General features: G+C 35.9%; 1 protein-coding gene across 1 annotated transcript; it reads left to right on the forward strand.

Annotated features, from left to right (window-relative positions):
* Nucleotides 1-54,813: 54,813 nt before the first annotated feature.
* Nucleotides 54,814-89,034, forward strand: LOC125827221 (uncharacterized). The gene is made up of 5 exons (XM_049506587.1): nt 54,814-55,230; nt 55,863-55,982; nt 86,698-87,279; nt 87,363-88,236; nt 88,325-89,034. The coding sequence occupies exons 1-5, from the start codon at nt 54,814-54,816 to the stop codon at nt 89,032-89,034; spliced, it is 2,703 nt and encodes a 900-aa protein (XP_049362544.1).
* Nucleotides 89,035-144,179: the final 55,145 nt, after the last annotated feature.

The raw sequence follows: 144,179 nt of genomic DNA on the forward strand, positions 1-144,179 counted from the left end.
GTGAGAGAAATATTGTGAGGGAGAGGATTTTGGGAATTATTTGGGTGTTGTGAATTAATGACTTGAATTAGGTGAATTTGACTTAAAATCAACTTATATAGTACCCCTAAAAATACCCAAAACGACCTCACTTTAATTGGACTTAATTAGGAAAAGACGTAAAAGACCCTCACTTAGTGAACCCCGTCCAGGCCTTACGAGCTCCTTCACGAGTCATGGTGAGGACCACGATTCGTGGTCCCCCTCATGAAGGTTGGGCAGTGTCTAGGAACATGGTGCCTTTGGCTCACAAGCCTAAGGCAATACCACTAGGGGCTTCACGAGCCGTGGTCAAGACCACAAGTCGTGGTCCTTGAGGCAGTGGCCTTGACAATTGGGGCCTTAGCTCAATGCCTAAGGCATCTTCACGAAGGGCTCCACGAGTTGTGGTCCCTTCCGTGAAGTTGAGGCAGTGGCTAGGACATTTGGAGACTTCTCTCATTTGGCCAAGGCAACTCCACGAGGCCTCCCACAAGTCGTGGTCATGACCACGAGCCGTGGTGATGGCTGTGGAAGTTGAGGCAGTAGCTAGGCTTTTGGGTGGCCATTTTACCATGGCCAAGGCAAGACCACGAACTCCCTTCACGAGCCGTGGTGAAGACTACGATCTGTGGTCCCACTCGTGAAGGGTGAGGTAGTGTGCTCAAGCTAGGGGACCTTGGCCTTTGGCTTTGGCTTGGTCCCTTTGCCTTGGCACTTGCCTCTTGGCCTTGACTCCTATAACCCTCATTCTCAATGGTCATCCTCACGTTTAGGCTCTCGTTTACCCTATCATTTTTCAAAGTGTTACATTGTCAGATACTTTGTCTGTGGTCTGTGACTTCATCTATCGATTGAGACTCACTCTATGGTCTTTGCATGTTGTTTCTTTCATGATGTTATTGATCACTCTCGCACTATAGAGCAACTCTGTTGTGAGGTCCAAGGGGGCAACGACAAGAGGGTTAGATATGCGGGTAGCTATAGCATGCCATGTTCCAAGCAAAAGGAATCCTATGATAGGCCCAAGCATCAGCTTTTACAGGTTCCGTCCAGTCGGTCAGTTCATGCCTTATTACATGCTTCAGAAAGTGATCGATATAGCTGGAGTGAGGTTGGATCTATTTAGAGTCATAGGTTCAAGTCTTATGGTTCAGGTCGTGGCGATCGTTCTTCTAGGAGTCAATCATCTCTGGGTTGCTTTGGTTGTGGGAAGATTGACCGTTGGTCTAGAGATTGTCCCATGCATAGGGGGATTACTCCTGCTCCATAGGAAACTTCATCGCTCCTCCAACCCCACCAACGACACCTCCAACTAGGGGTCGAGGTCAGGGCAAAGACCATCACGGCGGACATCAAGGTATTTAGGGTGGTCCTCGGGGAGGTAAGTAAGTGATGGGATAGATGGCTAGGGAAAATGTGGACATGGTTATTTCTATGCAGCTCCAACGAGGGTAGAAGTTGCGACATTAGATGATATGATCGCATGGATGGTTCTTTTATGCCATCATTCTGACTTGGCTTTATTTGATCTAGGGTCTACCTATTCTTATATGTGCGCTTATTATATTTCTCATATGGGTATGAGTTTTGAGCCTATGGAAGTGTTGTTGCATGTGTTGACCTTGTGGATGAGTCTTTAGTAGTGGATCAGGTGTTTCAATCTTTCTTAGTTACTATCTGGGGGTGTGACACCCGGGTTGACCTTATACTACTTCATATGCTTGACTTCGATGTGATTATGTAAATGTATTGGTTATCCCCCTACCGTGCAGTTTTAGATTGCTTTTCTAAGACAATTACCTTAGCCAAACCTTGTATTCCCTCAGTCGTGTGGCAAGGCTCCTTTAGTAGCACAACGGTTAGAGTTATCTCTTTTATTCAAGCTTAGAGGCTAGTGGCTAACAGATGCTTGTCTTATTTGGCATATGTACGTGATATGAGTAGGGAGGTTGATCAAGTAGAGTCAGTTCCAGTCGTCTGTGACTTTGTAGATGTGTTTCATACTGACCTACCTAGCTTACCCCAGAGCGTAATATTGATTTCCCTATCAAGCTTGAGTCGGGTACTCGACCAATTTCTATTTTACCATATCATATGGCTTTTGCAGAGCTTAAGAGCTCAATGTTTAGCTTCAGTATCCCTTGGGTAAGGGGTTCATCAAACCTAGTGTATCACCTGGGGCGCTCCCATTCTCTTTGTGAAGAAGAAGAAGGATGGTATGATGCACATATGGATTGATTATAGACAGTTGAATAAGGTGATGGTGAAGAACCGTTACCCCGTGCCTAGGATTAATGATTTGTCTGACCAACTTTAGGATGCCGTAGTGTTTTTAAAGATTGATTTAAGGTTCAGTTACCATCACCTTAGGACTAGGGCAGTAGATATATCAAAGACCGCATTTAGGACTCGATATAGTCCTTACAAGTTCCCGATGATGTCTTTTGAGTTGACTAATGACCTTATAACATTGATGAACTTGATGATGTGGCTATGCAAGTCTTATCTTTATTTTTCTATTATTATGTTCATAGATAACATTCTAGTACACTCGCGGAGCATGAGTGATCATGAGAAGCATTTGAGGATTGTGCTCCAGACTTTAAGAGATAACCGGCTTTATGTCAAGTTCTCAAAGTGTAAGTTTTGGTTTGAGTTTATAGAATTCTTGGGGAACGTTGTGTCCAAGGATGGAATCATGGTAGAGAACTAATATTCCTAGCTAATCAAGACATTAGCGTCGAATTTAGCTAGAAATGTCTTGTTTCCTAGTAAACTTTTTAATCTAGAAATTCAGTCAAATAATAGCTAGGAATTAGCTATGCACAATCCCTAGCTATTACATTGCTTGGGAACTTTCCAAGCAAATTCTATAGCTAAATTTTGGCGGAAAATAGAAATTGGCGCCAATTTTTTTGAAGGAAATCTAATCTGGCGCAATTTTTCTCTCTTTAAGGATTTTAGTTTAACTAGGAAAATATTTCATAGCTATGCCCTAGCTATGTTTTAGCTAGGAAAGATGCCTAGCCAAATAGAGGTTGCTAGGAAAGTTCTCTTGCAAATTCTAAATTTAAGTTTTAGTAGGAATTGAGTCATGTGTCCCATACATTTTTTTTAAAAATCTTTAGAACAATTATAATTCTATAAAAACATGTGTGTAATAAATAATAAAATTCAATAGTTATAAATAAATATTTAAAAGTGGGACAAGAAATGAAATACAAAATGAATGCTTATTTTAATTAGTGTTTAAATGTATTTCTTTTAAACAACTAACTCTAAACTTGAACTTTAGTTAATAGTAATAAAATTCTAATGAAGTCATAAATGACTAATTTGAGGCCAAATAAAAATACTAACTTCCAAAAATAAAAAATTCATATAAGATTAAATTAAAGAAGTCTAATATAGAGAAAGACAAAGAAATAAAAATTGAAAAAATGTAACGTATCCTATCTTAAGACTAAAGTCATATAATAATATAGATAGAAAAATAAATACAAAATTAACGCATAATTTTCTTAGTTCTTATCTTTATCTTCTCCCATAACAAATTAAAATTCAAGTGACTTTATTTATCGAGTCAAACAAAAACATGAATCAAATAGTACAATAATGATATATAAGCGTTTGGATAGGGGTCATATGAAACCTACATGTTGAATTTATATTGATAAAATAGAGGAATATCAAAAGATATCTTAAAAATTTTAATTAATTATTTAGAGGTTATGAACATCAGAAGAGTTATGATTATTAAGAGTAGCAATTGAATAGGTAATTAGATATATATATGAATAATGAAGATAAGTATTTAAAGCAAACAAAGGGGGAAAATAGTAAATAAAATAAGAAAAAATATTAGTACAAATAATATTTATGTGAAAAGTTTTAAATATATTAATGGTAAATAAGAAATATCTGAATCACTATAACAATAGTATTTCAAATACAACTTGTTGTTTCTTCCAAGGCATGACATACTAATTACTATCTCTGCCCACTTTTAATTGTCATAATTTCATATTTTAGAGTCAAACTATAAAAACTTTTACTAACATTTTATGATGTATTTTTCATCATATTGATATGCAAAAAATTGCAATTTATATTACTTTTCGTATAGTTTTTGAATATCTAAATTTTTTGTTTATAATATCTAATTAATGTAATCTATGAAAATTATAGTCAAATTGACTTTCGAAAAATGAAACATGAAAAATAAAAGTGGATAGAGGGAGTACTAGATTAGGATTCCAAAAGGTACACGTTTTCATGAGGTGAAATACTATTATTAAGTTATTTGAATTAATTAACCAAGAGAAGTGGAAAAGTCTTATATAGTAAAAGGATTTATTCAGGCACATGTTTTTATATATGTGTCAAATAAATGTAGTACTTTCTTATAATTATTTTCATTTTTTAACTTTTGACTTCATAATTTCTTATGACCTTTAAAATTTAGTATAATAATAATTAATATAATATAACTAATTAATAAAAGGAGATACGGTAAAAATTGAAAGGGCTACAATTAATAAATAGAATAAGATAAATTTACAAATAAGATGAAAAGACTATATAATATAATTGATGAGTAGATTGACTAAAAAAATGACATTAAGTATAAGAAGATTAAAATTAATTTTTTTCCAATTAAGTAGTAGGCATAAACACATTCAAATTATTAATATTTAATAGAAGAAATTTACTTTATGATAAATGATTACTATGTTTTAGTTAATTAAGTAGATATTTTATAATATTTTAATTTAGTGTAGGAACAAAATAATAATTTCCTCACTTTTAATAATAATAATAATAATAATAATAATAATAATAATAAAAATAAATAATAATAAATATAAGAAGTAACGTACAATTAATTAGTATAATATAAGTAGTAAAAAACGCACAGCTAATTAATATAGTATAAACGCACAGCTAATTAATATATATATATATATATATAGAAGAAATAAAAAGAAAAAAAGATAGAAGAAGAAACATATGGCTAATATAATATAATAGGGCCAATATAATATAAGAAGTAATTAAAAAGAAAAGATATAGAGAAGAAACGTACAGAAATAGAATATGCCCTTTTCTTTTGATTTCTCGAAGAGCATTCTCAGCTAATAAACCCTAACAGAGCCTTCAAATCCTGCAAAATAGGAAAAAATTAACTGAACAGTTCTTCTCAAAACCCTCAAATCCCGTAAACGAAGGATGCACTACTTCACGTCTCTTCATCATGCTCCCAAAATTCAAACTATTTATTCCAGTTTACAGAAGCTTGAAATCACAAATCGTTCCTTCCTTCTTCAGTTAAGGTAAGAATTTCTCCTAAACCTAATTCATTTATATAAAGAGGTATTGTTGAAAAACTAGTTTTTCGTTAGATATGAGATAGAAATTCACACAGAATTGGCATTTTTTTTTCTTGAAGCTTGAGATTGAAACTTGTTATTTTGTTCATCAGAAAGAAGTTGGAATTATTTTGGGATTTTCTCTGTATGCTGCCAAATCGAAGACAAGCCAGTGAGAAAGTCAGAAGTTTGCCAGGTACGCCTCTGTTTATGTAATGGAAATTTTATTGTGTTTTACATTTCCTTAAAGATCTGGAGCAAGCATCACCTTCTTCTCAAGGCGACTCTTTTAGCTTCACAAGTTGCTTTCTTGAACTTTTGCTTCAATTTTGGTGACCGCTTTAGTTTTAGATGTTGTTTCATTGCAATTGGTGATAGTTTCATGTTCGGCTTTATGTAGTTAATGTCCTGACTTTCAGGGTTGTATGCTTGTTTGACTTGAGTAATTGATAGGAATAACTATAGATGAATCCCACAAACTAGAGCTTTACATGCTAAAATTGATGAACCTAAGTTGTTTGATGCTGATGAGGTTGGAGGTGGCTGATTTTAATTTTATTTTTTCGAAATCCCTTCTGCTGTTTAGAGCATATCATATCTCAAAAAAAGTAAATAGATACTTGTGAGTTAATGAACTTAATGTGCCTTAAACTTTTTGATGAAAATATGTTAAGGAAGGAAACAACTACAGGACTCGGCTTATTCGAGTATCTATGACAGACACTTTGGCTGTTGACTCTAGTGCCTCCGCGAGTGACAATCTGCGATTTGTCCAAGCTGTTTCAGCCCACTGCTTCATTTTTCACCTTCTGCTTTTCTGTGTTGTTGCACGATAAGTGTCTGTATATACCCACCTTCTACTTCCAAGGGTGGAGCTTTGAGCACTTCAATTGCTCTTCTATAGAGTCCCTCTTGAATCAAAAGCGATTTTGTTGCTGATTTTTGTGTTGGACTTGGGTGACTAAATAGTGTTAGTATGTATAATGCACGTGCTTCTGTATAATTTATTTCATCCCTTATAGAAATCACATAAATTTTTTAGACTTGACTAACTAGAAGGAAATTTATGTTTGTATTAGAATAATACAATTTTTTCTCTTAATTAAATGGTGATATTGAACCCTTCTTAGATTAGATATTTGTGGTATGGTCATTTCTGTTTAAATTTGAATTTCATTTACTTGATTACTAGCTAATTAATAAATTACTAAGTATTAAAAAAATTGTTTTGTCATTGTTTGTTAGATAGGAAGCATGAGTTCCACTAGTGCCAAGTCGAATACAGTGTTGGATACACTAGTCCCCACATGCTGAGTGGTCTGTTTTTGGATGGATTCTAACTTCTCTCTTGCTTCAGCGACTCTATTGTTCAAGCTCCCCATTTCCTATGTCAATAACCTCTACAGAGGTTCTTTACACAGCTTCATTTTTTGCAATACATATCTCCTCCTTTTACATTTTGTTTCCAAATGGTCGTAACAATATTCGAAAAGCTCTCATGTTTAGTCAGTATGTTCAGAAATCTGAAAGGTTTGTGGGGTCCACTATCTGCACTGTAATGCTCAATAAGAATCGGTGAGTGATCAAAAAAATTATTCTTCTTGAATTGAACTGTTAGAGTTTTGTGTTATATACCATCCAAGAATCATTACAAAGTGCCTTGTCAATTCTACTCTATATGTCACAATTTGTCCAAGTCTACCTTCTTCCAATAGATTTCATATCTGTAAGATTTAATACATTAATTACTTGTTGAAAGTCTTTTGATTTAGATTCACTTACATGTTGGCCCCTCATTCATTCCAAATCTTGTAGGGGAGAATAGAAATCTCCACAAATACACCAAGGTTCAGTGATGATAGAACCTATTCTAAGTAATTCTTGCCATAAGTTTCTCCTTTCCTCTCTACAATTTTTGGCATAGATCACTGTTAGCAGACAATAAAAATTGGAACCCTTACTTGCTACCTTTATATGCGTAAAATGATCATGCACTTCATCCATCAGAATAGTCATTTTGCCAGGCATCCATAAAATCCAGATTCAGGGTAAGTGAACAGGACTTCATCTCTATCGTTTTGGTTTTGGAATTTCACTATGTAGCAGCCTGCATTGTGGTAATATGACTCAGGTACAGAAACAAAGTTGTAGTACCCATCAATATAATTGTTCATGTAGGAGAAAGTAGGTGCTTCCCAACGTATACATTACTAGAGCATTATTTCATACATTGGTCTGTTTCACTATTTCTGGTGCCTTTAATACAATTACTGGTCGTCCATCAATTATCTTCGGTGGGTTATAGGTTAAAGGCATACTAGTGGTGGAAGTACAGTTCAATATGAACCGGTTGTTCCAAACTTCTTCCCATCTGTGTATTTCTTATTGAACTCATTGTATTTTGTTTTTGCCTGACTCTCATTCCACCTTAAGGTTTGAATAAGGAACCTATATGGTTCCAATAGAGCATTTAGGAAAGATGTTCTTGTATTAGTTCAAATATATATTTCATTGTTTACTACATCAATTAGAGTATTCTAGTCCTTTAATAAGATAAGTTTATTTCTTGTTGTCCATTTATTCTATTACAGAATAAATTTGAGTACTTTCATAGCACCTTTTGCAACTTTATAGCTTTGTTATACCATGTTGTAGCTAATTACTTTATTCTTTTTCAGAATACATTTACAAATATAATTAAGGATAAGGTGGATGAGACTTCAACATTAAGGAATGAAGAAGGTCTTGAAGTAGATGACAGAGACATGGAGATAAACACAACCACAAATGGAGAAGATGAAGGAGAAAAAACTAGTGAAGATGAAGTGAATTTATTGAAAATGGTTTCGGAGGAGCAATTACTGAAAACTTGGATAGAGACAGTTGGTGGAACTAAAAAAGGAAAAATATATGGGCTTGGTTCTAGAAATTGTTTGCTGGCAGATTCTTTGAATTCTAATTGTGCATCTTCCACTGCTCAGAATCCTTCAAATATTCCTACTCAACAAATATTTGAAACACCTGAATTTCAACAACTTCTTGACCGTGTGTTGGAGCAACGGATGACAAATATGCAAGATCATGTGCAAATGGAAATTCGGGAAAATATGGAAGCTCAAGTAACTATTGCGGTTCGTGCTGCTGTGGCTCAGATGCTTGGTGTTACTCCTCAACCACCACCAGATGGATCTGGTTCTACCCCAAATCCTTAGATAACTTATGTTACTGTTTTTATGTTTTAAGACATGTTTTAGCTAGTAAACATGTACTTCACTATTCAAGGATTGATGATATTTTGAAAAATTGATTAGATTGTGCTTATTTTGAAAAATTGATTAGATTTAACTATGTTTTTCTTCTTGTGTCAAATATAGAAAATTATATTTGTATTTCGTCATACAATTTCTAGCCAAATTTATCTAGAAAGTATCCCTAGCTATTTTTAGCTAGTCATTTAGCAAAGAAAATATTCCAAGTAAAATTTGAAAAATAGCTAGAGAATTTGTAAGTTTAGATAGGGTAATTCCTTGCTAAGTCTTAGTAAAGTCAACATTGACCAAGCAAATTTTGCTAGGAATTTAGCTAGTATACATCGTAGCAAAATGTTTGCTACGGAAAGAGCCTAGCGGAGATATCTTAGCTAAATTAGCTAGGAATGACATAATCTGCTAGCTAAAAATTAGCTAAGAGCTTATTAGCTTTGAAAGTCTGCTAGGGTCATTTTCCTAGCTAAATTGACATTAGCTAGGGATTTTTCACTTTAGCTAGGATTTGCGTCTGTAGCTAAACGATTGTTTTCTAGTAGTGTAGATTAGGTGAAGATTGTAGCTATTTTTAACGTTCGGAGCTTCATACGATTAGTAGGCTACTATAGATGGTTTGTGGAGGGTTTCTTAACTATTGCAGCATCTCTGACCCATTTGACTCACCTTGATGTTCCTTTTGAGTATTCTGAGGAGTGTGAGTTGAGCTTTCGAAGCATAAGAAGTTGTTGACTACTACTCTTATATTGAATCTTCCAGTTGAGAGTGAGGGCTTCACAGTGTATTATGACACATCCACCATTGGTTTGGATTGTTTATTGATGCAGTGTGACCAAGTTAGTGCTTATGCATCGAGGCAGCTTAATTTGCATGACCACATCTACCCCACTCATGAGTTGGAGTTATCAACGTTAGTTTTTGTGCCTAAGATCCAAAGGCACTACATGTATAGAGTTCGTTGTGAAATCTGCACTGATCATATGATTCTTCATTATATTATGAGCTAGAAGAACCTCAATTCAAGGAAGAAATGTTGGATTAAGCTTCCAAAGGACTATGATCTCTTTATTCTCTATTATACGGGCGAGGTGAATGTGCTAACGGGTGCCTTGAGCCAGAAGGCAGTGAGTATGGGTAGTCTAGCCTTCATATCTACTATGGAGTGACCTTTAGCTCTGGACATTCAGTCTTTAGCTAATTTTATGTGAGTTTTATGATAGAAGGTAGAAGAATAGTTACTAGTAAGGATGAATTAGAGTGTACTTTAACCATGAAGGGAGTTTATGATGATGTGTCAATGCATTAGTAACAACTAAATATATGTGTTGAATAAATTAGTAGAGTATTTATGAGATGGTAGATCTAAGATGGGCTTATGATTTTTTAAGAGAGAGCCTTGTGTATTCAGAGGCATATAGAGCTAACTCGGTAATAATGTATATTGAAAGGGTAAATTGTACTTAAGTTGTAAAAGGGAATGTGACAATAATTTGTGAATAGATAGATTGGAGATAAAGATTGACTACTTGTCATGATGTCTTAGTGGGTGAGTGTTTCTTAATTTTATCTAGTAGTTATAAGTTAGTATAGTATGCGAGCAATTATATTGATACTCATGTTTAGTACTAGACACTAAGCTTGAATTTGAGATGAGTGTCGTGATAAAAAATGATGGCAATATGAGAGGGATGATATTTCTTATTGTGGTAGTGGTGATGAGCTTATTCCATCTAAAGTTATAAATGTGGAGGAAGAAGGAGACGAGTTTTTATGAGGAGTAACAGTTTGGAGAGAGTAATTAGTTGGTTTCCTAGTAGTAATCTGTGAAATTTCAGTTGGTAGAGATGATGAGAGAATGAGTAATTCTTGTAAGGATCGGTTAGTAGGAGTCCATGGAGTGGTTATAGTACTAGGCTAGAATCTGGTGTTGATAAAATATGAATGAATGCATGATCCATTAGGTATTTCTTGATTAGTGCTCGAGGTTTGTTGAATACAGTTATAAAGAGAAGTATTTTTGGGATGAGATTCCCTATAGAGGTATAGAACCTGAATGGTTAGATTAGTATAACCATCTCATGTTTAGCACCTTGTAATTTAGAAACAAGGCTTGAACACAATGAGAGCAAGTGATTTGACTTAAATGTTGGTAAGAGTAGTATATACTCTAGAGGGAGGTATGAGTTGCAGCTAATGAAGTGTAGTAATCAGAATGGAGAGCATAGTTGAGAAGTGCAGCTAAACTTAAAAGCTACTAGACATACCACTCATGTCATAGTAATCCTACCTTATTCTTACTTCGTGCCCACATACCCTTGTTTCATGTCATATAGTTTCAAATAAAGTGTGACTATGTTCAAACTCATTTACTATGAATCAGTTCCGCCTAAGTTAGTTGGCAAGTTCAGAAGTTAGGAAGATAGTAAGAGTAATTGTTTTCCTTTTCATGATCAATTTAATTGTCATTTGAGGACGAATGAACCTAAGGGGGTGAAATGATCACACCCTAAAAATTTGTAATCTAAAACGTAAATCATTTTTCATTTACGTATAAGATCGTATCAGGTGACTCTACATTGTGCTTAAGTGTTAAAGGTTAATTATTTAGTGTGAGAATAAATTTGGAGATATTAAGGTCACAAGAATTCCCTAGCACAAAGTTGAATTGAAAGCTTTCTTACCGATTAGGTTATGATATAAGATTCTACTTGGGTCAACATCAATCGACCATATCTATTAGAATATGAAGAGTAACGTGGCTCATAGACTATCAAATTGAAGGTATTTTAGTCTTATTTCCAACACTGCCAAGTTTGTATCAATTGGAGTTCGGAGTAAAAAGTTATGTCCATTTTACTAGACACTATCTTGGCACGCGCCGGCCGCACGATTGAGGAATTTTCCGCGCGGGCGCGCAACAAGGCAGCAACTATTGCCTTCATGCGCGATTGGCTGCGCGCTTGAGGAATTTTCTGCACGAGCGTCTGGATCTTTTAAACCTGCCGTAGGTGGGTATTCAAATAAAGGGAAGCACCTTGCTATCATGAAAACGCCAGTTGTTCCATAGTAGCTATCTTGGCACACGTCGGCCGCACGGTTGAGGAATTTTCCGCGCGAGCGCGCACCAAGGCAGCAGCTATTGCCTTCCTGTGCAGTTGGCTGCGCGCTTGAGGAATTTTCTGCGCGAGCGTCTGGATCTTTTAAACCTCTCTCCCCCCCCTCCCCTCCCCCCCCCCCAAAAAAAAAAAATAGTTTACCTTCCTAGCTCATAAATTTACCCTAGAAAGAAAAGTTTTCAAGAAACTAACTTTGATCAAGGTTCATTCATCATCCAAGGTAAGATTTGACCATAGAATTTCATGTTTTCTTTATCTATATACCAATTAATATCTCTACTCATAAAATTCATAGTTTTCAAGAAAGCTCCTGAGCGTCTGGATCTTTTAAACCTCCCCCCCCCCCCCCCCCCCCCCAAAAAAAAAATAGTTCACCTCCCTAGTTCATAAATTTACCCTAGAAAGAAAAGTTTTCAAGAAACTAACTAACTTTGATCAAGGTTCATTCATCATCCAAGGTAAGATTTGATCATAGAATTTCATATTTTCTTTATCTATATACCAATTAATATCTCCTACTCATAAAATTCATAGATTTTCAAGAACTCATCTAAGGTTGAATAAACAATTATTGTCATCTTTTCATCCAAAGATCTCACATTTCTCAAGAATTTGGAGTGTATAATGTATGTAACGTCATTCATAGTGTTGGACTAGTTAGTCCTCATGCCCTACATCTCAATTCAATCAGTAGTTGAATTTAGGGTTCTACCCTTAATTTTAAGAAATTATTGATATGAGTTATGTTCTTGTTCTGAATTCTAAATTCTTATATTATGAGATTGCAATATTATGTGCATTGATATCCTTGAGTTGTTGTTCATTCTTATATTTAACATGAACCTTAGTTGATGAGATTTTTATTGAAATCCTTTGTGCATTATTTTCATGCATTGGATTGTAAATTTTAAAGTGAGTTCAAGAGTATTTTCAAAGTATCTTTTGAGAAGAGTTTAAGGAAACAGAAATGGTTCCAGAAGAAATATTTTCACATTGAGAAAAAAATTACTATTTTTAAGAAGAGCATAAACAATTTTCAAAAGCATTTAGCTAGATAAAGAGAAGTTCAGTTATCCCTTAAAGAAGGTATTATTTTTCACATTGAAAAGATAATGTTATTTTCAGAAAAATATAAAGAGTCTTCAGAATATTAAGAAAGATTGAGTACAATTCAGTTACCTCTTAAAGAGGCCCTTTTGAGTAATTATTTCAACCCAGTGAGTATTTTACATAAGCATACACATATATAATTTGGGAGTAGTATTGAGCACTGATATGGGGGAGAGTTCGAACAACTCACAGCCCCCATAAACTATATATCCAGTGCAGATAGGTCGTACCGTAAGATGGGCGACTCTTCACGTGACTGAAGAAGGTTTTTAAGTGGATCCATCAGTTCAATTGCTATCTCTACTCCGGTAAGGTATAGGGCGACTCTGGCAATGTGGGCAATACGTTGTATTATTACAAGGCTCATAGTGATATTTTTCGATTAGAGAAAATCCCCAGTAAAGTAAAGTGTATGTATATATATATATATATATCTCAGTTCACTATTTACTATTATTGTATTTATATAGTAAGAGCTTAAATAATTTCATCATGATTTATACTATATTTCAGTTGAGTTACTTTCAGCCTTTCAGTTCAGTTATTTGTGTTATTCATCATATTTCATACTCCTACATTCAATGTATTGATGTCATTCGACCTTCATCATTTCATGGTGTAGATTCAGGTACTTAGGATCATAAGCACTAGATCTGTTGAGATCACACCATCCGCTTATCAACTTTTGGTGGGGCCTCCTTGCTTCCGGAGGACTCTACTTTTATGATTTGTTAGTAGTAATGCTTTGACGTGTCGTGGGTCTTGTCCCGACACTTATCTTTATACAGTAGAGGTTGATAGACAGTCTTGGTCAGTCTTGTAGTATTCAATTTTAGATATTTTATTTAAAACTTTATGTTTAATACTCAGTATTTTCAGATAATTTCAAGATTTAATAAGTTGTTTTTAAATAATTCTTCAGTTTTTATGCTTGAGTTAGTCTTCTGCTTGTAGTCAGCCAGGATAAGAGTTCGCTTGGGGACTAGCAATGGTTCTCAAGTGTCGGCCACATTCAGGGTGTAGGCTCGAGTCGTGACACTTACCATCCAAAAAACTCCCTTTTGTCAAACAAATGTTGAAACTCGACAAACATATATATATATCAGAAGAATAGCGTTCACGAAACAAATTCCCCAAAAATTAACAATAGCAAATCAATGTAATATAACTCAATTGAGATTTTAAAAATAATAGATGAAAGAACAACTTTTATAAAATAAAAAAATTGCTACCTTTTTACCTTGGCGAATCATCAATTCGATAAAGAATAAGAGTGAACCTTTGAAGTGTTGCTTGACTTTTTCAAATAAATCTTAATTCCTTCTGAGAAAGTATTGTTTGAAAGTTTTACAACATTATCTAAATTTTTTAAAAATTGTAAGATTTAATTGACTATAAAAAGGTTGAAAAAATTAAAACTATTATTCAGGTATTGAATTTCTTTAAAATTTTAAGGCTATGTATGCCGTAAAAATAATTTTTTTGTCAAATTTTGGTGTTATACAATATCTTAAAATTTAATTAATAAAATATATAGATGCACATAGGCAAATATTTCTGAAATTGATTTTGCTTTTTCATGCAGTAATTTTTTAAAAATATTTAATAAATTGAATTTCTTAAAAAATATGATACTCAGAGAAAAGTGGTGGTTTTGACATGTTTTAGTAATTCAAATATCAAATATGTTTTAACGTGTACGTATGATTTAGGAGATTTTTTAGGAAGAGGATAACGTAGTTAACTACTATTAAAATTTAAATTTAATAAAAATTGTAAAAAGTTAAAGTAATAGCTAGAATTTGATATTTAGTTATTTTTTTTCAGTTTTTTTTTTTTTTTTTTACTTTTAGTGTTTTCTAATTTTATTTTTATTATCTAATTTTAAATTAATTTTAATAATTCATAAATTATATTTTTTGTGGTGCTGACATGTGGTACTATCACCTCTAATATGATATTTAGTATAAATATGATATTTATTTAGCATTAAAAAATATGATAACTTCCTATAAAAGCAGATAATTTATTATTTAACCCTATTACATGTAATGAATTTTGATTATTTTAAATATATATTTTTGTGGTGTGGACACACACATGCTATCATCTCTCCTATAATATATATATATATATATATATTTATAAGCATGATTAATCACATTTCTGGTATGTGTAAGATATGGTTCTAAAATCACGCTTGTGAATCGTGATTATAGTTCATTGTACATAATATATTTTTCAATTTATCAATCGTTAATAAAAAAAATACAGAATACTTTTTCAATATAATTTATCAATTGTTATCAATCATGTGTTTATATAAATTAAATAATTGAATGGAGTATAAATATGTACAATAATTAATCATGATAGAAGCTTTTAAGCAAGAAATAATAAATTCACAAGTCTTAACCACATGAAAAATATGAATTGCTCTTAATATGCTAAGAGATAGAAGTAAAAGAAAAAATATATATTAACATAGTAGACAAATAAAAGTGAATGTATGGAGATTTTGATAGCTTTCAACTATTTTTAAATGATAAAATTTGTATTATCCAAAGATTCAAAGGACCCTAAAAGAAATTCGTGTAGCAAAGTGTTTTTTTGTACATGAAAAAGACAAAAAAAAAAAAACTGTGCAATCGCTTAATTTTCTTTCACTTTTAGGCTAACGATTTGGCTATAAACTAACACTTCACGTTATTTCTGAATAAATTCTATTTGGAACATTATAATGGTTAAATCAAGACACTAACAAATAACTCAAAAACTTTGAATAGTTAACTGATATCCAAATCGTTAAATTAATAACACAATTATTGATTCAGATTATTAATTTAACTGTTAACTTACACCACCTTAATGATAAAAGGTCAGTAGTTGTTTCTACGAAAAAGGATCAAAAATACCCTTCAACAATCTGAAAAGGTACAAATATACCCCTTGTTCATGTATTAGGTTAAAAATACCCTTCAATCTACCTTTTGAGTTCATTTTTACCTTTAAAATTAACAGCCTTCTTTTGAATTATTATTATTATTATTTATTATGTGGCGTCTTCCTATTGGGTAAAGTCAAGTCCCAACCCATCAATATTTTTAAGAGCAATTTTAACATATAGCAAACACAAAATTGATATTTGTATGCTATAGCAATGTTTGCATAATTGCGCTCCATACCAAACATATATATGTATAATTTGTTAGACATATACAATTGAAAACTTTGTCTATTTCGCTATACATATATACAAAAAGAAGCAATTGTATAATTCGTTGGCTCCTCTTCAGATTTGTATAATTTCGCTGGTAGGTCATTTGTATAAATTGTTGTTAGCCTCTCGTTTGTATAAATCGTTGACAAAAATATTTGTATATAAAAAATCGCTCTCTCTTTTGCTTTATACAAACATAAATTATACATTATACAAACATAAATTATATATTATATTTGTATAATCTGTGTTTGTATAAAACGACAAAAGAGAGAAAGGCAAAATAGAACTGGGCAGGGAAATATTTGTATTGTATAATTATAAGTGTATAAGACGAATATATATGTATTTGCATGTGTATATACAATTTTCTTTCGCTTTATACAAACATAAATTTTACATTATATTGTATAATCTATGTTTGTATAAAACGAAAAAGAGAGAAAGGAAAAAGAGAACTGGGCAAGAGAATATTTTTATTGTATAAAATTATAAGTGTATAGGACGAATATATATGTATTTGCATGTGTATATACAATTTTCTCTCACTTTATACAATCAGAAACACATTTTTAAACAATTCTGTTGTATAAAGCGAGAGAGGCGAGCACAGAGGGAGCAAGCGAGAAAGGGAGAGTGGCGAGTGAGAATTTGGAGGGAGAGAGGCGACTGACAAACATTTGCTACAGGGCGCAATTAAATTAAACAGTAGCTACTCAATTTATTTTAGATTATAAGTTTGTCATTCTGTACAATTATCCTTGTTTTTAACCCACCGCAACCGATGACCCAAACCCAACAAAAATATATATTTCTTTCTTCCTTAAAACCTAATAATCTCTTTTTTCTTCCTAGTAACTTTTTAATGTCTTCCCCATAATTGCAGCAAAAAAAAACTGCACTTAAAACTATAAAAAACAGCACAAAACTTGGAACAAAACAACTTCAAAGCTGCACATAACAACTAAATTAAACAAAAAAAAACTACACCAAAACTGTAAGAATAAAATAAAATACACAACACCAAAAAATAAGTTAAAACTGCACCGTAATGAGATTAAAAAAAATTGAATCAAAATTTGATAAACAACACCAAAATCGATAAAAAAATGAAAAATAAAATTGGTCTCAATTTACTTCATTAACGTACATTATAATGAAACTTGCTGCTGATTATACTAAGTTCGAAATTTACTGCTGATCATTCTGAGCTCGATCGACCTTTGATGCCTATCGAGTACCCCGTACTTTTGTATTCTTACTATATTTCTATATCTTTTTTCTAATGCAGCTCCTAATACCAGTCACCCTCTGTGAGAATTAGATCTATCTTAGCCGTCACAAACTCGGATCGTGTGGATCTTCTGACGTTCAGAGACTTGCTGCTTTCTCTCTTTTGTACTGACTTATGTTTTGTATTTTTCTTATTCAGTTCTCTTGTACTTTGTCTTTCTGTACTTAGTAGTTCCTGTATAGGCAACACCAGGTCCGAGGTTAGATCTTTTGTTAGTTTTTCTTTTTGGTCATTTTTTAGCCTTTTTGTATACTTTGTATCGTACGATATATTTATGATACAACCCGTTCCCTTTATTCTATTTCTATTTCTGATTTTTTATATTATTTCTATCTAAACTGTTATATTCCGCATCTTGTGTTTGCATTAGGCTTGCCTACTCGGGGATTATATTAGGCGCCATCATGATCCAATTTTTTTATCCTGACATATCTAAATAGAATCACATTGCTGATATGGTGCAACATATAGTTCTAAAATTACACTTGTAATTTAGGTCTTCGTACATAAATATTTTTTAATTTATCAGTCGTTAATCACAAAATACATAATACGTTTTCAACATAATTTGTCAATAGTTGTCAACCATGTGTTTGTATGAATTAAATAATTAAATGAAGTATAAATATGTACAATAATTAATTATGAAAGAAGCTTTTAAGCAAGAAATAACATGTTCACAAGTCACAACCACGTGAAAGTTGTGAAATTAATTTATTCTTGTCTCTTGATGTCACTTCCTTATTTTGTGCTTGATGTCATTACAAAGTCAATGTTTGGCAATATTGGCAGCAAAATGTATGTCTCTTTTTATATTCTTCAATTTTCACATCCATAATTGATCATGACAAAGATTTAATTTTGTTTGTTTGATTTTTCCTTGTAAATTTTAAAAAAGTTTTATTATAGGATAAGATTGTATTTGTATCATTTGAAAGATCTTGCAAAATATTATTTTTCCTTTATCAATACATATTCATATTTCTAAGATTATGTAAGATATGTTGTTAAAACCACACTTGTATTTGTAGGTTTTTATATTGAAACAATCTTGTATTTGAGTTCGATGCCAGAAGGCGTAAGAAAGGATCCACTTGTAATTGACCATTCTCAGCATAATTTGGATTATATAAAATGTTGGGAATTGGTCTGCACCACCAATTTCACATTTCAACACATAAAAAATAAAACATAGTCTAAGCATCCATATATCCACTTCCTCAAATTTTGACACAAATTAATAAGAAAATAATATTATATAAAATGAACAGAAAAAGTATATAAGTACGTTAAACGTGGAGCTCTTGTTGTGGAGGTACTTGGTGGAGCATTTGGATATTGAGGATTTTTCTCGATGACTACTCACTGCATTCATTTGATAAATAAATAATAAATGTTACCATCCTTGAACAATTACGAAAAGTTAATATTTTCACATTATAATAATTATTTTTGCTTAAAAAATTACTTGCATAAACTAACTTTTCAACTAGTAATATAAATTAAGTTTAGATGTATATTCCTGAACGCAAAGAGAATACATGTTAATCTTGGCATTCTTCCTCGATTATAGCTTGCATGTATTTATTAAACATAAAATGTAAGTTGCCCAATACAACTAACAAGCCCTTTTATGGTTTTTTATCATTCTAATTTGTTTGTTAAATAATAATTTTCTTAAATAACATCGTACCCTTGTACTACGAGCTCTCACAGATCCTCTTGAAGGAATGGTGGCCCTATTAGAGTCTGCATTGTAGCCCTGCTAATAGAGGAACCATAAAAGTAATAATAGCAATGATGAATTAGGGCAGTGGAGTTTTTTAATTGTGACTTTATATTAGTCACTTGATTGTAACTTTATAACTTTATATTATAAACAAAAATGATTCAAAAAAAGAAGAGGAAGATGATACCTCTGAAGGTAATTTTTTGTCACGACCCAGCCTACACTCTGGACGAGGTCGGCACTCGAGAACCATTGCTGGTCCCCAAGCGAACCCTCATCCCGACTGACTACAAGCGGAAGACTAACTCAAGCATACAAAATCTTAAAAACTTAATAAAATTCATGAAACTCAATTACAAAGCTTTAACTCAAATAAAAAACTCTGAAGAAAAATAAATTATTCAACTCGCCATAAAATAGGAAAATTAAGTCTTTAAAACATTTAACAAAATAAATGAACAGACTTCTGAAATTCTACTGTCTATCTATGAAGCCTTTAAATGACAAGATGGAAGTTGGGACAAAACCCATGACATAGGACAAGACCCACGACATCCTAACAATTGATATAACTAAAAAGTGAATGAAATCCTTCGGAAGCAAGGAGGCTCACCTTAGCTAACTCGAACTACATGTGGTATCACCGAAGCTCCTGTTGATGATCCCGAATACCTGTATCTGCATCATGAAAGGATGCAGGCCAAATGGCTCAGTACATGGAATGTACGAGCATGTAAGGGGAATTCTAAAGCATAACATAATCTTGAAACTTGATAAAAAGGGAAACATACTTACCTCTTCTAAAACTTACTCAACTCAAGTAATACTTAAGGATACTCAAAACTACTCAAACTTACTCAACTCAGAAGTACTTAAGGATAAGATACTCAACTCAGTAATAAGGTTCTCAACTCAGGATACTCAAGTCAAGATACTTAACTGGAAATACTCAACTCATGATACTCAATGATAAAGCAATTGTAAAAGATGAAATATATATGGAAAGTTGTAAAACTCTGGATAGCAACTCAATGTATTGAAAAATTCAATAATACTCAATGTGTATATAAGAATACAATATAACTCTGTGGGAGTTTCTCTAACAGACAACCACCACTATGAGCTTAAGTAATGATACTACGTCTTGCCCACGCTGCCATAACTGTCCTATACTTTGCCGTCTTATAGAACGCCTTAACTAAGTGGATCCACTAGTCTATGCTTAAAAGAACTAAGGAGTCATCTAAAAAGTATGATCCTTTCTACCCATGATGGCTACATGGTTTATGGAGACTTGAGTTATTATGAACTCCTGTCCCCATATCGGTGCTCAATACTACTCCCAAAATACACTACAAGAAAGGGTGAATTACATGGGGATTTTCCTGAGAATTAGTACGAAAATTTGCGGGAAAATAAGTTTCCTGTGGATTTTCATACTAATCCCTAGGAAAATCCCCATGTAATTCATATTTTTCCTGTAGTGATATACTCAATTCATATGTTTTAAAAACAAAACTCTTTCTTTGGTTTGAGATAATTACTCAAAACTTAGCTTAAAAACTCTCTTGGAAATCTGTATTTCCTTTCTTGCTCAAATGTGAAAAACATTTTAACTCTTGGGAATACTTAGTTCCCGTATAATCTTTGAAGAAATGAACTTTACTCTTACTCTTACTCAACTCAAATCTTAAGTCTTAAAACAAAGTTAAAATGTTTGTAAAATACTTCTTAAAATATGGTTCATACCAAACTATGGTCGTAAACGACTCAATGCAAGGTTTTCAATAACCAATAGATAGAACTAAATACTTGGAGCTCAAGAACTTCAATGATACTACTCATTTCAAGAATTCTTAACTCAGAGGATTCATGCGGAATTATGAGCATGAACTACTCAACTCAAGGACTCAAATATACTTCTCATCTCAAGACTGTTCGACTTATAGGGTTCATGCGGAATTATGAGCATGAACAATTCAACTCAAAGACTTCATGGGTAACATGTAATAGTCCCATGATTAGAAATATAATTTCATAGGGGATTATGAACTCAATACTCAAGACTTAAAACTTGAAGATACTATTTCTCTCAGAGGTACTCAACTTATGAAGTTCATGCAGAATTTATGGGCATGAACGACTCGAATCAAGGGTCAAAATATCAATAAGGAACTCATGTATACGAATCTTCTCATTCTCATACTTAGTTACTTAAATCTTAGTTCAAATCAATAGTTGACCTCAAAGGATTCACACTCGAACTCAAAGACTTTCTTGGACTCTACTCTTAACTCTCTCTTGAATATGAATTATGAATTCAAGAGTCATGGTTCATGATATAAAAAATCTAGGTGAAGTGTAGACTCGGGAATACATTCTCCTCACTATCATGTTCACTTACTTGAGTCTTGAAACAAGTTACTAGAAGTTGTAGAAGACTCCACAAACGAACTTAAAGGAACTTTCTTAGAATGTTCGAAAGAATTCTCAAAACTTAACTCTTAATTGTACCTTGAATTTGAATTATGAATTCAAGGTTATGATAATTTTATGAATGATTTCTAGGTGTTTAGAAGTAGTTTAGAGTGATTAAAATCAAAGGGAGTGAAGGTACACTTAAAAGGGACTCAAACGGGACAACCGACAGAATAAGAGTATGGGCAGGCGACCCTGGCATGTTCTGGGCGCAGGGTGCCAGCTCCAAACTTCAGAGGCTGTATATGGGTGCACTGTAGGGGCGAATCCCCAGCCCCTTGGGTGCATCTGGGGCGCGCCGCCCCAGCCTCTCCCTCGGCCAAGTTCGACGAAGTTTGCCTCTCATTTTCTGATCCTAAATCTCCTTTAATGGATTTCTTTTCTCAAGTTTTCCTTAGATTAAATTACCCAACCTAAGTAAAAACTAATCCACTCGAAAAAATCACTTTCATCTCAAGAAATCATCAAAACCCCAACAAAATAAGATTTAGAATGAACTTCAAGAACACCTATCAAGAACTTAAATCTTTCAACTTTTGAGAGTGAAATTACGTTGAAAATAACATGTTTGTCGTGTGGACGAACAAAACCAACACTATGGAAGCATACATACCTCTTAGGTATCAAACCCATGGCAACAATCCGCAATAATTCTCAAGAATTTCGACGAACGCTTCGATCCTTTCTCTTTTCTCCTTTTTTCTCTTCTTGAACTCTAAGCTAAAACCCTAGGCGTATATTAGGATTATAAAGATGAACCTACTAATATTATACCCTTAAAACATTACTAAAAATGAATTAAATTTGATTGGGTAAGGAAAAGACCAAAATACCCCTCTAATATCCGGTTAATGCTTTCCTTATCTAGACAGCCCAACTTCGAATGGACATATCTCCCTCATACGAACTCAAAACTGAGTAAACTCGGTGGCGTTAGAAATATAATTCATATATATTTCCTATGGTTTCTTGTAGCACAACTAAATCATCCTGAGCTAGGTGTTATGGTCGTTTGAAGTCGACCCAAAACTCATACTTAAGCATAACCTGCAAAATCTCAGATTTTGCTATTTCCAATTTAGTTCTTTTTGGAACTCAAGGTGCTACATCTAGTGACCTAACCTTAAATTTTTGTTTAATTTCCTCGGTAAAATCCTACTCACAATGAAGGAAGGTTTGAGTCTTAGTTCGAAAATTTTTTTGGGGTGTTACAATATCTCCCCCTTGGGATCATTCGTCCTCAAATGACGACTTGACTGGGTATGGAATGGGGTTACTCTTAACAAGGTCTGATTCTAATGGTACGCTTTCACTATATTCAAGTTGAACCCAAAACCTTAAGTTCGGGTTCTATACCTCTCTATAGGGAATCTCATCCCAAAAATATTCCTCTATACCACCATATTGGGCTCATATCAAGAATCACCTAATGTTTAACAACACCACATTCAAGTTTAGTACTCTAACAACTCCATGGACTCCTACTAACTAACTCCTTCGGAACCAACTAAGGGCTCTCATTTAAATATTTCTCATAGTAAAACTTCATTCTCTTGATCCTTTTCATTTATAACCTTAGACAGAATTATCATACCATCTTTATCACAATAAGATTATTAAAGCTTCTCTTTCTAACATTACTCCGTTACTAAAAAGACCTCTAAAAAGATCTCTCCCATACTCTTTTGAACCCATTACTATCTTATTCTCAACACTTTGACTTGATTCCCAATCTTATCATCTCCCCCATAGGTCTAAAGCTGACACTTAAAGGCTATGGACCTATTCCATCAACTCTAAACTGGTCTACATCTTCTTTTACTCTAACACTCGGGAGAATTTTATTTCATGACTACCGAACTATCAATAGGAAGGTACTAAGACCTCTTTATGTAATGACCCATAAAATGAATAAGTGAAACTAGAGCCTAACTAGTGTGTCTTTAAGTTTGGTGTGAGGCTTGAACTGGTTTAATGTCGTTCCGAGTATGGTTGAGGGGTTTAGGGGTTAAACGTCAAGGTATGACTCCCCAAGGACCACCCTAAGGGTCCTTGAGGAGGACCCTAAAGCCTAACCTCCAAGACCCTAAGATCCCAAAAGCTGGAGATTTAGGGTGACCTACAGATGGGGTTCACGACCCGTAGGTCCATCCACGCTCCGTGGATGGCCTCCATTGGTCAAGAACCCAAATGACCACCCCCAGCCCCAGACCATGGACCACCAGTACGGTCCATTAGTGGAATCACGGTCCGTGGGTCTAGGGCATGAGTCACTGCTAGTTTTTCTGGTTTTGGCTCGGCCAACATAAGGGTCTTTTGGTAAATTATTTATTAATTGTTTTAAGTGTGTGGATGGTTATTTTAAGTGTATTAATATATTTTAAGAGTATTAAAACATGAAAACCCAATTTTTAGATTTCATAATTCAAATTCCCCAAATCAAAACCCCTCCCTCTCTAAATATGATCATCTCTCTAGAACTCCATTGAAGACCAAGAGAAGAAGAAGACTCAGGGCTTGAAGAGGAGGGCTAATTGAGTGGATTTTCATGGAATTCATCTATTAAGGTATGCTGATCCTTATCCTAGGGGTAGCTTTCACCCCTAGAGTCCATTCAAAATCAAATTCAAAGTTTTCAAATTTCTCAAAAACTCAAGGTTTTTACTCAATCTCATGGGTTCTTTCAGCAAACATTATCAAATGGTTTCTAATGACAAATTATGATTGTATTATTGTTTAAAAGATGATTTATGATTAACATACTCTATGAACCCATGAATACTCTCAATTCCTAAATTGTCCCTTTATGAAGTGGGTTTGTTGATGATGAGTGTATATGAATTGAATATGGTTGAATTGATTTGGATTATTAAAGTATATCATTAACCATGCCCTAATTGTAGTAAATTATTTGTGTGTTGGTGATTTGGAAATATGACCCTTGAAGGGCAAGTTATGATCAATTACTTGTTGAATTAGAATTGTGAATTAGATGTTGATCCACTTGAAAGGTGGAGGTGTTTATTTACAATGTATGTGGTGGTATTGAATTGATGGATATCTTCTTTGTATCTCTATATATGAAGGATCTATATGTGATCACCAATTGAAGGATATGCATATGAAATCAATGAGAGTGTATAGTCATGTTTAGAATGCAATCATGCTATTATTGAAAGGCTATTCTCAATTATGCACTTTTGCATGTTGGTTATGTAATGTGAAGGGTTCTCCTATGTATTGTTGTATCTTTAATTGGTAGGCTTAATGCATCATTTTCTTGTGTTGATGAATGTGACCTTGAATGTTGAATCTTGAGTTGGTAGGCTTAGGCACCCTCTCTTGTATAATAAATGTGTATTGACATGATGAATATGAATCGGTACACCTAATGTAGGTAGCCCTTTCATAAATGATTAATGAAGTATTCTAGGCCTTGTCTTGAATCGGTAGACCTAAGGTTGGTAACCCTTGCTTCATGAGTCTATGACCTATTCTAATGTTGTGTTTTGGGATCAGTAGGCTAGTGGCACCCTTTCATGAATATTATTTTGATAAATCTTGAATTGTTAGACCTTATGGTGGTAGCCCTTTCATGTGTGAGATGATGAACCTTAAATCAGTAGGCCTAAGACACCCTTTCATGATGAATCAGTAGGCTTATAACACCCTTTCAAGATGATTCAATGAGCTATCCTTAATGTACCTTGAATCGGTAGACCTAATGTTGGTGGCCCTTTCATGGGTAATGTACCTTGGGTCGGTAGGCCTAATGTTGGTGGCCCTCTCAAGTACAACAATGTTATGTGAACGAACTACTCTATGGGAATGAAAGCTAAGCACTGAGTGGATATGGCTAAGATGGTGACTCTCTCAATATTAGGCTAGAGTCCAATGAACATCTTTCTTATCCCATAACTATGTGCCTATATAATATGCTTACTAGTTCTACCCTAGGCAAGTAGAACACATTTCTTCGATGTGGGTTCATATGATACTAGATTCTATGATTTAGCTCTCATGGTCAATGTCGATTAATGCCTATTCCCATCATGTGAGATGTCTATTATAGTTTCTTGAGAGGTTCTATGAAGTATGGGTAGTAGTATGGGATGCTATCCATACATGGCACGAGTAGGCTTCAAGAGGGCTATAGTGAGTTCTCTAAGTCTTAATGACTAATGTATGAAAGTCCTCTAAAGGAAGTTATTGAAGAATGTTGACTCTTAAATGCTTAATGTGATGATGCATGCTATACTTGGGTTATATTATGAGTTATTTTCCCGTGTCATGTCTTATGAAATGTTATGTCTCTTATGTGTGGATATTGTGCAAAGGTGAAAAGGAAGGAATGGTAAGTTAACTTTTGGTGACCTTAATGTGGTGCCTTAGTGTGGATGGTAGTATGGGACGCTATCCATACATTTCACAAGGTATAACATGAGGGTTACTTGAGGTGAAGGTCTAAGGTGATAGTAATGGCTTACATGTTGATATTGTTCAAATGTGATGTTATGACTCGTATGATGATTATACTTGTATTTGATGACCATTATGCTATTGTTCATGATATTTCTAAAAAGTGGCATAATGCATGGTTTCCAACCAAAATGTCCCTTTTAAAGAATGCTTTTACATGGTCGTCATACTTAGTACATTTTTGTGTGCTAACCTATTCTTCTATGTTTTTACTATAAGTGTAGGTTACGCCAAATGATTGCTTCTAGCTAGATTGAAGTGCTTGGATTGAGATTTCCTCCAAGGTTAAAGTGGTACGTCGTCATAGATCGAGGACATGAGTTTTTTTTTGAAGTTTCTTTCCTTTTTCATGTAATATACAATTCTAGTCTTTTCAATTGTAAAGGGCCGTGTCCCTATTTTTGTTCAAGATTGTGTCTAAGATGGCCATGTGAGATATAGACTTCCGTATGCGTTTAAATGTTAGATTGTATGGTTTTAAGTAAAAAGTTTTAAATGTCGTACTATTTCTATTATCTATGCAATAAATGAGCTATGAGCCTTGTATTAGACCCCTTCGAGGTCGAGTACGCTGTGTCGCATTTGGGGTATAGACTCGGGTCGTGGCAAAAGTGGTATCAGAGCATAAGATTTTGGAAATGGTTGTTAGGATTGATGTTTCACAAGCCACGTCTAGTAGAGTCTTGTTCATCGGTGTGAGTCGTGACACATCTATGAGTGAGAGGCTATAGGACGTTAGGAAGTTACACTTCTTTCATGATTCTTGAAGTCGTGCCTTAGAGTTTAGCTCTATAAGTCTCCTTTTCCTAACCCTTCTCTTATGTTTATAGGATATGAATACAAGGTCTAACCCAAGAAGGATGGAAGAGGAGATTGTGAATGAGGGAGTTCCTTCCCAAGGTTTTCAAGGTGACCAAGTTCCTCTAGGCAATCAAGGAAATCAAGTTCTAGTGGATCCCCCAGCAATGACCAATGAGAAAGTTAGGTCAGCTCTTTTGATGATGGCTCATGCTGTAACTACTTAAGCCCAATCTATGACGGCTCAATCAAATAAGGGGTGTTGAGGCTAATGTGAACCCCAATGTGAGTACTATGGCTTCTAGGTTGAGAGACTTTGCGAGGATGAATCCTTTGGTGTTTCTAGGTTCTAAGGTGGGAGAGGATCCCCAAGAGTTTTTGGATGAGATGTATAAGGTAGTTAATGCTATGGGGGTGACTTCTATTAAGAAAGCGGAACCTGCCGCCTATCAATTAAAAGATGTGGCCCAAGTTTGGTTTACTCAATGGAAGGACAATAGGCCTGTTGGAGTGGGTCCCATTGAATGAGAGTTGTTTAAAGAAGCATTCCTCGGTAGGTTTTTCCCCTATGAGAAAACAGAGGTTAAGATGAAGGAGTTTATCAATCTTAGGTAAGGTAACATGAATGTGCACGAGTACTCATTGAAATTTACCCAATTGTCTAAGTATGCCCCATCTTTGGTGTCAAACCCTAGGGATGAGATGAGTCACTTTGTTATGGGAGTTTCCGACCTAGTTGAGGAAGAGTGTCATACGGCAATGCTCCATGTTGATATGAACATTTATAGGCTCATGGTTTATGCTCAATCTATTGAGGAATCCAAACTTAAGAGGGAGAATAAGGAGTTTAAGAGGTCTAGGCCTGATGAGCAAGGTCAACCTAGGTTCAAGAAGAGAGATCCAAACCAAGATTTCTCAAGCACTCCTAGGGCTAACCAAGAGAAAGGAAGTGGGTCTCCATTTTCTAAACCTACATGCACCAATTGTGGAAAGAGAAATTATGGGAAGTGCCTAGCCGATACAAATGGATGCTATGGTTATGGAAAGATTGATCATTAAGAAAAGGAGTGCCCTACCCTTTCGGCCAAAGAAAGAGAGGCCAAACAAGATTCTCTTAATGGCTCGGATCCTAACGCTCCTAAGAAAAATCATTTCTATGTGCTTCAAGCTAACAAGGACAAAGGAACTCATTCGGATGACGACACCGGTAAGCGATGGTTTCTTATAGTTGAGAATGTCTTGTTAAGGTCCTTATGTTGTTTTCATGATTAGCCTTAGTTGAGTTTACTCCTAAGTGGGGGATAGTATGTGAATCGAAAGGTGGTTGAGAGTTTTGGTATCCTTATCTCTTTTCTTCTATTCTTATTCAAGCTTGAGACCAAGAGTTCCTTGTAGCTTGTTTCATGTTTTGGAGTCATGTGCTAAAGTGAGTTTCCATGGTCTCCTTATGTTATGCATGTTGTAGTTGAATTCTTGTTTATATGAGAAAATGAGTTTTCATGAATTATGTTCCTCATGTTGATGTGCATTTAGTATGAGTTGCTTATATGCTTCATGAGGTTGATTGTTGTACATGCCTAAATATGCTTTCATGAAGATATTGCATAATTTTGCTTTCGATGTTATAATGAGCATGTTATGAGATGGAGAAGGTAGTTCCTCCAATGAAATGAGAAATGATGAAGTTTTGATGCATAATGAGTTTGTAGATGTAATTCCTACCTTCTTGTGTTGCATTGAGCATGTTGATGTGGAGTTGGTGTTTCCTCCTAGTTATGTGCATTGTTTATAATGTTGCATGCATGATGGAATGCTAGTCTTGAGTCGTTATCTCCTTAATGTGTTTAAAGTGTCATTTGAGGATGAATGTTCCTAAGTGGGGGATAATGTAACGACCCGTAAAACGAATAAGTGAAACTAGAGTCTAACTAGTATATCTTTAAGTTTCGTGTGAGGTTTGAAGTGGTTTAATGTTGTTCTGAGCTATGGTTGAGGGGTTTAGGGGTTAAACATCAAGGCACGACTCCCCAAGGACCACCCTAAGGGTCCTTGAGGAGGACCCTAAAGCCTAACCTCCGAGACCCCAAGATCCCTAAAAGCTGGAAATTTAGGGTGACCTACGGATGGGGTGCACATCCCGTAGGTCCATCCATCCTCCGTGGATGGCCTCCGTAGGTCAAGACCCCAAATGACCTTCCCCAGCCCCAAACCACGAACCACCAGTACGGTCCGTTAATGGACTCACGGTCTGTAGGTCTAGGGCACGAGTCACTGTCAGTTTTTCTGGTTTTGGCTCGACCAACCTAGGGGTCTTTTGGTAAATTGTTTATTAATTGTTTTAAGTGTATGGACGGTTATTTTTAAGTGTATTAAGATATTTTAAGAGTATTAAAAAATTAAAACCCTATTTTTAGATTTCATTCTTCAAATTCCCCAAATCAAAACCCCTTCCTCTCCAAATATATTCTCTCTAGAACTTCATTGAAGACCAAGAGAAGAAGAAGACTTAGGGCTTGAAGTGGAAGGCTAATTGAGTGTATTTTAGTGGAATGCATCTATTAAGGTATGGTGATCCTTCATCTAGGGGTAGTTTTCACCGCTAGAGTGCATTCAAAAGCAAATTCAAAGTTTTCAAGATTCTCAAAAACCCTAGGTTTTTACTCAATCTCATGGGTTCTTTCATCAAACGTTTTCAAATGGATTCTAATCACAAATTATGATTGTATTACTGTTTAATTTATGATTTATGATGAAAATACTCTATGAACCCAAGAAATCTCGCAATTCCTAAATTGTGCCTTTATGAAGTGGGTTTGTTGATGATGAATGTATATGAATTGAATATGGTTGAATTTCTTTGGATTATTAAAGTATATGATTACCCATTCCCTAATTGTAGTAAATTATTTGTGTGTTGGTGATTTTGAAGTATGACCCTTGAAAGGCAAGTTATGATCAATTACTTGTTGAATTAGAATTGTGAATTAGATGTTGATCCACTTGAAAGGTGGAGGTGTTTATTTACTATGTATGTGGTGGTATTGAATTGATGGATATATTCCTTGTATCTCTATATTTGAAGGATCTATATATGATCATCAATTGAAGGATATGCATGTGAAATCAATGAAAGTGTATAGTCATGTTTAGAATGCAATTGTGCTATTATTGAAAGGCTATTCTCAATTATGCACTTATGAATGTTAATGATGAAATATGAAGGGTTCTCCTATGTATTGTTGTATCTTTAATTGGTAAGCTTAAGGTATCCTTTTCTTGTGTTGATGAATGTGACCTTTAATGTTGAATCTTGAGTTGGTAGGCTTAGGCACCCTCTCTTGTATAATGAATGTGTATTGGCATGTTGAATATGAATCGGTAGACCTAACGTAGGTAGCCCTTTCATAAATGATTAATGAAGTATTCTAGGCCTTGTCTTGAATCGGTAGACCTAAGGTTGGTAACCCTTGCTTGATGAGTCTATGGCCTATTCTAATGTTGTGTTTTGGGGTTGATAGGCTAGTGGCACCATTCCATGAATGTTATTTTGATAAACCTTGAATTGGTAGACTTTATGGTGGTAGCTCTTTCATAAGTGAGATGATGAACCTTGAATCAGTAGGCCTAAGGAACCCTTTCATCATGAATCAGTAGGCTTATGACATCCTTACAAGATGATTCAATGAGATATCCTTAATGTACCTTGAATCGGTAGACCTACTGTTGGTGGCCCTTTCATGGGTAATGTACCTTGGGTCCGTAGGCCTAATGTTGGTGGCCCTCTCAAGTTCAACAATGTAATGTGAATGAACTACTCTGTGGGAATGGAGGTTAAGCACCGAGTGGATATGGCTAAGATGGTGACTCTCCCAATGTTAAGATAGAGTCCAATGAACACCTTTCTTATCCCATAACTATGTGCCTACATAGGATGCTTACTAGTTCTACCCTAGGCATGTAGAACACCTTTCTTCGGTGTGGGGTCATATGACACTGGATTCCATGATTTAGCTCTCATGGTCTATGTTGCTTAATGCTTATTCACATCATGAGATGTGCATTATAGTTTCTTGAGAGGTTTCATGAAGTATGGGTAGTAGTACGGGATGCTATCCATATATGGCACGAGTAGGCTTCAAGAGGGCTATAGTGAGTTCTCTAAGTCTTAATGACTAATGTATGAAAGTCCTCTAAAGGAAGTTATTGAAGAATGTTGACTCTTAAATGCTTAATGTGATGATGCATGCTATACTTGGGTTATATCATGAGTTATTTTTCCGTGTCATGTCTTATGAAATGTTATGTCTCTTATGTGTGGAAATTGTGCAAAGGTGAAAATGAAGGAATGGTAAGTTCACTTTTGGTGACCTTAATGTGGTGCCTTAGTGTGGATGGTGGTATGGGACGCTATCCACACATTGCACAAGGTATAGCATGAGGGTTATTTGAGGTGAAGGTCTAAGGTGAAGGTAATAGCTTACATGTTGATATTGTTCAAATGTGATGTTATGACTCGTATGATGATTATACTTGTATTTGATGACCATTATGCTATTGTTCATGATATTTCTAAAAAGTGGCATAATGCATGGTTTCCAACCAAAATGTCCCTTTTAAAGCATGCTTTTGCATGGTCATCATACTTAGTACATTTTTGTGTGCTAGCCCATTCTTCTATGTTTTTACTACAAGTGTTGGTTCCGGCAAGTTATTGCTTCTAGTTAGATTGAAGTGTTTGGATTGAGATTTCCTCCAAGGCTAAAGTAGTATGTCCTCATAGATTGAGGACAAGATTTTTTTTGAAGTTTCTTTCCTTTTTCATGTAATAGACAATTCTAGTCTTTTCAATTGTAAAGGGTCGTGTCCCTATTTTTGTTCAAGATTGTGTCTAAGATGGCCATGTGAGATATAGACTTCCGCTTGCGTTTAAATGTTTTTGAATGTTAGATTGTATGGTTTTAAATAAAAAAAATTAAATTCCGTACTATTTCTATTACTTATGCAATGAATGGGCTATGAGGCTTGTATAAGATCCCTTCGGGGTCGAGTTTGCCGTGTCGCATCCGGGGTGTAGACTCGGGTTGTGACACTTTCTAAGGTGTTTCTCCTAACCTCTTTTGATTACATACCCTCTCGGTACACCTCTTAATTCTCTTGTTACTCTTGTGACTTAGCCATACTTCACTTTCCTTATCTACAGGTTAGGATCTCTCACTTGTACCACTCATATTTATTGGAGCTAACATCTCAATTCCTCACCTACTCTATGTCAAGTCTAGTCTGCCACATCAAATCTCAAGACTAACATCATCATTCTCATGTTGCCATTCTTTTGATCATGACTGTCATCTCAAATTCAAGTTTAATATTCATTAATAAACTCGAATAGCAATATGATTACTCGCCTGCCATATTATATCTCATTACTTGATTAGTTCTATAACCTTCTGAATATCATGATCCTCTTAATCAAATCATAAGCCTAGCTTAGATCTATCACTTCATAAATACTCTGCTCTCAAGTCCCTTTAGAATCTCATGAATTCCTCAAGACTTTTGCTAAGAGCAACTCATTGATAAAGGACTGACATTTCTTTTCAACCACCTATAGTATGACGGGTAATCGAATAAATCTGAGAAACGCACGAGTGTGATTCAATCTCTAGGATTTAATTCTACTGCACGATTAAGAGTATGAAATAAGGGAAACTTTTCTTAAATGTCTATAGTCCCTCGTTTATAGAAGTGGGGCCCTCACAACCATAAACAAGACCCTACTGACACGGCTTCATAGACACCCTAGGACACTTGAACTCTGTGCTATGATACCAAGTGTTTCACGACCCGAGCTTACACATTGGATGTGGACGGCACTTGAGAACCATTGTTGGTCCCTAAGCGAACCCTCATCCTAGTTGACTACAAGCGGAAGACTAACTTAAGCATACAAAAGCTTTAAAATTGAATAAAAAATCATGAAACTCAATTACAAAGCTTTAACTCAAATGAAAAACTCTGAATAAAAATAAATTATTCAACTCGGCATAAAATAGACAACTTAAGTCTTTAAAACTTTTAACAAAATAAATGAACATACTTTTGAAACTCTATTGTATGTCTATGAAGACTTTAAATGACAAAGATGGTAGTTGGGACAAGACCCACGACATCCTAACAACTGATATAACTGAAAGGTAAATGAAATCCTCCGTAAGAAAGGAGGCTTACCATAGCTAACTCGAACTCCATGTGTTATCAACGAAGCTCCTGTTGATGATCTCGAATACCTAAATATGCATCATGAAAGGATGCAGGACAAATGGCTCAATACATGGAATGTACGAGCATGTAAGGGGAATTCTAAAGAATAACATAAGCTTGAAACTTGATAAAAAGGGAAACATACTTACTTCTTCTCAAACTTACTCAACTCAAGGAATACTTAAGGATACTCAAAACTACTCAAACTTACTCAACTCAGAAGTACCTATGGATAATATACTCAACTTAGTAATAAGGTTCTCAACTCAGGATATTCAACTCAAGATACTCAACTCGAAAGACTCAACTCATGATACTCAAGGATAAAGCAATAGTAAAAGATGAAATATATATGGAAAGTTGTAAAACACTGTATAGCAACTCAATGTATTGAAAAATACAATAATACTCAATGTGTATATAAGAATACAATATAACTCTATGGGAGTTTCTCTAACAGACAACCACCACTATGAGCCTAAGTGATGATACAATGTCTTGCCCACGCTGCTAGAACTGTCCTATACTTTGCCATCATATAGAACACTTTAACTAAGTGGATCAACTAGTCTATGCTAAAAAGCACTAAGGAGTCATCTAAAAAGTATGATCTTTTCTACCCATGATCGCTACATGGTTTATGGAGACTTGAGTTTTATGAACTCTCATCCCCATATTGGTGCTCAATACTACTCCCAAAATATACTCAACTCATATGTTTTAAAAACAAAACTCTTTCTTTGGTTTGAGAAAATTACTCAAAACTTAGCTTAAAAGCTCTCTTGAAAATCGGTATTTCCTTTCTTTCTCAAATGTGAAAACATTTTAACTCTTGGGAATACTTAGTTCCCGTATAATCTTTGAAGAAATGAAATTTACCATTACTTTTTACTCAACTCAAAGCTTAAGTCTTAAAACAAAGTTAAAACGTTTGTAAAAGACTTCTTAAAATATGGTTCATGCCGAAATATGGTCGTGAACTAGTCAATGCAAGGTTTTCAATAACCATAGATAGAAATCAATACTTGGAACTCAAGAACATCAATGATACTACTCATTTCAAGAATGCTCAAATTAGCAGGGTCATGCGGAATTATGAGCATGAACTACTAAACTCAAGGACTCAAAGATACTTCTCATCTCAAGACTGTTCGACTTATAGGGTTCATGCAGAGTTATGGTCATGAACAATTCAACTCAACGACTTCATGGGTAATATGTAATAGTCCCATGATTAAACATATAATCTCACAGGGGATTGAGAATTCAATATTCAAGAATTAGAACTTCAAGATACTACTCCTCTCAAAGGTACTCAACTTATGAAGTTCATGCGGAATTTATGGGCATGAACGACTCGACTCAAGGGTCGAATTATCAATAAGGAACTCATGAACGACTGATTCTAATGGTACACTTTCACTATATTCAAGCTGAACCCAAATCCTTAAGTTCGGGTTCTATACCTCTCTATAGGAAATCTCATCCCAAAACTATTACTCTTTACCACCATTTTGGGCTCATGTCAAGAATCACCTAATGTTTAACAACATCACATTAAAGCTTAGTACTCTAACAAGTCCATGGAATCCTACTAACTAACTCCTTCGAAACCAACTAAGGGCTCTCATTTTACTATTTTTCATAGTAAAACCTCATTCTTTTGTTCCTCCTCATTTATGACCTTAGACAGAATTATCATAACATCTTTATCACAATAGGATCATTAAATCTTCTCTTTCTAACATTACTCTGTAACTAAAAGGACCTCTGAAAATATCTCCCCCATACTCTCTTGAACCCATAACTATCTTATTCTCAACATTTGACTTGATTTCCAATCTTATCATCTCCCCCTTAGGTCTAAAGCTGACACTTGAAGGCTATGGACCTGTTCCATCAGCTCTAAACTGGTATACATCTTCTTTTACTCTAAGACTCGGGATAATTTTATTTCATGACTATTGAACTCTCAATAGGCAGGTACTAAGATCTCTTTCTAAGGTGTTTCTCTTAACCTCTTCTGATTACATACCCTCTCGGTACACCTCTTAATACTCTTGTTACTATTGTAACTTAGCCACACTTCACTACCCTTATCAAAGGTTAGGATCTCTCACTTGTACTGCTCATATTTATTGAGCTAACATCTAAATTCCTCATCTACTCTGTGTCAAGTCTAGTCTACCAGATAAAATCTTAAGAGTAACATCATCACTCTCATATTGCCATTTTTTTATCATGACAGTCATCTCAAATTCAAGCTTAATATTCATTACTAAACCCTAATATCAATATGATTGCTCACCTACCATACTATATCTCATTACTCGATCAATTCTATAACCTTTTGAACATCATGATCCTCTCAATCAAATCATAAGCCTAACTTAGATCTATCACTTCATAAATACTCTGCTCTCTTATTCAACACATGAATTTAGTCTCCTCTAATACGATGGCACATCGACATCAACTCTGTTCTGGCTAACAAATATATACTTTATCTCATCTCAACTATCAACTCTTTCTCTACCCATAAGGGGAAAACTCCTCATTACTAACATACTAGGTGCATGACTATAGTAATATAGCTCTTCAAAAAACTATCTCCCTTTCTTAAATCACCAAACCTTTACATACTTTCCTCTAACTCTGGGCTCTTTCACTACCACTGCTCATAATTTCGTAATTCATGCTACCTTTTGGGGTGGAAATATTACCCAAGCTCTAAACATACCTCCTCATAAGGATTTCAGCGGAAACAAGGCTTAAGGAATAGAGTACAACTCGCTTTTAGCTCAAATGTACGATTCATATAATTATGGTTGAATTTCTCTGAAACTGAACACTTAACTTACTCTTGGGCTTCTCTCAAGTCCCTCTGGAGTTTAAGTCCACTCTTTTGGACTCAGACTTTCTAGTTAGATTTATTTAATTTTTTAGTTTGGGTTGCATCCATTTTCTTAGACTTGTTGAACGTTAGAATTTTGGTACATTTACTTTCAGGTTCTAGGCATTGTTTTTCGTAATTGTTTGGCTAGACTTCCGGAGTTTGTGGGAACTCCATTTTATTTCTACATCTAAACCTGCTTCCATATCTTTAAATGTTTAGTTTTCAGGTTGGATGGTTAGTATTATTGGTTTTCCTACCGGATGGTTAGTGTGGGTGCCAATCACGACTATCTGGGTGGTGATAAAGTTGGTATCAGAGCCCTAGGTACGTTGATCTCATTGTACCAAAACGAGTCTAGTAGAGTCTTGCAGAACGGTACGGAGACGTCTGTACTTTTCTTTGAGAGGCTATAGGACTTTAGGAAAAATTCTTTTCTTTCTACTCCTTCCGTGTTATGACTTTAATCCAATTGGTATCTGGGTGCTACAAATTGGTGTTTTTCCTCTTTCACTCTATGGTCAGAACTAGAGCAACAGACGTTGTAACACCAACACCAGCAATAGAAAATGTGTCCTTGGAAATAGGTATGTTGACCTGACTCAGTGTAGGCATCTAATGACTAGTGACAAACATGAGGTTTTTATTAGGTTCTTAAGGGTGAAAATTTCATTCTTCATGGGGACTAAATCTGAAGATTCTTATATTTTTCTTGTTTATTTTCATGAGTTGCTTCATAAGATGGAGAAGGTAGAGTGATTTGGTGTTGAGTTTATGATTTACCCGTTCAAGGGAGACACCAAAATGTGGCGGTGGTCTCATGTTGAGTGCCGACCATTAAATGCACTACTCATGACTTGGGAAATATTTTATAGCTTTATTGATGGAGAAGTATGTACCTGAACTTTGAGGGATATGAAGAGAGATGAGTTCTTGAGTATAGAGCAACATAATATAATTGTTGTAGCCGATAAGGCCAAATTTTGTGTTTTATCCAAATATGTTACTCCACTTTGCTTCAGTCAAAAAGAGCAAAATTGTTGTTTGTGAAGGGATTAAGGTCAAATTTGTAGATTCAAGCTTATAAGTGACAACATTTATGAAGTTTTGTAAGGGACGAATATATAATGAACACCATTAATTGGAAAAAGCATTTAGTATGGTTGTCATAACATGTATGCGTTGCTTAGTAAATGATGAAATTATGTTGCGACAATTGAAGTTAGAATCTCTACTATGATTTCCTAGATTGAAGTGTATACCAAAGAGGGTCATGATACGACTACTCCAATAGCAGCGATGCTTACTTGGTTAAGTTATTAAGTGGGTTACAATTGTGGAGAACCTGGACATATGAGGAGAAAATCAGCGAGGCCAGGGAAATGGTAATGCAGGTAAAGGGTAGTGCAGCAAGGCAAAGTGGGTGACCATCAAGATGATAGGGTTCAGTTTTATGCCTTTCCAGGCAAGACCGAGGCTGAGGCGTCTGATGTAGTGATCACAAGTACTATTATTGTCTGTGGTCTGATGTCTACTTTTGTTTGATCCGGGTTTTATTTATTCATATGCGTCAGTTCAGTTTGCTTGGGATTTGATGTGGTTTGTGATGTACTTAATTCTCCCATCCATGTTTCCACCCCAGTTGGAGAATCTGTCATAGTCACCTATGTGTATCGTGTTGTCCTATCTTGTTATGGGTTTTCAAACTTGGACTGATTTGGTTATTCTGGATTTGATTGACTTTGTTATAATCTTAGGCGTGACTTGGTTGTCCCCCTATTATGTTGTGCTTAATTGTAATACGAAGTCGGTAACTCTAAAGATCCCGAGCAGGGAAAAATTAGATTGGGAAGGGGTGTAGAAAACTAAGTCAGCTAAGGTCATAACTTTCATACGGGATAGGAAACTGGTGGGGCAGGGGTGTTTGACGTGTTTGGCTCATATTCGGGATGTTGATGTTGGGTATCCCTCTATTGAGTATTCATATAGTGTCTAAATTCAAGGAAGTGTTTCCTATCGATTTGACTAGTATGCCTCAGGATAGAGATATAGATTTTTGCATTGACTTGGAACCTGGTACTCGTCCCATTTCCGTCCCTCCTTATCGTATGGCTCCGACAGAATTAAGAGAGCTTAAGGCTCAAATCCAAGAGATTCTTGATAAAGGATTCATCTATTGTAGTGCTTCCCCATGGGTGCCCCTGTCTTGTTTGTTAAGAAAAAAGATGGTAGTATGAGAATGTGCATAGAGTATCGCCAATTGAATAAGGTCACCATTCGAAACAAGTATCCACCGCCTCAGATAAATGATCTTTTTGACCAGTTGCAGGGTGCATCCATTTTCTCTAAGATTGATCTAAGGTCTGACTACCATCAGTTAAAGATTAGGCTTGAGGATATACCAAAACGACATTTAGGATCCGCTATGGGCACTCTGAGTTGCTAGTAATGTTGTTTGGGTTGACAAATGCGCCTATACTTTCATGAGTTTGATGAATGGTGTGTTCAAACCATTTCTTGATTCATTTGTTATAGTATTTATAGATGACATTTTGGTTTATTCGAAAAGTGAGGACGAGCATGCCGACCATCTCTGTATTATTTTGGGTGTTCTTGGGAAACAAAAGTTGTATGCAAAATTTTCTAAGTGTGAATTTTGGTTGACTTCGGTTGCCTTTTTGGGGCATTTAGTTTCAAGGGAAAGTGTAATGATAGATCCTATAAAGATTGAAGCACTGAGGAATTGGATTCATCCTAGCTCGGTAACTGAAATTAGGAGTTTTGTGGGGCTCGCTAGTTACTATCAAAGGTTTGTGAAAAACTTCGCTTCTATTACCACACATTTGACAAGGTTGACCAAAAAGGAGGTACCTTTTGAATGGACTGAAAAATGTGATGAGAGCTTTCAAAGGCTCAAAACTTTGTTGACCACATCACCTATTCTTGCACTACCGGTGGAAGACAAATATTTTATTATTTATTGTGATGTTTTACATTCAGGTTTGGGTGCGGTGTTGACGCAGGATAAGAATGTCATAGCTTATGCATTGTTGCAGTTGAAAGTACATAAGAGAAACTACCCGACGCATGATTTGGAGTTGGCAACGGTAGTATTTTCCCTTAAGATCTGGCGGCATTATCGTGATGGTGTTAAGTGTGAGGTATTTACTGACCACAGTAGCCTGCAACACATATTCACTCAGTAGGATCTAAATCTGAGACATCAAAGGTGGATGGAGTTACTCAAGGATTACGATGTGACCATCCAGTATCATACGAGTAAGGCTAATGTGGTGGCAGACACATTAAGGCGGAAGGCGGTGAGTATGGGTAGTCTAGCTTGCTTGGGTGTGACCAAGCAACCCTTGGCTAGAGAAATTCAACATTTGGAGTCTAAGTTTATGCAGTTGGGCATCTCAAAAAAAGGTGGGGTGTTACCTAGCATTGAGGTTAGGGCCGCTTTCATTGAGGAGATCAACGCCAAACAGTTTGAGGATGAGAATTTGAATGAGCTTAGAAAGAAGACCTTGATTGGTAAGGCAGAAGATATGGTTCTTGATGTGGGGGGTGTGCTCAGTTTTAAAGAAAGGATTTGTGTTCCTAGAGTGGGCGATTTGATTCAGAGTTTATTGACAGAATCCCATGGTTTGTGGTATTCCATTCATCCGGGTGTGACCAAGATGTACCGAGACTTGCAACGACTTTATTGGTGGCATGACATGAAGATAGACATAGCGGAGTTTGTGGCTAAGCGTCAAAATTGCCAACAAGTAAAATATAAGCATCAAAGGCCTGCATGTTTGCTTCAGAGAATGCTAATTTTGGAATGGAAGTGGGAAAGGATAGCACTGGATTTTGTGGTTGGTCTCCCCAAGACCTTGGGAAAGTTTGATTCTATTTGCTACATTGTTTTGCAAAGATTGTAAAGTGTCCTATATACATAAAATGTCAGGTCGTCGGCCACTCTTGTGGTTATTCAAAAGTTAGTATTTTGAATCCATATTAGTGCTACAACTACTGTGCACCAGAACAACAAAAAAAATAAAGAAAACAGGAATAAGGAAACCTAATCTCTACAGTTTACACAAAAAATATATCATATTATAAGGTAGAATTACACTTGAAGGATAATGAAAATTTTGTCCTAAAAATTATCAGATTGACAAGTTTATTCAATAATTATCATTATTGCAATTTCTTTTATTGTCAATCGAGGCTACTGCAGAAAGTACACACAAACATATGCTTGCAATGACTAGTATACATAATTTAAGACCATGTACACCAAAAACCTACTGGAAAAAAAAATTAGATTATTCATAAAGAGTATACATAAAATTGGGCAAAATCGGAATTTCCACCTAAGAATTCATAGTCAAAACAAAAGGAACATACTTTAAAAAGAAGGGAACTCCAAGAAGATGTGAAATTATTATCACACACAACAAAGAACAACAACAATCAAGTGAAATTTAAAGTAAGAAACGAAAGTTGACTTCTGCAATTAGAAAAGAATAGGCCTTGATTTCCTTTATAAGAGCTTGATCAGATACCTGGAGCTAACGGTACCACAATTACCGTGGTCTGTTTTGCTGATTTATCTCCAACAAATCAGTTCTCTGATAATCTGAATTAGTCACTCCCTTAGGTTTCTCACTTTCTAGCGGAAGACAAGGACGACGTGTTGAAACTTCAGCATCTCCTCGGAGGGGTGGAGAAGGTGGCGTGCATGTGCATATTTGTGAGCGGAAAAATTGAGAAGTTGTTCATCGATCGATTCGATCTGAATGTTGATGTTTTCTCACGGAGGGGGTGGGTAGGGTAATAGAGGGGTAGTAATAAGTTATATTTGTTAAAAATAAATAAATTGTTAAAAATAAAAGGGGTAAAATAAAAGTATGTGTCATTATATTATTATTAACGTTTGGTTATTAATTTTTTTAAGGTCCGAATATTGTCCTTTTATTAATATTATATTAAAATTGTATTTTAGCAATGGGAAAAAAACTGTGACGTAATATATATACCTATAACGACCGGATTTATATTCTTTCGTTAAAATTTGGTCGTTAAAAATCAATTTTCTTGTAGTGATGTGTATTACATGTTAAATTATTTAGATGTCATATGAACATGTGAAGAGAACATCTCCATTTTATATATTCACATATTTTCACATTTGTTGTGAGATTTTTTTTTAAAAAAAGAACTCGGACTATTTTAAAATAATATATTTTGAAGTTAGAAGATCTTGTTAATTTTATAATACATTTGTGGCATAAACAATACTTTAATTTAGGGATAATGGTCTGAAAAATATCTCAACTTTGGTCGAATTTGTTGTTGCGATACTAAACTTTCATAAGGACCTATTACCTCCCTAGATTATTTAATACCGTATTTTTTACCCCCTGAACTATTTAATAGTGTATTTTAAAGGTATATATTCCTACGTGGACACATTACTATTTATAATTTTGTATTATTTTTTATGTCCACGTGGGCAAATATATATGTTTAAAATACGGTATTAAATAGTCTAAGGAGGTAATAGGTCCTCATGAAAGTTTAGTATCGCAACAGCAAATCTGACCAAAGTTAGGGTATTTTCCAGACCCTTATCCCTTTAATTTAAATACAAATTCCTACCCAAAATATAAATATATATATGCATTAATGAAAATATTTATCTCATAAAATTAGCTATTAAATAAATAATAAAAATTAAACTAATACAAAATTTAATTGGCGTTATTACAAGTCATATGAATTTTTCTTCGTCCAAAATGTTGAAATATTAAGAAATAGTAAATATGTAAAACAAAAGAGCAATGTTTATATAGTAATAACTATTTTGAAGCAAACTTCCTGAGAGTCTAAATCACATTAGTAGCATTGATAAATAAAGTCATTCTTTTGTCTTGAGCAAACAAATCGTGATAATTCTCTAAATTTTGGAAAAAGATATTCAAAAGCATATCTACATCACAGGAGAAATTGTTAACAAAAACAAATGAATTTAGACTACATCATGTTAACTTCGTATATTGGAACAATACATACTAATGTATATATTAAGCGAAAAAATAATTATTATATCATCAAAATTATTTTTCTCAAGAACTCGAGGTTATGGAATATACCCTCTTAGGATAGAACGACTTACTTCATCAGAATAGTTATACCTCATAATCCGCTAAACTTCGAACTCACTCAATGACAATAAATCACACAAAAAAAATTAAACTGCAGGAAGAAGAAGAGTAGAAGATTAAAAAGAATTGTGGTGGAAAGTTGAGAGGAAGCCCCTCTATTTATAGTCAACAAAGGGTAGTATGAACAAATGTTTTTTGTGCCTTATCTGAAAAGTCGTGACTTTTTCGAGAAGTCACAACTTATTGAAAAAGTCACAACTCTTTGGAAAAGTGACAATTTATTGAAAAATCACACCCCTTTGAAAAAGTCACAACTCATCGAAAAATCACAACCTTTTGAAAAAAGTCTCAACTTACCGTAAAAGTCACAACTCATCGAAAAAGTCACAACCTAAGTTAGGGATATTATAGTAATTTAACATTCAAGTTAGGAGTTCATGCTTTTAGGGTAATATATATATATATTTATATATATGCGCGTGCGCGTGTGTGTGAAATGAAATGTGAACAAAAATAGCTAAAAATAGCAATAGCTTAGCTTAGCTTTGTGTGTGTGTGATGAAATGTGGATAAAAATATCTTACGAAAATGTGTGTGTGAAATGAAATGTTAATAAAAATAGCTTACGAAAATGTTGTGTGTGAAATGAAATGTGAATAAAAATAGCTTATGAAAATTCGAGTTCGACGCCAGAAGGTGTAAGAAAGTATCCACTTGTTGACCATTCTCAACATAGTTTGGATTATATAAAATGTTGGGAAGTGGTCTGCACTACCAATTTCAAATTTCAACACATAGTCTAAGCACCCATATATCCACTCCCTCAAATTTTGACACAAATTAATAAGAAAATAATATTATATAATATAAAATAGAAAAAGTATCGAAGTTCGTTGAATATGGAGCTCTTGTTGTGAAGGTACTTGGTGGAGCATTTGGATATTGAGGATTTGTCTCAATAACTACTCTCTGCATTCATTTGATTAAACAAAAATAAATAAATAAAAAGGAAATGTTACCACCCATTTAGTAAAAAATGGATAAAATATGGACTCATTCACATTTTAATCATGACCCGCTCCATTTAACCCTAAACGCCTTTAAGATTTTAACTCTCTCTCTCTCTCTATATATATATATATATATATATATATATATATATATATCTTTGATGATCAAAACCCTAAAACATTTCAATAGTCACAATAAATATGTTTTGCACTAATAATTTCTTGAATTATGGAGTCAAAACGAAAAGGTGAAGGTTTACATGTTAATTGCTTCTTCATTTGAATGTAATTTTGGTTAAAAAAAATATTTTTTTATATAGTAACGATTTTTTGAAACATCATATTTATAGTGATTTGTTGTTATTTTCTACTGGTGCTATCTATTATTCATGTGTAAGTAGTGTTAGTTTAGGACTGATTTGAGTTTGAATGTTTCTTCACTGATTTGAGGGTGTAATTTTACTCCTCCACGTGCCTATCAAATGTGAGAAGACAATTATTGTTAAAATGGATCAAAAGTAGTGTATATTTATTGTGACTTGAAATAGTTCCATGGGGTAATAGGACACCCACAAACTTTATGTGTCTTTTTGAAAATTCAAAATAACTTCATATGTCATTTTATGTCTTTTCTCATACTTAAATTTATTGATATATTATTATCAACCATATGTTTATACGTACAAAGTTTGATTATCCTACTAAGGTTAAATAAAATTATGCACACAAATGACTACCTCCACCTTGGATTCTTGTTGCCTTTAGGTGAAAGATCCAAATTCTCTTACAAAAGTTTTATCAACTTTCATATACTATATAATAAAGATTTAATGTTCTTGATTTAACAGTTAACTTGCACAATTCAAATGATAAAGAGTCGACATCAGTTTTTATTATTCAAATTAATGTTTGTTGATTAGTAGAATTTATTTGAGGGGGAATCTTGACCATATATTGTAAGATATGATCTCACTGTATTTTTGTCATTTCAAAGATCTAGAAAAATATTCTTCATCCTTTGTCTATGTAGTACCAAAATTACAATTTATCTATTTAAATCATAAAATATACAATACTTTTTCAACATGCATGATTTATCAATAATTATCAACCATGTGTTTATATGATACAATAATTCAATGAAGTATAAATATGTACAATAATTTATCACGATAGAAACTTTTAAACAAGAAATAAAATATCCACAAGTCACAACCACATGAAAATTGTAAATTAATTTATTTTTGTCTCTTGATAACACTTCCTTATTTTGTGTTTGATCATATTACAAAAACAATTTTTGAAAATATTTATTTTGACCCAGCAATATATAACTACTAAAAATGTGTCTATGTATGTCTCTCTTTATATGTATTCTCCAATTTCCACATTCATAACTCACAACAAAAAATTATTTTTCTTGGTTTAATTTTTCCTTTGTAAATTCTAAATAATTGCATATATATTAAAGAAAAACAATTTTAAACTCATGGATACTTTCAAAATCATCAACGAACATAAACTTGATGATCAATTATCATCCACCAACACAAGTACACTTCTAGACCCTGAGGAGTTTAGAAGGCAAGGCCATATAATGGTTGATGTTCTAGCTGACTACTTTCACAATATCGAAAAATATCATATTCGTAGTCAAGTTGAATCAGGTTATTTGTCACGCCCCGAGCCTACACCCCGGACGTGACTGGCACTCGAGAACCATTGCTGGTCCCAAGCGAACCCTTGGTCTGCCTTACTTACTCAGCGGAAGACTTAAACATAAGAAATGTAACTCATGCTATAACTTAAGAAATAATAACTTAGGCAAAATGGTAACTCAAGTCTTAAACATATAAAACTTAAATGAATAAGACTAAAGAACTATAAATATCTGTCTACGAAGGCTCTAAAACAAAGAGAGATGTCGGGACAGGATCCCCAATCATCCTAACAACTGAAAACTAGAAAGCAATGTAAAAAGGAGCCCATCGAAAAGCAATGAGACTCACCAACTGACTCTGGGTGGTCAACCTGATCAACGAGGCGCTTGATACTGATCCTGGTTACCAGTGTCTTCATCATAAGATGATGCAGGCCAACTGGCATCAGTACATTGAATGTACGAGTATGCGAGTTGGAATGTTAAACATAACATAGGCTTGAAAAGAATCTGAAAGGAACACTTACCTTGACTTTACTCAACTCCTGAATAACTTAACTAAATATAAAGTAATAAAACACATGCAATATACAGAAAGCTTTTAAAACAATAGAAAACAACTTATTTCATTAAAGAAATGCAATAGCAAACTCAACTGTACTCGTATAATAAAGTAATATAGTTTCTCTGTGAGATTCTCTAACCAACAACCACCACTATGAGCCTAAGTGGTGATACAACGTCTTGCCCACGCTGCCAGAACTGTCCTATACTTTGCCGTCATATAGAACGCTTTAACTAAGTGGATCCACTAGTCAATGCTAAAAAGCACTTAAGGAGTCATCTAAAGAGTATGATCCTTCACTACCCATTATGGCAACATGGTTATGGAGACTTGAGTTAATATGAACTCGCATCCCCATATCGGTGCTCAATACTACTCCCGAAATATACTTAGCTCATATGTTTTAAAACAAAACTTCTTTCTTTGGTTTGAGATGATTACTCAAAACTTAGCTTAACAGCTCTCTTGGAAATCGGTGTTTCCCTTTTTTGTTTAAATGTGAAAACATTTTAAACTCTTGAAAATACTTAGTTCCCTTATAACGTTTGGAGAAATGAACTCAATTCTTTAATCTTTGCTTAACTCGAAACTTAAGTCTTAAAACAAAGTTAAAACGTTTGTGAAAGACTTTTGAAAACTTTATAAACTTCTCTTGAGTTGCTTCTTAACTTCTAGACTTGACTCTTAATTTTCCTTGAATTGAATTATGGATTCAAGGTTCATGATCGATGTTTAGACGTACCTTAGAGTGTTGGAATCAACTAGAAAACAGAGGTACGTTGCTAAGAAACTAGTACGGAAAGATGGGGGAAAAATGGGAAGAACTATTGTCCCTGGTGCTCTGAGAGGCGCGGGCGCCAGCCCTTGAACTTCAGGGAATGGGTTTGGGCATGCTGTCTGGCGCAGCGTTCCAGAGCCCAAATGACTGGGGCCTCTTCATGGGGCTTTGGGAGGGGCGGCGCCCCAGGCCCTGCCCTGGTGCATCAGACTTTTCTCCTTTGTTTTTCAACTCTAAACCCTCTAATTTAACTTAGTTCTTTCCCTAAACACTTAGAATCAACTATATCATCAATATATACAACATTCAACTCGAAATCACACCTAAAAACATGAATCAATCTCAAGAAACTTCAACTACAAGAACCCACAAGATTTCAAACCAATTTCATCAAGAACTAATAGGATTTACTTTCAAATCAATATAACTTTACTGAATTGAATTATGGTTGGTGCGTGGGTGAACTAACCCAACGCTATGTGATATCATATACCTCGTAGTATTGAATCCTTGGCGAAATCCACAACCAAACTCGAACGTTTTTGAAGATTCTTGATTTTTCTTCTCCTTTCTCCTCTTTTCTCTTTTCTCCATGCCCTAGCGTGAACTTCAACTTTTTTAAACTGACTAAAATCTGATTTGGTCCCTATTAAACTCCTAAAAACGAATTAAAATAATAGGGTAATGAAAAGACTAAATACCCTTCCAAAATCCGGATTGGACTTTCCTTATTTGAACAGCCCAACTTCCAATGGGCATAACTCACTCATAGTAACTCGAAATCATGCAAAATTGGCGGCGTTGGAAATACTATTCCAAGATAAGCCTACTATACGTGGAAACACACCTAAATTTTTCTGAGCTACGAGTTATGGTCATTTGAAGTTGACCAAAAACTCAACTTAACATACTTAACAATTTTCCAGATTTTTATATTCTTTCCAAAAATGGCTATTTCCAATTCTTAACTTCTTCCTAGTTATTTGAAGTTGCGAGATGTTACAATATCTCCCCCTTGGGAACATTAATCCTCGAATGAGATTATTCTTACTAGGCTAAGGGCGTAACATCTAACATTTAGTTCAAACACCCAACAATCAAATCTAACACATCAAGTATGTCAATTAAAGAGTAGCTATGGATGAAAGGTTTGAAATTACAGCTCCTAGAAATTTCTCTATGGTGTGTTTTAGGGTTTCACTATTGGCATTGCAAAAAAAGCTTAAATTTGTTGATGAAGATCAAGTGAACAAGTTTAATGCTAAGCTTTTAGAGTCCATTAATTCAAGTGGTAATATACACATGACTCATACAGTAGTTGGAGGAGTTCATATGATACGTTTTGCAATTGGTGCACCTCTCACAGACTATCGCAATATCAATATAGCTTGGGATGTCATTCAAAACCATGTGAATGTCATGTTAAAAAGTTTAAGTTGTGTAACATCGATGGTCTAAAAAAAGAAGTGAGTTTGATATATTGAAAATAAAGCAGATGATTTGCTATATAACATATTAAATATGTTATATAGCAGATCAATAGTTCATTAAATAGGTTCATTAAGTATTTTGATTTTTTCAAATTCTCTCTTCTCTCTCATGCCTTTAGCCTCTACTCATTAAACCCTATCCACCATTGTTATGGCCAGTCAGGCCACTGGTCAGCCCATTCTTGTGGCTGGCCAGTCATCCATATCGATTAACCCAGAAAACTTTCCTTCACTACCACTTAAACCTTCCACTCCGCAGGATTTGACTAAGGATCAAGCTGTCTCACAACTTGGTGCATATGCGAATTTGTTAAAACCATTGTATAATAATGCTTCGATTGAGAATAAAAGACCCAATGTTGAACCTATCCCAATCAAGAATGTTACTTATATTGATGGCATCCCTAGGGTTAGATGGACAGAAGAAGAGGTGGATCGCAGGAATATAATTGAGTATTTAACCTATGCTGTAGTATGTAAATTTTCATACGGATGGCCAGATTTGGAAGATCTACGCATTCAGATACCAAAACAACTCAACGTGAAGGGTGATGTTAAGGTAGGGTTATTATGAAATGGACATATTCTCATGAGATTTATTTGATTGAGGATTTTGTCAATATTACGTCCAAGATTGTTTATTACATCATGGCCAAGAATGGATATTCCTACCAAATGAGACCTCTAATCTATGATGCAAGATTTAAGGTAGAGGAGGAGACAACCCAAGCAATGGCTTGGATTTCACTCCCGAATCTATAACCCACGTTTTTTGTTAAGGAATCATTATTCTCATTAGCCAAGGCAGTGGGAAAACCTATTCATCTTGACACGGTTACCATAAATAAGACAAGACCTAGTTGTGCTAGGATAAATGTACAGGTAGATTTATGTGCTGAGTTGCCATCATATGTTGAAATGGAGATTGCTAATGAGGAAACTAAGAAATCGTGGGTGGAGAAAGTGAAGGTTCAGTATGATATGCTACCCAAATACTGTGGAAATTGCAAGCTACAGGGACATAATGCTTCAGAGTGTAGAGTCTTGCCTCTAGAATTGCAGCAAGTGTACAAGGAGAATAGGGATAAAGAACTAGAAAAGGGAGACGATAAGGAGGAAGGAGAGTTAGAAAACACAGCAACAAGGGGCAGAGGAGATCGAAGAAGCTGTTTGCCTAGACAAAATTGGAATCCAACAAGGAGAAGATTTATCAAGGAACCAAACAAAATACGAACACAAGTGTCATTTACACTGGAGAAAAATCTTTGTACTAGTAACTCCTTTGACTTACTGGCAGTTGAAGATGAAAGGAACGGGAATATGGACGATAATTCTAACAATATTACATCAGTGGTTAACACTGGGGGAGGGAATCAGGAGATAACAACAAAGGACTGGGTATCCAAGTCTTTTCTTCATCCTCAAGGTGAAGGTAGGACGTATGGTGTAAAGACAAGTCATGCAAAACAACAACAAGAGGAAGAAATTGCAAAGACACAGAACATTAGTGTGTAAATTAAAGAGACTGATGCAGAAACTCAAAAGGTTGTTACGATTGCTCAAGGGACTCACAACAATGCTGGAATTGACTATATATCACCTAGGAGCCCTACACCGCATATCAACCTTGATCAGAATATTATGCATAAACAAATAGTACCATCCGAAGAGGTATAAGGAACAGATGATAACATGACAGCACTGGAACAGGTAGAGGAAAAGTAGAAAGTCAAGGAGGATTCTATAGACACGCCTCAAAATCCAACAGTATTGCAAACTGATGAAACACAATTGTGGCTAGGAAATGCAGAGAATAGTAATATGATATTACACAATATCGTTTCACATAATATTGAAGAGGTGAGAGGAGGGCAGGGTCTAATTGAGAATGGTGATGTTGATTCTAGTCTAGTTGAGTCACATGAGGATGGAGATCTATCTCCAAGAATCCTCAAGTCTATAAAGTCTGCTAGAAAAGAGAAGAAGCAGGGAATCGGGGAAAACAATCTTCCTGTTAGAGTACAACCAAAGAGAAGTGCAGGATCTCACCAAAACAAACCATGATTAAAGCTCTTATTTGGAACATAAGGTCTTTTAAGGGTGTGTTTGGTATGAAGGAAAATATTTTCCAGAAAATGTTTTCCAATTTTCTCATGTTTGGTTGGGCTAAATGTTTTGAAAAATGTTTTCCAAATCAACTCATTGTCCTCAAATTTAAGGAAAATGACTTCCCTTCTAAACTTAGGGAAAACATTTTCCAAAACTCTCTTCCAACGTCAAATTACAATTATTTTTTTGTTGAAAAAAACCAATTTATTTTGTCCCTACCCTCAAACCACCCCCCAAAAAAAATAAAAATAATTTTAAAGCTTGTTTTTAAATTCAATTTTTTTATCCCACCCTCACCCCTACCCCCGCCCCTCCCAAAAAAATATTAAAAATTATTTTTAAAAGATATTTCTAATTTCAATATTTTATTTTTTACCCCCCACCCACTACCCTCGCCCCCCCCCCCCCCCATCAACCCCCCCCCCTATTAGCCCCCAACCCCCTTCAAAAAGAAAAAAAATTAAGTTGGTTTTTAAAAAATATTTTCAACTTCAAATTTTTATTTTTTCATCCCGATCCTCGATAACCCATCCCCCTCTCCGGTCATCCCCCACCCCCCAAAAAAAATTGAGTTTGTTTTTAAAAAATATTTACAAATTCAAAATTTCATTTTTTCACCCTACCCTCTACCCCCACCCACCTCCTACCCAACCCCCCACCCACGCACCCCTAACCCCCCCCCCCCCCCCCAAAAAAAAAAAAATTGTTTTTAAAAAATATTCTCAACTTCAAAATTTCATTTTTTCATCCTACCCTTGACCCCCCCATCCACCTCCTACCCATCCCCCCCACCAGCCCCCCCCCCCCACAAAAAAATTAAGTTTGTTTTTAAAAAATATTTTTAATTTCAAAATTTCATTTTTTCATCCCTAGAACCCCCACCCACCCACCCCCTACCAGCCCCCCACCCCCCTCTCCAAAAAAAAATAAAAAATTTCAAGTTTGTTTTTAAAAAATATTTTCAATTTCAAAATTTCATTTTTTCACCCCTACCCTCGACCCCCACCCACCCACTCCCTACCAGCCCCCCACCCCCCCTCCCAAAAAAAGAAAAAAAAATTTCAAGTTTGTTTTTAAAAAATATTTTCAATTTCAAAATTTCATTTATTCACTCTACCCTCGACCCCCACCCACCCACGCCCCTACCAGCCCCCCCCTCCACCCCCAAAAAATAATTTTAAGTTTGTTTTTCAAAAATATTTTCAACTTCAAAATTTCAATTTTTCACCCCTACCCTCGACCCCCCCCCTTCACCCACCCCCTACCACCCCCACCCCCCAAAAAAAATTTAAGTTTGTTTTTAAAAACTATTTTCAATTTCAAAAATTATTTTCTACTCTAGTAAAAATAAAAGATATTTCTCAAAAATATTTTTAATTCATAAATCAAACACTAAAAATCTTTTTCGTAAAATATTTTCTACTTCCCAACCAAACATGAGAAAATAAGTCAAAAATCAACTTGTTTTCCAGGAAAACATTTTCTAGGAAAACATTTTCCTTCATACCAAACACACCCTAAGTCTCAAAGGGATTTTCAGAGAGTTCAAATGCTTAACTTTCATAAATTTGGCTTCATTGCTCTTCTTGAACCTCTCCAACAAGTCAAAAATATTAATAGTTACAAAAGGAGATTGAGAGCTACAGAAGTCTTTCATTATACCAATGGGAAAATATGGATGTTTATCAATAATGGTTTTAATGCCACAATCATCAGTAACTCAGATCAACAGATATCATTAATATTAAATAATCATGGTTTGGATATAAAGTTTCAGTCACAATTGTCTATGCAAAATGTGACAAGGAAATACGAATGGACTTATGGGATAGTTTGTACTCAATATCTTATGGTATGACGACACCTTGGATAGTTGGAGGAGATTTTAATGCAGTGCTTAATGGGGAAGAAAAGATTGGGGGTATACCAGTGACTGCGGCAGATGTTGAAGATTTTCAAACATGTATTGGGTCTTCTAATTTATCACAGATTTCTTTTAAAGGGAGCCCATTTACTTGGTGGAATGGGAGAGCTGGAGAAGATTGTATATTTGAGAGGCTGGACAGAATCTTTCAAAATACAAAAGTTCAGAGGTTATTTTCTCAGTCTGAGGTGGAGCACCTTCCCAGGACTGGATCAGATCATGCACCTTTGTTACTTTGTTGGGAAAACAAAGTTAATAAAGTTAGGAAGTCATTCAAATTTTTGAAGTTCTGTAGAACATAAGTCTTTTCTGGATGTAGTAAAAAAGAATTGAGATTTAATTTATTCTGATAATCCTTTTCTAGACTTTAAGAGAAAGAGTAAAAATATGTAAAAGGCTCTTTCCCTGTGGAGTAAAGAAACCTTTGGTGACATTTTCTAGCAGTTGTTGATAAGAGAAGAGGCTGCTAGAATTAAGGAGCAGCACTTTGAAGAGTCTCCTACTCAGGAGAACAGAATTATTATGCAAAGGGTAAAAGCAGAATACACAAAGTATCTTCGGTTAGAGGAAATGTATTGGCAACAAAAGGCTGGGTATGACTAGTTTGAAAGTGGGGATCGAAATACTATATTTTTTCATAGTCTAGTAAAAGGAAGGATAAATAAATTAAAGGTGAATAAGATTATGAATGAACAAGGCTGCTGGCTGAACCAGGAGGATGATATTACTGAGGAGGCTATTAATTTCTATCAGAAACAATTCACTCAAGAGAGGGATTCTACCGACTTTTCCTTATTAAGTCATATTCCGAAGATGGTTACTGAAGAAGAAAATGGCTTGCTAGGGGGGATTTCGGGAGAAGCTGAAGTGGAAAAAAATGTTTTTTCTCTAAATAAAGATAGTACATGTGGGCCAGATGGACTTTCTGGGATTTTCTATCAAACTTGTTGGGAGATTATTAAGCAGGATGTGGTAAGAATGGTTTAGTTCTTCTTTCAAGGAAGTTCTCTCCCAAAATCTATCACTCATGTTAATGTAGTTCTTATTCCTAAGAAAGAAAATATTCAAACTTTCTCAGATATGAGACCTATCAACTTAAGTAATTTCATCAACAAGATTCTCTCTAAAACTCTTCATGATAGACTGGGAGGTATCTTGCCTAGATTGGTGTCTGTTAATCAATCAGGTTTTGTTAAAGGGAGAAACATAACATAACATATTTGGTTAGCACAAGAGATTGTTTCATATATTGGCAAGAGAGGAAAACCTTCTAATGTGATAATAAAATTAGATATGGCTAAAGCTTATGATAGAGTTTCTTGCTTTTTCATGATAAAAGTGTTAAAAAGATGGGGTTCTCTAATATGGTAATAGATGTGGTATGGAGATTGATTGCTAATAACTATTACTCTATTCTGCTTAATGGGCTGAATTTTGGGTACTTTCATTCTACTAGAGAAGTGAAACAAGGAGATATTTTATCACCAGCTCTCTATATCATGACTGTAGAGGTGTTGTCTAGAGCATTAAATCATATGTTCGAGGATGATTTATTTGTTAGGTATGGCTTGCCAAAGTAGAGTACTAATTTGAATTATCTTGCCTACGCTATGACACCATTATATTTGCCTCATCTAATGAATATTCATTGAGGAAAGTTATGCAGGTATTACAGCAGTATGAATCTCAATCAGGATAGAAGGTAAACAAGGAAAAGAGTTTTTTCTACACGCATCAAAGTACTTCTAGGGCTATTACAGAGAAGGTAGGTGATATCACTGGAATGGCTAAGGGCGTGTTTCCTTTCAAATATCTGGGGTGTCCTATGTCTCATTCTAGAAAAAGAAAGGAGCATTTTGCTGAGCTGATTGAGAGAGTTCGAAGCAAGATTCAAGGTTGAAAGGGGAGGATGTTGCCCTTTAGAGGAAAGGAGGTACTAATAAGTAGTGTTCTACAGAGTATACCCATATATACTCTATCAACCATTATCCCTCCTCAATGTGTCTTTAAAGAAATTCATAGATTGTTGGCAAGATTTTTCTGGAACTCTAAGGATGTAGGAAGAAGCAAACATTGGGTATCCTGGAATTAAGTGTGTATGCCTAAGCATGAAGGTGGTTTAGGGTTTAGGTCTTTGGTTGACATTTCAAATGCTATGTCTGCAAAGCTGTGGTGGAAATTTAGAACACAAAATTCTTTGTGGTTTAACTTTCTTTGGAATAAATATTGTAAAAAACAAATCCCAACTTTAGTACAATGGAGAGGAGGGTCTCAACAATGGAAAGGTATATTAATGCAAAGGGAAAAAGTGGATCAAAACTTGTGGTGGGAACCTAAGGGAGGTACATCTACGATATGGTATGATAACTGGACCAATTTGGGGACTTTATTCAAAAATCCATCAAAGGTTGTATCTTGCCATCCTTTAACAGACATATCTAATTTTTTAAATGAAGATGGTTGGAACTTGGAAGTAATGCAAGAGATGTTGCCTCAGTATGTTGTGGATCATGTAGAAAAAGAGATGATGTATGTACAATTGGAGAATACTGGGGACTTCCCTTGGTGGACAAGAACCAGTAATGGGAAATTTTCAATAAAAAGTGGTTGGGATATGTAGAGACAAGAACATCGAGTGAATAATGATCTACAAAGTATTTGGGTAACAGGTCTGTTTAAAATTTCTTTTTTGAGCTGGAGGATTTGGTTGGGTAAAATTCCAGTTGCAGCAGTTATGAATACTTGGACTCCACAAATCCCTCAAGATTGTGGATGTTGCCAAGTCCCAATGAGAGAAACCATTGAACATTTGTTCTTGAAAGGAGAAATTGCAGAGAAGGTGTAGAGTCATTATTGTAATGTTGCTTGGTTGATAGATAATAGATTGAACTTAAAACAAAGTATAAGGTTGTGGAAATAGCAGGAAGGAAATAGTAGATCAATGGTAGTTTATCAGATTGTTCCATTTGTTATGTTATGGGGTATATGGAACATAAGGAACACGGTGCTTCATGGTGTCAAATATCACCTCGAAAAAATGATATGGAAAATTTATACTATTTTGCGCAGATTTATAAAGATAAGGTGGAAAATGGAGACTGAGGGGAAAAGGTGGTCAGAATTAGTAGATCTGTTACAAGATTATAAGGTGGAATACTTGTCAAAAGTGGTCAGTTGGTGTCCTCTGGATTTCAGATGGTTAAAATGTAATACTGATGGGGCATCTAGGGGAAATTCTGGACTAAGCTCGATTGCTTTATGTATAAGAGACCATACATGGAATTTGGTGGTGGCTAAAGGGAGACGAATTCAAGAAGTTAATAGTGTGAAGGCGGAAGCAATAGCTATTAAGGAATGTCTTGAATATTGTCATAAAATGAAGTACCAACAGATCATCTTGGAGACTGATTCGTGGAGCTTGGTTCAGATTTTACAAGGAACATGGGAGAAGCCTTGGAGTATGATCTTGGAGATCAACTCAATTCAGTCTCTTCTAAGAGTTCTAACAGTAAGAGTAGTGCACTCCCTTAGGGAGGGCAATACTCTAGCTGATTTTTTGACTAACCTAGCTTTTGATTTTGCAGGAGAAATTAATTTCAATACAGCAGACCAGTTACCAGCAAAAGGAAGATGCATACTAAATATGGACAAATTAGGACTACCCAATATTAGAAGAATTGAAAAAAAAGTAATGTATACTGATTAATGTGTTCAGGCTCATCAAGGTTTCCCAAGTCAAAACGAATGCTAATTGATGAACAATAGTAAATGAAAGCTTGAATGAAGTTATTTCGAGGGGTCTTAGATTTATCAGTTGGTGAGAGATTGGGGTGAGATAGAATCCAAACTCCGCTCAAGTTTCCCTCAACTCATGTTGTGTTGATTGGCGTCTCACTGATTAGAGTGATAACCTAAAACAAAGTTGTCGAAATTAGTATATACTGATTCTCATTTCTTTATATGTGATGGTGGTATTAGCTTCTTATAAGCTCAACCCATCGATCTAGAGGAATGAGAAAAGGATGGGTATGAGGAGAGTTTGAAGAAACTTAGCTGTATTTGAAGTGCCAAATAATATGAGCTTTAGAACTACCTGAATCTGATTTTCAGATTTCCAGGTTGTTTCTTTTGCTGTTGTAGTTGGGTGTGGACGATCAAATGGTGAAGACAACTTTGAATGTTGTCTTTGCTGTAGTTGGTCTTGGACGGTCAAATGGAGAAGACAACTTTGAATGTTGTCTGTTTGTTCTAATTTCAGCAGTTTGTTCTTGGATCGGGCCACTTTTGGGCCCGATCTAATGTACATACTATTTATTTTTTTTACTTTCTAATAAATGGGCATGGCCCAAGCTTTAATTTTTTTTATAAACATATTAAATATATTGATAGTTTACACTATTAATATAATTTAGTAGTTTATTTTATTAAGTGTGATGTGTCATTTTCATGGGTGTTGTTATTAATGAAATATTTTATTTACCTTGTAATAGATAGCTTCATCACATTTGTACCTGTTAGGGTACTAATTTGTACAATGTCGATATTGCTTAATAAGGCAAATATAGCATTATTTGATTTTTATATTTAATTTTGACCTCCGACAAAGTTTCGAGGGGATTTGGAGCAAGAAGCTAAGGGAATTTTGGTCCTCACTAATTCTATATATTGATGTTATTAATTAAGCTTACGCTATTCACACAGATTGAGAATTATTTTTGGCAAATAATTAATAGTCATTGTGAGATTCAACTGGTGTTACAAGAACATGTTTAATGCTTTAGTGTAAAAAGATTTGCGCACGTGAGCGAAGGGCCTAATGGGTAAAAGGTGGATTTGTCCCCTGGTGCGCGAGATATATGTGAGGCCTAATCCAATTTTGTTTTTGGAAAAACTTAATTTCATTCTTTTGAGCTTAATACAAAAAGTCCAAATTCATTCGTAATTGATCATAACAAAGATTTAATTTTGTTTGTTTGATTTTTCCTTGTAAATTCTAAAACATTTTATTATAGGATAAAATTATATTTGTATCATTTCAAAGATCTAGCAAAATATTCTTTTTCCTTTATCCATACATATTCATATTTTTGAGATTACGTAAGGTATGTTGTTAAAACCACACTTGCATTTGTAAGTTTTTATATTGAAATAATCTTGAATTCATCAATTTTAAATGACATATAACATAATAGTTCTCTAATTCTTGAATTTATTAATAGTTATCAATCGATTGTTTATACCATATTATATTAACTTACTATGATTAAATAAAACTAATGCACATAAATTATTATCTCCGGCTTAAATTTTTTTCTTTGGGTGAAATTCAAATTTCCTTTATAAAAGCTTTGTTAACTGCATATAACATGTATGAAATATTTAATTTTCTGATTTAAGCGTTAATTTGCACCACCCTAATAATTAAGAGCCGGCGTCTATTTCTATTATCCAAATTAATAATTCTTGATAAGTAAGATCAATTTGGGGGGGGGGGGGGTGAATTTTAACCATATATAAAATATGATTGTATTTGTATCATTCAAAAGATTTAGTAAAATACTATCCTTTTTTAATCTAAGAAAAATCACATTTATGATATTCTGCAAGATATTATTCTAAAATCATGCTTGTAATTATAGTTTTTGTACATAAATAATTTTTAATTTATCAATTGTTAAATATAAAATACATAATATTTTTCAGCATACTGTATCAATAACTATCAACCATGTGTTTATATGATAAAATAATTCAATGAAGTATAAATATGTACAATAATTTATCATGATAAAAACTTTTAAACAAGAAATAAATATTCACAAGTCACAACCACATGAGAATTATAAATTAATTTATTTTTGTCTCTTGATAACACACTTTTATTTTGTGTTTTATCTTATTACAAAAATAATTTTTGACAATACTTATTTTAACCAAGCAATGTTTAGCAAAATTAATCTTCAAATTTCTAGTCAGCTCAATCCGTTCCTCACTTGTTCTTTCTACGATTGCCTAGAAATTAAATATAAAAAAATTATTACTATATTAGCAAAAGTGTGTGTGCGCACGGGTGTGCATGCATGTGTGTTGTGTGTGTGCGCGCGTACACACGTGCATGTGCGCGTCCGCGGGTGTCCATGCGTGAATAAAAATAGCTTACGAAAATTTGAATTCTACGTCAGAAGGCGTAAGAAAGGATCCATCTTTTGACCATTCTCAACATAGTTTGGATTATATAAAATGTTGGAATTGGTCTGCACCACCAATTTCACATTTCAACACATAAAAAATAAAACATAGTCTAAGCACCCATATATCCATTCCCTCAAAGTTTGGTACAAATTAATAAGAAAATAATATTATATGAAATGAAACTAAAAAAGTATATAAGTATGTTGAACGTGAGCTCTTGTTGTGGAGGTACTTGGTGGAACATTTGGATATTGAGGATTTGTCTCGATGACTAATCACTGCATTCATTTGATTAAATAAAATAAAAATAGAAAACGTTACCACCCTTGAACAATTACAAAAAATTAATATTTTAATATTAAAATAATTGTGTTTGCTTAAAAAATTACTTGCATAAACTAACTTTGTCGCGGAGTCGCAGACCATTGCTTTAAAGACGGGGTGAAATCTTTCTTTCTCTTGGACGAGCATAAGGCTCTAATCCCTTTGTTTACGACCTCCTATCAAGATAGCACTGATGCGATCTCCCGCTGTGAAGTAGGAGGTTTTCACCGACAGAGCGCAATTAGACCACAAATTAGGTTTAAATGTATACTCCTTAACGCAAAGAGAATACATGTGTTAATCTTGACACTCTTCCTCGATTATAGCTTGCAAGTATTTATTTAACATAAAATGTAAGTTGCCTAATACAACTAACAAACCCTTTTATGGTTCTTTCGTCATTATAATTTGTTTGTATAATAATAATTTTCTTAAGTAACATTGTACCCTTGTACTACGAGCTCTCACAGATCCTCTTGAAAGAATGGCGGCCCTATTAGAGTCTGCATTGTAGCCCTGCTAATAGAGGAAACATAGAAGTAACTTTAGAAATGATGAATTAGGGCAATGAAGTTTTTTAATTGTGACTTTATATTAGTCATTTGATTGTAACTTTATAACTTTATACTATAAACAAAAATGATTTCGAAAAAAAGAAGAAGATGATATCTCTGAAGGTAAATTTTGGCCCAACGTAAATGAGAGGTCAGGAACAGGATTAAACACAGGCCTAGACAAGAAAAAAAACATGCATTAGTTATTCGTAGAAATAATATTAATTGACACTTGAAATTGTTCTGAATTTTCAAAAAGACAATTTTTACACAATCTGCATTATCAATATACAATACTTTTTCAACATGATTTATCAATAATTATCAACTATGTGTTTATATGATAAAATAATTCAATGAAGTATATATATGGACAATAATTTATAATGATACAACCTTTTAAACAAGAAATAAAATATCCACAAGTCACAATCACATGAGAATTGTAAATTAATTTATTTTTGTCTCTTGATAACACACTTTTATTTTGTGCTTGATCTTATTACAAAAATAATTTTTGACAATACTTATTCTGACCGGGCAATATTTTGCACAATGAATCTTTAAATTTCTAGTCAGCTCAATCCATTCCTCACTTCTTATTTCTACGATTGCCTGGAAATTAAATATAAAAAATATTAACATATTAGCAAAACTGTGTGCGTACGTGTGTGTTGTGTGCCTGCGCGTGAATAAAAATAGCTTACGAAAATTTGAATTTGATGCCAGAAGGAGTAAGAAAGGATCCACTTGTTGACTATTCTCAACATAGTTTGGATTATATAAAATGTTGGGAATTGGTCTGCACCACCAATTTCACATTTCAACACATAAAAAATAAAACATAGTCTAAGCACCCATATATCCACTCCCTCAAATTTTGACACAAATTATAAAGAAAATAATAATATATAAAATGAAACAGAAAAAATATATAAGTATGTTGAATGTGGAGCTCTTGTTGTGGAGCATTTGGATATTGAGGATTTGTCTCAATGAATATTCTATGCATTCATTTGATTAAATAAAAAAAATAGAATATATTATGTCACGACCCAGACCATCGTGATTGACACCAACACTAACCCTTCGGTGGGAGAACCACTACTACAACCCAATAAAAGCAACTAAACCAAAAAATAAAATATTTAAGTTACGGAAGCAAGTTAAATAGCTAAGACTGAAGTTCCCATAAACTTCCAAAAGATCTAACAACTAAACAATGCAGAAAAATACACCTAGAACCTGAAAGTCAATGTACCAAAACATCTAAAGGAAAAATGGGTACAACCCAAACTAAACATAATATATCTAAAGAACTAGTCTAAGTTCGAAATGTCGACATAAACAAAAAGGAGAACCCATGGCAGCCCAAAAGAACTGGTTCACCTTTAAATTCGATCAGCGATCTTCTAAGCGAGGTCTGTCAATAGCCGCAGAAAGATGCCCTGTGCTCAGCAAAATTAAGAGTAAGTGCAGTATCAGTACACAACTACAGTGTACTGGTAGGATCATGTCACGCCCTGAGCTACCCCCGAGACGTGGACACGGGACCAACAAAAAAATTCGTTGGTAAATTGATCAAATTGGTTGGCAAATTGAGTTACCAACCAAATGCTAACTTATATTAATCCGTTGCTAAAAGGCACATCAGTAAATATTACCAACCGATTTTAATTTGTTGGTAAACTTACCAACCAAAAATCAGTTGGTAAACACCCAAAGATGTTGTTACAAAATTTTGAAACATGACCCTGAAATTTCCGTTGGTAAATTCACCAACTTTAGTATATCGTTAGTACCTTTACTAACGAATTGAAAATGAGTTAGTAAATTTTTTTCTTCATTATTCGATTCCGTTGGTAATACGTTGGTAATTATAGTAACAAAAGTTTGATAGTAAACTTTTCTAGATACATTGGTAATTGGTTGGCAATTTTAGTAACATAAAATTTATGTTGGTAATTTACCAATAAATTTTAAATACTATTTTTTTTATGATTTTCCATCCGGTGTCCGGTACCCACATTGGTGCCCGGCTAAATTCAGATTCAGGCCGAGAAGTGCCACATTGGGGAGTAAAGCGCTCCCTAACAAAGTAGACTCCGTACCCAAGAAGAATCGAACCTGAGACCTTTTGGTTAAGGATGAAGGAGTACTTACCACTCCATCACAACCCTTGTTGGTAATAAATTTTAAATAAGTTAGTATGATTATTTCAAATAAATTTACTAATTGATTGTTAGTTTGTTGGTAATATATCATTCAAGGCGACTCCATACCCAAGGGGAATCGAACCTGAGACCTCTTGGTTAAGGATGAAATAGTACTTACCACTACACCACAACCCTTGTTGGTAATAAATTTTAAATACGTTAGTATGATCATTTTTTTTTCTAATAAATTTACTAATTGATTGTTAGTTTGTTGGTAATATATCATTCAAGTTCAATGTTAGGTTAGTAATTGATTGACAATATGTTCAAAATATTATTAACTGAATATTATCCAATAGTAAAATATTTATTAATTTATTCCATTTAAAAATCTAAGAGCACGAATATAAATCCAAAAATATTAATATCAATTTTATAAATCATATTTGAATGAAACAATGCAAAATCTATGATAACAAGTTAAATTAATTTCAATATGACTCATATCATTATATCAAAAAATTTAATTTGAGTGTGTTTACCAAAAATATTGACCAAATCTAAATTTTGGCCCAAACTTAAAAGTTAAAACGCGTAACAACACAAATTGAAAATGGAAGCCTCAAAACCTGAACCAACCATCCTATTAGATATAAAAATGACCTTCCGAAGCTAATCGCGCTGACATAATTCTCATCAGAGCACGTTTACAAAAAATGTTAAGCAAAGTCAAATTTTGGCCAAAAGTTAAAAGTTAAAACGCCTAACGGTACAAACTGAATATGAAAATCTCAAAATCCAAACCAACCATCCTATAAGACGAAAAATTACCTTCCAAAGCTAACCGCGCTGACAAAATTCAAATTTGAGCATGTTTCCCAAAAAATTTGACCTGATTCAAATTTTAGCCAAAAGTTAAAAGTTAAAACGCTTAACGATACAAACTGAAAATAAAAGTCTCAAAACCCGAACCAACCATCCTATGAGACCAAAACTGAACTTATATGGCTAACCGCGGTGTCAAAATTTCAATTCGAGCATAATTACCAAAAATATTGACTAAAGTGAAAATTTGGCCAAAACTTATAAGTTAAAATGCCTAACGGCACAAACTAAAAATGGAAGCCTCAAAACCCGAACCCTCTATCTCCCTCTATCTTATTACATCAAAAATGACCTTCCGCATCTAACTGCATTGACAAAATTCTTATCTAAGCACGTTTATCAAATATATTGACCCGAAGTTAAATTTTGGCCAAAATTTATAAGTTAAAATACCTAACGGCACACACTAAAAATGAAAGCCTCAAAACCCGAACCATCCATCCTATTAGATAAAAAATGACCTTTGGAGTGAATTACGCTGACGGAATTCTCATCTGGGCACGTTCACAAAAATATTGACCAAAGTCCAATTTTTGCCAAAACATAAGATTTAAAACACCTAACGGCACAAACAAAAAATGGAAGCCTCAAAACTTCAACCAACCTTCCTGTTAGATCAAAAATGACCTTTCGAATCTAATGACACTGACAAAGTTCTAATCTGAGCACATTTACCTAAAATATCGACTAAAGCCAAGTTTTGGCTAAAATTTAAAAGTTAAAACGCCTAATGACACAAACTGAATATGAAAGCCTCAACACTAGACGCTGATTTACCGAAAAGTTTAACTTCAATTGATAAATTTACCAACTATTCAAATATAAGTTAGTAATTAATAATTTGCCAATAAATTTTATCACAGTTGGTAATAGTTACTATTCAACTAAACATTTATATGTAATATTACCAACTAATAATTAATATGTTGGTAAATTTACCAATGGATTAATGATCGGTTAGTATATTACCAACTATTTTAATGATGTTAGTAATTTACTAACTACAATCTTTATTTGTCAGCAAAATTTTCAACTAATTGTATATTGGTTGGCAAGTTTACCAACAAATTACATTTCGTTATTAATTTACCAACACATTTATATTTGGTTGGTAAATTTAGCAACACAATCTTGCCGTTGGTAAATGTTTGGTTAGTAATTCATTGGTAATATGTTAATAAATTATATAAATAATTTTTTATCATATTTACCAACTGATATATACTTCGTTGGTAATATTACCAACGAAAGGTGTGCGTTAGTAATATTTCAGTTGGTAATCCACTGATATATTGTTGTTAAATTTGGCGCCATTTTTTCCCGCCGTATTTACCTACTAAAATACTTGGTTAGTAAGATTTTGGTTGGTAATCTGTTAGAATTTCGTTGTTAAGTTTTAAAATGTAATTCAGTTAGAAATATGTTGGTAATTTGTTAGTAGAATACTAACCAACTTAAGTTGTTAGTAAAATCTGTTGGCAATTTGGGGTTTTTTTGTAGTGGCGGAAGCTAATCATAAGTAAATCTGAAATGATGGGGAAAACCCCTATACTAAAACTGAATATATGAAATATGAGAGTTTAATACAAAGGAAACATCAAACTCAAATACTAAGCTGAATCTAACTATGCCTGAAAATAGCCTCTAACTGACTAGAAGTGCTAGGACATGTCCCAGCTAAGTCTAGCAACACTGAAACTAAAAGACTGAAATACTAAAGTAAATAACATGACTATTGCCCTCGGAGAACGAGGACTCACCACTGATGTTGCTGATCTAGGGACCAGGAATCGATCTATGTGTGATCTAACTGCTGAGGACCTGAACCTATATCATGAGAAGATGTAGCACAGAGTAAGCGTCAGTACTTGAAAGGTATTGAGCATGCAAGATAGAGTAAAGCTGAAATAACATATAATTGAACAAGCAATAAAGCAATAGTATAATCTGAACATGATATAGATACTGAATACTGAGCTAACTGAGTGCAATGACCAAATTTATAACAAACTAAGACTGAATACTGACTGTACTGAAATGAGGTTAATGCAATGAAGTCTTACTGAGCTGTGGGAGCTACTAATAACCGACATAAAACCACATGAGCTAAATGTGGAATCCGATATATACTCCCTATCGAGAGGACCCAATACACTTGGCTAAAGGTATAGAGGCATGTTGGCGTGATCACTAAAATAATGCCTACAGAGGGGACTTACAACCTATGTGGCTCATAGTTTTGAAACTATATGGGTGATTGACCCTAGTCCAACTCGGTATTATGCTACTCCCAATAGATTAAATGATTAACACTTTAAGACTGAATTTTTGTAATATACTAGATAGCTCAAAACTGAAATGCAAACTGAGAATGGAGCAATTAGACTGATAATGTGACATTCCTAAACTGAAGCATGTGTATATCTGTAATAACTGAATAATCTGACCTAGCATGCATAATTCCTGAACTAACGAATATATACAACTAAGGTTCTGAATATCATATGAGAAACTGAGTAATAATATGATAATCTTATTTTGAACATTTAATTAACTAGTTCAAGATAATCTGCTAAAGTTCTAGAAACCCTAGGTCTAGTTAATAATAAGGAATCAAGAATCTGACTAAATTCTAGGGACCTAATGGGTGAAAGGAATTCACTAGTGAAATCCCACATACCTGGTGACGAACTCCACGGAGAAATCCTTCGATTTCAGGGTTGGAACTAGAGGAAACTTGTTGCATTCTTGAACTACGGTTCTTGACTTCTTTCTCCTCTTAGCGTTCTAACTTTTTAAGTTTTGATGAATTATTCTAGGCTAAAACTAACCAAAACCACATAGTTTAGGGTTAAAACGACGTAGTTTAAGGGTTCAACGAAATAGGAAAAGAACAAAAGATCCCCCGACTTAACTGCTATCGGAGTAACCGACGGACGGTCCGTGCTGGTAAACCGTCGATCAGTTTGGAGACTGGTTTTTGGCGGTCTGATCCACGGACGCGGACCACGGTCCATGGTTTAACCTATGGCCCGTGGGTCTGGCCATGGATCGACCCTTAGACGAATTTTGGGGCTGAGTTCTGGGGGAGGTTGCGGATGCGAACCACGGACTACCAGCACAGGCCGTGGGTGGCGTCCGTGAGTTGCACCTGCAACTTCTGGAAATCTATTTTAAGGTTTGTTTTCGGATACGGGGTGTTACATTATCTCCCATTTGGAAACATTCGTCCTCAAATGAAGACTAGCTAGCTGAAATGGGGGGAAAGGGCTACAACCCTACCACTAAACACTGGAAACTGATTTCTGATTGCACTGAGTTCCAAGAACATCCAAATACACTGAAAATGCAAGTTCAAACTGAAAGAACATGATACTAAGATTGAAACTGTACATGAATTACTGAAAAATTGAAGAGGAACTATTACCTCAAGCTAGAATGGAATCGGAAGAAAAGTGGTGAGGATACTTGGCCTTCATGGCTGCTTCCGCTTCCCAAGTAGCTCCCTCTACGGACCGACTCCTCCACAAAACCTTGACTGAAAAGACTTTGTTTCTCAATATTCAAACCTGACGATCAAGGATTTCAATTGGTACCTCTTCATAAGTGAGACTATCCTTCACATCCAGACTTTCTAAGGGTACAATAGATGCTGGATCACCCACACACTTCTTCAACAGTGAAATGTAGAAAACTGGATGCACTGCTACTAGTTATGATGGCAACTCTAACTCATAAGCCACTTTACCAATCATTTTCAACATCTTGTAAGGGCCTACATATCTAGGACTGAGCTTCCCTTTCTTAACAAATCTCATCACCCTTTTCATAGGCGACACTTTCAAGAAAACCCAATCATCAACTTAGAACTCTAGTTCCCTTCTCCTTACATCTGCATAGGATTTCTGGCGACTCTAGGCTGTCTTAAGTCTACCTCTAATGAGTTGCACTTTCTCCATAACATCATGAACTGAATCTAGTCCTATCAAGGCTGCTCCAGCCACTTCAAACCAACCCACTGTAGATCTACCTCTACGCCCATACAATGCCTCATAAGGGGCCATCTGAATGCTGGAATGGTAACTTTTGTTGTAGGCAAACTCTATAAGAGGAAGGCAATCATCCCAACTACCCTTGAAATCGATCATACAAGCTCTCAACATGTCCTCTAAGGTCTGAATGGTACGCTCTGCCTGACCATTCGTCTGTGTATGAAAGGATGTGCTAAGGTTAACTTGAGTACTAAGACCTTTCTGAAATGACTTCCAGAAATGAGAGGTAAATTGAGGACCTCTATCTGAGATGATAGACAAAGAAACTCCATGAAACCTAACTATCTCATTAATGTAAAGCTTGGCGTAGTCCTCTACTAAATCTATAGTCTTAACCGCTAAAACGCGTGAAGACTTAGTAACTCTATCAACTATCACCCAAATGGAGTCATGTTGTCTGCAAGTACGAGGTAAACCTGTAATGAAGTCCATGTTGATCCCTTCCCACATTCAAAGTAGGAATGTCGATCTCTTGAATCATACCTCCTGGTTTCTGATGTTCTACCTTGACATGCTGGCAACTGGGCATTTATCCATAAAATCTGCTATATTTCTTTTCATGCCATTCCACCAATAGACTTTCCGTAGATCACAATACATCTTAGTGGCGCCTGGATGAATAAAATATCTGGAGTTATGGGCTTCTGCAAGAATTTGCTGTCTCAATTCACCCACCTTAGGAACACATAATCGACCCTGATAGCGAAGCACACCATCTCCCCCTTGGGAGAAAACCTCAACCCTCTGCTAGTGGATTGGACCTTTTAGTTCAAGCAATATTGGATCACTGTCTTGCTTTTCCTTCACCTCCACTACCAAAGAAGATTATAACCCATTATGAACTATTACACCACCATTTGATATGCTTATAAGACAAACTCCTAAGTTAGCAAGTCTGTGAACATCCTTTTCTAGTTCCTTTCTTTCTTCCTCAACATGCGCTACACTACCCATAAATAGTCTGCTAAGAGCATCTGCTACCACATTGACCTTACCAGGATGTTAATCCACACTCATATTGTTGTCCTTGATGAATTCAAGCCACCTCCTCTGACGAAGATTCAACTCTTTCTGCGTGAACACATACTGAAGGCTATTATGGTCCGTAAACACATCTACGTGGACACCATACAAGTAATGTCTCCAAATCTTAAGTGCAAACACCACTGCTGCTAGCTCAAGGTCATGAGTTGGATAATTTTTCTCATGTACCTTGAGTTGTCTACAAGCATACGCTATAACTTTACCTCGCTACATCAACAAACAACCTACGCCGACTCTGGACGTATCACAATAGATAACATAACCATCTTAACCCTCTAATAGAGTCAGAATAGAAGTTGTAGTCAACCTAGTTTTCAATTCTGCAAAGCTTTTCTCACAATCATCTGACCACTGAAACTTGACTTTCTTCTGAGTCAACCTAGTCAATGGAGAGGATATGGATGAAAATCCTTCCACGAACCTTCTATAATAACCTGCTTGACCCAAGAAACATCTGATATCTGTAGGAGAGGTAGGTCTAAACCATTGTTTCATTGTTGCTATCTTCTGGGAATCCACTCGAAACCCTTTGTTAGACACAATGTGACCAAGGAAAGCAACAGATTGTTACCAAAATTCATATTTGCTAAAATTAGCGAATAACTGGCGATCTTTAAGAGTTTACAGAACAGCCCTCAAATGACTTGCATGTTCTTCCTCATTCCTAGAATGAATGAAGATATCATCAATAAAGACGATAATGAACAAGTCCAAGTACTTCTTGAACACCCTGTTCATCAAATCCATGAAAGCTGCAAGAGCATTGGTTAGTCCAAATGACATAACTACAAATTCATAATGATCATACCGAGTTCTGAAGGCTATCTTCGGAATGTCACTATCTCTGACTTTAAGCTGATGATAACCCAATCTGAGGTCTATCTTTGAGAAATGACTAGCACCCTGACGTTGGTCAAACAAGTCATTAATCTAGGGGATAAGATACTTATTCTTGACTGTGACCTTGTTCAACTGCCTATACTCAATTCACATTCTAAAGAGAATCGTCTTTCTTCTTCACGATGTGCACCCCATGGGGAAATACTAGGTCTGATGAACCCCTTATCTAGAAGGTCTTTCAACTGCTCTTTCAATTCCTTAAGCTCAGTTGGAGCCATTATGTAAGGAGGAATAAAGATAAGCTGGGTATCTGGAAGGAGATCAATTTCAAAGTCGATTTCCCTTTAGGGAGGAACTCCGGGAAGATCTTCTAGAAACACTTCTGGGAACTCGTTAACCACTGGAACTGACTCAAGAGTTGGGGTTTCAGAGCTTGAATCCTTAACCTGAACTAGATGATAGAGATACCCCTTAGAAATCATCTTTCTAGCCTTAAGGTAAGAAATGAATCGACCTACAGGCACTAAGTTACTACCCTTCCATTCTAAGATTGGTTCATCTGGAAATTGAAAACGAACAATCCTAGTTCTACAATCAAGTGAGGCATAACAGGAATGTAACCAATCCATGCCTAGAATGATATCGAAGTCTACCATTTCTAACTATACAAGATCTGCTGAAGTGACTTTCTGGGAAACTGTGACAGGGCAATTTTTGTATACCCGTCTAGCTATAACTGGGTCACCGACTGGAGTAGAGACTGAGAAAGGTTCTGAAAGAGTTTCTTGACTAACATCGAATTTGACTGTTATATAAGGAGTTACAAAGGAAAGAGTAGCCTATGGATCTAACAAAGCATAAATATCTAAGTCAAAGACTCGTAATGTACTAGTGACTACATCTGGAGAGTCTTCCTGATCCTGGCGAGCCTGAAAAGCATACAACCTGTTCTGGCACTGACCGCCACTTGTACCAAATGAGTTACCCTACTAAATCAGGTGACCTGCTGGTGTTGCTGAAGTTATGTAATGAGCTCTACCATTGTTACCACTTTGACCCTGTCTAGAAGGTTAATCTTTCAACCTGTGACCAGGCTGACCACACCTAAACTATCCTTCCTTTCCTGCAAAGCACTCGCCCGGATGGTTCTTACCACACATAGGAAAAGTTGGGTAGGTTTTGGTACCTGTAACACTTCCCTGCGACTTAGCGCCTGATGCCCTACCTTTCTGATCTTGTCTGAACTTGGAGGATGGAAGACTAGCTGATGAAGGGGCTGGGGCTGAAAATTTCTACTGACCCTGCGAGCGATTTCCACTACCCGATTTCTGTTGAGTATACTCATAGTTCCCAATCGTAGCCTTCTTGTTCTCCTTAGCCTGTTCCCTAAGCTTATCTCCCTCAACCTGCTGAGCATGAGTCATGATCCTAGAGATGCTCATATTTTCAAGCAACATAACATTTCTACACTCTGTCTTCACCAAGTCTGACACTTCATATAGAAACTTCTTCATTTGTGCCCTAGAATCAGCAACCATATGAGGAGCATACCTGGAGATTTGGGTAAACTTGAGCCCATATTCTTGGACTGTCATGCTACCTTGTCTTAAGTTCATAAATTCCTGAGCATTTGCGTCCCTTAGCACTCTTGGGAAAAACCTTTCTAGAAAGGTCTCACTAAAGCAATCCCAAGTGATAGGAGCTGCATATGTACCCCTGTTCTCTTTCCACTGAGTATACCAGATATGAGCCATATCCTTAAGTTGGTACGACGCTAACTCAACCCGATCATTCATAGTTACTTGCATCACTTCATAGATCTTCTTGACCTCATCAATGAAGTTTTACGGATCCTCACCAATATATGATCCTAAGAACTCTGGCGATTCAGCCTAACAAAATCTCGCACTCTGGTTCCAGCTGACCCATAGCACTTGTCGGAACTGGAACCCGCTGATTGTTCTAGTTGGTCACACTTAGAGCCAACATCTGAAAGGCCTTCCGAAAATCTACATTTGAAACTTCTTGATTTGGGACTGGATGAACTGCGTTTGCGTTCCTGGCATTCACATTCTTTGCGTAAGCTCTATGAAAAGTCATGATCACTAAAATATAGAACGATGAGTTAGAATGGAATTAGATCATACCTTACGCACGATAAGATTAACAAGAAAATGATGATTTTTCCTAAATAACTTTGTACCCTCCCTCTCATTAGATGTGGTGCGCACTACACATCCATGAAAAAGACTCTACCTAGCCCAGCTTTTCAGACATCCTAGGACACTTAAACCTAGGCTCTGATACCAAGTTTGTCAAGACCCGAGCTACCCCCGAGATGTGGACACGCGACCTAGGATCACAAGTGACCCCAAGCTAACCCTGCTGGCATGACATGAGCATACTAAGAGTAATAATAACTGATGCGGAAGCTAATCATAAGTAAATCTGAAATAATGGGGGGAAACCCATATACTAAAACTGAATATATGAAATATGAGAGTTTAATACAAAGGAAACATCAAACTCAAATACTAAGCTGAATCTAACTATGTCTGAAAATAGCCTCTAACTATCTAGAAGTGCTGGGACATGCCCCAGCTAAGTCTAGCAAAACTGAAATGCTGAAGTAAATAACATGACTATTGTCCTCGGAGAATGAGGACTCACCACTGATGCTGCTGATCTAGAGATCGGTAACCGATCTATGCGTGATCTGACTAATAACCGACATTAAACCACATGAGCTAAATGTGTAGTCCGATGTATACGCCCCATCGAGAGGACCCTATACACTAGGCCAAAGGTACAGAGGCATGCTGACGTGATCACTAAAATGATGCCCACTTAGGGGACTTACAACGTACATGACTCATAGTTCTAGGACTATATGAGTGACTGACCCTAGTCCAACTCGGTATTATGCTACTCCCAATAGTTTAAATGATTAACACATTCAAACTGAATTTCTGTAATATACTAGGTAGCTCAAAACTGACATGCAAACTTAGAATGCAACAATTATGAATTATAATGTGACATTCGTAAACTGAAGCATGGTACATCTGTAATAAGTGAATAATCTGACCTAGCAAGCATAATTCTTAAACTAACAAATATATACAACTAGGGTTCTGAATATCATATGAGAAATTGAGTAATAACATGATAATCTGATTTGGAACATTAAATTAACTAGTTCATGGTAATCTGCTGAAGTTCCAGAAATCTTAGGTCTAGTTAATAATAGAGAATCAAGAATCTGACTGAATTCTAAGGACCTAATGGGCAAAAGGAATCTACTAGTGAAATCCCACATTCCTGGTGACAAATTCCACGGATAAATCCTTCGATTTTAGGGCTGGAACTAGAGGAAACTTGTTGCGTTCTTGAACTAGGGTTCTTGACTTCTTTCTCCTCTTAGCGTTCTAACTTTCTAAGTTTTGATGAATGATTTGGCTTAGGTAAGTTCTAATTATGTTTCTAAGCTAAAACTAACCAAAACCACATAGTTGAAGGTTAAAATGACATTGTTTCGGGGTCCTACGAAATAGTAAAAGACCAAAAGACCCCCGACTTAACTGCTATCGGAATGGCCAACGGACGGGACCGACGGATCATCGATCGATTAAAGGTCCGTGCTTGTCAACCGTCGATCAGTACTAGAGGCTAGTTTCTGGGGGTCTGATCCACGGACGCGGACCACGATCCGTGGTCTGACCTACGGTCTGTGGGTCTGGCCGTTGGTCGACCCTTAGAAGAATTTAGGGGCTGAGTTTTGGGGGAGGTAGCTAATGCGAACCACAGACCACCAACACGGGTCGTGGATTACCCTACGGTCCGTTGGTGGCGTCCGTGAGTTGCACCTGCAACTTCTGGAAATCTGTTTTAAGGTCTGTTTTCGGATACGGGGTGTTACAGATCACGCGGCTATCCCACTAAGTGTAACATACATAAATCAATACAACAATATAATCACATGCATATATCGAACATATACAATATTATCAACATTTACAACAACAAACAGTTCACGATTCTAAACAACATGCATTTACAACAAGTCATTGGTCCTCTCATGGAATCCAAACCCTAACTGTTAGCATACCACAATGTGGTACATGATCCCATACTATGCCGAAACGTGGCAACGAATCCCATAATTATACCGGAACGTGGCAACTGATCCAAGTTAGTGTGTCGGAACGCAACACCCGATCCATTCAACAAGCCACAATCACAATCACAAGTACATTCTCATATTCATACAATCAAGTCATGATTCAATGGCATTCGTCAATCATATATCCTCATTTACAACAAGTGTGATCTATAATGAAACATCCACATACATACATGTATCATAATGAAGCAAGACAAACATATACCACACAATCATAGAATCACAAACATCACCTACCTCGAAATAAGCTTGGAACCCTAAGAAACTTGATCCTTCCCTTTCCGGATTCATTCCGTTTGTTGTTGATCTACAAACAATCATAATAACACGGGAATCAATAAACAATCACTAATTACCCGAATTACTAATAATTCTATGATCCCTAGATCAAACCCATGATCCCAAATATCCAAATTAGGGCTGTTTCCACCATAGATTCCAGATCAAAACCCTCCCCCATCGATATTTACCCATTAGATTACGTTCTAGGGATTGAAAAACGGATTTGAGGAGTTAAAATCTTACCTTTAGCCTCAAGAATGGTGGAATACCATCAAGAAAATACATGGGTTCGTTCCTTAGTTCTCAAATTTGAAAATTGCAGAATAAAGTATTTTTGGGGTTTATTTACGACTTTAAGTTGCGTCTTGCCCATCACAGTGGTCCTCACCCCTCTACAGCTGCCCCGCCCTGGTGACTAAAATCACAGCCAAAGCGGCTTGCACGAAATAATTAGCTATTTTAATAATTCCAAAATCCCCATTTCACAACACACCTTCAACCAACGACACTCAGAAAATACCCATTCACGCAAAAGTCAGTTTCGGGAATTCTACTCACCTGAATTCAATTCCGTAAAGTTGTACGGATTCCTTAATGAGTTAGCTATCTACTCATGTAATCAAAATCACATTTAAATCACCCGATTGTTACTAGATTTCCCCACACCTTAATTATTCTGATTTCATCCAAATCTGGACTAGGTTGTGAAATTTCAAGTTACTACGAAAACGTTTTCCGACCCAAATTTTTTCCCTGTTGGCTTTTCTATAACGATGAAGCCCGGTGGTTACATGTTACCACCCTTTAATAATTACAAAAAGTTACTATTCTCACAATATAATAATTATGTTTGCTTAAAAAAATTACTTGCATAAACTAACTTTTAAACGAGTGTAATATAAATTAGGTTTAGATGTATATTCCTGAACGCAAAGACAATACATGTGTTAATATTGACATTCTTCTTCGATTATAGCTTGCATGTATTTATTTAACATAAAACATAAGTTGCCCAATACAACTAACAAACCCTTTTATAGTTCTTTCGTTGTTCTAATTTGTTTGTATACTAATAATTTTCTTAAATAACATTATGCCCTTGTACTACGAGCTCTCATAGATCCTCTTGAGGGAATGGCGGCCCTATTAGAGTCTGCATTGTAGTCATGCTAATAGAGGAATCATAAAAGTGACATTAGCAATGATGAATTAGGAAAATGTAGTTTTTTAATTGTGATTTTATATTAGTCACCTTATTGTAACCTTAAAACTTTATATTATAAACAAAAATGATTCAAAAAAAAGAAAAGAAGATGATACCTCTGAAGGAACCTTTTGGCCTAGCATATATGAGAGTTCAGGAACAAGATTAAACATACGCCTAGACAAGAGAAAAAAAAACATGCATTAGTTATTCGTAGAAATAATATTAATTGACACCTGAAGTTCTTCTGAATTTTCAGAAGACACTTTTTACACAATTTACATTATCAATATATAATTCTGTTTTCAAAATGATTTATCACTAATTATCATCCATGTGTTTATATGATGAAATAATTCAATGAAGTATAAATATGTACAATAATTTATCATGATAGAAACTTTTAAACAAGAAATAAAAACTAAGCAATTCACAACCACATCAGAATTGTAAATTAATTACAAAAATGATTTTTGACAATACTTATTTTGACCGAGCAATATTTTGCACAATGAATCTTAAAATTTATAGTCAGCATAATCCGTTCCTCACTTGTTGTTTCAACGATTGCCTGAAAATTAAATATTAGATATATTAACATATTAGCAAAAGTGTGTGTGCGCGTGTGCATGCGTGTGTTGTGTGTGTTGTGTGCGTGTGCATGCGCATCCGCGTGCGTGCGTGCTTGAATAAAAATAGCTTAAGAAAATTTGAGTTCGACGCCAGAAGGCGTAAGAAAGGATTCACTTGTTGATCATTCTCTGTATAATTTGGATTATATAAAATGTTGGGAATTGGTCTGCGCCACCAATTTCACATTTCAACACATAAAAAATGAAACATAGTCTAAGCACCCATATATACACTCCCTCAAATTTTGGCACAAATTAATAAGAAAATAATATTATATAAAATGAAACAGAAAAAGTATATAAGTACATTGCACGTGGAGCTCTTGTTGTGGAGGTACTTGGTGGAGCATTTGGATATTGAGGATTTGTCTCAATGACTATTCTCTGCATTCATTTGATAAAATAAAATAATAAAATAAATAAATAGAAAATGTTACCACCCTTGGTCAATTAGAAAAAGTTAATATTCTCACATTATAATAATTATGTTTGCTTAAAAAATTACTTGCATAAACTAACTTTTAAACGAGTGTAATATAAATTAGATTTAGATGTATACTCCTAAACGCAAAGACAATACATGTGTTAATCTTGGCATTCTTCCTCGATTATAGCTTGCATGTATTTATTTAACATCAAACGTAAGTTGCCCAATACAACTAACAAACAATTTTATGGTTCTTTCGTCGTTCTAATTTATTTGTATAATAATAATTTTCTTAAATAACATTGTACCCTTGTACTACGAATTCTCAGAGATCCTTTTGAAGGAATGTTGGCCCTATTAGAGTCTGCATTGTTGCCCTGCTAATAGAGAAACCATAAAAGTAACATTAGCAATGATGAATTAGGGCAATCAAATTTTTTAATTGTGACTTTATATTAGTCACTTGATTGTAACTTTATAACTTTATATTATAAACAAAAATAATTCAAAAAAAGAAGAAGAAGATGATACATCTGGAGGTAAATTTTGCCCAACGTAAATGAGAGTTCAAGAACAGGATTAAGCACAGGACTAGATGGTAGAAAAAACATGCATTAGTTATTCGTAGAAATAATATTAATTGACACCCGTAGTTGTTCTGAATTTTCAAAAAGTCACTTTTTACACAATCTTAATTATCAATATACAATACTTTTTCAACATGATTTATCAATAATTATCAACCATTTGTTTATATGATAAAATAATTCAATGAAGTATATATATGGATAATAATTTATCATGCTAGAGACTTTTAAACAAGAAATAAAATATCCACAAGTCACAACCACAGGAGAATTGTAAAATAATTTATTTTTGTCTCTTGATAACATACTTTTATTTTGTGCTTGATCTTATTACAAAAATAATTTTTGACAATAGTTATTTTGACCGAGCAATATTTTGCACAATTAATCTTCAAATTTCTAGTAAGCTCAATCCATTCTCACTTGTTATTTCTACGATTGCCTAGAAATTAAATATAAAAAAATATTACATATTAAAATAAGTGTGTGCTGCGTGCGTGCGCGTGCGCATTTGCACGCGTGCATGAATAAAAATAGCTTACGAAAATTTGAATTCGACATCAGAAGGCGTAAGAAAGGATCTACTTGTTGACCATTCTCAACATAGTTTGGATTATATAAAATGTTGGGAATTGATCTGCACCACCAATTTCACATTTCAACACGTAAAAGGGAAAATTCATAAGTACCCCCCCATCTTATGCCCCAAATCCCTGAGACACACCTAACTTTTACTAAGGTCCTATTACCCTTCCCCCCGAACTTATTTTTTAATTAATTTTCTACCCCTTTTCGGCTTACGTGGCACTATTCTTGAAAATTTTGTCAACACGCACAGGGCCCACAAGATAGTGCCACGTAGGCCAAAAAGGGGTATAAAATTATATATAAAATAAGTTCAAGGGGTAATAGGACCTTAGTAAAGGTTAGGTGTGTCTCAAGGATTTTGGGCATAAGCTGTGGGGTACTTGTGCATTTTTCCCCACATAAAAAATAAAGCATAGTCTAAGCACCCATATATCCACTACCTCAATATTTGGCACAAATGATAAACAAAATAATATTATATAACATGAAACAGAAAAAGTATTTAACTACGTTGAACGTGAAGCTCTTGTTGTGGAGGTACTTGGTGGAGCATTGGGATATTGAGAATTTGTCTCAATAATTTGTCTCAATGAATATTCTCTGCATTCATTTGATTAAATAAAAAAAAATAGAAAATATTACTAACCTTGAACAATTACAAAAAGTTAATATTCTAACATTATAATGATTATGTTTGCTTAAAAAAATTGCTTGCATAAACTAACTTTTAAACGAGTGTAATATAAATTAGGTTTAGATGTATACTCCTGAACGCAAAGAGAATACATGTGTTAATCTTGACATTCTTCCTCGATTATAGCTTGCATGTATTTATTTAACATAAAACGTAAGTTGCCCAAATCAACTAACAACCCTTTTATGGTTCTTTTGTCATTCTAATTTGTTTGTATAATAATATTTTTCTTAAATAACATTGTACCCTTGTACTACGACCTCTCACAGATCCTCTTGAAGGAATGGCGGCCCTATTAGAGTTTGCATTGTAGCCTTGCTAATAAAAGTAACATTAGCAATGATGAATTAGGGCAATAGAGTTTTTTAATTGTGACTTTATATTAGTCACTTGATTGTATCTTTATAACTTCATATTATAAACAAAAATGATTCAATAAAAAAAAATAAAAAGATGATACCTCTGAAGGTAAATTTTGGCCCAGCATAAATGAGAGTTCACGAACATGATTAAACACAGGCCTAGACAAGAGAAAAAAACATGAATTAATTATTCACAGAAATAATATTAATTGACACCGGAAGTTGTTATGAATTTTTAAAAAGACATTTTTACACAATATAATATGCATTATCAATATATAATACTTTTTCAACATGATTTATCAATAATTATCAACTATGTGTTTATATGATAAAATAATTCAATGAAGTATAAATATGTACAATAATTTATCATGATAGAAACTTTTAAAAAGAAATAAAATATCCACAAGTCACAACCACATGAGAATTGTAAATTAATTTATTTTTGTCTCTTGATAACACACTTTTATTTTGTGCTTATCTTATAACAAAAACAATTTTTGACAATACTTATTTTGACCGAGCAATATTTTTCACAATGAATCTTCAAATTTCTCAATTCGTTCCTCACTTGTTGTTTCTACCATTGCTTAGAAATTAAATATAAAAAATATTAACATATTAGCAAAAGTGTGTGCGCGCGCGTGCGTGGGTATATTGTGTGTGTTGTGTACGTGAATATAAATAGCTTACGAAAATTTGAATTCGACGCCAGAAGACATAAGAAAGGATCCACTTGTTGACCATTCTCATCATAGTTTGGATTATATAAAATGTTTGGAATTGGTCAGCACCACCAATTTCACATTTCAACACATAAAAAATAAAACATAGTCTAAGCACCCATATATCCATCCCTCAAATTTTGGCACAAATTAATAAGAAAATAATATTATATAAAATGAAAAAGAAAAAGTATATAAGTACGTTGAAGGTGGAGCTCTTGTTGTGGAGTTACTTGGTGGAGCATTTGGATATTGAGGATTTTTCTCAATGACTATTCTTTGCATTTATTTGATTAAAGAAAAAAATAGAAAATGTTACCACCCTTGAACAACTACAAAAAGTTAATATTCTCACATTTTAATAATTATGTTTGCTTAAAAAAGTACTTGCATAAGCTAACCTTTAAATGAGTGTAATATAAATTTGATTTAGATGTATACTCCTGAATGCAAAGAGAATACATGTGTTAATCTTGACATTCTTCCTCGATTATAGCTTACATGTATTTATTTAACATAAAACATAAGTTGCCCAATACAACTAACAAACCCTTTTATGGTTCTTTCATTGTTCTAATTTGTTTGTATAATAATAATTTTCTTAAATAACGTTGTACCCTTGTACTATGAGCTCTCACAGATCCTCTTGAAGGAATGACGGCCCTATTAGAGTTTGCATTGTAGTCCTGCTAATAGAGGAACCATAAAAGTAACATTAGCAATGATGAATTAGGGCAATGGAGTTTTTTAATTATGACTTTATATTAGTCACTTGATTGTAACTTTATAACTTTATATTATAAACAAAAATGATTCAAAAAAAAAGAAAAAGATGATACTTCTGAAGGTAAATTTTGGCTCAGCATAAATGAGAGTTAAAGAACAGGATTAAACACAGGCATAGACAAGAGAAAAAAATATGCATTAATTATTCGTAGAAATAATATTAATTGATACCTGAAGTTGTTCTGAATTTTCAAAAAGATATTTTTTACAGAATCTGCATTATCAAAATACAATATTTTTTCAACATGATTTATCAATAATTATCAACCATGTGTTTATATGATAAAATAATTGAATGAAGTATAAATATGCACAATAATTTATCATGATAGAAACTTTAAAAAAAGAAATAAAATATCCACAAGTCACAACCACATGAGAATTGTAAATTAAATTATTTTGGTCTCTTGATAACACACTTTTATTTTGTCCTTGATCTTATTACAAAAATAATTTTTGACAATATTTATTTTGACCGAGCAATATTTAACTACTAAAAATGTATGTCTCTCTTTATATATATTATCCAATTTCCACATTCATAACTCACAACAAAAATTTAATTTTTCCTTTGTAGATTCTAAATAATTGCATATGTATTAAAAAAACAATTTTATACTCATGGATACTTTCAAAATCAACAACGAACATAAATTTGATAATCAATTACTATCCATCAACACAAGTACACATCCCCGAGGGGTTTAGAAGACAAGGCCATATGATGGTTGATTTTCTAGATGACTACTTTCACAATATCGAAAAATATCCTGTTCGTAGTCAAGTTGAACCAGGTTATCTTTAAAAAATAATACCTGGTTCCGCGCCATATCAACCAACCTGAACCAATTCAAAAAAATACTTGAAGATGTGGAAAGGGATATATGACACATTGGCAATATGTATTATTTTTTTCCCTTGTAATAGCTTCATCACATTTGTACCTATTAGGGTACTAATTTGTACAATGTCAATATTTCTTAGTCAGCTTAATAAGACAAATATAGCATTATTTGATTTTTATATTTAATTTTGTCCTACGACAAAGTTCTGAGGGGATTTGGAGCAAGAAGTTAAGGGAAATTTGGTCCTCACTATTTCTATATATTGATGTTATTAATTAAGCTTACGCTATTCACTGTAACGACCTGTTCCCTTCATTATAGAAATGCCAATGGGGGAAAATTTGGAACCGGTAAACTTTTTCGTAGTATTTGGATTTTTCCAACCTAGTCCAGATTTGGACGAAATCAAATTCTTTAAGGTGTAGGGAAATCTAGTAAAAACTGGGTGAGTTAATTATGATTTTGATTACATGAGTAGTTAGATAACTCGATAAGGAATCCGTACGACTTTACAGAATTGAATACAGGCGAGTAGAACTCCTGGAATCGATCTTAGCGTAAAGGGTAATTTCTGAGCATTGTTGGTTAGAGGTGTGTTGTGAAATGGGGATTTTGGAATTCTTTAAATATCTCTCTGTTTCGTGCCACCCGCCTTGGCAGGGATTTTGGTCGCTTTGGCGGGGCAACTGTAGAGGGGTGGTGACCTTTGTGGCGGGCCAGACACGACTTAAAGTCATAAATAAACCCCTAAATGACCTTATTTGACACTTTTTGATTTTTAGAGCTTAGGAACGAACCCCAGGCGACTCCTACACATTTTTCACCATTCTTGAGGCTAAAGGTAAGCTTTTCACTTCCCGAATCCGTTTTTCGATCTGTAGAACGTAATAGAATGGGTGAATATTGATGGGGGAGGGTTTTGTTATAAATTCTATGTTGGAAACAACCTTAATTTGGATAATTGGGATCATGAGTTTGATCCAGGGTTCATAGAATTGTTAGTAATTTGCGTAATTAGTAATTGTTTATTGATTCCCGTATTATATTGATTGTTTGTAGACCAAGAACAAGCGGAACGAATCCGGAAAGGAAGGATCAAGTTTCTTAGGGTTTCAAGCTTGTTTCAAGGTTGGTGATGATTGTGATTCTATGATTGTGTGATGTATGTTTGTTCTTGCTTCATTATGATACATGTATGTAATGAATATTGCATTATTGATCACACTTGTTGTAAATGAGATAGATGAATGATGGTTAAAATGAAATCATGACTTAATTGTATGATCTTGAGGATGTACTTGTGATTGTAATTGTGGTGTGTTGAATGGATAGGTTGCCACGTTCCGGCATAACTATGGGATTGGTTGCCACATCCCGGCATAATTATTGGATCGGGTACGACGTTTTGGTATGCTAACTGTTTGGGTTTGGGTTCCATGAGAGGACCAATGACTTGTCATAATTGTGTATCTTGAGAAAATGTGAAGTTGTTCATTGTTCGTATATGTTGATGATATTGTATATGTTCGTTATATGCATATGATTATATTGTTGTGATGACTTATGTATGTTGCACTTAGTGGGATCAATTTTCCCCCAACCCCTTCCCTTCTCCTTCACGTCACCTTACCTTTCTTCTCCTCCATTGTTTTTTTTTAATCACAAAAACTCTTTTTTGTTATGGATATTGAGAAAAATAATTTTTTTTCATGGTAAATTTTCAAGAGAAAAACAGAAAACAAGATTGAGGGATAGAAATCTCTAGCAAGATAAACGAAGTTGTTCAATTAATTACGTTTACTGCTCGAAATTTTTTTCGTCTAAACATCTAAAATTGATCAATCCTTACTACTCCCAGATCAAATTCGTCAAGTCAAGCACTTTTTATTCAATTTATTTATATCTTTTTTATTGATTATGAGCATATGAAATAAGAAAATCCCCTGATCTTTCTTTTTCTGTGTAAAAAGTTTTTGGGTGTTGCAAAAAAATAATTTTTTTAATGTATATTCATAGATCTTTTATGGTGGCGGGTTTGATGATGGATTGAAAAAAAAAAGAAAAAGGAAAACAGAGTCTATTATCCATGGACAACCCTCCACCTAATTTTCCTCATGTTATTCTTTATCTCTTTTCCATCCTTTATCTTATCAAACTCAATTTATTTTTTCTTTCACTGATCAACTTCTTATTTTTCACCATTCTCTTCTGTGAGCTTGAATGAAATTTGTAATTGTGATAATTTTTTTGTGGTGGATTTGGTGATGGGTGATAAAATTAGTGGAGATGTGACTTTTAATTTTAATAATGACAGTAAAATTTGTAATGTTGATGTGGATGCTGAAATTTATGATTATGATTATAATAAATTACAATGGTGGCGATGTGATTTCGATGGTGAATTTAGTCAACTATATTATGGTGGCTATCAAAAAATAATTATGATGGAGTGCTTGTGAGAAGATTCCTGTGGTGAATTTGATTGTGGGTAGTGGAATCTATAGTGGTGGAGATCAGGTGAATTTAGTGATAATTACAACAATAATGGTAGTTTAATGGTGTGTTTGATGTTGTATAGGGAAGAAGAAACAATTGAGTGACATGTTTTTTTTTTAAAAATCTTTCATAATTATTGATTTGGCTAGTGACATGATGTTGATGTGGCACGAGTGTGAAACACTTTCCCATCATGGAACTGGTTGTATTGTGTTAGGGTTGAAATAAATTCACTTCTAAGTAATTCAAATGTATAATAGGTCGTCACAATAGTTTAAGCGTATAACTGACTTTTCGTGACAAATTTAGGAGGGAGGGGGTTATGCCTTCCCCTAAATATAATATTAGAGGTTGACTAAGTGATTCAGAGAATCCATACTCCACCGGTAGATTTCAAGTTCAAATTGCAAATATTATATTTTTATTTTCAAACCCCAAGTTAAAATTATGGATCCGTCCGGCCCTTCCATTTTCTATAACATTATTACTAATAATACTACCTCTCATGGGATTGATCTCATTGGGATTATAATGATTGAAGTTTGGTAAACTTCTCTTTGACCAACAAAAAAAATCACAATAGGAATAAGTCCAAACTTTGTAGCTAAGTATTAAGTTATCATTTACCTTAAACAATATCTATTAATATATACATAAGGATTCAAACCCATAAGTATTTTCTTGAAATCCAAGTTCATCATGACTATGTTCTTCCCTAGTAGGTTATGAGTTCGAGATTTGGACTCATTTAAGGCTTTATTTATATAGATTTAGTGTCCTCAAATTCTTATTTTGTGCCAATAACTTATGTAAAACCCTTGATTTACAGGTATATGGATTGAGGAACAAAGCAAGGACACTAATTTGCAAAAATGAACAAAGCGAGCTGAAAGAATGAAGAAAGGCAAGCATGGTGATCGCCAAGTCCATTTGGCTAGTCGCTGAATGGCTACTTGACCACCTAAAGTTCCAGTGTGCCAAGCCCTGAAGGAAAGAACTAAGTTAGCGAGAGAAAGAGCACTCGACGGATCGCCGAGTGGTTCCGCGATGCAGTGTTAGATCGCCCAAAGTTACAAACCTTGAGGATCCTGAATGCCAAGGTAGAAGGGCAATTGAGGTGACCAAAGGGCGGCTCGCCGAGTGGTTTAGCGAGCGCGACTTACTTCGCCAAGTAATTCTTCGCAGTACATTTTTGGCAACTATAAATACATTTTTAAACTTTTAGTTTAGAATCTAAGATCATATATTTTAAGTTTTTATTAAGTTTTTAGCTGTAGAGACAATTTTCTCTAGTTTTTCCTAAGCTTTGAAGAATTGAAGTTATTCAGTTTTGAGAAATTGGAAGTGGGTCTTTGAGATTCTTCGAATCAGAGCATTGTAAGGACGAATCTACACTTACCCAGTTGATGGATAATCAAATTGGTAACTGTGTTTACCTTTTTATGATGTCTAGCTAAAACCCCAATTCTTGGGGTGTGATTATATGATTATAGGTTGATTTGGCTTATGGGTATTGCAAATTGTTAGTTTAAATGCTATTTAAAAGTGAGTTCAATAATTTATTTTGGTTTAATTAAAGAATTCTAGTTTCAAATACAATTCTACCTTTGTGTTCATGGCTTGATCGAGAGAGGTTTTAGAACTAAGATGTTTGATTGATGGTCTGTGGGTATTGGGTTGACTCGGGTTCAGCTCGAGAGAGTGAATCCTAAACCCTTTTCCACACATTCAGCTCGAGAGAGTGATTGGAGTAAGGTGTGGGTTGTTCTTATTTTGCATGCTTGTTGATGTTCGAGGGAAATCAACATGATTTGGGGTAAATTGTTCGAGAGAAAGTTTATCTCCTCTTTAGTCTAGCTTACTCATTGATATTTAGCCATTTTCTAATAGTTGCAATTACTCATTTATCTATATTAGCCTATAACCGAATCATATCCCAAGAACCCGTCTCATTATTGTTATTTGGTATTGTTTGCTGTTGTTTGTAGTTGATAATTAAAACTAAAACCTCTCATTTGACATTTGTGTCACCCCTGATTTGAATGATGTTTTTATTCGATAACTATTAATCCTATAACTGATTTGAACATGTTCATACTTCCCAATTGAATATGAAACACGTACCGCCTGTGGGATTCGACCCCAACTCATTTAGTTGGGTTTTATACTGACTAGCGATCGTTGACACTTACAATTGGATGAAGTGTCCTTGAAACGTTAATTAAAATAGGGCCACTGTCGGGGTGTGGTGTTGTTTGAAATTCTTTTGGTGAAGTTGAATTTTGTTCTTGTTAGTCATACTTGAATCTACTTACTTTTAGTTTTGGTTTTTGTGTTGTTGTTTTAAAACAGAGGAAATGAGTGTCAATGGAAGCAATGGTAGCCAAGTGGGCCACCAAGATGACATCGGAAACCTCAATGATGTCAATGACCCAAATCTTGTGGGTGGAGTTGGTTCCATTCGCTTGCCTCTGGCAAAAGGGAACGTTGTGTTCTACATTATAAGCACCAGTTGCAGCTCTTGCAATTGAAAGGGTTGTTTGGTGGGTTGGCTCATGAGGATCTCCATAAGCATATAAGGAACTTTGTCGATGTTTGCAGGACATTCTCCTTTAAGAACATATCCCAAGAATCGATCCGATTGAGGTTGTTCCCATTTTCTCTAATGGGCACTACTAGAAATTTGACCTAATGCAATGCTTATTCGGCAACAATTTTACAACCGTGGCAATAGAGTATGTGTTGCCACAGTTATAACCGTTGCCACATATCCTTCGAACAAATAGAGTAATTCTTAATATAAACCGTGGTATCATCTAAATAATCGCCGCTATAGATTATCTATGTTCACATACTTATTAACCGTGGCAAAATAACACCTGTGGCAATGGTTTGTTTAAGTGAAAAGTAAATAAAATTGCCCAACCAGCGAATTTGATGTGTAAAAAATTATTTCCCTCCACTAATTTCATTGACCGGCACTTTTTTTATTTTAGTGAACAAAATACATTCCAAATACCCATTCCACTTCTCCAATAAACCAAAATAAAAGTGATGAGTGCGTGGTCTTCTTCTCCAATAATCAAATCAAAGCCCTAAAATTTCAGAACTTCGGTGACTCCTTCTTCGTCGACAACAAATTTTGAGCTCCGGTGAAGAAATCAGTTTCAGTGATAAGCTACAGTGATCTTCTTCTCCAGTGTGAAGTGTTCATCTTCAGTGGTCTTCTTCTCCAAAAGTAGTCTTCTTCAAAATTAAGCTTCTGCAGATAAAGGTGTACTATTTTTAAGGTGATTTCTAAGTCCTCATTATCTCTATTTGGTTATACATGTACTATTTTCCAAAATCAGAAATTCCATGTAAGGGCTTCTAAATAATCTTAAAGAAAAACAAATGGGTTTGTTGAAATGTATGTTATTTGTTCTGATTTAGGTCTGTTTGACATAATCCATTTGTAGTTTAGAGTTTGTAACTCAAATTTTGTGAAGATTCGATAACTTTGTGAAAAATCATTGTGAAGTTGGGTTTCATTTTTATGGAACAACTAATGTTTTGTAGTTGATTTTGTCCTAGGGCTTTGAATATTTTGATTTGCATTATGAGTTTTGTCTATCTATGTGAACTAAAAATTTTCATTTGTCTAAAGTTTGAAGTATTTTGATTTGCTTATCATTATGAATGTTGCCAAAGTATACTGATATAGCTACTATCATAGATGATACATTAAGTTGAACAAAATATGTTTTCAACTGATGTGGAATATATATAAAACAATTGGTGAAAACTCCATTTTATTGGATTTTGGATGTTGAAACCTATTGCTCATGTTTTCTCTTTTAATTTATTTATAGTATCTACATAATGATTGTTCTAGTATGTTTATTTATGTGTTGGAAAAATTTCATGTTCCTAAGCTTCCGTGTTCTGGAAAACCACAATGTATGCATATGTTTCATCACTTTATGACCATTGTGGTTTCTCTAGTTTTATGGCTGATGAGCAGTACGTTTTCGACATCTCTGTCCTGTATAGAAACTTCACATTCCCTTTAAGTGGAACATTTTATTTTTGTTGCCGGAAGTTTGCTAGCAACTTGTTCTCAAAAGGCCAAGCATAATATAACTCTTTGTCTATGCAGCATACTAGTGTTCCAGATCATTTCTCCTTTCCTCAACCTAGTGAGTTCACCTAATATTATCATAGTTGTTGTGAATGAAAATGTAGCAGATGCAGTCAAGATGTAGTGTCCCCTGTTATATCAATTCTACTCTTGCTCATTAGCTCTAAGATTTGTACTACCTTAGGATACTTTCATGTGTACTGCTGTTTGGTTAATAGTTTAAAGTGATCTAAAATGATCTCATCAAGACATTTCTTGAAAACCAAGGTGTAAAACTGCCAGGAGCAACATTACACCCAACATAATCATGAATTACAGGAAATCATGCCCCTACATAATTTTTTTCAACCTTCAACAAAATAATGAATTACAGGAAATGTGAATAACATTTATTGATTGCTAAACTGCCAAAACCAAAGATAATTACCTCATCTTCGCTAGATAGATTCACACTTCTTCATCAAGTACTTTGGATGAACAAAACTGGAATATTGCCATCCCTGCAGTAGAATGTAAAATATATTTCAGTGTAAAGCAAAAAAGGTGCATAGATGCTTCTCAAATTCTCAAGCTAAAGGCAACTTAAATCAAATGCTAAATTTGTCCTCACAACACACTTTATGCAATCATGTTATTTTTTGTTTAGAATTAATCTAAATGTACTCAGACTTAAAGCATAACCAACTTGAAGGTCAGCTCAAGTGATCCTGAAAAGAAACAAAGTAGTCAACCATAATCTGTCATTTTTTCTGTGTAGTAAGGCAGTACCTGCAATGTACTATAGAATAAATTGAGGAATTAAACTATCAAGTAAAATATAGGTTATGTAACTAAATTGCACTTACCTAATGACCTATATTAGATAATTTACAATCATGATTTTGTTAAAAACAAAAAGGTAAAAGAATATCTTGAAACTTTGAAAGGTAAAATTCTATTGATACTGCTTGTACTCATGAATTATTTTCTTGAATGTTTTGCTCATGTAACATAGGATATTCAATGGATGGATCTCCGAAGATCCACCGATGAGTATATCCATGGAGTTAATGATTTCCTAGATAAGGCATTTGAACGAGCTTCCCAAGGAGATGAAATATTATGTCCTTGTAAGAAGTGCTTTAATCGTTATTGGCATTGTCGAAATGTGGTGGAGGATCACTTGATTTGTCATGGGTTTGTTCATGGATACACCAAATGGGTTTTCCATGGAGAAGGGTTTTCCTCAAGAAATACGCCATATCCAACCAATGATGATGAAACTTTCGACAAAGAAGACGGTATTGATAAACTACTTCAAGATACTTTTAGAAATGTAGCAGATGACTTGAGGCATGGAGGAGTAAGAGAGGGACTATCTGAATATGCAAAGAGATTCTTCAAATTAGTGGAAGAAGGGAAGCAAGAGTTGTATCCGGGGTGTAAGAACTTTTCTAAGTTGAATTTCACCATTCGGTTATACTTGTTTAAATGCATTCACAAGTTGAGTAATGTAGCCTTTTCAGATTTGTTAGACTTGATAAAAGAGGCATTTCCCTTTGCTCAGATACCCGAGTCTTTCTACAAGGCAAAAAAGGTGATAAAGATTTGGGTCTTCATTATGAAAAAATTCATGCATGTACTAATGACTGCATGTTATTCTGGAATGACACTGCAAAGTTAGACAAGTGCTCAGTGTGTGGATCTTCTAGATGGAAGAATGTTCATGATGACTTGACTAATAAGGTCACTAAAATTCTAGCAAAGGTTTTAAGGTACTTTCCTTTAAAGCCTAGGCTTCAGAGGATATTCATGTGTTCTGAAACATCTGTAGCTATGAGATGGCATGATACTGAACGACCCAAAGATGGAAATTTAAGACATCCTGCTGATGGGGAAGCTTGGAAGGATTTTGATTCCTTGCACCCTGACTTTGCTAGTGATGCTCGTAATGTTAGATTGGGTCTTTCAAGCGATGGTTTTAATCCATTCCGAACTATGAGCATTTCCCATAGCACATGGCCGGTTATGTTGATGAATTATAACTTACCACCATGGATTTGCATGAAGTCGGAGTATATAATGTTGTCAATGATTATTCCAGGTCCATCGTCTCCTGGAAATGATATAGATGTATACTTACAACCACTGATTGCAGAGTTGAAGGAACTATGGGAAGTGGGAGTGGAAACATATGATGTTGTAACAAATCAAACATTTATGATGCGTGCAACTTTATTGTGGACAATTAGTGATTTTCCAGCATTGACAATGCTTTCCGGATGGAGTACCAAGGGGAAATGGGCATGCCCCACTTGTAATCATAATACTTGTTCCCAATATCTCAAACATAGTCGTAAGATGTGTTATTTGGGTCATCGAGCATTTTTACCTCATGATCATCCATATAGAAGAGATAAAACATCCTTAAATGGTAAAGAGGAGCATAAAGTTGCACCTACTCCCTTATCAGGCGTACGAGTTCTTGAAGAACTTCGTGAATTCAATAATGTTTTTGGAAAGAGCCAAAAGAAAAGAAAACGAAAGAATGATGGTCCATGGAAAAAAAAAATCCATATTTTTTGAGTTGCCATATTGGGCAACCAACAAATTGAGGCACAATCTTGATGTGATGCACATAGAGAAGAATATTTGTGATGCTTTGCTTGGGACTTTATTGGATATACTTGGAAAGTCCAAAGATCATATAAATTCTCGCTATGACTTGCATGAGATGGGGATACGCAAAGAGCTTCAACTAGTAAACGATAGTGATACTGAAAATATTCATTTGGCTAAAGCTTGTTTCTCTATGAAACCAGAAGAGAAAAGGTTATTTTGCACCGTTTTAAAAGATGCCAAGTTACCAAAAGGATTTGCCTCTAATATATCAAGTCGTGTGCAAATTGAAGAAATGAAAGTATCAGGATACAAAAGCCATGATGCTCATTTCATATTACATTACTTGCTCCAGGTTGCTGTCAGAAAAGTGTTGCCCAAAAATGTGTCTTTGGTCTTGATTAGATTGGGAAATTATTTTAGAGCCATATGTAGTAAGGTTATAAAAAGAAGGGATCTTGAGAAAATGAAGGCTGAAATCATAGATATAGAATGTGAGCTTGAAAAGATTTTTCCTCCATCCTTTTTTGATATAATGACACATTTGCCTATTCATTTAGTGGATGAAATTAAGCTTGGAGGCCCGACTCATTTGCGTTGGATGTATTCTACTGAAAGAACTATGTGTGACTTTAAGGGGCTTATTCGTAATCAAAAAAATCCAAAAGGGGCAAATAATAGAGGGTTTTTCAGCTATAGAGTGTTTGACCTTTATTTCGAGATACCTACCTGATATGGTGAAGACAACATTTAGTAGGTATCAAACCGAGGATGATGAGGACAATCAAACAGAGGAAGGTGATGCTTCTCCTTTATTTCCTAAGACAGGTCATCCAATCGGAAGTATGAATAAAAGAAAATACAAGACTTTTAACATGGAACATCATGAGTGGTTTGAAGCTCATCGATATGCTTTGTTCAATACTGGAGATGAAAAAGTAGAGACATTCATAAAGTAAGATAAAATAGTCATTTGTTTTTAAAAATCATTTATATGTTATGATAATGTGTTTTAAATTCCATTAAGAAATATACATTGTTTAAATTGCATATCATGCTTGCAGGGAACATAAGCATTTAATTGATAATCGTACCAGAGGAAATGCATGGGTAAAAGCACAGATCCATAGTAGAGAATTCAGTGATTGGTTTAGGGATAAAGTTAAAAATATTGAAGTGTCCAATCACTTAAGATGGCTAGCTAAAAGGCCTAATTTTGTGGCTAAAAGATATACTGGATATTTCATTAATGGATATAGATTTCATACAAAGACACGGGATGACCCTTGCAAGACTCAGAATAGTGGAGTGACTTTGTCAGCAACAACAGATAGTTTTGCTAGTGCTAGGGACCAAAATCCTATCGATGGAATGGTTATCTATTATGGAATTATTCAGGATATCATTGAGATTGATTATTGGGGTTGCTTTAGTGTTGTACTTTTTAGATGTGATTGGTTTCATAACGAAGTCGATGAATATGGATTGACTCGGGTATACTTTAATAAAAAATGCAGCACGAATGATCCTTTTGTACTAGCATCTTAAGTGCATCAAGTTTTTTATGTGGAAGACCCAGTTGAGAAAAATGTATATTATGCAAGAAATAAAGTCCCGGTGGATTTGTATGATTTGGAGGAAGAGAATTGTCCTAATATTGAAGAAACATTTTGGAGAGAGACTAACGATGACATTGGTTCATCAGAAATAGTACTCGATGTAGATGTTAGATGGTCGAGAGAAGATCTCCCTATTGATATCATTGATCTGCCTGCCCTTGCACAACATTCAGAAGATGTAACTATGGAAACATCAGAAGAGGAGGATGACTTTGATGATACCGATTGGGATTGGATGGAGGCTGATGATTGACAAAGGATCTTCCGAACTTGTTCAAATACATTCTCTTCTTAACTTTTTGGTAGTGAGTAATAAATACCTTTTTGAGTTGCATCATATAAAGTATGAATGTCGATTGGACTCTATTTGGATTTCTGCCTATTTGCTACTACTAGTTGTTTGATTTCTGCTTATTTGTTCTGGAATATTTTCTTGCTAATGTTGGTACGTACTATAGATGTATTAGTAATTAAGATTCTTTGTTTATTGCTTTGTTATACTTCTCTTTGCATCTTCTGCCATTTCTCTAAAATCCCATTGAGTAGCAGGCTCTCGAAAGTTAGATTTCAAACTAGTTAAGATATAAATTAGTTAATCAACTTCAGCTTGAATCCATTGCTTGTTATTCATCTTCCCTGAGCTAGAATTTTCCTTGTTGGATGGTTGAGAAGTGATTTCTTGACCAGCAATTTTTTTCAAATAAGAAACAAGAGGAGAATTATTCTTGATAATATGCTTCAGCTACTGATCCTATGGTTGGTTGTTCTTCTCACTTTCATTGTTTTTGTTCTTCACATTTGAAAATTCTACACTAAGAGGCTTCTTCTGTCTTATTTTACACAGATTTAGATAGTCATGAGTCAACAAGAGTCTTCAAAAAGAAACAAAAGAGCAAAAAAAATAAGACATATGCTAAACCTGGATCATTATCATTCTTGGCAAATAAAAAACGATGGCTATTAACAACAAATGAAATTGTTCAAGCTATAGAGTCAGAGAAAGGACATCTGCTTAAATTGATTGAACAACAACCAGAAGCACCACAATCTGAAGCTAATGGACAATCTGTAGAGGAGCAACCTCTAGAGCAGGAACCTATAGAGGATCAAGTGCAAATGAACTCTGTCACTCCTCCAACTGGTGAACAACCTGAAGAACAAGGTAACATATAAACTTAGAAACTTACTAAATTCATCTATGAATTCTAATTTCTTATATTTTCTTATAGCTAAAGGTGATTCCAGTAAAAACAAAAGAGGTCAAACGCAAATGCATAATGTACATGCACGAAAAGAGCGTAAACTGATCTTATTGAATAAGCTAAATCAACCGGTTGGTCCTACTGAAGACGTTGTGACAGAGTTAAGTAGCTTTCTAGGTACATTGGCAAGAAATGCAACTCTTTGCCCATTTGATATATTTGATTGGAGGAGCATGGATACTAAAAAGGATTTATGGGATTATACTAAGGTTTGGAGTTTCCAATATTTAATTTCTTGTAATATTATTTTACTTCAATTGGCGAACTAAATGACACCAAATTGTAGGAGAAATACATTATTCCTGAAGCTGCAAAAGATTGGGCTTTGGTAACAATTCGAGAGGCTTGGAGAAGGCATAGACGTGACTTGAAGATAAATTATTACGATCCATATGAGAATGATGAAATTCGAATGGAAAAAAAGCCTGGTCATATTCCAGAATGTCAGTATAGAGAGCTCCTTAAATATTGGAAGTCTGAGCAATTCAAGGTAAAATGTACTTCAGATTCTCAAACATCCAGCTTATTCTTCTCCTGATCTCTTTTGTGATATAATTGCTGCTGCAACTTTATTTTTCTTTAACTTTCTCTTCTGCTATTCTCTCTATTGCAATATTGTTGCAGCTTGTTACTTCTTCCAGTGTGGTAGTCACAAATGTAACAGGATAATTTTTTTGACATGTTGAGGATAATAAAACTTTATGAAATGTTGTTGGGAGTGAGACATTAGGGAGGGCTTTTCTGCCCTTTCTTATAGGGAATAACAAACACTTCAATAAAAAGAGTGGTTATCAGTCATTTTTTCTTCTCTTATCTTGTTCCTATGATCCTATCTATAGCTCACAATTGTCAAATTTGCATAGGATGTCTTCATTTTCATTATTAAATTATGATTTGATATTGGTATATGAAAAAGGTAACAATATCTTCATCAGCAAGAAGATAGTTGGTGACTATTGTGTTCTGACTTGAATAAGATAAATGATTGACCAAAGGGTGGCTGTAACTGTTATTATCTATGTTTATCACATTTCCTTCGACTAAAAGATATGCTAGTAAGTAAGAAAGAAATAATCAGTGAATGAAGACAATCAAAGGATAATCAGACCAATATAACATGCATCTGCATTTTCATTGAGGGTGCAATGCTTCCAAGAAAGTGAATTATCCTAATTTCTTGCCTGAAGGGTAATCAACTTTCTCTTCTGCTATTAAGGTTAACTGAACTCTTCTGCTATTCTCTTCTCTGTTTCATAAAGTTTTATTATCCTCAACATGTCAAACTCAGTAATTTCATTTAGAAGTTGATAAGATATAAATGTAACAGGATAAAAAGTGACGTGTTCAACTCTTTACTCAAAAAGAAAAAATCTTAAGAACTTATTTATTAGTTAAGTTTGATCGCTGAAATTTGCATCAAGGTTCACTAAACTAACTGCCCTTTTGGATAAACTTAGTTTGATCAGTGAAATCTACAGATTGGTTTTAGCTTCATATGACAGTAACATTCGTACTTACAAAGCATATTCTTTAGTTGGATTTGTTAAAAAAGAAATATTGAGACATTCACCTCGTCTAGTACATTCTGTAGCACCAATATGCCTTTGGTTAACATTATTGATTCATTTATTTGCAGAAAATGTCTGAAACAAATACTAAGAACCGGAAAAAGCTGATGAATCCACACACAGCAGGCAAAAAGAGTTTTGCTTTAATCCGCAGTAAATTGGTGTGTTCTCTTATTTATTATCTAGGCTTAACCTTTTATTTAAGAAATTCCTGATATCTATTTTTATGTGACTAGGAAAAAGAAAAGGAATCTGTATCTGCTAAGGAGCTCTTTGTTGTCACAAGAACAAGAAAACCTGATCGTTTGTACAAGGCATCAAATGAGAACACAACTAGTAAAATTGTACGAATACTGTCAATATAATATTTTTTTATTAAGACAAATTATTTATTCTAAATTTTAATTTACAAGACTGCTTGTTGGATATGTTTTCTTAGGCTGAAATGGAGGAAATTGAAAAGCAAATGAGCAAAAATGGTCAGTCTGTTGATGCATTTTCAGCTGTCATGGGTCCTGAACATTCGGGTCGTCTAAGACTATACGGAGTGGGGGTTACAAAGTCAACTCTGAAAAAGAAAGTTGACAATTCTGAACCAACTTTAAATGCAACAAATGATGTAGTGCAACAAATGCAAGAAAGGATGCAAAAAATGGAGAAACAAATGGAGGAACAAAGGAGAACTATGCGACAAGAAGTTATTGCTGATGTAGTTGCACAACTTTAGCATGCATGATTAATTGATCCTAACATACTAGCTGCATTGTCCGTTCCTTCACCAAGAGAAGCTACTTCTGCTCAAACAGCTGAGCAAGGTTAGTGTGGCTAAATCTCTGTTTAGACTATTTCTTCTTCTCCTTCTACTACTACTTTATCTTTCTCTTGCAACTCTTTTTCATTTCTCTATTGCGACGTACTTTCTCTTGACAGTAGAAAACATTAATACTCTTGGCTACACTTAATAGTGTATTTTCCGATTTCCTGGTGGACTAGTTTGTTAATTGAATTGATGGTGATTTGAGTTTTGTAAGCTAGCCCTCCTAATCATTGCCTAATGAATCTCGAGACAATTTCATATTTATATTATATTACACGTACGTTTTAGCCTGAAAACTCTTTCTAGTGGCTTTTTTTGAAATATTGTATCTCCCCCAGCAAAGTTCTCTATTGTAAATTCTTTTTTCTCATTGTAGCATTTTAATGTTTGTTGGACTGCTGTGAATGGCCTATGTTAGCAGACACCTCTTGTGAATGGCCAGTGTTATCATTTTTTGCTTTTCTTTTTTGAGAGGTTGGTTTTGGCTTCTATGTTTCCTCCCATTTTTCCTAACCCTACTTCTTCCCCTACTTTTAGTGTCTGGCTAATCTGAATAAGATTTTCCAGTTCTGTTCATTAAGAATGTTTCTCCTGTTTGTGGACTGTTTTGATTACTTTTGCAGCTAAGATTCCACCCCCAATATTATACTTACATTCTTCTATCATCATAACGTAGTAGTCTTTTGATTTGAAGATGATTGCAAGCATTCCATTGTGTTTTAAATGTCTTGCAATCACTGCTTCTCTTCCGTGGTGTATTTGGTTAACATACTAGTCATTATAGGCAAGACAATGACATTGGAGATATGGATGGCAGGTATTGACTGTGTTTGTAATAATGGGGGTTAATAAGGATGAAAATTTCATCCTTGTACAAAAAGTGCCCTATACATAGACTATAAGTTTGGATGTAACTCGAAGATAGACTCACATCTGAGATAACTTGTCCCTGAAGGGTAAAAAAATAGCTGAAAATAAAAGTGCATAAATACATGTTAGAAACTGAAATGTCTTTTTTTAATTCTGATCTTGAGATTAGGCCTGCCATACTGATCATTCTTCAGTGCAACTTCCACTTGTCTAGGCAAACAAAACACCTCAGTAAAGAATGTGTCATGCTTTACCATGACTCTAACATTGGCTAGTAAATCAGCGACTTCATTAGCTTCTCTGAAACAGTGAGTTATTCTAAAATTGCTAGTCTTCATGATCTGTTAATAGTTGGCTTTGCTCTTTCAATCTTGCTGCACAACTCTTTCCAACTACCTCTGAAATTAAGACATGGAAAGTGTTTGTTAAGAATTAGAATCATCAATCTTTTTACCTGTTCCGCAACTCTGTAAGTAGAAACCTTTGAGCCTTCAAATCTCGCTTTGCATCTAGGCTTCCAAATCTCCCAGCTCAAAACTGTAGGGAGGCATTCTAAAACATGAGGAAGTAGATATCACTTAAAAGGTTGGTCTATCAAACACTATATGGTAGTTGCACAGACCAATGAAGAAAAACCAGCCATGTTCTGTACTTGAATAGAGACTCTAGCTAGTATAATTCCCAGAAGCAGTATGCAAATATCTCCTGCAACTATGTTATTTTCTTGATGTCATCTGAATCTTATTGAATTTTTTTTTCTTTTTGGTAAGTAAACATTTTATTTACCAAGTAAACGTTACAAAGCAAAAAGTAGTCGGTATGGACATAAGCTCTATCCTTGCTAAACAAAGTTCTCACATCTGCTAGCTATCTCTATGGGTAAGAATTTAAAGTGCTTAATCTAGTAGCTATTCTTGGATACCTAATGCCTCTTCCATGTATCTTCTTAATTATATGCCTGATCAAGTAGCTTATTGACTGCTGTTTTTGTTGAAAAATTCTGGTATTGCGCTCTAGCCATAAATGATAAACTGTGTTTATCATTGCCATTCTATACACAAGGGACTTGCTGCTTCTCCCTTTCATGCAGTGCACTGCCCAATTTATCTCATTAGTCCAGTTCATTGCATTTCTTTCTATTCCTTGCCAATGTAGTATACTCTCCACAGCTCTGTTGCATATGCACATTGAAAAAAAATGTGATCATGATCTTCATCTACAGATTGGCATAAGGACAGGTTAGTACTTGAATGATTCCCCACTTTGCCAATCTATCTTTGGTTGCAAGTCTTCTTTTCACTGCTAAATACAAGATGAACAACCACTTAGGGGCTCCAAAATTTGTACAATGGAAATCCTTTTAGTACTCAAGGGCACTCCAATTAAGGTACCTAAAATGTAGTTCACCTTCACATATTATAACTCCTGCCGAATCTCCTCTTGTTGTTGTTTATTGACTCCTCCAAAATAGACACTACTTTTTTCTTCATTTGCAACCAGACTTGCTTTAGAGAACATCATAAAACAATTTCTCATACACTTCAATGATTTTATATCACCTCTACAAAACATTAGCAGATCATCAGCAAAGCTCAACTGCACTATGTTCTTTTTTTTTTGCATCTAGGATGATAGTGGAAATCAGTATTTTTCTGCAAGTACTTTAAAATTCTAGTCAAGTAATCCATGGCTAGCTAGCACAAACAGGTAAGGATACATTGAATCTCCTTGTCTTACTCCCGTCTTGGCCTTAAAAGGAGTTGTGCTATGTCCATTTATCTGGATAGAATAAGTGATTGTAGTAACACATTGCATGATCCACTACTGAATGACTTTGGTTGGCATTTGAAGCTCCTCCAGAATCTGTTCAAAGAATGACCATTATTCCAAAGAATCATATGCATAAATCTTATTGAATTTTATGCATGTTGTAGATATAGAGTGATAACTTTAAAATATATCACTGAAGTCATTGAACTTTTGCAAGAAAATTGCTAAATTATTTTGTATTTCATTAATTGTATGTAGGTGATGATATCGAAGGAGATGAAAGCAGTACTGAAGACTTGACATAGGAGCTGAATTGAGTTGATGTTAACTTTACCCATGTTTTGGAAGTCTGTTATTTTTGAAGATTGTGTGGTGCATCTGTAGATTTCACCCTTTTTGAATAGCTGAAAATGTTTATGTATTTTGCTTTTATCGTTACTACGTACCCAATTGCAGCCATGGATCTTAGATTATAATTTTGGTAATGAAATATAACTTCTTCCCATGATCTTTTTATGTGTATTTTATGCTACAAAAGTATTGCAATGGCTCAATTAATAATATATGTGAAACCCACAGTATATATATGTTGGAAAAGCCTAATATTAATCGTTGCAATAGCTTGATATTAATTGTTGCAAAAAATAAAGAATTGTTGCATTACCCTGTAATAACTGTAGCAATAGACATTGAGCAACAATTATATAATAGCTTAAAACTGATGCATTACCATATAATAACTGTTGCAATAGAATGAAATGGTTGTTAAAATAATCATAGCAACAACCTATGAAGAACTGTTGCATAAAAATCTATCGCGACGGTACATAACCGTACCAATAGGGTATTAACCGTCGGCATCGACTGGAAATAAATGTGGCATCAAACTTTAGTGTGACGGTTCATAACCGTACCAATACAACTTTAACCCTTGGCAATTAATTAATCCAGAAACCGTCGCAATAGGGTCATCTACTGCTATAATTATTGTTACCGTCGGAAACAACCGTTGCAATAGATCTATTGCTACGCCTTCTGTTGTAGCGGTTGTCTAAACCGTGGCGTTAGAGCTAAAGCAACGGTAGCTAAGCCTATTGCTACGGTAACTTAACCATGCCATTAGATCATATTTCTAGTAGTGGGGAGAAGCATGTAAGTGGTAGGACGAGTTGTCAAGAGATTCTATCACTTCGTGGGAAGAGCTTGTCACTGCATTTTAAGTGAAATTTTTCCCTCTTTCGAAGATGATGACACTTAGGGACAACATCCAAAGCTTCAAGTGTTTGGAGGGTGAGCCAATCCATGAGACTTGGCTAAAATTTAAGAAGTTGGTACTGTAATGCCCAACTCGTGGTTTGCTCGACAACGTTTTGCTGCAATACTTTTACTGAAGCCTTGATTCGGTGAACAAGGGAGTAGCTGATCAACTTTCTCTGGGTGACTTGATGCAACAACCTTATATTATAGCAACCCAACTCTTAGATGGTATGACCAAAATTAATCTGGCATGGTACACCCAGGAAGATTAGGTCTCCCCTCTCACATTTAAATTGACAAAGAAGCAGTTTGAAAAATATCAAGAGAGGGACCAGAGCATGGCAAAGATAATGACCCAACTTGACATCTTAGCCAAGAACGTCATGGGTGCTGGTGCTAGAAGTGTCAGTGATATTGGTGTTGGTTGTATAAATCTCGAAGAGGCCAAGTTTGAAGCGTTATACAATGAGGAAGTAAACTTCCTAACCAACCAAGGAGGAGGATATCGTGCAAACTACCCAAGACAGGGTGGTAACCAAGGTTGGAATAGGGACGAGGGCTTGAGAGATCGTGATAAAGAGTGGACGGATCGTAACCCCACTTGGAAGGAAAGGGATGGGGAGAAGGATAGGTATTTTCCTCCCCACAAGTGTCAAAAGCCCAAAGATTCTGAGGGTGGCCGGTCTGAGGATATGCTCTCTCGTATACTCAACAAGGTTGAAGGGTCCGATAAAAAATTGAAGGAGATGAAGGGAAGATGTATCGACCGTTAACCAGACGGTGAATTCTCATTACATCTCTATCAAGCAGTTGGAGACCCAAATGGGTGAAATTTCTTCTCATTTAAGCTCAAGACAACAAGGGGGATTGCCTAATGATACTATGGCAAACTCCAAAAATGAGGTTTGAGCGAGGACTTGCGTCGTGCCACGACATTAACTAAGGGGTTGCTTGGGAGGCAACCCAAGTTCTTATTTGTTTTTTTTTTTTTTTTGAAATAATCGTGTTTTGATTGTGCAGGTTGGAGTGTAGAATGTGTTTGACAAATGTAGGTTGGCGAGCAAAATGTCCAGTTGGCGACTCGCCGAAGAGGTTGGAGAGCCCGACTTGGACCGCCGTTGGGCTCAAGAAATTATGAAAATGGAGTCTGTAAAACTCGACGGGCCCATGGACAAGTTGGCGACTCGCCGAACAGGTCGGCGAACCCTACCTTGTCCGCCGTTTGACTAACATCGCCGAAAGGGCGCGAATTGGATGGTTTTTTTAAAGGCCAAAGGTTTAAATTTTCAAACTCTTTTACATTCCCTCACTTTTTAACTTCATACATCAAACCCATACTATAGACTTCCTATATTTTTGCATTTTACCGCTTTTGTTTGTCGATCTTTTGTTCGGAGTGGAAATCTTTGTCACCTAGCTTTACAGATTCATATATTCGGCATTAAAGGTTGGTTTTCTGAACCCCAAACTCTAAATTAGTGGCTAAAATCAAATACATTGTTATAAATTGTGTAGTTCTTATTTGATGTGTGATGGGCCTCTCTGAAATCGTATAAGTGTGCTTGTGTGCCTATTTTAATTTCGATGCCATGCCTTAATTACCTAAGTTGTTGATTTCCTGAATTTTGTGCCTTAAAATTGATCATAAATTGTTTAGTTGTGCTTAATTGTTGTTGAGTCTAGTCGGGTGAAGTCTGAGTAACCCAAATTGTGCTAAATGACGTGCTTTTCCCAATGATGGAGCGTTTGACATCATTCTTAATGGCTAAAGTCATCAAATGGCCAATTTTGGCCAAACCAGGGGAAGTCTGAATACCCAGATGGCATGGGTCTAATAGGTCTGGGCTTAATTGAAAATGTGTGTTGTTTGATTTTGTTTTCGGGGGCTGCGGGGTTGATTTTGGAAGTTGGGGTTGAAAATAAACACGTTGGGCAGTTTGGTGAGCTGGGTCGAGCTCGCCAAACCACTCGGCGGTTCACCAAAATCCCCATATCTCGCCTTTAATTTCATGTTTTTGTTGAGTTTGAGTCTGTAACTTTTGGCGAGAAAGCCTGAGTTCGCTTAGTGCACTCGGCTACTCGCCAAAGGTCTTCTCTGATCTCCCTTTCTGTTCCCCTAACCCCTAAAATATACTGTAACTTTTGGCGGGCTTCTCTGTGCTAGCCGAATGATGTCGGCGATTTGCCGAAAAGCTCTTAGCATCGCCGACCCATAATTTTTTTGGGAATTTTTGGAGTCAATCCTTTCGTCGAGCCGAATCTGGCACGCCTAAGTGATTCGGCGACTCGCCGATCGGTTCGGCGAGTCTGTCTGCAACATATTTTCTACTTTTCTTGGATTGTTTCTAACTATTTCTAATGTGTGTTATAGATATGGCTAGACCAAAAGTAGCAGGACGAGACATGCCTCCTCCGAAGAGTGCAAAAGGGTGTTACCATAAATGAGGAAGCAGTTGCATCTCGGGCAAAAACAACTAAACTTCCTACCACAGGTGGGAAGGGAAAATGGAAAGGCAAGGAACCTGCTCCTGCATCACCGGAGGTCAGCTCCGACATTGACGAGAGATATATGCCACTCACCTCACCACTTCTGAGAGTGAGGGTGAGCACCAGGATCCTCAGGCTGTCATCTCTAAGCCTGAGGATGAGCCACTGTTAGCCTAGAGAGCGGAGCTGCGATCCAAGATGATGCATGATCCATCAAGGATTAGGGTGCCTAAGACCCATACTCCTCCTCCAGTTCCAGATCAGACTGTGGTTCCAGCACCACCTGCACACGGTCCTCCTCCCCGATTTATGAATAGACTAAAGGCTGAGGGATTGCGGAGCATCATTGAAGAGAAGAGGTTATCTACAGATGGAGTGGTAGACATATATCCAAAGATCTGGTACACTTTAGTAAAGCACAAGTTCCAAATCTTCACTAAACCTCGGGGTCCCTTATATTCCTAATTGGATCCGAGAATTTTACACTGCCTATGGAGCGCTAGTTCTACAATGGAAGAAGCATGCCGCTAAATTGAAGACGGTTGATTATGTGGTTGTTAGGGGCAAGAAAGTGAAGTGTGACAACAGTGAAATCAATGCAGTGTTGATGGGCTCCAAAGATATTGAAATGACTACCAAAACATGATCAGGACAAAGTCCCTGGAGGATTTGAAGAGCTGGTTAGTCCCTCTGTTATCGGATGATACTCCGAAGTGGATTGAGGCTGGGGCACAAATTGAAAAGAAAGACCTCAATGTGGCAACGAGGTACTGGTTTGGGTTCATTAGCAGCACAATCATGTTGTCCCAAAACGAGTCCATCCTCCGCCACAATAAGGCGGCCTGCCTGGGCTCTATCATTGCTAGGAAGTCCCTCAACTTGGGTATGATCATTGGCCAATAAATGGCCATGAGGGCTAGACAGTGTCAGACTTCGCTCCCATTCCTGGTGTTGATCACCGAGTTGTGCAGACGAGCCAGGGTACCTCGGGATGGAAAGAAGGATGTGGAAGTGATTCTTACTGCCTGTACCGGCATCAGGTGAATTGAGGCTGAATATTTGAAGGATAAGGTTGAGAAGAAGAAGGCATCCCCAGTGGATTCTTCCCCGGTTGTGGATACTGAGACTGTACCTACAGAGGCAGTAGTGCCTACTCCGGCCCATGGGCCTTCAGGTATATCTAGTGTTGCCCCTTCCATGACTCTGAGCTTTTCTACTGCTCCCTTGCCTCCTAGATCTGGTGCCAGCGTTGCTTCTACTTCCCGACTTCCACTAATCCAGGCTGTGATACTACAGATGGGGTAGCTAGCCCATTATGCTGATAGGCGTGCCTCTAGGATTGAGTCCACAATCCCTGGGATGATTGAAAGGCCCCTTACTATTGCTGTGACACCCCTGAGTGTGTCTATTGATGCCCTAGTGGCATGGATAGTGGTGTGTGAGCGAGGCCAGGAGACCATTGATGAGGTGACGACTCTAAAGGCCGCAATTACTGAGCTGAGGGAGGATGTGGACCAGCTGAAGTCCATAAATATGTCCATTAGGGTGAGGTATTTCCATACCTATCTCTTGTGACTATCTTGTGCATATATTATTGGGTTTTTTCTGCTTAAATTGTGTTTTGATATATTGTGTTGTGGATGTTTGAGCTTATGGTCCTCATTATGAATGTAAATGGTTTTTTACCCTTTTGAAATTTTTTTGCCACCTCTTGTGTGTGATTGTGGTTGTTCTTGTGCAAATTTGTGTATCAGTTATGATCAATATCGATGACTTGAAAAGTGCTCTTAATCGAACAAAAATTAATGTGCGGCTACGATGACGCCAAATGAAGTTGCATAGAAAATATGTGAACTTGTTGCATCTCATTGTGACTAGCCGATTATCGAATGAGTTTCCTGTGATGAACATTGCACACTAGCGAAAGTGTGGAGTCTTGTTTGATATTAGTGTCAATGCCTTGTGTAAGGAGCTTACCGTGAACCTTGTGTGATGACACCAAGAATTTGCCCCGTTGGTCCGGTTGACTAAGTGATGCAAGCTCTTGAAAGGATCTTAGGCAACAATTTTGAAGAGTGAAACAATTTGACAATATACCTCTTTTGTGGCCAACCTTGTGAGATGTGTGGACTTTGATTAAACCCCCTTTGACCCTTACCCTTTTCTTGGAAGAAACTTGAGCAAATGTGACCTCTCTTTATCCATTCACCCATAATCCTCATGAAGTGTGGTTTGTTTGAATAGCCAACTTAGGCCAAAAGCCTAAGTTGGGGGTGTGGGGAAAAGAGAAGGTAAATCAAGAAGTTTGAAGAAGTCACCCTTGATCCATGGACTTGAAAAATATGGAACCCCTCCATAGAAAAAAAAAAGGAGAAATAAAAGAAGAAAGAAAAAGAATGAAAAAGTTGTGAAATAAAGTGTGGAAATTGCAAAAGAAATGGGGTATCCGGTATTCTATGAGAAGTGAATAATGGGGTGAATTTTGAGCATGAGTGAAAATGCTGAAGAAAAGGAAGGAAATTGATGTTCATACCACATTTCATGAGGATAAAAACCACCGAGCCTAAATGACCATACATTTATACTCAGCCCCGTTACAAGCCTTGAAAAGACCTTTTTGATCTTGAGTGAGCTGAAACGATTGTTGGTTGGAAACTAAGGGCAAACCTATGGGTTAAGTCACGTATGTGTTCATCTTTGTGAGTGTGAGAGTTATATGTGATTTCGAAGCTATAAATTGTTGAACAATTATGTGTGAATATGGAATCATCTTTGTCGTGAGGGCATTTGAGTACCTTTGTTGAGCTTGAATTTGCATTGAAGCCAGTATTGTGAACTTGAGAATCTTTGATAAGGGTGAGTCACAACTTGAATCTTTGAGTGTACAATTGATTCTTGCATAAGTAATTTGAGTCTTGTTGTGTGCATTCATGATTGAGTCTTTTGTAGCACTATTTGAGACATCCCTTTTGAACTGTTGAATTTGAGTTTTACTTGAGGACAAACAAAAGTTTAAGTTGGGGGTGTTGATGAGTTCGAGATTCGGACTCATTTAGGGCTTTATTTATATAGATTTCGTGTCCTCAAATTCTTATTTTGTGCCAATAACTGATGTAAAATCATTGATTTCCAGGTATATGGATTGAGTTATGTAGCAAGGACACTAATTTGAAAAAAGGAACAAAGTGAGCTGAAAGAATGAAGAAAGGCAAGCCTGGTGATCGCCAAGTCCATTTGGCGAGTCACCGAATGGCTACTTGACCGCCTAAAGTTCCAGTGTGCCAAGCCCTGAAGGAAAGAAGCAAGTTGGCGAGAGAAAATAAGCAGTAGGGGGATTGCCGAGTGGTTTCATGATGCAGTGTTTGATCGCCCAAAGTTACAGACCTTGAGGATGTTGAATGCCAAGGCAGAGGGGAAATTGAAGTGACCAAAGGGCGGCTCGCTGAGTAGTTCGGCGAGCATGACTTACTTTGCCGAGTGACTCTTCGCTGCACATTTTTTGCAACTATAAATACATTTTTTAACATTTAGTTTAGAATCTTAGATCATATATTTTGAGTTTGTAGACAATTTTCTGTAGTTTTTCCTAAGCTTTAAAGAATTGAAGTTTTTCACTTTTGAGAAATTGGAAGTGGGTCTTTGAGATTCTTTGAATTGGAGCATAGTAAGGATGAATCTACACTTACCCAGTTGATGGATAATCAATTTGGTAACTGTTTTTACCTTTTTATGATGTCTAGCTAAAACCCCAATTCTTGGGGTGTGATTAGATGATTATAAGTTGATTTGGATTATGGGTATTGCAAATTGTTAGTTTAAATGCTATTTAAAAGTGAGTTCAATCATTTATTGTGGCTTAATTTAAGAATTGTAGTTGCAAATACAGTTCTACCTTTGTGTTCTTGGCTTGCTCGAGATAGAGGCTTTAGAACTAAGGTGTTTGATTGATGGTATATAGGTATTGGGTTGACCTGGGTTCATCTCGAGAGAGTGAATCCTCAACCCTTTTCCACACTTTCAGCTCGAAAGAGTGAAAGGACTAAGGTGTGGGCTGTTCTTATTTCTCATGCTTGTTGATGTTCGAAAGAAATCAACTTGATTTTGGGTAAATTGTTCGAGAGTAAGTTTATCTCCTCTATAGTTTAGCTTACTCATTGATACTTAGCCATTTTCTAATAGTTGCAATTACCCATTTGTCTATATTTGCCTATAATCAAATTGCATCCTAAGAACCCGTCTCATTATTGTTATTTCATATTGTTTGCTGCAGTTTGTAGTTGATAATTAAAACCAAAACCCCCCATTTCACATTCTTATCACCCCCGATTTGAATGATGTTTTTATTCAATTACTTTTATTCCTATGATTGATTTGAACATGTTCATTGCCACGCCCTGAACTCCCCCCGAGACGCGGACACGGGACCTAGGACCACAAGTGATCCCAAGCTAACCCTGTTGGCATGATCAGGAGCATACTAAAGATAATAAATTGATGCGGAAGCTAAATCATAAAGTAAATCTGAAATGATGGGGAATACCCATATACTAAAACTGAATATATCAAATATGAGAGTTTAATACAAAATAAATATCAAACTTGAAATACTAAACTGAATCTAACTATGTCTGAAAATAGCCTCTAACTGACTAGAAATGCTGGGACAGGCCCCAGCTAAGTTTACCAAAACTTAAACTAAAGGACTAAAAATACTGAAAAGAAACTCATGACTATTATCCTTGGAAAATGAGGACTCACCACTGATTCTGCTGAACTAGAGATCGGGAACCGATCTAAGTGTGATCAGGATGCTGAGAACATGAACCTACATCACGAGAAGATGTAGCGCAGAGTATGCGTTAGTACTTGAAACGTACTGAGCATGTAGGATAAAAAAAGCTGAAATAACATAGAACTGAACAAGCAAATAAGCAATGATATAATCTGAACATGATATAGCTACTGAATACTGAGCTAACTAAATTCAATGACCAATTTATAACATGCTGAGACTGAATATTGATAATACTGATACATGGTCAATGCAATAAAATCTGACTGAACTGTGGGAGCTACTAATAACCGATAATAAAACCGCATGAGCTAAAGGTGGAGTCCGATGTATACACCCCATCGAGAGGACCTAATATACCTTGCCAGAGGTATAGAGGCATTCTGGTGTGATCACTAAGATGATGCCCACATAGGGGACTTACAACCTACGTGGCTAGTAGTTCTGGGACTTTTTGGGAACGCTGAACCCTAGTCCAACTCAGTATTATGCTACTCCTAATGGATTAAGTGATTACACATTATGACTGAATTTTTGTAAGTCACTGGATAGCTCAAACTGGGAATACAAACTGAGTATGTAACAATTAACTGATATTGATGCATTAATAACTCAGGCATGTATAACTGAATAACTGAAATATCTGACCTAGCATGTGTAATTCAAGAACTAAAGAAATACATAGCTAGGGTTCTGGATTTCATGCAATAAACTGAATATTAACATACTAATATGATTTGGATCATTCTAATAGCTAAGAACCCAATAATTCTAACATTCAAGAAACCCTAGGTCTAGTCATAATAAGGGAATCAAGAAACTGACTGAAAACTAGGGACTTAATGGGTGAAAGGAACCTACAAGTGAAATCCCACATGCCTCGTGGCAAATTCCACTGAGAAATCTTTTAATTTCAGGGCAGGAATTGATGGAACCTTGATACATTCTTGAACTAGGGTTGCTCGACCTTTTCTCCTCTTTCCCTTCTAATTTTCTAAGTTTTTGATCAATGATCTGACTTAGGTAAGTTCTAGTTATGTTTCTTGGCTAAAACTAATCAAAATCACGTAGTTTAGGGTTAAAGCGTTGTAGTCTAGGGATCTAACAAAATAAGAAAAAACCAAAAGACCCTTGACTTAAACTGCTGACAGGGCTGACCACGACCACCTTCACAGACTGTGGAGTGGCTCATGGTCTTCACTTGGCGACTACTGAGCTGAGGGTCTATCTCACGAGCCTTACCACGGCCCGTGTGAGGGAAAAAAGACAGTTAAGGTCCTCGTGGTCCTTACTTGGGTTGAGGTCTGGTGGCTCAAAATTGAGGGGGCTACTGGTTAGGCTTCACAAACTCCCCCATGACCCATCTTCATGACCACAGACCGTGAAGGTCCCCATGGTCCTCACTTGGGGGAGGGTCTCTGAGGGCTAGGCTAGGGAGGCTACTGCCTAGATGTCACGGACGCCACCAAATCTCATCGTCAAGGCCACAGACTGTGAAAGTGCCCGTGGTCTGACGTCTGGGCCTGATGACTTCTAAGTCATGACCACGGGCAGGTCAACGGACAGTGGACCCTATCACGGTCCGTGAACCCTGCCGTGGTTCACTGCTTTAGGTAAGTTTTGCAATTTTTTTCTAGGTCTGGTTTTTAAGGTGTTACAATATCTCCCCCTTGGGATCATTCGTCCTCGAAGGAAGACTAAACTAGTTGAAATTGAGGGAAAGAGCTGCAACCCTACCACTAAACACTGAAGACTGATTTCTAACTGAACTAAGTTCCAAGAACATGCAAATGCGCTGAAAATGCAAGTACAAACTGAAGGAACATGATACTAAGACTCAATTCACGCATGAATGACTGAAAAACTGAAGAGGAACTAATACCTCAAGCTAGAGTGGAATCGGAAGGAAAGAGGTGAGGATACTTGGACTTCATGGCTGTTTCTGATTCCCAAGTAGCTCCCTCTACGGACTGACTCCTCCACAAAACCTTGACTGAAGCGAATTCTTTGTTTCTCAACCTTCTAACCTGAAGATCGAGAATCTCAACTGGCACATCCTCATACGAGAGACTATATTTCACGTCCACACTCTCTAATGGCATTATGGATGCTGGATCACCCACACACTTCTTCAAAAGTGAAATCTGGAAGACTGGATGCACTGCTGCCAAATTTGCTGGCAACTCTAACTCATAAGCCACTTTACCAATCCTTTTAAAGATTCAGTAAGGGCCTACATATATGGGACTGAGCTTCCCTTTCTTGCCAAACCTTATCACCTCCTTCATAGGTGATACCTTCAGGAAAAACCCAATCACCAACTTGGAACTCCAGTTCCCTTTTCCTTACATCTGTGTAAGACTTCTGGCGAATCTGGGCTGTCTTAAGTCTATCTCTGATGAGTTACACTTTCTCCATAGAATGATGGACTGAATCTGGCCCTATCCAGGCTGTTTCACCTACTTCAAACCAGCCAACATGAGATCTACATCTACGCCCATACAATTCCTCATAAGGGGCCATCTGAATGTTAGAATGGTAACTATTATTGTAGGCGAACTCAATTAGAGGAAGGTGATCATCCCAAATCCTCTTGAAATCGATCACACAAGCTCTCAAAATGTCCTCTAAGGTCTGAATGGTATGCTCTGCCTGGCCATCCGTCTAGGGATGAAATGTTGTGCTAAGATTAACCTGAGTACCAAGACCTTTCTGAAATGACTTCCAGAAATGAGAGGTAAACTGAGGACCTCTATCTGAGATGATAGACAAAGGAAAACCATGCAACCTCACAATCTCATTAATGTAAAGCTTGGCGTAGTCCTCCGTCGAATCTTTAGTCTTGACCGCCAAAAAGTGAGAAGACTTAGTAACTCTGTCAACTATCACCCAAATGGAGTCATGTTGTCTGCGAGTACGAGGTAATCCTGTGATGAAGTCCATGTTGATCACTTCCCACTTCCAAGTAGGAATGTCAATCTCTTGAGTCATATCTCCTGGTTTTTGATGTTCTACCTTGACTTGCTGGCAATTTGGGCACTTACCCACAAAATCTACTATATCTCTTTTCATACCATTGGATCAATAGACTTTCTGCAGATCGCGGTACATCTTAGTGGCACCTGGATGAATATAATATATGGAATTATAGGCTTCTGCAAGAATATGTTGTCTCAACTCGCCCACATTAGAAACACATAATCCACCCTGGTAGTGAAGCACACCATCTTGAATACCTCAACTCTCTGTTGATGGACTGCACCCTTGAGTTGAACTAATATCAGATCACTGTCTTGCTTTTCCTTAACTTCCACTACCAAAGAAGGTTTTGCCTTATTCTGAACCGTTACACCACCATCTGATATGATCATATGACGAACTCCTAGGCGAGCAAGCCTATGAACATCCCTTGCTAGTTCCTTTCTTTCTTCCTCAACATGTGCTACTCTACCCATAGATAATCTGCTAAGAGCATCTGGTACTACATTTGCCTTACCTAGATGGTAGTGCACGCTCATATCATAATCTTTGAGGAACTCAACCCATCTCCTCTGGCGAAGATTCAACTCTTTCTGGGTGAACACATATTGAAGGCTCTTATGGTCAGTGAATACATCTACGTGAACACCATACAAGTAGTTCCTCCAAATCTTGAGTGCAAACACCACTGCTACAAGCTTGAGGTCATGAGTTGGATAGTTCTTCTCATGCACCTTAAGCTGTCTAGAAGCATAAGCTATAACCTTATCTTGCTACATCAACACACAACCTAGGATGACCCTAGATGAATCGCAATATATAACATAGCCATCTGAATCCTCTGGTAGAGTCAAAACAGGAGTTGTAGTCAACCTAGTTTTCAATTATGCGAAGCTTTTCTCACAATCATCTGACCATCGAAACTTGACCATCTTCTCAATCAACCTAGTCAATGGTGAGGCTATCGATGAAAATCCTTCCACAAACTGTCTGTAATAGCCTGCTAGATCCAAGAAACTTCTGATATTTGTAGCAGAGGTAGGTCTGGGCTATTGTTTCACTGCTTCTATTTTTTGAGAATCCACTTGGATCCCTTCACTGGATACTATATGCCCAAGCAAAGCAATAGATTGTAACCAAAACTAACATTTGCTAAACTAAGCGAATAACTGGCGATCATTGAGAGTTTGCAGGACAACCGTCAAATGACTCACATATTTTTCCTCATTCCTACACTAAATGAGTATATCATCAATAAAGACGATAACGAACAACTCTGAGTACTGCTTGAACACTATATTAATCAAATCCATGAAAGTTGCCAGAGTATTGGTTAGTCCAAATGAAATGACTAAAAATTCATAATGACCATACCGAGTTCTGAAGCCTGTCGTAAGATTGTCACTATCTCTGACTCTGAGCTGATGATAATCAGATCTGAGGTCTATCTTTGAGAAATGGCTAGCACCCTGAAGTTGGTCAAACAAGTCATCAATCCTGGGGATGGGATACTTATTCTTTATTCTGACTTGTTCAACTACCTTATAGTCAATGCACTTTCTGAGAGAACCATCTTTCTTCTTTACGAACAACACTAGTGCACCCCATGGTGAAATACTAGGTCTGATGAAGCCTTTATCTAGAAGGTCTTTCAATTGCTCTTTCAATTCCTTAAGCTCTATTGGAGCCATTCTGTAAGGAGGAATAGAAATAAGCTGGGTATCTGGAAGGAGATCAATTCCAAAGTTGATTTTGCTTTCGGGAGGAACTTCGGGAAGATTTTCTGGAAACTCACTGACTACAGGAACTTACTCAAGAGTTGGGGTTTCGGAGTTAGAATCCTTGACCTGAACTAGATGATAGAGATACCCATTAGAAATCATTTTTCTGGCCTTAATGTAAGAAATGAATCAACCCATAAGCGCTAAGCTACTACCCTTCCATTCTAAGATTAGTTCGTCTGGAAACTAAAATCGAACAATCCTAGTTCTACAATCGACTGAGGCATAACAGGGATGTAATTAATCCATGCCTAGAATGACATCGAAGTCTACCATTTCTAACTCTACAAAATCTGCTGAGGTGACTTTCTTGGAGATTGTGACAAGGCAATTTCTGTATACTCGTCTAGCTATAACTAGGTCACCGACTGGAGTAGAGACTGGGAAAGGTTCTGGGTAAGTTTTTGGACTAACACTGAACTTGACTGCTATATATGGAGTTACAAAACACAATGTAGCCTTGGATCTAATAATGCATAAACATCAAGGTCAAGGACTCGTAATGTACCAGTGACTACATCAAGAGAATATTCCTGATCCTGGCGAGCCTGAAAAGTATACAACCTGTTCTGGCGCTGACCGCCAGCTGTACCAGATGAGTTACCCTGCTGAGTCGGGCGACCTGCTGGTGCTGCTGAAGTTGTAGACTGAGTTCTACTAGCATTACCTCCATGACCCTGTCTAGAAGAACAATCCCTCAACCTGTGACCATACTGACCACACCCAAAGCATCCTTCCTTTCCTGCAAGACACTCGCCCGCATGGTTCTTACCACACTTAGGGCAAGTCTGGTAGGTTTTGGCACCTGGAACACTTCCCTGAGACTTAGAGCCTGATACTCCTCCTTTCTGATTATTCCAAAACTTGGAGGATGGAACACTAGTTGATGAAGGTGCTGGAGTCGAAGACTTCTGTTGAAATTGCGAGCGATTTCCACCACCCGACTTTTGCTGAGAGTACTCATAGTTGCTTGTTCTTACTTTCTTACTCTCCTTAGCCTGTTCCCTAACATTATCACCCTCAACCTACTGAGCGTGAGTCATGAGCCTAGAGATGTTCATGTATCCCAACAACATAGCATTCCTGCACTCTGTCTTCACCAAGTCTGACACTCCATACAAAAGCTTATTCATCTAAGCCTTAGAATCAGCAACCATGTGAGGAGCATACCTGGAGAGTTGGTTAAACTTGAGCCTATACTCTTAGACTGTTATATTACCCTACCTTAAGTTCATAAATTCCTGGGCCCCTGCTTCTCTCAACTCTATGGAGAAAAACCTGTCCAGAAAAGTTTCACTGAAACAATCTCAAGTAATAGGTGCTACATATGTACCCTTGTTCTCCTTCCACATAGTATACCAGATATAAGCTATATCTTTCAGTTGATACGATGCTAAATCAACCCGGTCATTCCCAGTTACCTGCATCACTGGAAAGATCTTGTTGACCTCATCAATGAAGTTTTGGAGATCTTCTCCAACTTGCGATCTTAAGAAATCTAGCGGATTCATCCTAACAAAGCCTCGCACTCTAGCTGCAAGTAACCCAACATTGGCATTTGCCTAAACTGGAACCCGATGGTTGTTCTGGTTGGCCACACTCTGAGCAAACATCAAAATGGTGTTCCTGAACTCTGCATTCGAGACTTCTTGATCAGGGACTGATGAGTCCACAAATTGGCCTCATTTAGGGATTTATTTTAATAGAAATAGTGTCCTCAAATGCTTATTTAGTATAAATATCCGATGAAAACACTTAAGTTTCAAGTATTTGAAGTTGAAGGAAAGCATTGATACTACTTCGCAAAAAGGATAGAAAAGGCTGAAAAGAATGAGAAAATGAAGGCCTGAGAATCGCTGAGTCTACTTGGCGAATCACCGAAAGGTCCCACTTCACTTTTTGTTCCAGTGTGCTAAGCCCTGAAGGGAAGGATCAAGTCAGCAAAAAAAGAGAGCAGTCGGCGCATCGCCGAGAAGTTCCGCGAAGCAGTATTATATCACCCATTGACCTAGAGCACGACTATGTTAAAGGATGGTATAGGATAGTAATGAACTACACCAAAGGGTGAATCGCCGAGTTGATCAGCGATTCTGACTAATGTCGCCGAATGATCAGCCGCTACACAGATTTTTGAAAACTATAAATATTCGTTGAGAGTTGTAGCTTAGTATCAGATTTTAGTATTATTATTTTTTCAGTGTGAAACAATTAATATAAATTTAGTACTTTTTCTCTGAGTTTGAGAGGGTTTTGAAGCTTGAAGAAGAAGAGGGTTTCATTTACAAGGATTTGGACTTGGGTCTCTCAAATTCTTCACTTTTGGCATGTAACAAGACTTAAATCTTCATAACCATTTGAATGCAAGCTCATTTAGGTATAATTTTCTATCTCTTGATGTGTGGCTAAACACCCCATTCTTGGGGTGTCATTTAGTAAATATGTGTTAATATTATTGTTGGGTCTTGCTTGCTGATAGGTTAGATGTATTTAAATGGTGATTTCTCCTAAAGGTTGTGGTTTAATTTAAAGGGTTTGTAGTTGCAAATACAAAACCATCCATGTGTTTTCTACTTGCTCGAGAGAGAAGTAGCGAAACCAAGATCGCTAGATTGATGGCCTAAAGAGTGGATCGACATGAAGTTCTGCCCGAGAGGGTGAGCCCTAGTCCCATATCCTTACACTCAGCTCGAGAGAGTGAGTGGGGTAAGGCGTAGGCTGGCCTTCATGCGGCAAATGGGTGTCTGAGAGGAACCCATTTGAAATAGGGTAAGTTGCCTGAGAGGGAACTTATTTCCATCTAAAGCTTAGCCTAGTCACTATTATCTTGCAAATTTCCTATCGAAACCATGTACTCAACGATTTATACCAATACATATTGCGGTCACATCCGAAGAATCCCCTTTCATTCATAGATTTCTTTGTTGTTTTTACTGTTTTTGCTATACTTGTGATAAAACCCCCAGTTGATATTTGACATTTTTGTGTCACCCCCTTTAATTAACAATGTTTTTAATTGTTAATGTCTTTATCTATGACTAGTTAGAACTAATTTTATTTTTCTATTAATTCTCGAAACAACTCCTTTGGGACTCGACCCCAACCCTTGGTTGAGTTATTATACTATTGCACAATCGTAGACACTTGCATCAAAAGTTGTGTCATTGATTACGCAAACATCAAAATGGCACCGCTGCCGGGGAGTGGTGTTATTTGGGAATTTGTAGTTAAATAAAATTGTTGATTCTTTCTAGTTTTAGTTTTACTAATCTAAATTGTAGTTTTGTTTTGCTAGTTTGAATATAAAAGTAGGGACCTAAGGATGTAAAATAATTACGGATACCACACGAATCATCCCCTTCTTAAACTATGGAACCTCAAGGACAACCTCCTGACCTTTAAACAGGTAGGGGATGAGATGATTCAGGAAATGTGGCTGAAGTTTCAAGCGGTGCTGCAACCGTTCCCATCTCACGGGATGACAGACAAGGGGCTATTGGAGTGCTTCTACAGGGGTCTAGGACCCGAGAATAGAGGTATAGCCGATCAACTTTGATAGGGCGGTATGCTACACCAGCCCTATGAAGTTGTAGAAAAACTCCTTTATGTCATGGTAGAAGCCAACAAAGAAGCCAAAAAGAAGCAGGAGTGGGATGCACTAGTTACCTAGTTGAATGCTCTATCCACCTGAGTCACGGAATTGGAGGTACAAGACATTGGGAAAGAAAAACACTTCTCCCCCTGAGAGTATAGTCATGGGAAGAAGCAGGAAGGTGTGCAAGATAACAAAGCTCTTTCACTCATTCAAAAAAAAATATTGAGGCACGGGAGAAGATGTTGAATGAGATGAAGGAAAACATCCAAATGCTAAATGAAGCATCAACCTCTCAATCCATTACTATTCAGCTGCAGGATGCTAAAATTGGCCATTTGATATCAGGTCATTACCCACCACTCACCAAGGACTCACCTAATTACAACATGGGCGATTTTGAGGATGAAGAATAGTTGCTAAGTTGCGTCGTGCCGCGACGATAACTAAGGCGCTATTTGGGAGGCAACCTTAAACCCCTTAATATTTTATATTTGCGTATTGGTAATATAATAGTGTGTCATTTTTACAAGTTGAAGTGTGAGAAGGTGTTAGAAAACGTGTTGGGTGGCGAGCAACATGTCCAGTCGGCGAGTCCCCATAGAGGTTGGCGGACCAAATCAATTCCGCCGTTTGATTTAAGATAACTTCAAATTAGAGTCTGAAAAATTCAGCAAGCCTAGAAAAGTATTGGCGAATCACCAACCATATCGGCGACCCCGATGTTTACCACCGTTTGAACGTCCAAATTAATTTGGGAAGTTCTGTACAACTCGGCGAAATACATAGCTGTTCGGCGAAACGCCGACTAACTCAACAATCAAGACTACTGCCGCCGAATGAGCATGAACTGGATAGTTTGCAAGCCAAAAAGGGTTAAAATTCTACAACTTGTTCACTTTTACACGCTTTCATTCCTCCAACTGCATCTTTGCACACTAATTTCCATATATTTCTGCATTACCTAAGTGTTCTAGTTATCAATTTGTGCTCGGAACATGGATTACACTTTAAATTGGTCAGCGCAAAATGGTGGTTGTGGAGCATTCGAGAACGTGGGTTGAGACTAGACGCATTGGGCTGCCTAGCTAAGCTATGGAAAGTTTGAGTAACTACTCAGCGGTTCACTTAACGTCCCCACCTCAAACATGCCGCCCCGACAGATGAGGCAGCTGCTTAACTAGGATTATCCTTTGCCTCCCTCTCTACTATCCTATATTTGTACTTTCGGATGTTTGTTATTTACATTTGAGGGAAAATACATTTTATTTGTGGTGGGGTGAGGCTCACCTTTTGTTAGCTATTTGTAATTCGTGTTTTGTATATATTTGGGTTGTTCTGCTTTAAAATTGTGTTTTATCTGCTTTTCGTGGATGTTTGATCTTGTGACTCCCTTTTATTTTTAATTGAAAAATAATTTTGACCCTTTTGAAAAAATTTCATTTTTCAAAAAATTTCACCACCTCTTATGTTGAAAGTGGCTGTTCTTGTACAAATTCAAGCCTCGGTTCCAATCATTACCGATGACTTGAATAGTGCTCTCAATCGAACGAACATGAATGTGCGGCTACGACGAGGCCAAATGAAGTTGCATAGACAATATGTGAACTCTTTGCATCTCATTGTGATTAGTCATTTATCGAATTGATTATCTTGTAATGACCATTGCACACTAGCGAAAGTGTGTAGTCTTGTTTGACGTAAGTGTTGATGCCTTGTGTGATGAGTTTACTTTGAACCTTGCATGAATTAACCTAGAATTTGCCCCGTTAGTCTGATTGATTTAGTAAGGTATGCTCTTGCAATGATCTTAGGCAACTTTTGAAGAGTGTAAGCCATATTTGACATATACCACTTTTGTGGCCTACCCGTGAGCGTGTGAAACTCTCTTGAACACCCTTTGAGCCTTTTCTTTCTTTCGAAGAACCTTGATGAACCTTAGACCTTACTTGACCCACTACCTATAATCCTCTTGATTTGTGGTTTAGTGCATAGCCAACTTAGGCCAAAAGCCTAAGTTGGGGGTGTGATGGAAAGGAAAAAGGAGAAGTCAAAAAGTGCAAGAAAATTCTCCCTTAACCCATGGTGTTGCGGAACAATGGAAACCATCCATACAAAAACTTGTGGAATAAAAGTACAAAAGAAATTAGGTTTCCAAGCAATCCTTGGAGGTGAATAAAAAGATGACTTAGAATCACTAGAAAAAGAATTAATAAAGGAAAAGAAAGGAATGCCTTGAGAATACCACATCTCATGAGGAAAAAGTCACAGAGCCTAAATGACCAAACTTTTACACTCAACCCTATTACAAGCCTTAGAAAGACCTTTTTGATCATGAGCAAGCCAAACCGAAGATCGATTGGAAAATAAGGGCAAGCCTATGGGTGTAAACATGCATTGTGTTCCTCTTTTTGAGTGTGAGCGTTGCATCTGATTCCTGATCTTGAATTGATTAACCTCTGTGTGTGAGCATGGAATCATTCTTTATGTAACGACATTTAGATACTTTTTGTTGAGCTTGAACTTGCACAAGTAGCAAGTATTGCGAGCATGAAAATCTTTGGCAATGGTGTGTCACAACTTGAATCTTTGAGTACATAATTGATCTTTGCATGAGTAATTTGAGTCATGTTGTGTATGTTCATGATTTAGTCTTGTGTAGCACTATTTGAGTCATCCTATTTGAACTGTTGAGTTTGAGTTTTACTTGAGGACAAACAAAAGTTTATGTTGGGGGTGTTGATGAGTCCACAAATTGGACTCATTATGGGCTTTATTTGAATAGAAATAGTGTCCTCAAATGCTTATTTAGTCTAAATATCTTATGAAAACACTTAAGTTGTACGTATTTGAAGTTTGAAGGAAAGCATGGACACTACTTCGCAAAAATAAACGAAAAGGCCGAAAAGAACGAAAAAATGAAGGCATGAGGATCGCCAAGTCTACTTGGAAAATCGCCAAAGAGTCTCACTTCACCTTTTGTTCCAGTGTGCTGAGCTCTGAAGGAAATGATCAAGTCGGCGGAAAAAAGGAGCAGTCGGCACATCGCCGAGAAGTTCCGCGAAGCAGTACTATATCGCCCAATGACCCAGAGCACGATGATGCCGAAGGATGGTGCAAGACGACGATGCACTACACCAAAGGGCGAATCGCCGAGTTGATCGGCGATTCTGAATAATGTTGCCGAATTATCAGCTGCAACACAGATTTTTGAAAACTATAAATATTCGTTGAGAGTTGTAGCTTAGTATCAGAATTTAGTATTATAATTTTTTCAGTGTGAAACAATTAATATAATTTTAGTACTTTTTCTCTGAGTTTGAGAGGATTTTGAAACATGGAGAAGAAGAGGGTTTCATTTCCAAGGATTTGGACTTGGGTCTCTCGGATTCTTCACTTTTGGCCTGTAACAAAACTTAAATCTTCATACCCATTTGAATGCAAGCTCATTTAGGTATAAATTTCTATCTCTTGATGTGTGGCTAAAGACCCCCATTCTTGGGGTGTGATTTAGCAAATATGTGTTGATATTTTTGGTGGGTCTTTCTTGCTAATAGGTTAGATGTATTTTAATGGTGATTTCACCTAGCGGTTGTGGTTTAATTTAATGGGTTTGTAGTTGCAAATACAAAACCACCCATGTGTTTTCGGCTTATTGGAGAGAGAGGTCGCAAAACCAAGATCTCTAGACTGATGGCCTAAGGAGTGGGTCGACATAAAGTTCAGTCTGAGAGGGTGAGCCCTAGTCCCATATCCTAACACTCAGCTTGAGAGAGTGAGTGGGGTAAGGCGTAGGCTGGCCTTCATGCAACAAATGGGTGTTCGAGAGGAACCCATTTGAAACGGGGTAAGTTGCCCGAGAGGGAACTTATTTCCATCTAAAGCTTAGCTTAGTCACTATTATCTTGCAAATTTCCTATCGAAAGCATGTACCCAAAGATTTATACCAATACATATTGCGGTCACATCCCAAGGATCCCTTCTCATTCATAGATTTCTTTGTTGTTTTTATGTTTTTGCTATACTTGTGACAAAACCCCCATTTGATATTTGATACTTTTGTGTCACCCTCTTTAATTTACAATGTTTTTAATCGTTAATTTCTTTAGCTATGACTAGTTAAAACTAATTTTATTTTTCTATTAATTCTCAAAAAAACTCCCTTGGGACTCGACCCCAGCCCTTGGTTGGGTTATTATACTATTGCACAATCGTAGACACTTACATCAGAAGTTGTGTCATTGATTACGCAAATATCAGGGACTGGAAGAGCTGTGTTTGCGTTCCTGGCATTAGCTCTACGAGGAGGTATGATCACTGAAACGTAGAACGTCGTGTTAGAATAGAATTAGATCATACCTTACGCACGATAAGAGTAACAAGAAAATGAAGTTTTCCTAAAGCATTTCGTAGCCTCTTTCTCATTAGATATAGTGAACTTCACACCCATGAAAAGAACTCTACTTAGTGCGGCTTTTCAGATATCCTAGGACACTTAAACCTAGTGCTCTAATACAAGTTTGTCATGCCCTGAACTACCCTTGATACGCGGACACGGGACCTAGGACCCCAAGGGATCCCAAGCTAACCCTGCTGGCATGATCATGAGAATACTGAAGATAATAAACTGATGCGGAAGCTAAATCATAAAGTAAATCTCAAATGATAGGGAATACCCATATGCTAAAACTGAATATATGTCAAATCTGAGAGTTTAATACAAAAGAAATATCAAACTCGAAACACTAAGTTGAATCTAACTATGTCTAAAAATAGCATCTAACTGACTAGAAATGCTGGGATAGGCCCCAGTTAAGTCTAGAAAAACTGAAACTAAAGAACTAAAAATACTGAAAAGAAACTCATGACTATTGTCCTCGGAGAATGAAGACTCACCACTGATTCTGCTGAACTGGAGATCGGGAACCGATCTAAGTGTGATTTGCTGAGAACCTGAACCTAGATCACAAGAAGAAGTAGTGCAGAGTATGTGTCAGTACTTGAAAGGTACTGAGCATGCAGGATAGAATAAAGCTGAAATAACATATAACTGAACAAGCAAATAAGCAATGATATAATTTGAACATGATATAGCTACTGAATACTGAGCTAACTGAATGTAATGACCAATTTATAACATGCTGAGACTAAATACTGAATATAATGATACATGGTCAATGCAATAGAATCTGACTGAACTGTGGGAGCTAATAATAACCGATAATAAAACCACATGAGCTAAATGTGGAGTCCGATGTATACGCCCCATCGAGAGGACCCAATATACCATGCCAGAGGTATAGAGGCATGCTGGCGTGATCACTGAAATGATGCCCACAGAGGGGACTTACAACCTACGTGGCTAGTAGTTCTAGGACTATTTGGGTATACTGAACCCTTGTCCTACTCAGTATTATGCTTAAACTGGGCATGCAAACTGAGTATGCAACAATTAACTGATATTGATGCATTAATAATTAAGGCATGTATAACTGAATAATTGAAATATCTGACCTAGTATGTGTAATTCAATAACTAAAGAAATACATAGCTAGGGTTCTGGAATTCATGTAATAAACTGAATATTAACATACTAATCTGATTTGGATCATTCTAATAGCTAAGAACCCAATAATTCTAACATTCAAGAAACCCTAGATCTAGTCATAATAAGGGAATCAAGAAACTGACTGAAAACTAGGGACCTAATGTGTGAAAGGAACCCACTAGTGAAATCCTACATACCTGGTGGCGAATTCCACGGAGAAATCTTTTGATTTCGGGGCTGGAACTGATTGAACCTTGTTGCGTTCTTGAACTAGTGTTGCTCAACCTTTTCTCCTCTTTCACTTCTAATTTTCTAAGTTTCGAATTAATGATCTAACTTAGGTAAGTTCTAGTTATGTTTCTAGGCTAAAACTAATCAAAACCACGTAGTTAAGGGTTAAAACTATGTAGTTTAGGGGTCCAACGAAATAAGAAAATACCAAAAGACCCCTGACTTAAACTGCCGACCGGGCTGACCGCGGCCACTTTCACGGACCGTGAAAGGGACCACGTACCGTGAAATGGGTCGTGGTCTTCACTTGGTGACTACTAAGCTGAGGGTCTGTATCACGAGCCTTACCACGGCCCCTGTGAGGGACCGCGGACCGTTAAGGTCCTCGTGGTCCTCACTTGGGCTAAGGTCTGGTGGCTCAGGATTTAGGAGGCGACTGATTATGCTTCACATACTCCCCCATGACCCATGTTCAGGACCATGGACCGTGAAGGTCCCTGTGGTCCTCACTTGGGCGAGGGTTGTCTGAGGGCTAGGCTAGGGAGGCTACTGCCTAGATGTCACAGACGCCACCACGGCCCGTCGTCAAGGCCATAGACCGTGAAGGTGGCCGTGGTCTGACGTCTAGGCCTGGTGACTTCCAAGTCATGAACATGAGCAGGTCAACTAACAGTGGACCCTATCACGGTCCATGAACCCTGTCGTGGTCCATTGCTTCAGGTAAATTTTGCAATTTTTTTCGAGGTCTGGTTTTGGAGGTGTTACATTCATACTTCCCAATTGAGTCTGAAACATGTACCGCTCCGCTCCCTATGGGATTCGACCCCAACTCATTTAGTTGGGTTTTATACTGACTAGAGATCGTTGACACTTAGAATTGGATGAAGTGTCCTTGGAACGTTAATCAGTAGGTGAAGGAATATGTTCTAGATCTCTTTTGGGCCTTACACATCTACCATAAGAATTACACCCTAACCCCTTGTGGGCCAATTGGTACCAACAATTAGGAATTCTTCAGTCATCTACCAGCATATCACATGCCTTGTTCACTAGTGCATCCATTTTAGCATTAGACCTAAATGTTGAACTACTACTCACAAAACCATCTACTAAATGAAGGTATGTCTCAAGCATATGAATACCTATAAAATTGAACCCCCTTTTAAGATAAGGTGAAGCCCTAACATCAAGCTTCAATTCAGCACCAACATCAGTGTAAATCCAATCTAATATCCTGTAACACCCCTAAAATACTAGACCAACTCTTGCATGTCGATGCATCATTTCTTAATTACTACAATATGTTTTACTCTTATTTTGGAAACTTGAAATTTTGCGATATTTGCAACCTTGCTTAAAATAAATTGTGCTCGTAATTTAAGGTATTGTATGGGTGTATTTACGTAATTTTTCTTATTAAAATTTCATATGAATTGAAAGTGTTGGTATCAATTATATACATATAGGTGTATATGTATACATTTTGGGCAGCACACAATAATTTGGGGCAACACCTTTTAGTGACAGTTGTATATGCGACTAAGCATCACTCTTAGGACTATATTATCACACCTCCTCTTGTGATTTTCATTTGGAACTGAAGTCCAAGAACCTAAGAACATTTTCTAACCTGTTGTTCATCAAAATCACAAGAGAAAACCTTGGTCCTTCTAGGTGGAAGTCGAGACATCCTACCTTTTAGTGAGTAATCAAAACTTGTTTTTTTTAGCTGAGTAGTGTTTAGTACTTTTAGAATTTATCGTTCCATATAACTCCTTTTTCGGTGAATAAATATGATTTGGAAAGCTGATTCCTATACCTAGAACTCTTCTGTTTATGGTAAACTCTAATTTAGCTTTTATGACTATGAAATAAGGGACGCAACATATGACATGTTCTGTCCAAATTCTGGAATTTGAAATCAGTATGTTCAACTGTTAGTGTTTTGATTATATCTTTTTGTACAAAGCGTCTTTTGCGGTGATTCTTGATTATTTGCAAGCTTAAAAGATGTACCTACATCTTTTATGAAGGATATAAATTCCATTTTGGCCGTTTTCTATTTCAAATCTAAGTTGCGACATGAAGTACTTTTATTGGGCAAAATTTCTGTTTTTGGAGTATAGTCGTATTTGTACTGGCTAGGCTTACTTGTGATGATAACCCTTTGTTACGCCATCATTATTAAGCTACTAGAAAGTAAATAAGTTATTGAATTCATTTTTTAAGGTTATATATCCTCGTGTACGAGTTAAAGACTTTGATACGTTGGTTGGTTTAAGATTTGAACTCGTGAAGTTGGGTTGGACTGTTTTTGTCCTAAAGAATTGAGGTTTGTGTATCAACTTATACTTGTACTCTTTTTAGCTGCTAGTATATCTGAAAGTTTACTTTGGTACCTTGGTTACCTCTTGTCACTTTGCATTGTTGTATTGGTATTCTTTAATACATTAACGACTCTTGTCTAACTCGCCCACTTGTACAGATTGTTTGATCACTTGACACTCTTGTTGGGACCTTGTCCTTCCTGTGGCTGTGACTTTGTCACTCTTGGAATGCCTCTTGATTTGGATCATTTACCATCTTGACTTTGGATTTTTAGTCTGTCTTAAGAATGGAAGTTGTCCATTTTAAGTATGAACTAGGTAGCCATTTTTAATATGGTTCTTGGTTCTCTTGATTATGGGGTTTTGACCCTTCTTGATACCTGCTTGTGCTTGGTGTGACGACATGATGTATATATATTGGGCGAGCCTTGTTGTTGAATCTCTTGGAAAACTGTGCCATGAGCGTTCTTGATATTTGGATCTTTAAATATAAAACTTGATACTCTTTATATATTATTTACTTGATTTATTTATTATGTTCAATTATGCTGCCCTTGACTTGAGAATGATAACTTGCTGAATTTGAGGGCTCCAAACCTTTAGTTTTTACACCACTAAGCTATATGCTTAGCGATAGTTGTTTCTATTGTAGGGCTGTTTGAGATTATGCTTGAAGATGGACATTAGAGATGGATGTTTTGGGAGCCTTAAGGAAGATTACATTTGCCTATAGGCATCTATATTTTGTATAAACCTTGGGACTTGTACATATTCTATGTGTTGTATATTTACTTGGGATTTTGAGGGGTGATTTGATCATGTCAGCATGAGTTGTAATATAAATATGGTTATATGTTTTGTTCTTTTTGGGGTGTGTAAACCCATGTCTTGTAATATCCTAAATCTATTATTACTTTTGAATGTTTGTGTGAAGCATGAGCAGGCTGATTTTGGTACTCGGAAGCTTGTAATATTCTTGTTATTTGATCCTTGAGTGTGAGGATAATATATATACATGAAAGGCTCGTTGGTTATTTGCTTAAATTACTTTTCGGAGGTTATTATGCATCTAATCCCTCTACTAGATTATATCAGTATGCCTTCATTAATTGCTTTTGAGTGTCTCAAGTATAAGTTAAGTCTCTTTAAAAAGGGTCGCTTCAAGTGTTGGTATCAGAGCCTAGGTTTGTGGTTCTAGGAATTTTGATTTGAATTACTTGTATACTTGTTCACTTTCGAAAAAGGTTCTATTTGTATTATTTGGTCAATTACATGGTTTATAATATTTTTATCACATGTAGAGTGTATATGCATCAAGTACATATCCCTAATGCAATGTGATCTTTCCTTTTGAAGGAATTAAGTCATGGCCAGTTCTTCTGACCGACCTATGGATGCTGCTCGTGAAGGTTCAAGTGCTTCTATTTCCCAACCGCATGTACTGGAAGGGGTTGTAGAACATATCTCGAATCAGTATGTTCCTCACACTAGTGGTTCTGAAGTGGGAAATCATCAGGGAGTAAGAGCTGGTCTACATCCTCACATTAGTCATGGTACTCAAACCATGAATCCTCATTTTCAACAAATGGCTGAATTCTTCCACCACATAGTTGAATTGATGCATTATCCCCGCGGGATTAACTTTTGAGAAAATGAGGAAAATGGGTGGAGTGGAGTTTGAAGGCACTGTTGATCCCACTGATGCTGAACAATGGCTTGATCGCATGGAGAGGGTATTTGAGCAGTTAGAGTGTTCATATGTTGCAAAATTTAAGTATGATATTTCACTATTACAAAATGATGCTTACGATTGGTGGGTAAGTGTTCCGTATGCCAAGGTAAAACCTCATGTTCTTACTTAGGATGATTTTCTTAAGGAATTTCATATGAAGTATGTCCCATATGCTTATTGTGATGCAAAGAAAAAAGAGTTTTTGAATCTAAGGTAACGAGGCATGTCTATTGCTGAATATGAACAGAAGTTTCTAAGGCTCTCTCGCTATGCTGGTGGTATTATTAAAGAGGAAAAAGACAAGTGGAGGAAGTTTTAAGACGAGTTAAATGATTCCATTAGGAAGAATGTGGCGATCCTGCGACATGAGAAATTTTGTAAGTTAGTGTTTGCTGCTGTTACTTGGGAACAACTTGATAAAGAAGAAGCTAGTAGAAATGAAAACAGATTCCAAAAGCCTAGACCATATTTTGGTGGTCCATCCAAAAGGGGAAGGTTTGATAATTCTAAGGCTGGTAGTGATAACAGGCCACCTTAATAAAGGCAAAACAGATCAGAATTTTCTACAGCTAGCACTCCAAATTATGGACAAGGCAAGCCTCACGTTCCCACTTGTCCACAATGTGGAATAAATCATTATGGTACTTGCAGGAGAGCTTTTGGTGCATGTTTCAATTGTGGGTGCTTTGATCATTAAGTGAAGGATTGTCCTAATCCTAATAATGCTCTATCGTTGAGAACTGAAGGCTTAGTTCATAAGCCATCTGTCAATCCTCCTCAAACTAATAGAGGTGCAAGAGCTAAAAACACCCAGGAAACAGGTACAAGTGGAGCTAATCAAGCTAGCGGGCAAAAGGCTACTGCACGCGCTTATGCTATGAGGCAGAGGGATGATCAAGATGGATAAGACGTGGTTGTCGGTAAATTGCACTTATTTGGCTTATGTGTGTTTACATTATTTGATCCTGGTTCTACACATTCCTATATTTGTTCATCACTTGTTCTTCCTGAAAATGTGAAATCTGTGAGACTTAATTACGATGTGCTGGTTAAAAGTCCTTTGGCTTATCAAGTTGTGTGTAATCAAGTTTACCAAGATTGTCCCTTCGTGATTCAAAACCTAGTCTTCCCTGTTGATTTGATTGAAATGCCCTTCAAGGATTTTGATGTTATTATCGGGATGGATTGGATTTATAAAATATCATGCGGTGGTAGATTGTAGGTCTAAGCATGTAACTTTTAAAGATTCTACATTTTCACACATCATTGTACAAGGTGAAAGATCAGGGACATCTAGTTTTATTTCTGCGGCCTTGGCAAGAAAGTTGTTGCGTCAAGGTTGTGGGGCATACCTTGCCCACATAGTTGATTCACAGTTGAAGAATCCTTATATCAAGGACATACCTGCTGTATGTGATTTTCTAGAAGTATTTCCAGAAAACTTTCAAGGATTGCCCCCGGAAAGAGAGGTTGAATTTCCAATCGAGCTTATTCCTGGATCTACTCCTATTTCGATCACCCCTTATAGAATGGCTCCAGCAGAGTTAAGAGAATTGAAAGCTCAATTGCAAGAACTACTTGAGAAAGGTTTTATTCGACCTAGTGTTTCTCCTTGGGGAGCCCCTGTTTTATTCGTAAAGAAAAAATATGGCACTCTTAGGTTTTGTATTGACTATAAACAATTGAACAGAATAACAATCAAGAATAGATATCCACTACCAGGAATTGATGATTTGTTTGACCAACTTAAAGGTGCTAAAGTATTCTCAAAAATTTATTTAAAGTCTGGATATCACTAACTGCGTGTTAGAGAGAAAGATATTTCTAAAACTGCTTTTAGAACTCGATATGGTCATTATGAATTTTTCGAGATGCCATTCGGATTGACAAATGCTCCTGCGGTATTCATGGATCTAATGAATCGAGTATTCAAGCCTTATCTTGATCAGTTTGTGGTTGTTTTAATAAATGATATTTTATTATTTTCCAGAAGTAGTGAAGACCATGATAAACACCTCTGGATTATTTTGAAAATTTTGAAGGAGAAAGAACTTTATGCTAAATTTTCCAAGTGTAAATTTTGGCTTGATGAAGTAGCTTTTCTAGGACATGTTGTATCAACTAAAGGTGTGAAGGTGGATCCTAGTAAAATACAAGAAGTTGTTGAATGGAGACCTCCCAAAAGTCCGACTGAGGTAAGAAGTTTCTTGGGCTTAGTAGGATACTGCAAAAGATTTGTGAAAGGCTTTTCCATTATTGCCTTTCCTTTGACTAAGCTCTTGCAGAAGGAAGTAAAGTTTATTTGGGATGACAAATGTCAAGAGAATCCCCTTAGTAAAGAAGGGAAGGTAATTTCTTATGCCTCTCGGAAATTAAAACCGCATGAATTGAATTATCCTACTCATGATCTTGAACCTGCTGCTATAGTGTTTGCTTTTAAAATATGGCGGCATTATTTATATGGAGAAAAATGTCATATCTTCACTGATCACAAGAACTTAAAGTACTTGGGTACTCAAAAGGAACTAAACCTTCGACAACGTAGATGGCTTGAACTCATCAAGGATTATGACTGCATGATTGATTATCATCAAGGTAAAGCCAATGTGGTTGCAGATGCCTTAAGTTGGAAATCCTTCGCAAGCATTTCTTTGAGTCCTTTACCCTTGTTCCTTGAGTTAAGAGCCATGAATGTTTGTTTTACACTTGATTCAAATGGTTCAGCTATTGCTAATTTACAAGTAAAGCGAATATTACTTGAACAGGTGAAAGAAGCACAAATGTTAGATGAGAAACTTGTAAAATAGACCAGAGAAGTTCAAAGTGGGGAAAAACTTGATTTTACATTTACGGAGGACGGTGGCTTATTTTATCAAAACAGGTTATGTGTCCCTAATGATGACAAATTGAGGAGAGAAATATTGAATGAATCACATACTTCACCATATGCAATGCATCCTGGAGGTACAAAGATGTACCAGATCATCAAAGAAAATTATTGGTGGAATGGTATGAAGAGAGACATTGCGGAGTTCATCTCTAAATGTTTGGTTTGTCAACAAGTAAAGGCAGAACATCAAGTCCCAGTGGGTTTACTACAACCCTTGTCGATGCCAGAATTGCGGAGTTCATCTCTAAATGTTTGGTTTGTCAACAAGTAAAGGCAGAACATCAAGCCCCAGTGGGTTTACTACAACCCTTGTCGATGCCGGAATGGAAATGGGAGAGAATAACTATGGACTTTGTTTCTGGACTTCCTCGCACTCACAGAAATCATAATGCAATATGGGTGATTGTGGATAGGCTAACCAAGAGTGCTCACTTCTTAGCAATCAGGATGGATTACTCACTTGAGCATTTAGCCGAGTTGTACATTAATGAGATTGTAAGACTACATGGGATCCTTGTGTCTATTGAATCAGACCGGGACCCAAGGTTTACATCTAGATTTTGGGGTAGCTTGCAGGAAGTTTTGGGTACTAAGTTGAGGTTTAGCACTTCGTTCCATCCTCAAACTGACGGCCAGTCGGAAGAGTGATACAAATTTTGGAGGATATGCTTCGAGCTTGCATTATGGAGTTTGAAGGTAGTTGGGACAAACACTTGGCTTTGATAGAATTTGCTTACAATAATAGCTACCAATCGAGTACTGGAATGCCTCCCTATGAAGCCTTATACGGAAGAAAATGCCGAACCCCTCTTTTGTTGGAGTGAAATTGGTGAAAGAAAGCTTATTGGTCCTGAAATTGTGCAACAAATAGAGGACAAGGTATTTCTTTGGATAGAAAAAATTCGTACGCTGATCTTAAAAGGCGTGATATTGAATATCAAGTTGGAGAAAAAGTATTCTTAAAGGTGTCTCCATGGAAAAAGATTATGAGATTTGGCCAGAAAGGAAAACTTAGTCCCCGATTTATTGGACCTTATGAGATACTTGAAAGGGTTGGACCAGTTGCATATAAATTGGTGTTGCCACCTGAGTTAGACAAAATGCACAATGTCTTCCATGTTTCTATGCTCAGAAGATATCGTTCTGATCCATCTCATGTTCTTCCAGTTGAATCTATTGAGGTTAATCCTGACTTGACGTATAATGAAGAATCTATTCTAATTCAAGCTCGAGAAATAAAGCAACTTAGGAACAAGAGAATCCCCTTAGTAAAGGTACTTTGGAGGAACCATTCTGGAAAAGAAGATACCTGGGAAAGAGAAGAAGACATGATGACCCTATACCCGCACTTGTTCCGGGACTAGTGTAAGGTAAATTTCGAGATGAAATTTCTTTAAGGAGGAGAGAGTTGTAACACCCCTAAAATACTAGACCAACTCTTGCATGTCGATGCATCATTTCTTAATTACTACAATATGCTTTACTCTTATTTTGGGAACTTGAAATTTTGTGATATTTGCAACCTTGCTTAAAATAAATTGTGCTCGTAATTTAAGGTATTGTATGGGGGTATTTATATAATTTTTCTAATTAAAATTTCATATGAATTGAAAGTGTTGGTATCAATTATATACAAATAGGTGTATATGTATACATTTTGGGCAGCACACAATAATTTGGGGCAGCACCTTTTAGTGACAGTTGTATATGTGACTAAGCATCACTCTTAAGACTATATTATCACACCTCCTCTTGTGATTTTCGTTTGGAATTGAAGTCCAAGAACCTAAGAACATTTTCTAACCTGCTGTTCATCAAAATCATAAGAGAAAACCTTGGTCCTTCTAGGTGGAAGTCGAGACATCCTACCTTTTAGTGAGTAATCAAAACTTGTTTTTTTTTAGCTGAGTAGTGTTTAGTACTTTTAGGATTTATCGTTCTGTATAACTCCTTTTTCGGTGAATAAATATGATTTGGAAAGCTGATTCCTATACCTACAACTCTTCTGTTTATGGTAAACACTAATTTAGCTTTTATGACTACGAAATAAGGGACGCAACATATGACATGTTCTGTCCAGATTCTGGAATTTGAAATCCTGTATGTTCAACTGTTAGTGTTTTCATTATATCTTTTAGTACAAAGAGTATTTTGCGGTGATTCTTGATTATTTGCAAGCTTAAGAGATGTACCTACATCTTTTATGAAGGATATAAATTCCATTTTGGCCGTTTTCAGTTTCAAATACAAGTTGCGACATGTAGTGCTTTTATTGGGCAGAATTTCTGTTTTTGGAGTGTAGTCGTATTTGTACAGGCTAGGCTTACTTGTGATGATAACCCTGTGTTACGCCATCATTATTGAGATACTAGAAAGTAAATAAGTTATTGAATTCATTTTTTAAGGCTGTATATCCTCGTGTATGAGTTGAAGACTTTGATACGTGGGTTGATCTACGATTTGAACCCGTGAAGTTGGATTGGACTGTTTTTGTGCTAAAGAACTAAGGTTTGTGTATAAACTTATACTTGTACTCTTTTTACCTGCTGGTATATCTGAAAGTTTACTTTGGTACCTTGGTTAGCTCTTGTCACTTCGCATTGTCGTATTGGTATTCTTTAATACATTAAAGACGCTTGTGTAACTCGCCCACTTGTACGGATTGTTTGATCACTTGGCACTCTTGTTGTGACCTCGTCTTACTTGTGGCTGTGACTTTGTCACTCTTGGCATGCCTCGTGATTCGAATCATTTACCATCTTGACTCTAGATTTTTAGTTCGTCTTAAGAATTGAAGTTGTCCATTTTAAGTACGAACTAGGAAGCCATTTTTAATATGGTTCTTGGTTCTCTTGATTATGGGGTTTTGACCCTTCTTGATACCTGCTTGTGCTTGGTGTGAGGACATGATGTATATATTGGGCGAGCCTTGTTGTTGAATCTCTTGGAAAACTGTGCTATGAGCGTTCTTGACATTTGGATCTTTAAATATAAAACTTGATACTCTTTATTTATTGTTTGCTTGATTTATTTATTATGTTCAATTATGTTGCCCTTGACTTGAGAATTATAACTTGTTGAATTTGAGGGCTCCAAACCTTCAGTTTTTACACCACTAAGTTATATGCTTAGCGATAGTTGTTTCTATCGTAGGGCTGTTCGAGATGATGCTTGAAGCTGGCCATTTGAGATGGATGTTTTGGGAGCCTTAAGGAAGATCACATTTGCATATAGGCATCTATATTTTGTATAAACCTTGGGACTTGTACATATTCTATGTGTTGTATATTTACATGGGATTTTGAGGGGTGATTTGATCATGTCACCATGAGTTGTAATATAAATATGGCTATATGTTTTGTTCTTTTTGGGATTTGTAAACCCAAGTCTTGTAATATCCTAAATCTACTATTACTTTCGAATGTTTGTGTGAAGCATGAGCAGGATGATTTTGTTATTCGGAAGCTTGTAATATTCTTGTTATTTGATCTTTGAGTGTGAGGATAATATATATACATGAAAGGCTCGTCAATTATTTGCTTAAATTACTTTTCGTAGGTCATTATGCATCTAATCCCTCTACTAGATTATATCAGTATGCCCTCGTTAATCGTTTTTGAGTGTCGCAAGTATAAGTGAAGTCTCTTTAAAAAGGGTCGCTTCATGTCCCTATAAGATCGTCGAATTTTTGTAGAGTTTCATTCAAAACTATTCCGGAATTCAAGGGACTAAGTCTTGTTTCACTGTAACGCGTAATGTTTTGACTCCCATTTAATAAAGCTCATCGCGAAATGCAATATTTCCAACTCTTGGGGCTGCAAATGAAATAACACTAATGGGAAGCTTTGGAAAATTTGCTGCTGATTCATAAGCGTTTAGTAGAGCAAGTGCACCCCCTAGGCTATTTCATGTTATTGTGAAGCTAACTTGGTCACCTTTTGTTTTGTAAAAATCTACCAATGTTTTCAATTCTTTCATGACTTGTTCTGAGGCACTTGATTTGTTGTATCTACTAAGAAAACCATGTTCTGCTTTTGTGTCCATATGTCCAATTGACTCTAATTTCCTTTACATATTTTCATACCATTCTGAAGGTGTCATTGTGCCTCTCCATTCCACAACAATATCTCTCCTCCCAATTCGTCGCGATTATTCATCATCACTAACTGCCACAAAACCAATCCAATTTGAATCTTTGCTCCAAGTGTATGTCAATTTTGATCTTTCAAGCCATTGGGGCATATCTATTTATGACATAGCATAGATGTACTTGGTAACTTTGTAGCCAGTCTTTTTAATTCTTGACTTATCAAATAATTTATAACTATTGTACATGAAAATTCCACGATACTCATAGAATGAGTCAATATCTAATGCATCATAAGTTGCTTGAGCAAATTCACCATATTTTACAATTTCTTGACGAAGCAAAGGGTGGAGTGGATCAAGAAGTCCTTCCCATTCATGAACACCATGAATGTTCTACCATCTATCGGATATGTCCTCCTTAGGTGACATGGTAGGTGTGTTGCCTTGTTTTCATGAATATTGTTCCAATTAGAATGAGTACTTGGAGGTGTTAGAGAAATAGTCTGTTACATAGAGTCCTATTAGCAAATAAAGTCAAGTTATTTCAGCTTTGTCCTAGTTTTTAGGGGAGTATTTTATCATGGATTTACTTTCTACTTTTTAGGAGTTAGTGGTTCTAGTTTTTAGCTTCAAATGTTATGTATTTGTCATATAAAATCTACAGTTGAAGAGCACTAAACAAGCAGCAAAGTAGTTCCCTTTCTTCTCAACGTGTCAACTAGTTTTCTCTGTTTTTGTTTACTGCACGTTTCATTATCTTGCTTTTTTTTACAGTGGTATCAGAGCGAGCGTGAGGTTCTGCAGCAATACAAAAGAAGCAGTGATTCTAGAGTGAAAAGAAAATAGCGGCAGCTAAACCTTTTTTTCTTCTTTTCGTTTAACTCATGGCATCAGACAGTACTTTAGTACAAGCAACGATTCCTCGCTCTGATGGTCACTATGACCATTGGAGCATGCCAATTGTGAATTTCTTACGGTCAAAGGAGTATTGGTCAATTGTCGAGGACGGGATCAACACTCCGGCGGAAGGCAAAATTTTGACGAATGATCAAAATGCAGAATTGGAAGCAAAAACTTGAAAGATCTGAAAGTGAAGAACTATAACTTTCAGGCTATCGATCGTCCCATCCTAGAAATTATTCTTCGCAAAGAAACTTCTAAGGATATTTGGGATTCTATGAAGAAAAAATATCAAGGCACTGCCAGAGTGAAGAATGCACAGCCTCAAGCCTTGAGAATGGATTTCGAGACCTTACAAATGAAGGAAGGAGAGTATGTAATGAGTTATTGTCGTAGAACAATGGAGATCAGCAACCAAATGTGATTCCATGGCGAGAAGATGACTGATATCATAATTGTTGAGAAGATACTACGCACTCTTTGACATCGAAGTATGATTACGTCGTTTGCTCCATTGAAGAGCCAAAAGATATAGATAAGTTGTCTCTTGACGAATTGCAAAGTTCCTTACTGGTGCATGAACAGAAGATGAATCGCAATTCAACTTCTGTAGAACAGGCCCTGAAAGCTTCTACTTTTATTTCTTCCAATTGTAGAGGAAGAGGTAGAGGAAGAGGGAGAGGAGACCGTGGAAAGAGAGATGGAGGAAGAAACTTTAGGGTCAATGATGACTACGGCAAAGCCCGAGGAAAAAAATTTGACAAATCAAAGGTAGAATGCTATCGATGTCATAAATTTGGTCATTATCAATCTAAATGTTATACTAGGCTGCCTAATGAGAAGGACGAGAAGTCAAATTTTATTGAAAGCATGGAGACAAAGACTTTGTTGATGGCAATACAAGCACAAAAGAACTCGTGCAAGATGTTTGGTATCTGCACACAGGCTGCTCTAATCACATTAGTGGAAGTAAGTCTTGTTTTTCTAATTTAAATGAAGACTTTCATTCTAAAGTGAGTTTTGGTGATTTCTCTACCGTAGATGCAATGTGGAGAGGTGATATTAAAATTAAAGAAAAGAATGGTTTTGAAGAAATAATATCTAATGTGTTATACGTTCCTGCTTTGAAAAGCAACTTATTAAGTGTTGGACAATTGCAAGAAAAAGGATATTTTATTCTCATTGGAAAAGGTGTTTGTGAGATTTATAGTCCTACTAGAGGAGCTATTGCCATTGTGAAAATGAATTCAAAAATATTATTTCCCTTGAATATTGAGAGTATTCATTCTTGTTTAAAAACAGAAGTAAAAGATTCTTCATGGTTGTGGCATTTTAGATATGGTCACTTGGGTTTTAGTGGATTCAAAACTCTCCAATAGAAAAATATGGTGATAGGCCTTCCTGAAATTCTCATCCCTTCCCGAGTTTGTGAAGAATGTGTTGTTGGCAAACAACATCGTTCTCAATTTCTAAAAGGGAAGTCATGGAGGGGGAAGGATCTTTTGGAGCTGGTGCATTCTGATATATGTAACCCAATTAAACCAATTTCAAATGGAGGTAAAAGGTATTTCATTACCTTTACAGATGATTACTCTCGAAAAACTTTGGTGTATTTTTTGCAGGAAAAATCTGAATCTTTTGGAGTGTTTAAAACCCTCAAAGCTCATGTAGAAAATGAAACTGGAAAGGCCATAAGACTCTTCGAACTGATCGTGGTGGCGAGTATTTCTCAAAAGTCTTTAAAGATTTTGTGAATCTAATGGAATTCGAAGATAGCTCACCACTGCTCATATACCACAATAAAATGGTGTATAGGAGAGAAAGAATAGAACAATTCTTAATATGGTGCGAAGTTTGCTAGCAAGAGGAAGAATGGAAAAGACTTTCTGGCCGGAAGCGATAAATTGGAGCATTCAGGTATTGAATAGACGCCCAACATTTGCTATTCAAAGCATGACTCCAGAAGAGGCATGGAGTGGAAGAAAACCAGTTGTCAATAACTTTCAGATTTTTGGCTGCATTCCTATCACGACCCAACCCACCGGGCCGTGCGGGCACCTACTCTAACACCTAAGTAGGAGAACCCTCATATCCCAATAGTTAAAAGCCTGCGGAAAATAAAGAAAACTAACGAACAAAGTACTTTCATGAATATTTTTATAAAAACAAGAGTTTAAAACGACTTAAGATTAAGACTTGCAAAGTAATAAACACCCCAGGGATCTAGTCTAAACAGGTACAAGAGCTACTAAGAGTACAACTGGACATGATAATAAATGACACAGCTTTCACCATGCGGAAGGAAAAATAGAAGATGTTGGAGATTCGTCGTCGTCACCTAATGCAATATCACCGACCCTGCATCCAGACTATGCCAAAAAGGCATAGCAAGAGTAGTATTAGTACAAACACACGTACTGGTAGGCATCATTGGTCAACCCGATGCCCACCGCATAATACAAGAAACCAACTAGTGAAATCATGTCGTAACACGCATCGTTCTCCACCTTTACCCATTTTCCGGATACCTCAGAATTACACTAGTACCCTTGCTACTAACTTCCGTCTCAGTCCACCTACTTGCTAGTTTCTTGATCATAGCTTAAACATTCTAACTCATGGAAGAGTACAACTGGACATGATAATAAATGACACAGCTTTCACCATGCGGAAGGAAAAATAGAAGATGTTGGAGATTCGTCGTCGTCACCTAATACAATATCACCGACCCTGCATCCAGACTATGCCAAAAAGGCATAGCAAGAGTAGTATTAGTACAAACACACGTACTGGTAGGCATCATCGGTCAACCCAATGCCCACCGCATAATACAAGAAACCAACTAGTGAAATCATGTCGTAACACCCATCGTTCTCCACCTTTACCCATTTTTTCGGATACCTCAGAATTACACTAGTACCCTTGCTACTAACTTCCGTCTCAGTCCACCTACTTACTAGTTTCTTGATCATAGCTTAAACTTTCTAACTCATGGAAGAGTCCAGAATTTCCACTACCAGTCATCCGACTACCGCTCTCGACATACCCTTGCTTCTTCCCAAGTCACACCTCAGAATTACACTAGTGCCCTTGTTACTAACTTCCGTCTCAGTCCACCTACTTCCTAGTTTCTTGATCATAGATTAAACATTCTATCTCATGGAAGAGTCCACATTTTCCACTACCAACCGTCTACCTAATCAATAGCAACTCTTGGACCCTTGGTCCCAACTTACCTCCACACATCCCGATTTGGGCTCGACTCTTCCGAAATCATCAACAACAAGAAACATACCCGGTTTACTCAACATAACGAAGTAATAATATATAGGTTACCATAACAAGCATCAATTCATGAACAAGGTATCATTTCACAATCCCAACAATGCACACATATCACAAGTCAATGGTCCTCTCATGCAACCTAAACCCAAACTATTAGTGTACTGGGACGTGGGACCCAATCCAATATTTATACCAAAAAGTGGCAATTGATCCCATATTTATGCCAAAACGTGGCAATCGATCCATGTTAGTGTGTTGGAATGCAACACCCGATCAATTCAACAAACCACAATCACAAGCATATTCTCAAAACATACAATCAAGTCATGATTCATGGCAATCATCATTCATCTATCCTCATTTACAATTTGTGTTACCAATAATGCAACATTCGCACACATACATGCATCACAATGAAGCAAGAACAAACATAAATCACACAACATGAAATCACAACCATCACCTAGCCCTAACCCTAGGGCGAGGTTTTTCCCCTTTACATGATACACATCCTACCTAATTGCTAGAATCACAACATAATCATCCCTTAATTTGGTGCACGAAGGCTTATGCATGAAGTCTACTAGCGATTTACATTATACTACGCAGCGCGCACAGATTTATTACTACTCAATTAATAAAATCTAGCCTACCTGGGCGCCAAGCATTCGCAGAGGATTATAGATAAATTTTTGGTTTCCGATCGACGAAACGGTGATCTTGATTACAAATCTGCAATCCATTGATCTCCTCACTCTCGAAATCTCCTTTTCCTTCTTTCCCAAGCTTACAACAGCTTTTGGAGGGTTTCTGGGGTGATTTACGTCTAAATTAGGTATTTTAGGAAGAAGGAAAAAATAGGATTTCACATTATTTACATTATGTCTCACCTATCCCGCCCTAGAGCCAGCTTACCCCATCGTGGCGCCGCCGCCCTAGCGGCATCTGGCCCACCGTAGCGGGACAGTGGCCCAGTAATTTCCCAAAGTTTTTTCTTTCCCTAATTAACGACAGTTCGGGTCGTTACAATTGCCTATGCACATGTTTCAGACAAGAAGAGAAGAAACTTGATGACAAAAGCGAAAAGTGTATCTTTCTCGGTGTTGGTGAAGAATCCAAGGCATATAAATTGTTTAATCCACGAACAAAGAAAATTGTAATCAGTAGAGATTAAGGCTGGGCACCGAACTGGGTTGTACCTGTACTGACTCGGTACCATTCCTGTCCAGCAGTCTACGGAACAGAATGGGACACCGTGAACTGAAACTCGGGTCGAAACAGAATCACAATTTCATCTCGATAATTTCGGTCTAGTTGATCCCGGCATATTTCGATTCCGGTCCGATCCAGTTCTCGTCCGGTAATCCAGTTAATTATTTTTTATTAATTAATTTATATTTTATAATTTATATATAGGTTGATGGGCATTTTTTTTTTAAAAAAAAAATGTGCTGAAAAGCCTTACCTGCCCCACTGCCCCAAGCGACAGCCTTTTCTAAAAAGCTACGCCTGCCCCCTTCCCTATAGTCCCCACTGTCCCAAGTCCGTTTTTCAAATTCAATTTTCCAAGACTCCATTACTCCGTCTCCAAGTCCAACGTCTCCATTCTCCAACGACAATATTTTCCAACAATCCAACGGTAAGAAACTAAGAATTTTGTTCCTTAAATCCCATGTTCCCCTTTTATTTCTAAAAACTATATATACTCCCTCTATTTATATTTTTAATTACAGATTTACAGTAACAATTAACAATATTAATTTCTCTCAATTCTCAATCTTTCTCAAAGTTTCAAGTTTCAAGTTCCAAATTTCAATCATATTATTTTGTAATTGTAAAGATTTGAATAATCATTTGGTGAATTTTGGAGGAGGAATCTTCTTCAAACTTCAAGTTTCGACATCAATTTTTCAAATTTCGTTTATAATCGTTTGATCTTTACACAAACGTTTGGTAACTTCATTCCACTCTCTAATCTTATATTTATTTTTTGTATTTATTATTTGTAAGTTGTTCTTATTATATTTTATTTGTTCTTGTGAAATTTCATATTTTATAATTTAATATCATGGAGTCTTCTAAAAAAAAGTGGTAAAAGTAAAATAGGTGTTGAAGAAAGAGTAAAAAATATGTTAATAAAAAATAATAAAGATTCTAGTTCTTCTAACTAAAGTTCCTCCTGTTAGAATAAATACGGATGAATTTACGCATGTGAATGAAACTAGTTTTTCTCGTCCCGGTCCTATAGAAATTATTTGAAATACTCCTATAATTCCCCATGAGCTTTATGAAAGACATTATGGTAATTATCAAGAAAATGAAGAAGTAGAAATTGATGAAGAAGTAAATTTAGATGATACACCACCTAGTCCCGACCTCAATAGTATTGAAGTTCCACCTTAGGAGGAAAATCCTCCGGTTGGAACTAGTTGTCCTCCTATTATTCCAACTAGGGGTAAGACCAATGTAGAACGTACTAAAAAATCACATGTGCGGAAATTTTGTTATTTGAATGATGAAAAAGCTTTTAGTATATGTAATATCTGTTAAAAAACAATTTAAATATACATCTAGTGGGAGTGGAGGTTCAACGGGGGGATTAAAAAAACATTTGATTCTAAAACATAGTAAAGAGTGGTTTGCATATTTATCTTCTCTTGGTGTTAATGAAGATTCTAGCGTTGGAGCATCAGTTAGAGGGTCAAATGTGGTTCAAGGTGAATTAAATACTTTGAACCCAAATGGTCCTCTTACACATCGAACCTATAATAAGGATCGTGATGGTGAAAATTTTGCTAAAATGGTTGTTGTTTGTGGCTTACCTTTTAGTTTTGGAGAATATCCAGGTTTTATTGCATATATTCGTCATACATATAGGGTGTGTTTGGTATGAAGGAAAATATTTTCCAATTTTCTCATGTTTGGTTGGGTTAAATGTTTTGGAAAATGTTTTCCAAATCAACTCATTTTCCTCAAATTTAAGGAAATGACTTCCCTTCAAAACTTAAGAAAAACATTTTCCAAAACTCTCTTCCAACTTCAAATTCTTTTAAAAAAATTGTTGAAAAAATCAATTTATTTTGTCACTACCCTCAAGCCAGCCCCTCCCCCCAACCACCCCCCCCCCCAAAAAAAAATAAAATTTTAAAGCTTGTTTTTAAATTCAATTTTTTTACCCTACCACCACCCCCAACAAAAAAAATATTAAAAGTTATTTTTAAAAAGAAATTTCTAATTTCAATTTTTAAATTTTTTACCCCCCATCCCCTACCCTCTCCCCATCAGCACCTTATCACCCCCACCCCCTTCAAAAAGAAAAAAATTTAAGTTTGTTTTTAAAAAATATTTTCTACTTCAAATTTTTATTTTTTCATCCCGATCCTCAACCACCCACCCCCCCCAAAAAAAATTGAGTTTGTTTTTTAAAAATATTTTCAACTTCAAAATTTTATTTTTTCACCCCTACGCTCGACCCTCCCCACCCACCCACTCCCCTACCACCCCCCACCCCCCCAAAAAAAAATTTAAGTTTGCTTTTAAAAAATATTTTCAACTTCAAAATTTCATTGTTTCACCCCTACCTTCTACCCCCCACCCACCCCCTACCAGCCCCCCCCCCAAAAAAAAAAAAATTAAGTTTGTTTTTAAAAAATATTTTCAACTTCAAAATTTCATTTTTTCTCCCCAACCCAGCCCTCCACCCACCCCCTACCAGCCCCCCCTCCCAACCCCAAAAAAAAATTTAAGTTTGTTTTTAAAAAATATTTTCAACTTCAAAATTTCATTTTTTCACCCCTACCCTCGACCCCCCCGCCCCCCCCCCCCCCCCCCACCACCTAAAAATATTTCCGGAAAATATTTTCTAGTCACCAACCAAACATGAGAAAATAAGTCAAAAATCAACTTGTTTTTCTAGGAAAACATTTTCCTTTATACCAAACACACCCATAATCCTAGTTTTACTAGTTTATCATGAGGCATGGTAAAAAGAGATATTTTTGAATTTCAAGAAAAACATTGTCAATATTTGTGTACTTATTTTGAAATAATGGATTGTAAAGTTGTTGTTACAACTGATATGGGTCGTAGTCCTAATGGTTTTGATTATTTAACCGTTACTGCGCATTGGATTGATTATAATTGGAATTTACAAAAAAGAATTATCGGTTATAAAATTTGTCAACAAAAAAAAAATATTAGGATGTATATTGCTACTACTGTGTTGGATATTTTAGATTTTTTTGGTGTTTGTGATAAAGTCATTAGTATTACTTTAGATAATGCTTCTGCTAATTTAAATGTTATTAATATGTTGGAACCTAGACTTTGTCCTATTAGTAAATATGTTTTTCATGTTAGATGTGTTGCGCATATATTAAATTTGGTTGTTAGTGATGGTGTGAAATTATTTGAAAATAGTTGTGAAAAAATTGATAATGCTTGTTTTTTTTATTTTTAATTTGCATAGTAGTAGTAGAATTAATCGATTTAAAGTGCTTTGTAATGCATGTCAACTTCCATTTAGAAAAGTTCCAAAGCATGTAAAAACTAGATGGAATTCCTTTTATGATAAGTTTGAATTTGCTTATACATATAGAGAACCTATTACTATGCAATTTAATTCTCATAATGCTTATACTGATTCAAAACTTAATGATACTAATTGGAAGAAGTAAATGAACTTAGAATATTTTTGAAATCATTTTATGATGCTACTAAAAAAATTTCTGGAATGTATTATCCTACTATTTTTGAAATTTTAATACATGTATGTGAGATTTCATCTCTCTCTACTGAATATAAAACAAATGAATTATTTGCAAATGCTATTGAAGTTACGATTTCAAAATTTAAGAAATATTTTTTTCCTATCCCTCAAATTTATTTAGCTGCAATTCTTTTCAACCCTGAATATAAAGAATATTGTGCAAAAGCTTTAGTTGCATTTATCAAAATTTAGATATTCAACCAGATGAAGATCCTTATTTGGTAACATGTCAAAATAATATAAAATTAGTTGCTAAAGAAATGTATGATAAATATTGTTCCTTACACAATGTTGAAAATCCTCATATGTCTATGCCTCAAGTAGGTGCCCATGGTAAAATGAAACATAAACTTGGTCTTGATTCTTCTAATAAATGTGAATTTGTGAAATATCTTGAACAGGGTTCAGATAATATTATAAATGAGGAAGGTATACCACAACTCCTGAACTGGTGGAGGGCTCGTGGAACTCAATTTCCAAAACTTAGTAGGATGGTGAAGGATGTGCTTGCAATTCAAGGATCATTAGTAGCTTCAGAGGCAGCTTTCAACGCGGAAAAATTTCAAATTAGAGACCACAAATATTCGTTAGCAGAATGCAGTTTGGAGATATCGGTGTTGTTTAGAGATTGGATAAATGCTGAGTGGAGAAATCTAGGACTTCCAAAGTTAAGTAGTCAATATGAACTTTTCATAGATTCAACCATTGGATATGGTAGTGATGACGACATGGAACTTCAAGATCGTCAACAAGCTTTGCCAAGACCAGTAGTTGATAATGGTCAATCTATAGCTGAGTTAGACAAAGGCTTTGTAGGATGATACCACTATTAGTATTACATTCGAGGCTTAGTTGAAACAGAACCCTTCCTAGAAGGTGGTTGCGTAAATTAGGCATTCTACTAATAGTTGTAAATTGTAATACAAATTTGAATAAATTCGAATAATATTTTTTTTGAATTTGTGTCATTGTATATACTTTTATTTTTATTTAATTTTTTAAAATTATAAACTTAAGTTATTTAAAATACAAGTTATAAGTATAACTTATAACATATTAATAAGTAATAACTTATAAACTTCAAAAGATTCAAATTCAAATCTTGAAAACATAAGCTCAAATTTTTTTTTTAAAAAAACCTTTATTAAACTTAACTTACAAACTTAATAGGTAAAAGTTAAAAAAAATATCTTTAAAATAAACTTTAGTAAAATTACATTATAAATTTCAAAACTATTAAAATTTAAACTTAGAAAAATAAAAAAGCATTCATATTTTTGTGATTCAAAATAACTAAAAGAAATTATTATTTTTTTAAATATGTGTCGTCCCGTCCCGGTCTGTTCCGGTACTATCCCGGTATATAGTGGGACAGGATGGAACCGAATATTCATCCTGGTAATTCCGATCCGGTATCGGTCAACCCGTCCCGTTTCGGTCTAGTACCGATTCGTTCCGGTCTGATCTGGTGCCCAACCTTAGTAGAGATGTCATTTTTGATGGAGAAAGCACTTGGGACTGGAGTATGCAACAGTCTACTCCATTTTTATTTGATATTGGAGTCGAAGAAGCAGCTGCAATGCCCGAAACTGCGGAGAACTCAGCTCTTGCAGCGGCAGATATTCCATCAGCTCCTGCTGAAATTTCAGCAACTGTTGAATCTTTACCAGCAACTTTAGAAGAAACTGATGCAACAGCTCAGTCTCTTCGTCGTGTTCGTAGAAATCCCGCGTGGATGGGATACTATAAGGTAACAGGAATTAATGTAAATGATGATGCAATTACTCATTTTGCATTGTTTGAAGATTGTGACCTAACAACCTTTGAGAGTGCTGATAGAGAAGAAAAATGGAGAAAGGATATGGATGCTGAAATTGAAGCTATTGAAAGGAATGATACTTGGGAGCTTGTTGATCTTCCTGAAAAGCAAAAATCATTGGTGTCAAATGGGTCAATAAGACGAAGCTGAAAGAAAATGGTGAAATTGATAAGTATAAGGCGCGATTAGTGGCTAAGGGATACAAGCAGGAGTATGGTATTGATTACACTGAAGTTTTTGCTCCAGTTGTAAGGCATGACACTATTAGAATGTTAATTGCCTTGGCGGCACAAAATGCATAGTCTATCTTCCAGTTGGATGTCAAATCAGCTTTCCTACATGGATACTTGGAGGAAGAGGTATTTATCGAACAACCCCTTGGTTATGTTAAGATTGATAATGATTAGAAGGTTTATCGATTAAAGAAAGCTCTTTATGGACTAAAACAAGCCCCACGGGCTTGGTTTAGCTATATTGAGGCTTATTTTCCGAAAATGGGTTTTCAAAAGTGTCCATACGAGCATACATTTTTTTGTGAAAATTGGGGGAGAATGGGAAAATGCTCATTGCGTGCTTATATGTTGATGATCTTATATTCACGGGGAATAGTAACATCATGTTTGATGAATTCAAGAAGTGTATGATAAATGAATTTGAGATGTCCGATCTTGGTAAGATGCATTATTTTCTTGGTTTAGAAGTGGTGCAGTCTGATGAAGGGATATTTGTTTCTCAAAAGAAGTATGTGCGAGAAATTTTAAATAGGTTTGAGATGTAGAATTGCAATCCAGCCAACATTCCAGTTGAGTTTGGTTTGAAACTTAACAAAGCTAGGTGCGGAAAGAAGGTGGATAGTATGTTTTACAAGTAAATTATCGTTAGTTTAATGTATCTAACTGCTCAAGACTAGACATCATGTATGTTGTTAGTCTTGTAAGTAGATATATGGAGCGCCCGACTGAAATGCATCTACTAGCTACGAAGAGAATTCTGTGCTACCTACAAGGAACCAAGGATTTTGGAATTTTCTACATGAAAGGAGAAAAGACAGATTTGGTTGGCTTCACTGATAGTGATTATGCAGGAGATCAAGATGATAGAAAGAGTACTTCGGGTTATGTGTTTATGCTAGGTACAGGGACTGTGTCGTGGTCCTCTAAAAAACAAAATTGTGATATTATCAAGTACATAAGCTGAATTTGTTGTTGCTACAGGTTATGTTTGTCAAGCTATTTGGCTTAGGAGAATCATTGAAGAGCTGCAGTTCAAGACGAGAAGAGCCACTATAATTTTTTGGGACAACAATTCAGCCATCAAGTTGTCAAAGAATCCTGTGAACCATGGAAGAAGCAAACACATTGATGTGAAGTATTATTTCCTGCGAGATCTCAATAATGAAGGAACAATAGAGTTGCAATATTGCCGAAGTGAAGATCAGTTGGCCGACATTTTTACCAAACCTCTCAGATTTCTCCCTTTTCAAAATCTGAGGAGGTTGATGGGTATCGGCACTATGGAAGATTTCAAGAAGCTGAAGTTAAACCGAAGCTTACATGCTTTCAGTTTAAGGGAGGGTGTTAGAGAAATAGTCTGTTACATAGAGTCCTATTAGCAAATAAAGTCAAGTTATTTCAGCTTTGTCCTAGTCTTTAGGGGAGTAGTTTATCATGGATTTATTTCCTACATTTTAGGAGTTTGTGGTTCCAGTATTTAGCTTCAAATGTTATGTATTTGTCATATAAAATCTGCAATTGCAGAGCACTAAACAAGCAGCAAAGTAGTTCCCTTTCTTCTCAACGTGTCGACTAGTTTTCTCTATTTTTATTTACTGCACGTTTCATTATCTTGCTTTTGTTTACAGGAGGAGGATCACTCTTTTGGTATGGTTTTTGAATGTTTAAAAGGTTTGACAATTTTTCACCAAGCCTATTTAATTTCTTTGAGGTTTTAACATCTTGGTAGGCATAGACCATGGGAATCCTATTTTTATTTAGGTCAAGGTTGTGATGGTGGAGATGTGTGACAAGGGGGAGGTGAATTGCTTTCATGGTGGCTTGAATTTTTTTGGAGAAGTTGCAAATGAGAATTTGAGTTGGAGCTTGAACTTTACTAGAGTATAATAATTAAATGGCGTGGGGTGGTTGGAAATTGTCAATGTAAGAAAAAGAGGATTTCAATATTCAAAAGCAAGCAGCCATTTTGACTATATTATTTAATTAAAAATGGTCCAACATAAATATCATCACGCGTTAGGCAAGAAAAAGGAGTCTTTCAGCAGGAATTGGTTCAATACATAATATTCTAAATGACCATATATATGGTATTTATTAGTGTAGTATATTCTCTATGTCCCTAATTACTTGTCAACTTTTCCTTTTATAGTTGTCTCTAATTACTTGTCCATTTTGACAAATCAAGAAAGGACAATTTTTTTTTTATCTATTATACTCTTTATTTATTACTTTGAAAAATGTAGAACTTCTTCAAAATCTCAAGTTTTTAATTCATCCACTTCATAATTAATAGAGATAAAATGGTAAGCTCATCATTTCAGTTATTGTTTTCTTAATAGGTGTGTGAATTCAAAAATGGACAAGTAATTAGGGACAGGGGGAGTGTAAAATACCGAGTGCGGCTAAGTTTTTATGTAATATAACAATTCACTCATTTATTTTTATACTTGCATTTGTACTTCCTTTTCTTACATTATTAGGTAGATCAAAATTTTGCTTTTATGACTATATATTACACATTGACATTTTTTTTATTTTCTATGTGCGTATTTTTTTTATTTTATATTGTAACATTCCTCCGTAAACTCAACCCAATTGCTTAAAAATAATAACGCGGGAACACCCCTATGAACTGTAAGTCACCATACCAAAATCCTAATATAAATCCAAATGGGGATGCAATCTTGAAAACTAAACATTCTAGATCAAAAGTATGTGTCCAAACAAATGGACAAGAAATTATAGAGAAATCCCGAGAAGCTTGAAAGATGAAGCTCACCCTTGGATTCGATTCAGATATCCCTCAACTAAGGTATCGGCACCTAAAAGATTTCTTGCACTCAATAACAAAAGAAGCAAGTGCAATATTAGTACAAAAACAATTGTGTACTGGTAGGATCAGGCAACCAATCCAACATACACATATAAATAATTCATAGCTAAATAGAATCACAAGGAAATATACAATCTAGCAACAAACATCACAAGGAAATATACAATCTAGCAAAAAACATCAGTCACATGACATGAAACCACAAAAGGAATAAACCAATGCATGACATGTCGCACATGATCATAAGGCAAGTATTAGTCCTCTCATGGAACCTCAAACCAAACTATAGTATCATACCATGTGTGGTATCCGAGCCAATCAACAATATTTTGGATCAGCATGGTACCTGAGCTAACCGACAAGCACAACAAGCATGCATAAACACATTACACCACAAAATGCATCACCCCACAACACAATGAACACGACTAC

Source organism: Solanum verrucosum, unplaced genomic scaffold, assembly GCF_900185275.1.
Source record: "Solanum verrucosum unplaced genomic scaffold, falcon-dt-bn FXZP01000295.1, whole genome shotgun sequence".
Lineage (NCBI taxonomy): Eukaryota > Viridiplantae > Streptophyta > Magnoliopsida > Solanales > Solanaceae > Solanum > Solanum verrucosum.

Bases quoted from the DNA above. Each gene is read 5' to 3' on its own strand.
- LOC125827221 (XM_049506587.1), top strand. From the start codon at position 54,814: ATGGAGACTGAGGGGAAAAGGTGGTCAGAATTAGTAGATCTGTTACAA. The intron at 55,231-55,862 runs GTAAGAGTAGTG...TTGCTGTTGTAG, and splicing joins CTCTTCTAAGAGTTCTAACA to TTGGGTGTGGACGATCAAAT. The intron at 88,237-88,324 runs GTCCATGGAAAA...TGATGCACATAG, and splicing joins AAGAAAACGAAAGAATGATG to AGAAGAATATTTGTGATGCT.